General features: G+C 40.8%; 7 protein-coding genes across 18 annotated transcripts in view; 4 read left to right on the top strand and 3 right to left on the bottom strand.

Moving 5' to 3' along the window:
- The window catches only part of piezo1 (piezo type mechanosensitive ion channel component 1 (Er blood group)), a 70,778-nt gene extending 27,450 nt beyond the window's left edge, over nt 1-43,328 (top strand). Inside the window, exons 6-55 of one of the 4 annotated variants that reach the window (XM_028006295.1) lie at nt 449-662; nt 1,737-1,908; nt 3,045-3,131; nt 5,624-5,687; nt 6,744-6,847; nt 7,369-7,448; nt 8,091-8,271; nt 9,354-9,459; nt 10,611-10,792; nt 14,101-14,249; nt 14,375-14,533; nt 15,317-15,444; nt 15,872-16,035; nt 17,162-17,338; nt 17,454-17,579; nt 17,818-18,018; nt 18,117-18,321; nt 19,042-19,146; nt 19,978-20,134; nt 20,217-20,460; nt 21,472-21,568; nt 21,940-22,105; nt 22,475-22,564; nt 22,717-22,832; nt 22,943-23,011; nt 24,304-24,404; nt 24,483-24,627; nt 25,236-25,307; nt 25,994-26,166; nt 26,325-26,422; nt 28,544-28,678; nt 29,489-29,747; nt 30,894-31,082; nt 32,631-32,765; nt 32,883-33,045; nt 33,082-33,186; nt 33,642-33,768; nt 33,918-34,065; nt 34,957-35,109; nt 35,241-35,302; nt 35,594-35,752; nt 35,920-36,067; nt 36,466-36,654; nt 36,984-37,076; nt 37,237-37,409; nt 38,449-38,571; nt 38,654-38,733; nt 39,369-39,555; nt 40,153-40,294; nt 41,297-43,328. In XM_028006295.1, the coding sequence (XP_027862096.1) occupies nt 449-662; nt 1,737-1,908; nt 3,045-3,131; nt 5,624-5,687; nt 6,744-6,847; nt 7,369-7,448; nt 8,091-8,271; nt 9,354-9,459; nt 10,611-10,792; nt 14,101-14,249; nt 14,375-14,533; nt 15,317-15,444; nt 15,872-16,035; nt 17,162-17,338; nt 17,454-17,579; nt 17,818-18,018; nt 18,117-18,321; nt 19,042-19,146; nt 19,978-20,134; nt 20,217-20,460; nt 21,472-21,568; nt 21,940-22,105; nt 22,475-22,564; nt 22,717-22,832; nt 22,943-23,011; nt 24,304-24,404; nt 24,483-24,627; nt 25,236-25,307; nt 25,994-26,166; nt 26,325-26,422; nt 28,544-28,678; nt 29,489-29,747; nt 30,894-31,082; nt 32,631-32,765; nt 32,883-33,045; nt 33,082-33,186; nt 33,642-33,768; nt 33,918-34,065; nt 34,957-35,109; nt 35,241-35,302; nt 35,594-35,752; nt 35,920-36,067; nt 36,466-36,654; nt 36,984-37,076; nt 37,237-37,409; nt 38,449-38,571; nt 38,654-38,733; nt 39,369-39,555; nt 40,153-40,294; nt 41,297-41,419 (7,025 nt within the window). In that variant the 3' untranslated portion in view covers nt 41,420-43,328. Of the gene's footprint in view, nt 1-448; nt 663-1,736; nt 1,909-3,044; nt 3,132-3,572; nt 3,779-5,623; nt 5,688-6,743; nt 6,848-7,368; nt 7,449-8,090; nt 8,272-9,353; nt 9,460-10,610; nt 10,793-14,100; nt 14,250-14,374; nt 14,534-15,316; nt 15,445-15,871; nt 16,036-17,161; nt 17,339-17,453; nt 17,580-17,817; nt 18,019-18,116; nt 18,322-19,041; nt 19,147-19,977; nt 20,135-20,216; nt 20,461-21,471; nt 21,569-21,939; nt 22,106-22,474; nt 22,565-22,716; nt 22,833-22,942; nt 23,012-24,303; nt 24,405-24,482; nt 24,628-25,235; nt 25,308-25,993; nt 26,167-26,324; nt 26,423-28,543; nt 28,679-29,488; nt 29,748-30,893; nt 31,083-32,630; nt 32,766-32,882; nt 33,187-33,641; nt 33,769-33,917; nt 34,066-34,956; nt 35,110-35,240; nt 35,303-35,593; nt 35,753-35,919; nt 36,068-36,465; nt 36,655-36,983; nt 37,077-37,236; nt 37,410-38,448; nt 38,572-38,653; nt 38,734-39,368; nt 39,556-40,152; nt 40,295-41,296 lie in introns of those variants that run through there. The other 3 variants (XM_028006294.1, XM_028006293.1, XM_028006296.1) reach the window with 3 other exon arrangements.
- Nucleotides 43,329-48,294: 4,966 nt separating this feature from the next.
- pcca (propionyl-CoA carboxylase subunit alpha) lies at nt 48,295-60,584 on the bottom strand. Its single transcript, XM_028007249.1, has 23 exons — nt 60,424-60,584; nt 59,330-59,407; nt 58,857-58,904; nt 58,395-58,463; nt 58,129-58,242; nt 57,945-57,998; nt 56,499-56,630; nt 55,586-55,622; nt 54,537-54,615; nt 54,312-54,414; nt 53,549-53,643; nt 52,944-53,094; nt 52,568-52,711; nt 52,079-52,153; nt 51,824-51,892; nt 51,664-51,739; nt 51,376-51,589; nt 50,873-50,975; nt 50,025-50,123; nt 49,853-49,906; nt 48,985-49,125; nt 48,607-48,684; nt 48,295-48,491 (listed from the first exon to the last, which is right to left on the bottom strand). Exons 1-23 carry the CDS (start codon nt 60,475-60,477, stop codon nt 48,423-48,425), a joined length of 2,136 nt encoding a protein of 711 aa, XP_027863050.1. The 5' UTR covers nt 60,478-60,584; the 3' UTR covers nt 48,295-48,422.
- Nucleotides 60,585-61,301: 717 nt separating this feature from the next.
- On the bottom strand, nt 61,302-69,021 carry LOC114138155 (zinc finger protein ZIC 4-like). The gene is made up of 2 exons (XM_028007250.1): nt 67,993-69,021; nt 61,302-65,924 (listed from the first exon to the last, which is right to left on the bottom strand). Exons 1-2 carry the CDS (start codon nt 68,513-68,515, stop codon nt 65,302-65,304), a joined length of 1,146 nt encoding a protein of 381 aa, XP_027863051.1. The 5' UTR covers nt 68,516-69,021; the 3' UTR covers nt 61,302-65,301.
- Nucleotides 69,022-70,723: 1,702 nt separating this feature from the next.
- On the top strand, nt 70,724-104,379 carry vps8 (VPS8 subunit of CORVET complex). 6 transcript variants are annotated; one of them, XM_028007392.1, is made up of 47 exons: nt 70,724-70,880; nt 71,901-71,969; nt 72,518-72,651; nt 74,393-74,489; nt 74,597-74,629; nt 74,835-74,889; nt 77,427-77,432; nt 77,720-77,844; nt 78,245-78,331; nt 79,162-79,229; nt 80,288-80,441; nt 81,318-81,377; nt 81,608-81,715; nt 81,924-82,004; nt 82,767-82,937; nt 84,148-84,222; nt 84,761-84,796; nt 85,201-85,291; nt 85,401-85,447; nt 85,530-85,619; nt 86,916-86,962; nt 88,082-88,304; nt 88,409-88,498; nt 88,772-88,823; nt 89,067-89,109; nt 89,763-89,835; nt 90,121-90,240; nt 90,611-90,670; nt 91,382-91,453; nt 91,683-91,802; nt 92,463-92,519; nt 93,924-94,006; nt 94,404-94,488; nt 94,863-94,961; nt 95,133-95,222; nt 96,066-96,136; nt 96,234-96,378; nt 97,815-97,904; nt 98,047-98,232; nt 98,305-98,386; nt 99,364-99,446; nt 100,386-100,466; nt 100,569-100,738; nt 101,357-101,525; nt 102,267-102,320; nt 102,618-102,698; nt 103,799-104,379. In XM_028007392.1, exons 1-47 carry the CDS (start codon nt 70,809-70,811, stop codon nt 103,916-103,918), a joined length of 4,305 nt encoding a protein of 1,434 aa, XP_027863193.1. In that variant the 5' UTR covers nt 70,724-70,808; the 3' UTR covers nt 103,919-104,379. The 6 variants fall into 6 exon arrangements, with proteins under 6 accessions (XP_027863193.1, XP_027863195.1, XP_027863194.1 ...); XM_028007394.1 differs by having other exon boundaries at nt 70,725-70,880; nt 96,090-96,136; XM_028007393.1 differs by lacking the exon at nt 77,427-77,432 and having other exon boundaries at nt 70,725-70,880.
- A 799-nt stretch (nt 104,380-105,178) lies between these two features.
- Nucleotides 105,179-106,741, bottom strand: chchd1 (coiled-coil-helix-coiled-coil-helix domain containing 1). Its single transcript, XM_028005997.1, has 3 exons — nt 106,405-106,741; nt 106,213-106,331; nt 105,179-105,401 (listed from the first exon to the last, which is right to left on the bottom strand). The coding sequence occupies exons 1-3, from the start codon at nt 106,541-106,543 to the stop codon at nt 105,291-105,293; spliced, it is 369 nt and encodes a 122-aa protein (XP_027861798.1). The 5' UTR covers nt 106,544-106,741; the 3' UTR covers nt 105,179-105,290.
- A 1,161-nt stretch (nt 106,742-107,902) lies between these two features.
- On the top strand, nt 107,903-125,292 carry LOC114138451 (rap1 GTPase-GDP dissociation stimulator 1). Its single transcript, XM_028007725.1, has 14 exons — nt 107,903-108,522; nt 111,539-111,643; nt 111,889-112,011; nt 113,628-113,753; nt 114,122-114,250; nt 116,291-116,416; nt 116,793-116,936; nt 117,245-117,376; nt 118,704-118,838; nt 119,664-119,789; nt 121,192-121,331; nt 121,556-121,682; nt 122,406-122,534; nt 123,387-125,292. The coding sequence occupies exons 1-14, from the start codon at nt 108,510-108,512 to the stop codon at nt 123,512-123,514; spliced, it is 1,683 nt and encodes a 560-aa protein (XP_027863526.1). The 5' UTR covers nt 107,903-108,509; the 3' UTR covers nt 123,515-125,292.
- Nucleotides 125,293-128,896: 3,604 nt separating this feature from the next.
- Nucleotides 128,897-137,456, top strand: galm (galactose mutarotase). Of its 4 annotated transcripts, none has more exons than XM_028007870.1 (9): nt 128,897-129,017; nt 130,627-130,820; nt 132,677-132,831; nt 134,002-134,115; nt 134,620-134,712; nt 135,703-135,784; nt 136,080-136,230; nt 136,323-136,497; nt 137,256-137,456. In XM_028007870.1, the coding sequence occupies exons 2-9, from the start codon at nt 130,634-130,636 to the stop codon at nt 137,331-137,333; spliced, it is 1,035 nt and encodes a 344-aa protein (XP_027863671.1). In that variant the 5' UTR covers nt 128,897-129,017; nt 130,627-130,633; the 3' UTR covers nt 137,334-137,456. The 4 variants fall into 4 exon arrangements, with proteins under 4 accessions (XP_027863671.1, XP_027863669.1, XP_027863672.1 ...); XM_028007868.1 differs by having other exon boundaries at nt 128,924-129,017; nt 130,621-130,820; XM_028007871.1 differs by lacking the exon at nt 128,897-129,017 and adding an exon at nt 129,037-129,212.
- Nucleotides 137,457-140,121: the final 2,665 nt, after the last annotated feature.

Raw genomic sequence — 140,121 nt, 5'->3', positions numbered from 1 at the left:
AGGGCAGCAGTCCAATAATGCATAGTGATGTGCATTAGCAGCAGATCCTATAGGCTCAGTGGCCTTTATGTCAGACTGAGTCTGCAGGGATCTTCCTTTAGATCCCTGCAGACTGCTAGCAGACTGTTGGCAGACTACTAGCTAACTTTTAGAAGACTCCTGGCAGACTGTAGGCTAACTGAAAAAACCTGATCCTCCTGAAAAAAGAAAACAGATGATCCAACTTTTTTTTAAAAAGTTAATTTGCTACAAATAATCAAATGAAGTTTATCCAAGTACATATATTAAGTTTATTAAGTGGTCATGTTAAGTAAAAGTAGGTTTGACAAACTTAATTCAGTTACTTGTATTAAATTGACAATTTTAAAAGTGTGAGCTCCATTCTCTGTGTTTGTGTCATTGTCTGTCTGTAGATGTTTAACATGTCTCTTGTTCTTCCCACCCCAAGGCATCACGCTGCCCTCTGCCTTCTCAGCACTTTACTTCCTCCTGTTCATTGGTGTGTGCACATGGTGGGCGTGCCATCTACCCATCAGCCACCTGGGGTTTAATGCACTGTGTGTGATGGTGGGCTTCTTCGCTGCCGGCCACCTGGTCTGCCTGTACTTGTACCAGAGTCTGCTGGGCCAGGGCCTCTTCCCTCCACACAGCCTGTGGGCCAGGTGAGCCTGCAGCGCAACACGTTGCTAACTACTATTTCCTTTAAAATTTAGAAAGATCGAAGCAGAAAAACTCTTACTTAAATTTATGATTCACCTGGGTTCCCAGGTTTTCTGGTTCTACAGGCTGGTTGGAAAAAAATACTGCAGAATCCCTTAATTAGACTAGACCGTCAACTAGGCAGAATGTATCACTCATCTGAGTGATTGGAAGCATTATGCTGATGGATGATTCACACTGGCACCGAGGTTATTGCGTTAACTAAACGTAATTAAGAAAAACACAAACTGAAGTTGAAAAAATTGTTTTTGTTAACTGAAATGAATAAAAACGGTAATTAATGAGAAGAAACTCTTAAATGGTTCTGTCATGCGTTTATAAACCTAAAACATACTGAAATTAGAGATATAATATAATTTGCTTTCATGTTTGTAGGTCTATTTTTATTTGGAACTGATGTGAAATAGATTTTTTTTACAGTCTGTTTATGTCAACTGTTGGCAAATTAGGGCAGTTCATAAACCGCCTGGTAGTACTTAGTCCACAAAATAGCGACTCCAAAAGCTGAAAGAAAACACAAGTCAGTTGGTGGTTCAGCAATAATTGAATACATTTTTTTAAGATAATATTTTCTGTTGCATATTCGTCACACAAACCATGTATACTTAGTCACAATACAATACTTGACATTTTTGAATTCTGCACCTCAAAATGAGTCAGAGAATTAAAATCTAAAAATACTGCTGAAACTGAACTTAAACCTAACAATGTTAAGCTCATAGGAACTAATAAAAACTAATTAACACTAACTGAATTAGACAAACAAGAAGTCACAATGAAATAAATCTAAACTATAATGAGAAGCCCAAAACGATTAGAACCCTGGCAGATGCTTACTGAGGTTACATTTACAGCTTTTAAAGTTTTTCATTTGATTCTTCATTAGTTCATCCTGATCTGACTGTTAGCGCCTCATTCTCACATCTACTAATCCCAGCGTTCTTGATGCTTCTTTTTGTTATTTGTGATCACAGTGTTAATTATCTGGATTTTTCTCTGTCTGTGTTTCTGTCTAGACTGTTTGGTCTGAAGGACATCATCATACCCGGAAACTGCTCCACGCCTGATGACCTCATCCTCAATCCCAGCCATGATTGGCCGGTTTACGTCAACCCAGGAATCCTGCTGGTCCTCTACGTTACTGTGGCCGCGGTTATCAAATCAGGACTGCACGCTGCGTCTAACCAGGTACAAACGGCACCATTACGGATCCCACACCGGAACCTTCTAAGTGTTCGTGTTAAACATTCATGGTGAAAACATGGTGCTGGATGGAAAAGGTTTTGTAAAGACTCCAGAGAGTCCAAAGTGTTCAAAATGTGACTTGGGCACCGTTTGTTAAACTTGGCTAATAAGATAAGATAATAATACTTTATTGATCCCCAAAGGGGGGAAATTTTAACAAGTGTTTTCAAAGAAATAGTGACTCAGATCCTGTTGAGAACAGACTTTGGGTTTCTCTTGTTTTACATCCTAAAAGAACTTGTGAACTGAGTGGATCTCTCTCTGTTAATAAGACAAATGTGTAAAACCATTTTTGGCTCTACAATGATTTGCATTTCCCTTTCCAACAGAAAATCAGGCTACTTTATTTAATTAATTGTATGCTAAGTTTGCTGTTCAGCTGGTGAAAGAAAAACAAAACAAAAAAAAAAAATCAAAATTTTATGAATACTATTTTTAAATATAAATATATTTCTTAAATATTATGCATATTAAATAAATATCATTTTTCTAAAAAAAATATATTTTGGCTTCATAATTTTGGCCCATGTGACACAAAGTTTGGACACCACCGGTGTGGTCAGAGTGGGTCAGCGTTAGTGGTGACTGGTCCCTCAGCAGCCCAACCAGCCCAGAGTTGGTCAGAAAACAAGAAAATCGAGAAAAACTTCCTTTCTTAGTATTTCAAATTAAGTCTAAAGCACAGATACAACGGGTCAGGCTTAAAACTGTCTGGGATCATAATAATAGCATCAACTTGTCTTGCCATGCAATGCAAATGATCTTAATATTATAAGATCTTTTTACATTCTTAGTAAATGACACTATAATTATTTAAAACTCTCCAGAGTGTTGCTCAGGGAAGTATTTGTTCTCCCACAAGCACGTTGGCGAGAAGACAGTGCAGATGTCAAGAGTTCAAACAGCCTGGACAACAGGAAAGAAATGACCTTTGACCTCAATGTTTAAGAATCTAGCCGATTAGATGCAGAATCCTGAATGAAACAATCTCACAGGAGTTGTTCGGATGTCCCCAGAGTACCGGCAGTGTTTTCTGCTGGTTTGATGTTTTTTTTCTTTAACGTTGCTTTTCTTCCCAGCAGGAGAAAAGAAAAGCTTCAGCGGAAGAACTGGTTGAGCTAAAGTCTTGGAATCAACCAAAAGACGACTGCGAAGACGAGACACAGGTAGCGGCAGCTGCTTCTCTGTCAGCTACACTGATACGCAAAAGTATTCACACCCGAGTTACCACACACACACACACACACACCTCAGATGTTCTAGTCCCATTCTGCAAACACTGACGAACGTCTGGATGCTTGTGGTTCACCTGCAGACCACAGGGGTGTGTGGAGGTGGTTTGATTGTAAGGAGCAGGCTTGTATGGGGAGCGACAGGTTTTACCGCCGGCTGCATGTGGTTTCCCACGGCAACGAGGATCATCAGAGTCAGTGAATGTGGAAACCTCGCTGATTTAAGAAAAAGTTAAAAAAAAAGAAAAGAAAATAATTTTTGTTTATTCTGCAGTTTAAAACTGGCTGCTTGAACGCTACCTTGTTCTTCAGAGCCGAGAAAAGCTGTTCTTCAAGAGTTCACAGTGAATAACCATTCATCCTGTTCTGTCCTGATATCATAATTACAGACTGGAGCAGGTGTGTCAGACGGCTCTGATCGTTCCTCGTCTTGCCTCTGCCTAACATTGGGGGATTTACTGAGCCGCAGGGAGTCCTGTACCGCTGCATCCTGCATGATACCCCCAGGGTGCAAATGCTTTCACATCCCAGCGCCTCACCCAGTCTGACCTTTGACCAAGAAACACTGTGATGGATTCAGAGTAGGGCTGGGAATTTATCAAATTGTTCATCATTTATCCCAAGAATTGTGATATATTGTTGTGATGATACATTTTTAAAATAAGAGGGAAAAAAAAGTTTTTCCATTGAGAGTATCACAAAATATCAATAAATTTGAAAATATGATTAAATGGAGTATTTTAGTGATTTAAATCACACACCTTTATGTGTAGGGCTGTATAATTATATTGATTCTACGATATTTATTGATTTTATTTCACCCTCGGAAGGTATCGATTTTCCATCTGCGAGTATCGATACGTTAAACCACAGGGGTCCATAGGCTTATACCGTCTTTTTAACATGTCTGGTTTGTGACGGCGTAGCAGCAAGACTCCGCCTCCCCCAGTCTCACTTTCCACTTTTGCTTAAAGTGCACATTATAAACTACAGGCCAGGTTTTAAATTGTGTTAATAGGCCAAGTAAAACCGGAGTTATGCTAAAATAAGTAAACCATATTTTTCCGAATGTCAGAGAAATGTCAAAAACCGGCTTTTCTGGTTATGTGAAAGGGAATGAGCTTCCAAACGTAAACAACCGAAACGCAACATTAGATTCCTTTGTTTTTGGAACTCTCAAATCTTCAATAAATAATGATGGGCTGTATTTTGTTGCTAAGAAACAAAGTAAAGTTGCGCAAGAGAAGCGGAAAGGAGTAGCGGCGCGAACGGAGCAGATTGCAATTAATGCAAAGTTTGGATATTGGAGCGACTAGTGGCATCTACTTAGTAATTACTTTTTAGCTTAGTGGTTTCTGTTCTGTATATAAAGGATTATCTGAAGAATGAACACACAGCAGGCAGTGGCGCTCTGTTTTGAGCTGGAAGACGAAGAGGGGAAACCCGCAGCCGCAGTCTGGGCGCAGTGAGGATTTCTATGAAGACGATGGCGGATCGATCGTTCTTATTAGTAACTGACAAAGAGTATCAGAGATCCTGGCAGTCTGAGAGGCAGCTACTCAGAGATCAAGCAGGGGAATGGCGGCGCAGTGCAGCTGCAAGGAATCAATCACTACGGGGTGAGGCAGAGCCACTTCCCCAGCAGCTAGTAGTAAACAGCTTACAGCCACGGCTAACTCCAGGAGCCAAGGTAGAAAAGCTGTCACCATGTTTTTTTCCTGGAGTCCAAAAGACTTTTTATTTTACTCCAAAATGCATCCTCAATATGTCCAAAAGAAAATGTTCTTAGCTGATTTCAACTGTTTCAAATGACTGAAAATGTTCATATAATAACTTCATAGGCCACCACTTAAAAAAAATCTATTTCTTTAACTGCCCCTGCAGCTTACCCTGACAGCTAGTTAGTTTTCATTTTGTATGGAGGCTCAGATGGGACAAAAGAAGTTCAGTAAAATGAGCTAAATCCTGCCCTTCGTGATGAGCCACTCTTCTTACTCTGAGTCTTCTTTTCAGCACCTGCTGCTGCGGTCAGCTGGCTGAAACAAGGAGTCTACACTTGAACTGAATTTTGTTTGCTTGGAAATGGGTTTTAGTCAAAGAAAAATCTGCCTTCTGGTGCCTTCTGCACCAGAAGGCCTTCTGGTGCCAATACCAAAAGCAGTATTGGTATTGGTACTGAACATGCCAATGTTCAGTATTGGCCAACATAAGGTAAGCTTATGTTGGCCAATACTGGCCAATACTGGTGCCAATACTGAACATGTGTGCTCCTAGCAAAGGGAATCGTTTCCATACCTGATCTGTTTGTCTGCTGAGTTATCCACTAACTGGTTCCTAATGCTCAGTATTTGTATGGAACATTTTTTTTTATTGTTGAAAAAACATGTCAGGATTGAAAAGAGTTCATGTTTGACTGTTTGTTTCAGATCACCCTGGTGTCCAGTGAAGCAGAAGGTCCAGAGGAAACTACGGCTGGAGAACATCAGTCAGGTTCTCACATCTTTCATTCAAACCTCTTTTATTTCTAAAGAAGCTGCTGTAATTAACTTTTATATAAAAGTATTTTTAAAGTATATTTATTAAAACTGTCACTATGTTGTGACAGTGTGGTATGAGACTGATAATCTGTGGGGAAAAAATGAGCTCCCCTTGCCTTCTTCCAGTGCCAACTGGAAGCAACCAATCAGAGCCAGTCTTAGTGCTGTCTTTGCTAGCTGCTGCTAGCATAGGCCATCATAAATGCTAGAGCTAGTTAGCATGGCTTCCAATGACGGCAGATAAATGTTTTTCCTGTAAGTTGTTTCTCTGCTATTAGCACATTTAGCCACGAGAAACATGAGGTTGGTTGACAGCACTAAGACCCGCCTCCTGGCTCTGATTGGTTGTTTTTGGTTGGGGGTAGTGCATTTCTTCAGACGGCGATAGCAGCTCAAGGAGGAGGTGGAGGAGATCGAACTTTTCACAGATTATCTGTCTTATGTCATATTGTCATGACATGGTGACAGCTTTAACAAATATGTAAAAAAAATTTTTTTGAAAAGTTACATACTGCAGCTTTAAATCTCTAAAACATTTGATGAAGACTGGAAACTGGAACATCTCTGTGTCACTAAGTGGCTTCACTAGTTTCTATCTTAGCCTTATGAGCTGAGCTCTGCTCCACTAGTCCCACACAGGACACCAGGTATCACACCCAAACCCCAGTGGAAGTATTCATACTGACAGTTCGTTACAGATCTTCAGAGCCAATAAATCCAGTCACCTCATCTAAACTGATCCCACCAGCCTGTGTGTAATGCGTCTGGCAGAATGCTGCAGCTCTACTGCAGATCCATCATTATGTTTCAGTGGGTCAGGCAGGCTGCTGACTGACAGTGACTGATGGTGACGGGAGGCATTAGACAGAACTGAATCTGTTGGCCAGATGGACCCAGTGGATCCTGTTGTGATGGCTCATGTCATCAGCTATCACTCCCTCTGGAGTAGTTCTGAAGTCCAGCAGCCCCCAACCAGATCGTCCTGACGCCCCCTGTTCTCTTGTTGCAGGTGTCGCTGTGGCCCCCGGGGGACAGCTGAGCGAGAGCCCGTTCTTCCTGCTGGGACGGGTGGTCATGCAGCAGAGTTATGTCTGTGCTCTCATAGCCATGATGGTAACCATGACTTCCCACTATCAACATCAAGCATTGATCTTAGCTAATGATGTGGAGAACACAGCAGGCATCAGGGTTGTTGATTCTTTATTGTGACGGTTTGGATCTTTAAAGGGACAGTTTGGATCTCTCTGCTGTTCTGTGGAGCAGCAATGAGCTGTAAGTATCTTACCTGCAGTAGGAAACGCAACGTAACAGACCAACAGATTTGGTCGGTTGTGCTAAACTGACAGTTGGTCGGAGACCAACCCAGACCAAATCAGGTGGCTTTCATATAGAAACGCCTCCAATTTTTACTGTAGAAATATCTAAACCTCTGACACATTTGATTCATCTATCTCAGTACTTTTAAAAGCAGACCAGTTATTTATTCTAACGGCTGTTGTATTCCTACTGACCAGGTTTTCTGACTGAATATGCTGAACAAGTGTCTCTACAGAACACTGGTCTAGCTGTCCCTTCCCTCTGGCCCATGTTGACCCAGTGCGTGGTTCTCACTCAGCCTGTTTTGTGTCATCTAGGTGTGGAGCATCACCTATCACAGCTGGCTGACTTTCGTTCTGCTGCTGTGGGCGTGTCTCATCTGGATGCTGCGTTCCAGGTACCAATGACACCCGGGACTCAGGCCTTGTCCACACGTAGCCGGCTGCCTGATAAACCGATCGGTTTTTCTGCGATTCGGCGTTTTGACCTTCTGTTTATTAGTAGCACTGTTGTGTGGTGGTACGTTTTGTCCCGCGCTGTGTTGTTATTGCATAATGAGATATGTGTTAGATGTTCTGCTGAAACAGACGGCGGCTCAGGAGGTTGGGTTTCATTCTGCAACCGGTGGGTTGCCGCTTCGAACCCTCACTCTGTCCGTTCCTGTCATCATGTTCTTGTTCAAGGCATTTCACCCTACTTGCCTGCTGACATCTCCCTTCTGCCAGACTGTAGCAACTACCCATTCACACTGTTTGTGAATGGGTGAATGACTGAATGTAGTGGAAGCTGCTCTTGAGTCCCTAGAATTGATAATGGTACAACTGCAGGCCATTTACCATTTTTTCCTAAATTAGATTTAAAAAAAAAAAATTTCTGACCTCTTGAAAAAGTTTTATGTTTTCATGTTAGGTTTTCAAATCTCATACCTGCCTAAAATGACTGCTAAGTTTATATTTTTTCAAAGTATTCCAGTGTGTTTTGTTTGTGTGTGAGCCTGCATGAAGCTTCGGTTTCAGCTGAGTTTGTCTCATTTATGCAGACGCCATGCAGCCACTCTGTGCTCTCCGTTCATCCTGCTCTACGGCCTGGCTCTGTGCTGTCTGCAGTACGTCTGGGCCATGGAGCTGGAATCCATCCTGCCCACAAAGGTGGGGACCATGAGTCTAAGACAGCTGGGCCTGGACAGAGCCCAGTATCCCTGCCTCAGACTGGGAGCTATGGTAAGGTGTGAGCCGAGCCGGAGAACAGTTCTACGTTCTGGTTGGCAGATAAAGCAGAACCTGCACCTTAAATGGGCAGGATTATATTAAATCAACTTTAAATTGTGTTGTAATGTCAAAACCATATCTGGAGTGTTGCTTTGATTCCTTCATGCATGTTTGAGAAAGCCTTTAATCTCCATGGCAACCATTCAGTTGTACGTTACCTTCTAGGTGTGGCTTCTCCTCCGAGCTGCACTTTCCAAGCTTCCACCTCACAGAGCAGCACTCCCCATCTCAGCTCCTTCAGACTAGCCAGCAGCAGTTAGCAAATATCTGTTAGAACTGCTCACCAGCTGAGCTCATTACATGAGCTACTTCTCGGTGAAACGCTGGTAAAAATGTTAAGGGGTTAATAGAGAAGTAGAGTTTCAGAAAGAGCAGAAAAGGTTATTAAAGAGACAGAGTCCTGATTTCAAGGTTTTAAATTACAAAGTCAAAATTCTTTCAAGTCATATTTGATATATAGAGCGTTGTTATAACAGCTGATGGTAACAAAGCTGCTTGACTGTGCTATAAAATGGCACTGTGTGCCCAGAAAACACATAATTCTGTATGGGGGGATTTTTCTGTGCTCTTGGCTTTTGATGTTTCCCATGAAGCTTGTCAAGCACAGGAAGTGAATACATGAGGATTTTATTGAAAATCTAGCTGTGCCACATTATAATGCAACACTTCCTGACACAGTGTAGTTCCTGGAGAGGAGCTCCTGCAAGATTAAACCAATATGGGCACAAAGATGATACTTCAAAAGGGACAAAGGTGTTTCTATCATTAGACGAAAGATTTTTCAGCTTTTGATGTAAGACTATTGTTATAGAAGTGATTATTCTTCAGCCATTCTCCACAATTAGTTAAACCTCAAAGGTCTGGGCTGGTGCCCATCTCACAGTGTATTATTATTCCCTAATTTAAACTCCAGACCTACAGTACATGCACTGGACAGCAGAGAAATCGTAATGACTGCTTTCAATCGGTGAAATATTTATTCCTTGAGCTTTTTATTTAACGTTGATCCATCATTTCCCTGTTTCTCTTCCCAGTTGCTGTTTACCTTGACCTTCTGGCTGCTGGTGCGTCAGTCAGTGAAGGAGAACTTCAGGAGGAAGAGCAAAATGTCTACGCCCCTACAGGAAGTCACTACAAAAGGTAACGACGGTTCTAGAAACACACAAACAAACCCCGCACACCGGGTACTGTTGCATCATGTGAACTTTGACCCCCGGCTTTAAACTTTGTGCATTCATGCTGAGCCCAAATTTGAACAAAATCCTGTTTTGTAATCACAACAGCAATTGATGTAAGTTGGCCTTATAAGAAATGGACCAACATCATCATCATCATCTTAAGGACTAGTGAGATCACTGATGTTGTGATTAAACCAGACAAAGTTTCTAAAGGAGCAACAAAACCTACAGAGACACCGATGTTGCCAGCGCCTGTCTGTGTTTCTATGCCTCCTCACTGCAAAAACACAAAATCTTACAAAGAAATTTTGGTCTAGTTTCTATGGCAAATATCTTCATACAGTCAAAATAAGACAAAAGTAACTTACATTTTCACTTTACAGCAAGCTACAGGGAGCTTGTTTTTAGTCAATAATTCCTTAATATTGATGAAAAAGTAAATGTTCCATTGTCAGATTATTTCACCTGTAACACTGGAAAGGTTTCTCATCATAAGTGAAATAATATGCCATGGAGCTTGTAATTTTTCATCAACATTAAGGAATTATTGACTTAAAACAAGCTTGGATGTATTGCTGAAAAGTTACTCGTAAATCAATTTTTTCTTATTTCAAGTGTTCTCTAAGACAGTTGGACTAGAAACTGGACTGAAAATCCTTGGTGAGATTTTGTGTTTTTGCAGCGCTTAGAGTATTTACCTCCAGAGCGGCGCAATCGGCCTGTGCAGGCTGTCTATGCAGATTGCCACTTTACATTTTTAAGGCTGAGAAATTAAATCTTTGTAAAATGGTAAATGCTACGCAAATTAGCCTCCTCTCCCAGATTAATTTTGTATTGAAACTCTTAGTGATGGTTTTTGCTCTGAACAGGAAGTGGGCCCCAAAACTAGACTTTGCGTAAGGCCCTGTTCAGCCTCGGGCCGGCCCTGCTGGGGAGCTGGATTGTTGCACATAATCTCAAACGCATAACTGCATCATCAGTGACGACGTGTGCTGTTACAGTTTTCCCCCAAACGTTCCTCCCGTTACAAATGAACTATGTCACGAGGATTTACTTTTTGCTGGTTGTTTACCTTCCATCGCCTCTTTTTGTCTGGACCCTCGTCTTTCTCAGAACTGGGCGCTGGCAGTGAATCGGTGCTGAAGGTTCTGGGAGGGATGGTGATGAGCTGCTATGCCAAATACTGGATCTATGTTTGTGGAGGGATGTTCATCATGGTCTCCTTTGCTGGAAAACTAGTTGCCTACAAGATCGTCTACATGCTGCTCTTCCTGCTCTGCCTCTGCCTCTATCAGGTATGAACTTTTTTTTGTTGTTTTTCTTTTTACATAACTTATCAAATATTCTGTCTTCGCGGTTTTTGATGAGGCTACTGGACTTTTTTTAACTTGTGTATGTGGTGAATATGCAGTGGCAGATTTTCAAATGGCTCTCTGCCCAGCCGTACTCATAAATGTATAAAGTATATATTTGGTGTTGTATTTTATTCTATTTTTTGTGGTGGCACACGTACTGCTGCTTATTTACATATTCAAGAAGATAAGACAAATAAGAGGCGTAATTAATGCTCGATAACAAATTTGTTAGACGATAAATTGTCCCACAACTTATTGCGATAAATGATGATATTGTTGTTTTGAGACCATTTTCATGTAATAATGGCACAATAATGCAAGAACATGTTCTCAAGGATCAGTAAACTTTAAATTGTAATAAACACTTAAACACTGGAACTGAAAGACATTGGAAATATCCAAAATAAATAGAGGAAACAACAGAAACAACAAATAAAATGAATTATGAAGTCTCTGTATACAAAACTATCTTTCAAAAGAGGCTAGTTGAGACCAAAATACCAGACTGAATACTTTTATCATTCAGTTTTTGGTAAAAATGAAAGAGAAAAGAGAAAAACTATAAATCAAGCAAATGAAAATTATTGATATTCTTTGAATTTGTTATGCGATTAATAAATTTATTGTGATAGGCCTAGGCTTAATGACTGGACCTGAGTGAAGTTCTTCAAATATAACTAAATTGGTGTCAAATGTTTGTGCAGTAAAATTTTCGGTTTGTGTTGCAATCACTTTAAAGATATTAATAAAAAAAAAAGTTTCCAGATGTCATCATCATCATCATCATCATCATCATCATCATCATCATCATCATCATCATCATCATCATCATCATCATCAATATTTTCAAAGCAAAAGCAGCACAAACACAATTGTTGATTGGCTCCAAATTTGTTTGATTTTTTTTTTTTTTTAAACGTGAGCAGGGGAGCTGGCAGGGTGGTTGACCTCTGATGACCCTTGGATTTTCTTCTTTTTTTCTTCTCTAAGAGTTTTTGCGGTGCTAGTGGCTTGTATTTTTTGCGACAGTAGGCAGGGCGAGGAGAGGGGGGAGGACATGCGGCAAAGGTCGCCGGGACCGGGAGTCGAACCCGCGACGTCGAGGACTAAGGCCTCCAAACGTGGGGCGTGTTAACCCCCTGCACGCCCCAGGATTTTCTTTTTATCAATATCCTTAAAATTACCATCGAACATTCCATCACAGTATCATTATCACTTTACTTTTCCTTCCCTTAATTTCATTATTATTTTTTGTTTTGTCATAAAACATATGGCAATTTAGGCAATTGTCCTTCATTTTCTATAAAGGACAACAACCAAGTCGAAATAGACTGAGTCTATTGTGTATTTGCATATTTATTCATCCTCTGGACTTCAGGCGTTATTCTAGCTTATTGCAGCGTTAACAGAAAATCTGTACGGTCTGCATTTTGCAAGAGTCGATAAAAGGAAAGAAAACAAAATTTTGTCTGAGTTCCCCAATAGTGATGAAAAACAGAATATTCCCAGAAGAGCAATTATAAAAATACATCACAAAGGCCAGAAATGAAGAAGAGGAAGGCGAGAACTCGACTGCCGGAGCATTAAAAATAAAAATCAACATGTTTGCGAAATGTTGTGTTTTTCTAGTCACACATGCTGTCGCTTTTACTCCTCTCTCCACTGTTTCTGCTGCCAGACTGTTGTTATTGATGACATCTTGATCATAATGTAAGTAAAGGTAATGTGTTGTGTCTTCTATGTGGTTTGCATGCTTTGCTCATCAAACTGTAACCATACACCCATCCACTCCCCGGCCTTACACACACACACACACACACACACACACACACACACACACACACACACACACACACACACACACACACACACACACACACACACACACACACACACACACACACACACATTTACTGGGATAACAGGTTGGAGGAAGACCTGAGCAACATTGAAGTGCTTCAATCTAGAGTCTAAGTTTCGTAATGTTCACAGAAGACCTGTTTTGAGACCATTTTCAAGTAATATAGTGATAATGGCACAATAGTACATGTTCACCCTCTTAAAGATCAATAAACCTTTATGTTTTAAGGAATTCTTAACACTGGAACTGGTAGACATTTTAAATATCCCCAATAAAACATACACAAAAAAATAAAAATCTAAATAAAATGGAAACAACAAAAAAACCCAAAACCCACTTACAACTGAAAAGATAAATAAAATGGATTATGATGTCTGTGTAAACAAAATTTCCCTTCAAAAAATTTCAATCATTAAAATGGAAATGATCAAGCTCATTTCAAATTATCATTCAATTAATAGATTAACTGCTTATTAGTCCACAGTAAAGCTTTATAAATAATGAACAATGTCAGAAAGTTGGAACCACAGAGCCTCACTTCAGACTGTTCTGATGTGCTCCAGGCCCCTGAACTCACCACTTTAACATCTGAGAGCCCCTGCTGCTCCTGCTGACCCTCCCAGGTCACTCTGACCTGCAGAGTGACCATATACAGTATATACACACCCTGCATCTCTGGTATGCATACACACATCTTTATTTATTGCTTTATTTACTTTGTGTGCTGTTCTGTGTTGTAGTTTGATCTGTTTTTATGCATTTATTTATGAGCGTTCCTGCTTTTCATGGCTATACATAAAATCTGGTTCTGAATTATTGTCCTAGTAACATAATGGTTACATTAAAAAATGGAAAATTAATTAACCCATGTCTTTTTTTTATTAGATTTATTAATGAGGGTCCATCTTAAAATATGGTATGCGTTTATGGGGTAGGAGTTCATATGTTTCTTACTTCTTCCTTCTCCTTTTCAGGCATGTCAAGATTATTGTGGTACAAAAACATGTGTCGTTTGCATTCCTTGTTCATGTGTGTGATTTTCATACTGCCATCTTGTTCAAAAATAAAAATAAATGGGGGTAGTAAGATCTATGTAGAGGAGAACGACAGTTTATTTGTTTGAATGAGTTGAGCGGTAGATATTTCCATATCTGCTTATGTTAACGTGAAGCTTTGCTATCAGGCTGGAGTCAGGCTGTGGTCTGGAAGAAAGCAGATGTCTGGATTGGATCAGGGAAGATGTTTTGGGTTCATTCACAAATCTTTCTTTTGGAAACATAAGCAGATTTTTATAGTCCTTGTTTCTAGAAGGTCTCACTCTGATGCTGAGGTGAAAGCAGACTCGCTGCCTCCCCCTCCTAACCAAAGCCTCGTTCCCATTCTGCAGGTGTACTACTCTCTGTGGAGACATCTGCTGAAGCTCTTCTGGTGGCTGGTGGTGGCCTACACCATGCTGGTGCTCATCTCCATTTACACATACCAGTTTGAAGACTTCCCCGAATACTGGAAGAACCTCACTGGTTTCACAGATGGACAGTATGTGTTTAAACTCCAGGGCTGTATACTCCCAGCTACTGGTCATCCTTTGAGTTTAGATCTAGAGTGTTGGGACTGACCCAGTAAGGTCTGAGCTGATGTGGTGAATGTTCTGCCGGTTGTAGGCTGGCGGCCGTCGGCCTGGAGACGTTCGCTCTGTCAGAGCTCTTCTCCAGCATCCTCATCCCAGGGTTCTTCCTGCTGGCCTGCATCCTGCAGCTGCACTACTTCCACAAGCCCTTCATGAAGACCACAGACCTGGAACACGTTACCCCCAAACACAGGTACACACACCGCTGCAGCCCGCCCGGCTTTTCCTGGACCTCTCTGTGTGCAGTGCTATATGTTGTAGGCAGAGTTGTGGTATATGTTGTGGCTACATTAACCTAGTTAAATTTACTTGAGTAACTTTTTGGCAAAAACTGCGCTAGTTTACTAAGGTGCACTTTTTACTTTTGCTTGAGTAATATTTTCATAAAGTATCACGACTCTTAATTGGGTAAAATTTCTGGATTCTCTTCTCACTGTGACTAACTTCACTGAATGAAGAACAAAAATTCACCAAGCACAGACATACAACTGCAGTTTTTGGGTTGAAAATGTGTTGGTTTTTTTAGTCTGATTTTGCAATTATGTTATTTACATTAATTGCAGTGACTTGAATGAAATATTTTTGCAGAACATTTGCAGTACAATTCCACAATAGTGCAAAACAAGTGCTGTTGATTTTGTGATTGCTGGATTGGGAAAAGATGGAGGGAAAAGTGAATGTCGTTTGGCAGTAAAATACAAATTTCTTTGATATGATCAATCAAATAGTAGTTAAGCACACAGTTGCTGTCTTGAAGGTTCAGTTTGTCTCTCTGGAGTCAAGCTCCAGAGAGCTGTAGATGATGCAGCACAGACGACCAAAGACAAATATTGTAAAGGGTTGACCTCGCTTCAAGATCTTCCTTTTTTTGTTACCCACTCAACTTGGAGTTATAATGGTCGAATGTCGCTTGAACCTTTATGTTTGGTCCCCCTGACCAATCAGACATCTTTTTAAAAAGATCTTCTGCCTCCAGGAGGAAGAATAAAGAAAGAAGGGAGGAAGTCGGCTCTGGTAATGTGAGGGTAAACCCTGATGAAGAAGAACAAGAAGTAGAAGAAGAAGAACTGGTGGAAGACAATGATGAAGAATCCGAAGATGAAGGTGAATACTATTATTTTTTTCTTTGCATTTTGAGATGTAAATCAGCATGTTGTTATGCTATAGTATGGTTCTATTGGTATAATCCCCACATGTGACAGATATTTTTATAATGGTATTCACATCATTGGTACAGTTGCCGGGTAAAATCCAGGTACCTGAACTATAAATAACTTTCTTCATAAAAGATCAAGTTTAGCTTAGAAAACCTATTACCAACTGGAGCTAAACTGTACGATTTTTTTTTACAGTTATCATTTTGGTATGGATGTATAAATGACCTTGGAATTTATTATTAGAATGAATGAACCATATTTTTCTGTATGCTAAATAAATAATCATCAAATTCACATCCTGGCGTGATTGTTGATGGTCTCTGTTCTGTCTGTGAGGACTCTCCGTATTCAACGTAGTTTCTCCCTCATTCCAGAGTTGGTTCCCACTAAGTGGGGCCTGGTGATGGACAGGATTCTGGTTCTGTCCAGGAAGTTCACCGACATCCTTACTAAAGTCCAGGGGTTCCTTTGGAGAATTCTGGAGCTTCACATCCTCAAAATGGTGGCCTTTTTCTCCGTGTGGGTTGCGCTTGAAGAGGTAAATATAGAGAGAGTGACAGTTATGAGAACATGTTGTAGTAATGGCTGTAAATCCTGTTTCTGTGTGGCCCAGACATGTCAGTGAGGTTAACTGTGCTCATAAATAATACTTGGAGTCCATCTTCACTCTAAACTGACTCTTGATGAGTTTGTTTATGGAGGAATATAGATATATTCCTCCATAATATATCCTCCATTGCGTCGACTCAGCAACATTAGGCGACCTCTAGTGACCATGTAAGGAAGTGCAAGTGTTTACTATACGCGTTGTCTCGGTTACCGACAAAAGGGAGTGCTGCATGATGATAGGATTGTGAAAGTATGTATTTTAGCGCAAGAACAAGGCAGTTTGGATTTCCCCTCCCATACCTAGAAGTGCCTCCTCTTTATCTGAAAGCAGTTGCACAACCGTGGCCAGGTCAGGTGCTCTCACTGAGCGACTCTGGCAGCAAATATGTGGAGGAATTTAACACTTAAGAATGTAGCTGTTCCAGGGTTTTAAATCAGAGTCATGTTACCTGATGCTGTACTAAGTGGCTTTGTCTCAGAGTGATAACTCTTATCTGAGTGCATTTGAATTTGTAACACACTGGTATTTATTCAAACACTTTGGCCAAGGACTAACAGAAGAATGTCACAGTTGGATGCTCCGACATTATGATGAACACACACATCAGACCTCGCTTTGCTGACGATAACCTGGGCTAACTTTGAACTTCTAGAAGGGCCTCGTCAAAGACGACCCGATTTCAAATTGGTGGGCTACCGATAAAAGTTAGTCTTATGTCGGAAAACCAACTTCTTCTGCCGAGAAGATTGGTCAAATATTTACCCAGAATTATGTCACATCGTGTTGATGGCTACAGTAAATGCCGGGTGAGGGTGCAGCCTACTGACAGTTTTATAGCACTGTGGGTTTCACAGTGTTAGCATGTGAAGGAATCCAAAATAAATGAAAACTTGCGCATCCAGCTGTTGTTTGCAAAATTCCTTGAAGTTGTTTGTTGTATTTTTATTCCCTGCAGAGAACTTGTGTATTCTGGTATATATAAATGATGTTAAAGTTCTGATTCCTCTTGGACAGTGTGATGTAATCTTTGCCGTCTTTCTTGTCCCGTCTGAAGCCATCGGTGATGAACCTGGTTCTGGTGGTGTTGTGGTCTCTGGCGATGCCGTTTAGCCGCTTCAGGCCCATGGCCTCATGCCTGTCCACGGTCTGGGTGTGTGTCATCATCGTCTGCAAGATGCTGTACCAACTTAGTGTGGTCAACCCCACGGAGTACTCCTGCAACTGTAGCATGGTAAGACACACCTCGGCTCCAATGAACGCAGCAACCTGGTGTCATTGGCTCTGTTCTCTGTTGAAGCTTTAGCTCTAAGTTGCGTATGTTGCTGTGTGTCTTTAATCTCTGATAGCCGCTAACAAACACAACCAACCTCCTACCAGAGGAGATGATGAACTCCACACTTTACAAGGAGCCTATAGATCCAGCCAAGTGGTTTGGCATAAGGAAAGATGCGACTGCTTTGGGGTACAGCAAGGTAAGGCCAATTCTCATTTCCCCATAACTGATTCTGTTGTGTTGTGGATTTTTTGATTCTTTAAATAATCACTATTAGATCAGATCCTTCCTCTGATCTGTGCTTAAAGCACAATCTCTCTGTCTCTTTGTCAGTGTGAATGAAAACATTTCCAAAACTCCCATCTTCCAGTTTAAAATGGAAGATCAAACATCGGATGTCATTCTGACATGGTTTGTCTGTCATATGTTTGTTCCAGAATCATCTGATCGTGCTGATGCTGCTGGTGTTTGAGGCTACAGTGTATCGTCACCAGGCTCACCATTATCGGCAGCTCCTGCGATCCCCTCCCGCCATACTGACTCTCTTCCCCTCTGCAAAGAGAGACACTTTGGACAACGGCCTCGTTCCGTGCTTGAAGTACCTGCTCAACTACGCCTTCTACAAGTTTGGGTTGGAGGTGGGCCATTATCGCATCACATTTTCACTGCACTGCACTTCTGTCATGCTTCAAATGCATTTTAATCTTTTAAACTCTCCCCCTTTTCCTACAAAAAGATATGCTTTCTGATGACCGTGAATGTGATTGGTCAGCGGATGAACTTTTTGGTCATAATCCATGGCTGCTGGATGGTCGCCCTGCTGGTGAGGCGGCGGCGAGCGGCGATAGCCAAGATCTGGCCCAAGTACTGCCTCTTCCTGTCCATCTTCATGATCTACCAGTACCTGCTGTGTGTGGGCATTCCTCCTGCTCTCTGCATAGGTGAGTGCTCCGAGGATGGAAGAACAGATGGTTCTGCTCATTTCAGGATGAATTTTATAATAAGACCATTCAGGCTTGTAGTAGCCTGGCAGGCCTCCAGACTTTACTCGCGTCCTACCAGGCTAAGAATAGTTTGTTTATGTATTCTAGATATTTTTGTTCATCAGTGATGGCAAGGACGGTTTAAATAGTTGCTTCAGTGAAACTGTTTGAAGCACAAACAATGGCAACATAGTGTGGTCAGTATGTGAACACATACAGAGACTGAGGTCTTTATTTATTTCACTGGAACTGTGTAACCACTGCCTATCTCCACATGCTAACAAGTGCATCAAGTAAAGTGACAAGTCACAGAAAAAAAAATCAGGACACTTTAATTAGGATAAAACAATTGAGGTGAAGAAGATTAATATTTATTTGACCTATTTGCCTTTTTTTTAAGACGTTACAGTTGGTGTTTAGGTATTGTTTATAATGTCTTCCAATAACCCATGATTATCTGGTGATATTTTCAAAGTTCCTGACATTTTTAAACTCAAAAACATGGTGGGACGCTGACTAAAATCAAATTCTTGAGGATTTTGAATCAATTCAGAATTGCCAAATCTAGGAATTGTGTTTCTCTGTAGAATCTGGGTGTCAGAACCAGAAGCCGCCAGCTGTAATCTCTGAAGTCTGGTAGATTTGACCTTTTCTCCTGTTCTCTGTGTGTCTCTGCAGATTACCCATGGAGGTGGAACAATCAGCTGTTGATGAGCTCAGCGCTCATTAAATGGATCTATCTGCCCGACTTCTACACCGTGCCCAACTCCAAAAACCTGATGGGTCGGTTTGGTGCCTCTGTGTGGAGCGACTGATATCTGAGCAAATCATAGAGTTTAATCTCATTTAAGAAGCATTTCTTTGCTTTGCTTGTGCTTTTAATGGCTGATGGTAATTGTGAATTGAGCAGTTATTCTGAATATTTCTGTACTAAAGTCCTTAAAGGTATGTAACTTTAACAACAACAACAAAAAAACACGTTTTTTTAATGTTTGTTGAAACTGTCATTATGTCGTCACAGTATGGTATGAAACAAATCATCTCTGAAAAAAATCGAGCTTCTCCGCCTCCTCCCAGTTCTCTCAGTGCTAATTAGAAACAACTAATCAGAGTCTAGCGGCAGGTTTTAGCGCTGTCAATCACAATCTTGTGTGGCGCTGATCAGCCTCTCTCCCCTCTCCCCCATTGCTCGCTGCTACCGCTACAACTTTTCCCTACCAGCACATCTTGTTGTGAATTCAATGCTGGTTCGCATAGCCACCAATGACGGCGGATAAACGGTTTTTCTGTTGTTTCTCTGCCATTAGCACATTTAGCAGCGAGTACATGAGGTTGAGGGACAGCGCTAAGACCCTCCTTCTGACTCTGATTGGTTGTTTGTGACCGGGAGTCTCATCAGATACTGTCACAACATGATGACACTTTTGACAAATATGCAAAAAAATGTATTGTTTCTAAGAGTTACATACCGCAGTGTTAACCCGATGTGTGTAATTCTTCAGAGTTTTCTCAGTGTCCATGTGTGAAACAACTGAACTGAATCTGTTAGAAGTAGGCCAGTGTTCCAGGTTGATGATGAGGAGGACGAGGGTCACGTCTTGTTTCTGTTCACAGCGGACTTCCTGCTGCTGATGTGTGCATCCCAGCAGTGGAAGGTGTTTGAGTGTGAGAAGCAGGAGGAGTGGATGGTCCAAGCAGGAGAGAACACCGATGAGCCTGATCCAATGGAGGGCCAGCTCTTTAACCCGGCGCCTAACTTCATCAACTGCAGGTGGAGTTTACTGAACTCTGTGTTCACAAATGGAAACACTTCTCTGGATCGGTTGTGACGTGACGCCGTGTGCCCCCTGCAGGAGTTATCTGGACATGGTGAAGGTTCTGGTGTTTCGGTACTTCTTCTGGTTCGTGCTGTCCATGGTGTTCATCACAGGCGCCACCCGGATCTCCGTGTTCGGACTGGGTTATCTGATCGCCTCCTTCTTTTTCCTGCTGTTTGGAACCAAGCTGCTGGTCAAACCGTCCAGAGTCCGTCTGATGCTGTGGGACTGTCTCATCATCTACAACGTGGCCGTCATTATATCTAAGAATGCCTTATCTGTGAGTATAAAGCTTCTGGTTTCTCCTTGTCTGCCCTGTTTAGAGAGATGTTTTGTTAATTTTTAAGTTTGTGAAAGTTACCACTTTATTGCTTGAATTTACTAGAATTATTAGAGTTATCCCCTGTCCCTGGAAGAATAGCTGGGGATTGACAATGGATGGGTATAACAATAATTTGTTATTGGCGTTAAGCAGATACTGAATTACCTAAAGATTGTTCATGCCACTTTACCGTATGCAAGAGGCAAATTAGCAATATCAGGCATACTTGGTTATAGTGTTGTTGTTGTTATTATTATTATTATTATTAGTAGTAGTAGTAGTAGTAGTATTAAAATATTAATGAAACTCATTTTAGGGGTATGTAGATAAGTTTATTGTTGCTGCTATTGCCAAACACGATTATGAAACTGATTTACAGAATAATCTTCTCTTCCATCATTAACAGTGTTTTAGTCACTTCTTAAAATCATCTGATCTTATCACTAGATGGCAGTAAAACACATCTAATATGATTTTGTGTGTTGAATATGCATCAGCAGTCATCCCAGCTGCTCTGCAAGGTGGAGGAATTGCTGTTTTGATTGTTGATTCTATGTTGCGTTGTGTTTCTGTGTTTGTAATGATGTAAAGCACTTTGAAATGCCTTGCTGCTGAAATGTGATATACAAATAAAATCTGATTGATTGATTGTTATTTGGTTGAGTAAAACATTTCAGCTAAGTGATCCCATCCACTGGTTTTAGTTCTTAAGTTTGTTGCGACGTGTCTGTTATCTGCTCTGCGTGGCCCCTCACCATGTTTGTGACGTTCGAAATTCTGACGGAAAAAAATATTGAATTATTAAATAGTCAGTGGGAGCACTGAAGTCAAGTAACTAATTTACAGTCATTCTATATTAAAAATATACAATGAAAGGTCTGTCATAAAAAACTGAATTAAGTTTAACTTTCTTTCTTGGTCTCTGTGTGTGTGTGTGTGTCTGTGTGTGTGTGTGTGTGCGTGTTGCAGATCCTGGCCTGTGTGTTTGTGTCTGAGATGCAGGCGAGGTTCTGTTGGGTGATTCAGCTCTTCAGCCTGGTCTGCACAGTTAAAGGATATTATGATCGTAAGTCCTTCACTTACCACCTGATGTCATTTATACTGTAAACAGACAGAATAAAAGTCTGGTTACAGTATACATTATACATGGTATAAACCAGACATTTATACTCTCTGGTTATACACACAGTGTTGGTGTTAAGCAGATACTGAATTACCTAGTCCCTTAATGTCTAGGTTACCTAAAGTGAAAGTTAGAATTCATATGAAAAAATATTTAGCCTCAGGGGGAATTGAGGATTTAGAAAATAATTACTCTGAATTACAAATCCAAGTCTTATTTGAAACAGGCTCTTTCTGTTTTGCATTAATCTGACAGATTCCTGATTATTTTCTCCACGTTCTCCGTGTTTTTTTTTTCTTTTTTTCTTCTCCCAGCTGCTGCGGTGAGCGGCGACACGTGCAGTCTGCCAGTGGAAGAAGCGGGCATTCTGTGGGACAGCTTGTGTCTGCTCTGCCTCCTGCTGCAGAGGAGAGTCTTCCTCAGTTTCTACTTCCTGCATGTGACAACAGAGCTGCAGGCGTTTGCCAAGCAGGCGTCGAGGTAAAGCGCAGCGTGAACCCAGAACAGATTTCCCTAGCTGTTCCGAGTCATGGATTTAAGCGGCTGAACACACGGGGCCTGGCTGAAGCATTTCTACCATTTGAACCTTTTCACATTTTTTGAAGGGCAATATAGTTTACAGAGATCCATTTTATTTGTTGTTTCTGTTGCTTTATTTTAAATGTCTTCCAGGTTCCAGCGTTAAACGTTCATTAGGGTTTAAAGTTTATCAATCCTTCAGAATGTGTTCTTGCCAGCAGGATTTCACTTCACTGTGAAATCTCAGTTGTTTATTTGTTTGTGTTGTCATTATTTTATGTGGATACTCAAGAAATGTACCAACAGGCATTTTTCTTTTCTGTCTCTCAGAGGGTTTGAGCTCTTCAGAGCCAGCATCATGAAGAACGTTAAGTTTCACCAACAGATCGAAAAGAAATCGCTGTCGCAGCTCAAAAAGTCGTGAGTTTTCTCCTTATGAAATGATAAACTGATTTTAAAATGATATGAAGCTCAGCAGGAGTTTTGGAAGTGCAAACTAAAATGGTCTTGATGCTAAAATGTCTTTTGTCCTTTCTTGTTTTCCTCCTTTCGTTTCCTCTTTCTCCGCCCAGCATGCAGAGGATTCGCTCCAAGCAGCAAAAGTACAAGGATGGACAGAAAAGCGGTGACGTCTCCACGGAAACCCAGGAAGCCGCCTCAAGCAGCACTGACCACTCCTCTGAAGCTGGTAAATGTAGTCCACCACTTCTACAACCTTCATGTTGTTCCTTCTGTAAATGGCGTCACTAGTTTCATTCTTTTGAATGGCTTTAATCTCATGTAAACCTTTCATTCCAGAATCCCAGAAAGACAAGAAGAAGTCTAAGAAGAGAAACTGGTACCAGCCGTGGATCGACCACGCAGGAGGTACCGTCTATTCATCCATAGCCTGAAACTTTGCTGCGTTTATTTTATATGATAAATATTAGTGCATGATTGTGAATTGGCTCAAAATTTGGAAGTGGCTTTCAATTTCTTTCTTTCGTTTCAAACCTCAACATGGAGTTATTAAGAATTAATATTAAGAAGGACAAACGTTTTGATCTGTAGAAGTTCAAACAGTGTTCAAAGTTCTGACCCGAGTCCATAAAACAGGAGGCAGCGAGATGAACGCAGAACGCAGGGGCGGAGCCAGGGGAGGGGGTACTGGCCCCCCTGACATCTGATTGGCCCCCCTAGTCCACCCTAACCTCCACCCCGATGATTCACATGTAACAGCACCAGGTCATTCCTACACATTATTTGGAATAAGCCACACTAATGTCCAAAGAAGAAAAACAATAATAAATATATGAAAAGAAAATGTATAAAACTTTATATAAGCCCTCGTGATGATATTAAGATATTAATAATGAAACAAATGGAAATTTACAAGAACAACAAAGAGAAACGTAGCCCAAGTTTTGGAAAAACAGAAGGAGTCAGTGGAGAATAGCTGCAGGGAACCGGAGGGAAGGAAAGGCAGCTGGGGAAGACAGCAGGCAGAGGGAAATTATATGTTTATATGAATATTATATTTTCAGCAGCGGAGCAAGCTGCCAGGTAATGAGAAAAACCAAAGGAGAAAGCAGAGAGAATGAAAAAGGGGGAAGCAAATCTGAAATGAATCAAAGTGGTAAACAAAACAAGGAAACACTCATTTAAAGAAAACAAACATCCCAAACACAAAGAATGAGAATAAATAAGCTGACATGGGGAATAAAGTGGCAAGATGTGACCAAATAAACGATAAAGATGCATTTAAAACAGGAACACGAATAAAACTAAAAGTCCAAGCATCTACATACGACAGCAGGTAGAAACACGCCCAACAGATTTCCAGCTGTAATTAAAGCAGAATGTAGTTATTCAGAGTACAGAGCACTGCCACGCTTCCTTTCCAGAGTTATATTTGTATTAAAAAAAAAGATCATTTTACATCATTTTGCTCATCCTCCACAATTCTGTCATATAAAATCCTAATAAAGCCAGTTCAAGTGTACGACTGTTGTGTGGCTAAACATGAAAAGGTTCAAGGAGTATGAATACTTTTGCAAGGTGAGGTAAATAACATTTTAGTAAAGTTTTTTTTTTTCTTTACATATTAGTTAGTACTGTATCTCACGCCAGAGCCTCCAGTATAATCTGACAGAGTGAGTTTGTTTGTGTCTGCTGCTTAGTCATCCACTCAGGAGACTACTACCTGTTTGAGTCTGACAGCGAGGATGAAGAGGACCTGAACTACGAAGAGAAGAAGCCTCAGGCTCAGACTGCGTGCCAGGTCAGAACCCAACACTCGTCCTCATAGTTCATGCATGTCGATGAATTAGCAGCTGTTAAATGGAAACGTGTCTCCCAGTTGGCGTACCAGGCCTGGGTGACGAGTGTGAAGGCAGCTTTGAGAGACCGCCAGAGACGTCAGGGACACATGAAGGCTGTCAAAAGAAAAGAGTCAAAGAAAGCAGAAAGAGGAGGTTCCCAACAGGAGGCTCTTACTCTGAAGGGTAATGACTTTGTGCCAATGAAACTTAGAATCTATTAAAAGTCTTTGAATTTGACTGAAATGGATCTTCAAATGGGTATTGGTAACAATGTGCCCGATCCATAAGTGCAGATCTATTCAGTCTAATTCTATGATTTGTGCGTCGAGTGACATCATACTTTATCATTTATTTTGCATTATCTTTAGATTTCATAGTTGCACTTTCTGAACAATTTGAAAGATTTGTTGCCGTTTATTTCGTACATGTTTGCCTGAAGTAGTTGACCTGCGGTTTTTGTCAATTTCTTTCTTTATTTTACGTTGACTGTTCGACTCCTCATTGCGCCGACTGAACAAATTAAACTTGTGTTGTTTTTATGTGTCTGACCAAGCTTGTGAATCTATTGGTGTATGTCAGTACTCTGCACCTATACTGGTGCAGGGTTATCAAATAAGTGTGTAATTCTGTCTGTATTTTAAAAAAAACAACAACAAAAGAAGCATTTTTCTCATTTCTAGTTATGATGAATTGCTAAACTACAGTACTGTGCCAGGTAAAGTAGCTCAGCTGTGTTGCCACAAGCTCATCAATCTCTTGTTCTCTGCATGTGTGTGTGTGTGTGTGTGTAGCTTGTGCAGATGAAGTTTTTGAGGAGGCCGATGACAACTGTGAAGTTGAGGAACCTGAGGAGGAAGAGTCTGGTAGGTAAACATTTACAATGAATATCCATATCTGGTGGGTGTTGGATCTAGCCCAGAGTCTGAAGCTGCACTCTCATTGGTCGGCTTCAGCTGTGGAATAAATTACAACCAGGTGCTATTTTAGGGCAGAAATACTGCTTAACCAAACACTAAGCAGTTACTGAATAATTTTAAAATGTGCTTAATCTCTGAGGCAGGAATAATAATAGTAGTTATATTTGTAAAAGCTTATGACAAATCAGAGCTGTCAATAAGCGCAAAAATGAAATAAAAAAAATGGGATGAAACTGGTCTTTTGAAATGTCATATTTATGATTCACAACAACTTTAAAGTTTTGTACCTTAGGGGAAAATTTCGTCCTGCATTGCTGCTGAATTAAACATATATTTGCACTTTTGTATCTGGATTGAACATGTGGAGTATTTCCACATGTTCAATAATATTTTTATTCATTGGCATTCAGTTGAGGTCTGATACTGTAACTTCCTGCTGTTATGTTTTAGTCTTCTTTTCTTGTCATTGTTTAATTCTAATCTGATGTTATATTTTTCATACGTCCTGGTAAAACACTTTGGTGGCGTTTCAATCTGTTTTTAAAAGTGCTATGTAAAATAAACTTGACATCAAATTGGCAAGAACCATCCGAGCTAGGACACGGCCTTGAGCTTTTTGCTGTGTGCTGCAGTGCATGGAGAGATGGTGCAGAAGATCCTGGACATCCTGCGCTTCCTGTGGGCCATTATCCTGGCCATGGTGGACGGAGTGACCCAGTGGCTCAATCTGCTCACGAAGCAGTACAGAGACACATCCACTGTCCTGTGCAATGAACGCTACTTCATCATCCACAAAATTAAGCAGGTGTGTGCAGAGCTGAAACCTTTCTTCCTTTACATTGGTTTGTTTGTTGGACCAAAATGCGAAGGAACACAAGCATGAGGATTTTAAAAATAATAATTATACAGTTGTACAATGTCTGTCCCACAAACGCTGAATTTGTGTCTTCCCGGTTACTGCAGCGGGACACAGCCGAGTCCAGAGAAGACCTAGTGTCCCAGAACAGTGAGAGTTCCAGTCGGAACACAAGTTTGGATCCAGAACAGGCTGCCAGAAGCAGGTCAGTGTGACGCTGACCATAGCTTCTTCTTACCCTCCATGTTGTTATTTATATTGTCAACGTGTTTCAACATGCCACAAACCGTAACTGTGGTAAAAATTGATCAACGCAGCCCCATAAAGTAGGAAAAGGTCGTACGTTTAGGCTAATGTTAGCGAGTCCTGGACCTGTTTCACTGGACTTCAACTGGTGACCCAACTGTGTCTGATGTAAACTAGTTCTTATTCTAGGAGCACCAACATCAGTCTGATGCTAAAGGAGTCTTTGGGTTGAACATCTTCATTCTGCCACCAGACTAAAGTCCTTCATGCTCCAGCGAGTCTTTAGGACTCAGAGGGAGATGGTGAAGATGTCATAGGGTACATTCAGTAGATCATGACCAAAGCATTCCAGGACTCGGTCTGGAAGGAAGGTCTTGGAGGAATGTTGTTTGAGGAAAGTGAGCCTGAATCTGTGGGACGTGTTGAAACCTGGAAGGTGTTTGTTGCCTCAGGCAGAAACATGCTCCTGGGTCATTGATCATCTCTGCTGCTTTTGATGCCCTTTCAACTTTTCTGTGTCACCAATGGAGAAATGACTTCAGACTAAAGTTGGCCTTTGCATTCTTATTTTTGGACCTGAGGTCTTCCCTGGTAGAGTAGAGGTGTTTCTACTGACCTGGTGGACTGATCCCGTTTCAGGAGGACAGATGGTTGGTTTCTCTGCACTCGGGGCAGAAGCTGAGGCTGAAGGGCACGGGGTCGTCACCAAGGTGATGACATGCTCCATGCTACCTAATGCAGATGACACCAGCTTTTACAGCCTCGCTGCTATTCAACCTTATTCCTTTTAATTCTCAAGAGTAACGGCGCCTTTCCTTTTTATTTGTTTTGTTTTTGATCCAGTTTCTGTAAAATACACTCCACTAAAACGTCTCCACTTTGAAACCGTTGACCCCAGCTCTTTAATAAAAACATCCACGATCCGCTGGGGATTTCAGGTTCTGTTCTAGAAATGTGTTATATTTGTCTTCCCTGGAGTTCCTCAGGTTAAGATTATTAAACTAATTTATCTAACTACTTGTCAGAAAGGAAACAGAAGTTAAAAATAATAATCTTTGATATAGTTCTGAAAAGACAGAATGTTTGATCATTAACAACAACAGTATGATCCTTCAAACCAGGATACATATTGGCCTTTTAGTAATGGTCCAGTACTATACTGGACCATTACACTGTAATGGACCATTGCACTACTATTACACTGTAGTGTAGTAATACACTACAGTGGACCGTTGTATATACTGGCGTTAGCGAACGCAGCCGCCTGCTAATAGCAGAATCGTCTGAAGCACTTGCAACTGCCCATTTTAATAGTTCAAACACCAAATGCATCTTAATTTGCATTAATACACACAGTGGAACCTTCTTGGGGGTTCAACCAATCAGTGCCAAGGAAGGTCAATAGCACTTCATGATTGGTTGTGTTGCAATCAGATTATTCAGTAGCATTATGTCTTCATTTTTCAGATTCTTAAACTGCGTTTTTTTTTTTTCCTCTCGAGTATTTTAAGTTTTCTCTAAGAAAATCTAAGACTTTGTGAATTATAAATCACAAATAATTTGGAGTTACAATCCGCCAAAAAAAAAATCAGCGAACAGATGAATCTGTGGATTCTGGACCTTGAACAGGCGGGTACTGGGTTAACAGGGACGTGTGGTTTATTTGATACAGTTGAAGGCTTCTTTAATGTTTATGTGTGAGTTCATGAGCCAGTTCAACAGGTCGTCATTATTGGTCAACTCAGCAGGGCAACTCAAGAACTACTTCCTATCTTATTTCAAAATAAGAGCCCAGATTCTTAAAGCTTTCACCTTTACATCCAAGTTCCATAATAATAACTTAGTTTTTCAGAAAACATCACATAGACCCCAGTCAGTAAGTGCTTTGCTTTAGTCGTGTAGCTTCATGTAGCTCTTATGACATGACTAACGACATGTTGGTACAGAAGGAGGGTCTGCTTGAGATGCTGCAGCTAAAAAGAAACTAACGGATAGAAAGAAAGTCAATCTTTAAAGGTTTGTTCTGAAATGTTTTCTGGTTCTTTGTGTTCACATGTACGTGTGTGTCTCTACGTGACAGATTGGAAACCCCGAGGCGCAGCAGCAACGGGAATCTCCTCACTGAAAACGTCCTGAGCAGCAGCGTGGGACTACAACCAGAACCGCTGAGACAAACCAGACACTCCAGAACGGCCAGTGAGATCCTGTCCAACAGGTGAGTCATCTGACCATGGAGAATGTTTACTCTCTGTAAAGCAGACGGCAGTGACTCTGCAGTAGCAACACCAGACTCGATGCAAGAGGTGAAGGGTGATGTGCAGGGGGAGAATGCTGATTGGTAAATACGCAGTATTAAGTGAAATCAACTCTTTTGAGCTTTGCGTCATGTTATGATGTTATTTCCTCATCAAAAACATACGTGGAGTGTTGCCTTGATTCTTTCGTGCAAGTTTGAGAGATCCTCTAATCTCCATGGCAACCATTCAGCAGTGCAAAACGCCTGGTTGGACCTAGCACCACCGTAGTTTCCCAGCTTCTGCCTCACAGAGCACCTCTCTCCCCACTCCCACACTCAGCTCCTTCAGACTAGCCAGCAGCAATTAGCAAACACCTGGTGGAACTGCACATCTGCTGAGCTCATCATGAGAGCTGTGTCTCAGTGAAACGCTGACAAAAATGTTGTTAAAAGGTAAATGGAGGAGAGCTGTGATGACTTCCTGAAGGAAGAGCAGGAGTTTTTAAAAAGACAGAGGCCCAATTTTAAGGCCTTAAGTTAAAAAGGCAATTTTCTTTTCAGTCATATCTGATATATACAGGAGTTTTATAACAACTGAAGGTAACATAGTTACTTGATTATGCTATAAAATGGCACTATGTGCCTGGAAAATACATATTATCCCTTTAACAACACATAAGGCGTATTTTAGCTCTGATCTTTGATGTTGTGAGTTTATGAGGGATCTCTGATGAAGACGATGAGATGTTGTGACGTGTGGTCATGGTGTTCTGCCGTTTGCCTCCTCAGGGCTTTTTTCATCGAGGAGCTGGAGCAGAGTAGAGAGTTCTTCAACAACCAGAACCGCCTGCTGAGGCTGCTGGTGGCCGTGTTCAACCTGCTGTCGGCCAACTCCGAGCTGCTCTGCTATTTCATCATGGTCCTGAACAACGTGGTCAGTGCCTCGGTCATATCCCTGGTCCTGCCCATGCTGGTCTTCCTGTGGGCCATGCTGTCTGCTCCCAGACCAACCAAGAGTTTCTGGATGACAGCGATAGTCTACACAGAGGTACGCTGACATCGGAACTGGGAAAATGCCAGTTCACCGTCAGATGGTGGATGGACTGAGCTCAGTCACATTCACGCCTTCCCACTCACAACCACACACATTTACACACAGATACACAGATCAGTAGGCAACCTGGGGTTAAGTGCCTTGCCCAGGGGCACATCAATAAAGCACAGGAGGACTCTACCCAATGAGCCAGAGCCAACCCGTTAGTAGAACTATCTACTTTCATCTCAGATCGGTGAGGTGGAGCAGTAAACGATTTTCTCTATACAAGGAGGTAATGATGAAATGTTGAAACTCGAAGACCCGCATGCTCACGTCTAAACAGCAGAATGGAAAATTGTTAAGCTGACAGTGATCCATCACTACACTGGAGAATGAGAGGCTAATAAACAGTTAGGTCCATAATAATTCACACGCCTGAGAAAATTCTAAATGATCTTTATCCAACAAAGAAGTTTATGTCTGATACAATATGAGTCATTCATCTGCTAAATGTACATTTTGAAATTTTCTATTTTAATTTACATTTTAACAAGAAACGCGTCGAGACTTATTTAGACCCTGTTCAGTAAAAGTCTAATGAAAACCTTCTAACTGCTAAGCAGCTTTTTGCTGGTTTGGTGTTTTAATTCTGCGCTTTACTGTGTGCAAAGCCAAACTTCCTGGCCTTTCTGGTGGATGAAGTGAAACATGCCTCCAAGTGTTTAGCAAGTTTTATTTTAAGCACCATTAGAGACAAACACCATCAGGTGCTCAACAAGCGCTCTGGTAAACTTCCTGCTGACCATGTTACAGTCCAAACTGGGAGACGATCTGAACTGTTACTTAAAGGAGGGTGAGCTGGCTATATTACTTAAGATATAAATTTCTTATTGAAAATCTCGTACAGAGAACAACACAAAAAGTCTCCTTCAGCTCCATTTGCTGGAATGTCATTTACGCCATTCATAACTTACTTATAGAAATGGACCAGATCTGTGATTGTAACAGTTTTGACATCAGTTTATCGTTTCCTTTCACCAATCACTGACATTTTCTCCATTGTTTGATGAGAATCAGTGTCTATGATGCACAGCTCACATGTACCGCTGAGCTTCCACCACACTAACGGGACCGTTGTGCTGCTCCGCCTCTTCCCAGGCCATGGTGGTGCTGAAGTACATCTTCCAGTTCGGGTTCTTTCCGTGGAACAGTGTTTATGAGATGACTCTGAACGAAGACAAGCCCTTCTTCCCACCGCGCATCTTTGGCCTGGAGAAAACCGACAGCTACATCAAATACGATCTCCTGCAGCTGCTGGCTCTCTTCTTCCACAGATCGCTCCTCATGGTCAGTAAATGCTGACGTTAATCGCACCGCACACGCTCTGAACAGCTGTCCCTTCATTTTACTGGTCAAGCTGTGATTTATGTTTTTTTAAAAGCAGATTTGCTTCCTGCAAAAGGGTGCTGCTTGATCTTCCTGTGTGTTCTTCCCTCCCTGCCAGGTTGTTATTGTAAATTGTAAATAATAATTTCTTCTTAATTACTCACTAGGTTAAATAAAGGTTAAAAGAAATGATACTAAAAAAATGATAAAGTGACAATAAAACTATTTATTGCATATTTTCTTTCAGGTAACTGTATGGCTATGACTTTATGGCAGAGCAATAACAGCCCCTCACACACTGCTCTTGAAAAACTTTCCCGTTTGTAATGTGTTTCTTTGGGACACCGGTTACGTTAAACCGCCCAGAGAAACGCCATTTAATTCTGTTTTCAAATGTATTGATATTTATTGACACCGTTGTTGAGCGAGCAGTGGAGAAAATAGTAAAACTAACAATCCCAACAGTTTTGGAGGATTTCAAATATCATTAATGGGAATTTATTGTGACATCAATAAATCAAAAATCATTTACATGATAAGAAATGTATCTCAGTAAATGATGGATGACACAATAAATGCCCAGCCGTAATCTGACCCAGATTTAGGGTCTTCCTATATAAACTGAAATGTTCCATGTTCTCCTGGGTTCTTGCAGTCCAAAAACATGCAGGTTAGAATATTATAATTTGACCATAGGAGTGTGTGTGTAAAACATGTCTAGTGTGTAATATGCTTCCTGCCTGGTGACTGCAACCCTTCCCTGACGCTGAACAAGACAGGGTGCTGATGTAGACGGATGAGCAGAGACCCAACAGAGCCACAGGAACAGGTGCTACATGCTAAGAGCAGTGGAGGCTGGGGTCGTTCACACCAGGAGCTGATCCAGGGCCAGCAAAGATACACATGCAGGACGAAAGATGGAAGCAGGAAAAGACAGAACCAAGTGGCTGGACTGGCGCCCAGAACCATCTGGACCCGGCGTGGGCAGGAAGTCCCAGAGTCACATGGGTAGACTGCTACAGTGACAGGACCAGGGTCGGGTTGGACCTCTAGAGCCAGACCAATCAGACATAACGGTGACTGACGAAGGCAGTGGTGATAGATGAGTGAACAAGAGAAGCTCCAGAAGTAAAAATGGCTGAAGGATGAAAGTGGAGAGGTTGTAGAGGTGCCAGAGGTCATGTGAGCACTGAGACGGTGACCGTCAGGGTGGGACGGTGGATCAGTCAGACCATAGAGGAACCCATCAGCCAGAGCAGATGCTAGACAGCTGAGAGCTTCAGGTGTTGCCATGGGAATGTTTTACTGAGTTAGCTCTATAAAGCTATCCAGATGAATTAATGTGTTAATAAAGTTCCTACCTGAGGAGACGTAGTGTGGGCTCAGCAGGATACTGAGTGGTCTGCTGAGGTGGACCTGATGAAGAGTCAAGACCAAACCCTGACCATAAGCCCTATAAATATGACTCTTCTGTTACATAAGGCAGTGTTTTTGTGTGTGTGTGCACAGCAATACGGTCTGTGGGATCACGAGGGCCCACTGGAGGAGCAGTGTGTGTCATCAGAAGATGGACATAACGTCACAGCAGGAGAGGAAAATGGGAGCAGGAAGGAGGAAGCTCAAGACGCTAAAAGAAAAGATCAGGTAATGCAACGTCAGCCCTGAAGAACCTGACCACTGCTCACTTTACGTCTTATGAAGACATCAACCAACATGAGATAAGAGCTTCATTGAATAAAAACAAATTTTTTGATGACACAGGACATTGAAGAAGCTGGTCCCAGCTCAGACGCCGCCACCATTCAACCGCCTGATGCGGCTGAGGCACTGCCTGATGGGCCAGGGGGTGAGCATGAAACCAGGAACAACAACGTGGATGTTCTGGACGGGAGGGAGAGAGATAGTCAACGACTGACAGGGGACGTCCCGAAGAAGGACACCAAACGGCTGATGGGGGACATCCTGAAAAGGGACAGCAAACGGTTGACGGGGGACGTCCCAAAGAGAGACAGCAGCATCCGGTTCCGCAGAAAAAACAAGAAAGCCAAAAAACAGGACAGCAAAGGTTTGTATCAACCTGAGTCAGCTGCAGTGTTAACATTAACTACACCATTACCACACTGGTGGGCCTGGTTCATCAAGACCATTTTATGGTCCAAGCTGCTTGAACAGAATGCCAGAAGAACTGTCTTCTGTTCAGAATGATTTACCTCTCACCCTAAAGGTTTGTTCTAGTTTTTTATCAGAATATGTCATAAAGTTAATATATATATCACCTTGGACGTCCTGTAGCAGATTGTGGGTTATCAACCTTCTAATCAGCATTTAAGCTGTTTGTAAGTTTAAAGGTAGAAATAGTTCAGAAAGTTAACTGAAAATACCGTTATAGAGACGTATGACAGCAGAGAAGACATTGAGAGTTCTACATAACCCTCTGTGAGCTTAGATCACCTAACAGGTGGTGTGTGCTTGTATGACTTACCAAGATTATTGCGCTTTTTCTGTTCTCCTTTATAACAGAGTCTCTGTCAGAGACTGCAGAGTCTGTGAAGGAACCAGGGAAGAAAAAAACCAAAGACAAGAAGAGTGAGGCCATGCTCAGATTAATGGCTGTGGGATACAAGATACAGCAAGTCTTCATAACAGGGTAAGACATGCAATATAAAATCACTGTGAGAAAGTTTTACTGTAGTGGCCATCAGTTATTTAAAACCGATTCAGTAACTTCATGTTTAGCTCGGTCGAATCCATTTTAACTGACAGTGAACATCAAATGTGTTGTGTTTTTCTCTGCAGGTTCCAGAATGTGAAGCAGCCGGCTCAGAGTTTCTTTAGGAGTATAACCAAGGATAAATACCGAGCTTCCACAGATGTCTACGCCCTGATGTTCCTCACTGATGTCGTTGACTTTGTCATCATCATCTTTGGCTTCTGGGCCTTTGGGGTAAGAGACGACTGCCTCACCTAACCACACACACAGTCATCCAGGACGCTTACCTCAACTGCTGCAGCACTCAGTGTTAGCATCAACACACAGAGCAACGCTGAGACTGAGACGTACTCACTATACACTGAAACCAGGCTGCCTCTTTTCACACCATCATTTTAGTAATCTGAGGTTCTAGAGCAGAGGTCTGCCACAGTGGCTTTTAATAACTGGCTAAAGATGATGAAGAACCAACTAATGTATTTAAATAAACATGTAACAACAAATGCTGGCTTTAGCCGTTTTTCAGTTTCTTCATGGAATAATTGCATTGAAGTTCCACAACGGAATGGCATTAAAAGTACAAATAGCATTTATTTATAGCTGTTGCTCTTGCCATTATACTGGAAACATGAGGAAGTTTTTTTTTTTGTTTTGTTTTTTTTACATGTCCTATAAGAAAATGTATCAACAAAAATAAGTTGTTTTAGCTGTTTAAATCTAAATGAGCTGCTGCTGGCCATGCCCTCTTACGCAATGTTTGCACCCAAATGTGAAAATGGCTGCAAACATGCACAATTACACTACCCTACATCTTTGAAAAGCAGAAGTAGAGCCTCCTGCACAATCAACAAGAATGCAGTAAGTGGTTTCTGGATGGTAAGTTAACAAAACGGTTGTCTTTTCCAGCAGCCATGGGTTGCTAAATGTCATTTGGGTTTTCTAAATGTCAGTGGAGTCTCAATCTGTCCATTAGTTTGTTTTTGTATCAAAGGAACAGCACCAGACAGGAACTTAAATGCAACCAAACTTGATTCGCACAAATTCAATCCTGCTGCCATCTGAATCGTTTCAAGTGAAAGTTAAATGTTGTGATAGTAACCTGAGTTCACCCTGTGTCCTGTTCAGAAGCACAGTGCTGCAGCAGACATAGCATCCACCCTGTCGGAGGACCAGGTTCCCGAGGCCTTCCTGGTGATGCTGCTCATCCAGTTCAGCACCATGATCATCGACAGAGCTCTGTACCTGCGCAAGGCCGTTCTGGGGAAACTCATCTTTCAGGTTCATGTCATGCATTCTAAGCACGGCTGGCTTCAGAAAGCTGCTTGTTGAGCCGCCAGCTGACTGCTCTGAGAGCTCAACCCGTCACTTCCTGTCCGCCCTGCTCACCTGGTGCCGTTGTTTTCCTCCAGGTGATCCTGGTTCTGGGAATTCATCTGTGGATGTTCTTCATCCTGCCTGCTGTCACGGAAAGGTGACGTCCGATCACTTTATGCCATTCACAACCTGCTTCATACAAAATGATCTGTGCAGACATGAAAGTAGAACTTGAACCAACAAACCTCAGTGAGTCCTGACTGGATCACATGACTGGTGTCCAGGATCCGGGTCTGCTGTCAGCGTCCGCATCAGCTGTCATCACAAAAACTGCTAAACTACTAGAACTTTGACCAGAAACCGTGAAGTCCCACGCCCCCTGAACACATCACCTGGCCTTCTAAATAAAATAGCTGAACATATGTTCTGTTTGTCCGTCTTTCTGTAGGATGTTCAATCAGAACTTTGTGGCCCAGCTCTGGTACTTTGTCAAGTGTATCTACTTCGGCCTGTCGGCCTATCAGATCCGCTGCGGTTACCCCACCCGTATCCTTGGCAACTTCCTCACCAAGAAATACAACCACCTCAACCTGTTTCTCTTCCAAGGGTATGGAAACATCGCAACCATAGCAACCGTAATCGTCTCTACTGTACATGTGACTTTATAGGTTCATATTCTTGGATTCATATCACTGAATCCAGTGCTTGAATTTTGCAGGACAAGGTGATGAATAATGAGTCTGGGTTGGTTTAAATGTGTGTGTGTGTGTCTAGGTTTCGCCTCGTTCCATTCTTGGTGGAGCTGCGTGCGGTGATGGACTGGGTTTGGACCGACACCACCCTGTCCCTCTCAGACTGGATGTGTGTCGAGGACATTTATGCCAACATCTTCATCATAAAATGCAGCCGGGAAACAGAAAAGGTTCGAACCAGAAGAGTTTGATGTCTAGGACTCGTCAGATATGTCAGAGGGTTGGGATTTTTCAAGGAAGTCTTTCACAAAACCATGCCCAATTATACAAAGACAAAGAAAAGAAAACTCAAACTCATTGTTAGAGCCCTAAACTGGTAATATTTTATGTTTTACAGTGTTTCATATTCTGAGAGGCAAATGAAAGCAGTCTCAACAGATTTAAAGCTGGATAGAATCAGACCTGCTGAAGCTGTTTGTCATTAATTGTTTCACCGTCTTTAATCCTGTGGGAAGTCACTTTAATTGATTATTTTTATATTTTCACAGAAAATACTCAAACCAACTCCATATGTTCTGTTCTGTGTGGTCATAAAGATATTTCTATCATCTCTGTCTTATTTTTTCAGAAATACCCTCAACCTAAGGGCCAGAAGAAGAAGAAGATTGTGAAATACGGCATGGGCGGACTTATTATTTTCTTCTTAATCTGCATCATCTGGTTTCCTCTTCTCTTCATCTCATTGGTCAGATCGGTGGTGGGCGTGGTTAACCACCCAATCGACGTGACTGTCACTTTCAAACTAGGTGGTTACGAGGTAATCATGCACTTTCATACAAACTGAAACAAAGTCACTATGTTCTGTAGCACAAGTCCTGTGTTATGTTAAAAGAACAGACAGGAAACATTTGGCAGGTTGAAAGTAAATACAGCCTTAGTTCAGGTTCATCTCAAAAAATAATTTACAAAACTATAGAAAATGAAATGACATAAAAAGGTTTATGTATAAACAGGATGCTGTTGGTTGTCATAGTAATCATACCGTAAATGTACAGTTCTGTTGAGAAGTTTAGCTAGATTTGTAATGGGCATAAATAAATTTTTTAAAGAACCATAAATTGCAGCATGTTGTGTCCTGTGCTCCAGCCCCTGTTCACCATGAGCGTGCAGCAGCAGTCCATCCATCCCTTCACTGCTGCTGAGTACGACCAACTCACCAAGACGTTTGGAGACAATGCCGTACGTACCGACTTCTGCCAGCCGCCATGTTCAGTGTGTGTGTGTTTGCAGAAAAATCCACATATTATATAAAATCCAGTTTTGTTGTCGCTGCTCCGTAGACTCGGTGAGAACTGAAGACGCTCCCAGGTCTCTGAGCTCTGTGTGTCCCTGCGTTTAGGTGGCCATGCAGTTCATCACTCTGTACAGCTATGAGGACATCGTGACGGCCGTGATCGAGGGCAGTTCAGGGTCCGTGTGGAGGATCAGCCCCCCCAGCAGGCAGGAGGTCATCAAGGAGCTCCTGAACAGCCCTGTAGACCTGACCCTCCGCCTGGCCTGGACCTTCCAGAGGTCAGACCCATTCCAGCTGTGCGGCGCATGTTGCTGCCTTCTGCACATTTCTAGCTCTTATTGAGAAGGATGTTCTTATGAGCGGCGTTTCCACTATCCATAGGATCGCACAAATTGAAACTACGAAAAAAATTTAGAGATGCAGCATGTGGCTTCTAAAGAGAACATGTTTTTTACATATTTGTTAAAATTGTCACAAATATGACTTGACAGTTTGCTGTGAGACAGATAATCTGTGAAAAGATCATATTCCTGCACCCTCCTGCAACTGCTATCCAAAGAAATGCACCGCTCTCGACCCCAAACAGCCAATCAGAGTCAGGAGGAGGGTCTTAGCGCTGTCAATCAGTGTCATGTTGTCGCTGTTCAATGTGCTGATAGCAGAGAAGCAACTTACTGTTACAGAAAAACTGTTTATCTGCAGTCATCTGTGGCCATGCTAACTCGTGTTAGCATTCACAGCAGGATCTGCTAGCAGGAAGGAGCTGCAGAGAGATTGTGATTGACAGCACTAAGACCCGCCCCCCTGTCTCTGATTGGTTGCTTCTATCTAGCTGGATTTATTTATTTATGTTTTTCTTCATATATTATTTGTCTCGTAACATACTGTCACGACATTATGTTGTGCGTCTGTCTCCACCAGAGCTCTCTCACCTTCACACAGTTCAGAAAAAGTTGTGTGTCATTCCAAAGTTTTGAATCCACAGCTGTTCTGAAAAATCACCAACTACAATTTCCCCAAAACGCCGCATACATAATCCCTTCCAAGTATAAGTTGCTTATACTTGCTTATACAACGTCTCCTCTGATTGGCTGATAGATGATGAGCGCTAGCGCCATGGCTGAGTTACGAATATATCTCACGTAATTGTTTACATCTGTTGTGAAATTGTTTTTTTTTGTTTGTTTGTTTTTTTGGACATTAGCAGAATATAGACAAATATTTGCTCACATTTGCAATGGAAATGCAGCCACAATTTACCATCTCGCTTGTGTGTGTGTGTGTGTGTGTGCATGTAAATGTGTGGGTTCCCTGCAGGGATCTGGGGAAAGGTGGGACCGTTGAACACACGTTTGGTAAACATTCGATAGACCTGGAGCCGGGGAACCCGGTCAGAGAAGAGCTGGCGTATCTACTGATCGGCAACCGGACTGAGCCTGTGTGAGTTCAGCAACGTTTGAATCCCTCCAGCTGTGATAAAAGATTCAGTCCTAACAAATCACTGACCTCCCATCCCCCACAGGCTCGTTCCCCACATGTTCCCTAACTACATGCGTGCCCCCAATGGAGCTGAGGCCAAACCAGTCAGTCAGCTGTACAAAGGTCAGAGTTCAATCAGTTACTTCCCTGTTCAGCCTTCTCAACACCACCTGGAAGTTTTCACTTTGTGTCAAGTTAGAACCTCAAATGCTTGATTTCCCTTCCACGTAATGTGACATGGAAGGGAAATCATACACAAAGTGAAATCTGAAAAGTGCAGCAGGCACTTAAATTAAAGCCCCGGTCAGTTAAGAGAGTTTTGTTCTAAGTCTGTTTCTGACCTCGGAGGCCAACAGTAGAGAATAAACAGCATCACCTTCCAGCAAGTCCACAACCCAAAGGTTTCAATCAAAGCAGATTGTTGTTAGAATGGTCCAGTCAAAGGCCAGACCTGGATTCATTGCAAATCCGTGGCTGCACTAGAAAGATGAAGTTCACAGAAGCAGCATGAGTTGGTTCCAAACAGTTTTGAGTCTGAAAACAAAAACACATCAAATTTTCAGGTAGAAGTTTTTAAAAGCCATGTGTCATTTGAACCTGCTCTAATAAAATGTTGCTCTGTTTTTCACATGGAATCCTAAAATAAATACATAGAAGTTTGTTTCTGAAATATAATGATATAAGAAAAAGTCCAGTGGGGGCGAATACTTTATTTTCCTTGTGAGTGTGTGTGTTTAAGTGACGTGTTGGTGTTGCAGACGATGAAGCTGATTACCAGAACATCACCCTGTCCCTGAAGAGCGACAGGTCTGTGAACGGCTCGGGGGGGCAGGAGTGGTGGGACATCGCCGTGGTGCCCTGCCGGCCGCCATGCAGCGTGCTCCCCATGGTCATATTCAACGACAAAGTCAGCCCACCGAGCCTGGGCTTCCTGGCTGGATACGGGTAGGAGACTCGTCGCTCACCACACTAACACGGGGTCGCTATGGTAACACTATATAGTATTCACGCTCCTCTTTAAAACGTAGTCTCTGAAAACATCTCCACTCTCAGCGCGGCAGCACAGAAAGAACCCTGAAGCTGTCTTACTGTTGTTGACAAGGCAAAGTAGCAAAGCGCCACCTCACATCTGAAGTGACACTGAGCTGCTGTGAAAAAATGAAAATATGAACAATGACAAAGACAAAAGCATCAAAGACATGAGAAGAACATGATCACGTGTTCTTCTTGTTGCATCTTGTTTTAATCAAATGATACCCATAATAAAAAGATTTTTGGAACTCATTGACTCGGTAAACTTTTTTAACAATAATTATTTGTTTTTAAAAATTTGAATCACTTGACAGCATTAAACTACAGGACCCAATGTGTTACTATGTAAGCTTCAGTTGAGCAAAGGCATAAATAAAAGCAGCTGTATCTGGAGTAAAACAAACTTTTTCATTTGATTTAGTTTCGTGATTGGTCAGATTGAAGCTGATCTGTTTCTGTCTCTCTGATTGGATGGTCTTTCGTAACCCGTTCTCCTCCTCGTCCTCCCAGGATAATGGGTCTGTACGTGTCAGTGGTCCTGGTCATTGGGAAGTTTGTGCGTGGCTTCTTCAGTGAGATCTCCCACTCCATCATGTTTGAGGAGCTGCCCTGTGTGGACCGCATCCTGAAGCTCTGCACCGACATCTTCCTGGTGAGTTCAGACCAAACGCATACGCTCCGAGCCGCAAGACGGAATCGACCCACAACTGTTTGTTTCTCACCGTCTGGCCTGAAGCCAGACTAAACCTGACCGGCTTTAGGTCAGGAATGACCAGGGATAGCTCCGTTTGCTAAATGATAGAATAATGAGAATTTTGTTACCGCTCTTTTTTCCAAATTCAGAAGATGATTCACAGCCTCCTCAACAACCAGTATAACTTCACATGGTTCATTTGTTATTTTAATAATCTGAAGCCTCTTGGTCATCACCTTAATCCTTAACTCTCTCTATAGACGACCAGATTCAAGTCCTGAGTCTTGCGGAGCGTTTTGGTCAAACTAAAGTATCAGTTCCAGTGCAAACCTATCAGAGGCTGCACTGTATGTAAACTTCTGACCTAAAAAACAAAAAACAAACCTAACCTCATTATTCTAAAGCAGGACAGGTGTAGCATCTGTCAGTCGACTCCGATAACACTGCAGTGCTTCTTGACCTTACAGCGACCTTTGACCCCGTGGACCAGTCTTTCCTTCCATCTCGTCTTCACAACTTTGTTGCCATACGTGGTTCAGCTTTGAAATGGTTTGCTTCCCAACAGTCTGATGCTTAACGGCTTTTCTTTGCCTACATCCTCTCCGGGGCTCCTCAGGGCCCCATGTTGGGCCCTCTACTTCTTTCATTGCATATTTTTGGGTCGGGCTCTATTGTGAGACGCCACATTGCAATACAGATGACCAACACATTTACTTACCGGTGAGGCCAGGATGCAGTAAGCCACTGCTTTTTCTCCTTAACTGCATCTCTGCAGTCAAACAGAAGTTAATTCAGAAACTTTCTGCTTCTTATGACCAAAAAACAGAGTGAATCCTATTTAGAGAGAAAGCTGCAACTGGCCTGGAAAGTTTGACAATGTGAAAAACCTCTGGGTTACTGTTGACCGACAGGGCTTTGCAATTTAACAAACAAATTGCATCACGTTTCTGTGTTTTGAAGGTTCGGGAAACCGGGGAACTGGAGCTGGAAGAGGAGCTTTACTCCAAGCTGATCTTCCTCTACCGCTCTCCAGAGACGATGATCAAATGGACTCGGGACATCCACCTCAGGGAGCAGGACTGATGCTGACTGTGAACCTGACGCGAGGCACAGTGAGGAGGCGCCCGGCGGACAGCTGATGGCGGGCGCCTCAGGGACGCTGCTGTGTGGGCAGAGTAACGTGCAATGTGAACCACCTCCTCATGCTGGACTCTTTGTGTTTCTGCTGCTGCCTGAGCATCCGGATCAACTTGAGCACAACACTGTAGGACTCGGGCTGCGGCCCCTCCGCGGCACCTGGGGGAGATCAGGCTGCGGCCCCTCTGGGTGCCTGTCGCATCTCTGCAGAGCAACCAGAACTTTGACCCAGGCCGGGTTTATGTGGGTTGGGCGGCCAGAGGAACCCAGCGGGCGTACGACTACCTGCTGGTCCAACCAGCTGCAGGCCTCATCCCGGATCGGGTTGGAGAGTCATTAGAAAACAGTTTTTTAAAGTCACGGTGATTGGTTGTCGCAGCAAACAAAAGACAATATGCTCACACTTTATTGGAAGAAAAAAGAAGACATGTTTCTGTTTTTTAAAAGATGAAAATATGAGGTCTCAGTAAAGTTTCTGCAGCAGAACCACCCTGTCTGTTTGTTACAGATGCATGTAAAGACTCTTGGTCCTTTTTAACTTCTTCTAATTCAGACTGCCCGGGTCTCTGTGCTGTCACACAAACCTAACATTTCACACACACATATTGCTCTTTTTTATCTCAAACTCTAAACAGGAGATCTGGAGCAGCTCTCTGTTTTAAAGGGGGAGTATGGAATACTTGAAATGAGGTTCTGTTGAAGGGTAAGAAGCAAACAATATCCTACCTAACACAACTGGCTTCACACAGGGCTTTGAGTGGTCATTATTCCTGGAAACGTTAATAAATCATTATTAAATCTAGATTAGTTTGTCTCAGAGGCTGAAGGCCCAAAGTAGATTACTGTTGTCTTTTAAAGGGGCAGTATCATGCATTTTATAGCGTAATCAATGTTACCCTCAGTTGGGATAAGCTTATATCTATATATCAAACATAAATTCAGATAAATTTGACGTTGCAATTTAATGACTTGAAATTGGACCCGTCTCTTTAAGAAGCTCCTGCTCTTTCTGAATCTCCTGCTGTGAAAGTCGACACAGCAACATTTCTGTGTTCAGCCTTTAACATCTTTCTTAGAAGTGTTTGCACTAAGCAGAAGCGCAGCTCCACCAGGTGGTTATTGCTGCTGCCGCTAGTCTGAAGGAGCTGAGTAGAAAAGGTGGAGATCTGTGAGAGCAAGTAGGCACCTGCTTATTGATTACCACAGTAGATTAAAGGATTCCCCAAACATGCATGAAAAAAATCATAGCAACACTCCGTGTATGTTTTTGATGAGGGAATAACATTTTAACATGATGCAACCCTAAAAAATTCAATTTTACACCAGACTGCTCCTTTAACTTATAAAGAAATGCAGAAATCATTAATAACTCCAGATTAGTTTCTCTCAGAGACTGAAGACCCAAAGCAGACTTTATAGATCTCCAGTCTCAGTTTATGTGCTTTATTCACCTTTGACCTGTTGCCATGCTTACATTAGAAGTTATTTACACGGCAGTTGTTGGTTACTGACATGGGAAATGGAGGCAGGAGGTAGGAGGCAGCGCACCAACGCCCCCTTCCTGGAAACAGAACAGATGCTGCTGCAAAACTAAAGCAGTGGGTTTCATTTCAACCCTGCTAATAGTTTTGCCGTTTAAATCATCTTCCTGTCGTTCCATTCTCTGTAAAACACAGGAACGTCGTTGGTGTGCTGCTTTGTGAAAATGGTTAGAAGTCTGCTTTGGGTCTGGCGCCTCGGACTACTTCAGCCTCTGGCACCAACGGACCTGGTTCTTCACTAAATGAAGATGACGAAAACGTTTTCTACTGCTTTCAACAGAACCTCAAATCAAAAATCCCAAACTGTCCTGTTGCCATAGAGATGAAGGAGGATTGGATTACGGTGGTGGTGGAAAGCTGGACGTTGTTTCTAATTGGCCTCTCTAATTGACACCAGGAAATTGATTCCCAAAAAGCTGAACATTTGAACAGTGGATGACTGACTAAAGGAAGATGCACGCCTCTGGTTCTGTCAGAAGTTCTCAGAAGTTCTGTCAGACTTGTTTTTCTTTCTGTTGAGTCTTAAGTTGTTCAAACTTTGATTTAACATGATCAAAATGGGGGTGGGTTTAAAGATTGCAGTTTAAACCCACCCCCTGGGGGAGTGGGTTTAATTGAGATCCCCCAGAGTCCTGGGAACTTTTCAGTTCAACCCTTTTGTCTTTTGTCAGCCTCATTGTTTCTGCTCTCGTTCAAAGCCTCGGTGAACAAGCAGCCAGAGTCCAAAGACCCATGTTGAAGTCGCTCCGGTAAACGTCTTGGAACTTTGAATGATTTAGAAACAAAGCTAATTGGAAACTCATTTTGAAAATGGATGATTCTCTTTCCCACTTCTCTATCCGTGAAAAAAAAAAACACTAGCAAATACAAACAGCAGATCTTTGTGTTGCATCTAAAATCAATCAATCAATCAATCCAAAGACCGCTGGACCACCAGAATGTTCCCCTGCTTCCCCCAGAACATGAGCTCAGTACCAGCTGATACTGGAGCGTAGAATGACCTGCTGTGGTTTTTCTGTCAGGTCTGTGACTGATGATGCATATAAAACACTACATTAACACTACAGTAATGAGCTGAGACCTCCTGGGCAGGTTGGTGCTCCACCACCAGGCCAACCAGAGGAGTCCTGGGGGATCCAGCAGGCCTTCTGTGTGGGAAGTTAGTTAGGGAAATGTCCAACTGGGAGCGCTCAACTGTTTCCCTGGTTACGATATACCAAGACGTCAGCACATCATCTTAGCAGTGAACCGTAAACTTCCCACTTCAACCTTCTGACTGAGCAGAGCTGCAAATTTAAATGGGAAGCAGACATTTATTTATTTTATTTTACAGTTTAGAGATGATGATGTTTTCCTGCCTTCCTCTGATTTCTGCCCTCCATGAGAAATGTAGCAACATGAGAAACTTCACATAAACTGTAGAGCTGAAACACTGCAGTGAACATTCATTGAGCTGTTGGGAGGGTTGGATGACGGGTCGCACTTTGAATTTTCTTTCATTTCCAGTGAAAAAAGGATCCATTGTGACTGTATATAATACATGATTTCATGTATCAGTGTTCTGTTATGATATGTTGCATAATTTGATGAATCAATAAAGAGCAGTGGGATATATTTGCTGGATCATGTGAGATCTGTTTAAAATGATTACGCTTTTATAAACTTTACAAAATGAAAAAAAACCACAGGTGGGATTTCTGTTATCAGGGAAAATGTCTGAGTTCTTTCTAATGTCCTAAACTTGAACACAACGTAAAAGCACAGTGCAAAAACACACAATCCTACCAAGTTATTTTTTTTAGTTTATAATGCAAAATATCTTGAAATAAGTAACTTACAAGTAACTTTTAAGTGAGATAGAGGAGCTTGCTTTAAGCCAGTAATTCCTTAATATTATGAAAAAAATATTTGGTGGATTATTTCACCACCATGGGGAAAATATATCTTGTTGCAAGTGAAATAATTTTCCAATGGAAACAGATCCTTTTTTTTTTTTTAGCAATATCAAGCGATTATTGATTTTTAACTGGCTGCACAGTGGCGCACTTGGTAGCGCTGTTGCCTTGGGTTCAAATCCCAGCCCCAGGGTATTTCTGCATGTTCTCCCTGTGCATGCGTGGGTTCTCTCCAATCAATCAATCAAATTTTATTTGTATAGCACATTTCAGCAGCAAGGCATTGCAAAGTGCTTTACATCATATCAAACACAGGAACACAATAAAATCAACAATCAAAACACAACAACTCCAGGTACTCCGGCTTCCTCCCACAGTCCAGGTGTGTGTGTGTGTGTGTGTGCATGGTTGTGTGTCCTGTTTGTCTGTGTTGCCTTGCGATAGACTGGTGACCTGTCCAGAGTGACCCCGCCTCTCGCCCGAAACGTTTGTGGAGATAGACACCAGCAGCCCTGGTTACCCCATAGGGACAAGTGTGTAATGGATGGATATTGACTTAAAACAAACTTCTATATCTTGCTGAAAATATACTCGGTTTGTCTTATTTCAACTCTTCTAAAATATTTGCACTAGAAACTTGACCAAAATAGTTGTTTTTGATTGTGTTTTGCAGTACAGAGAATTTCTTTCCAGAGTAGCATTTCATTCAGTTCACTTTATGTCAAATTTAACACCAATTCACAATAAATGTCATCTCAACCTGTAAAGAGTCTGACACCTAAAGACAAATTGGTACAAAATTAATTCGGATAAATTTAGTTCATTCTTCTACTGCAGCTTATAGTGTTTATCCCAAAACTTGATGTAAAAGGAACCACTAAATGTTTTCCAAATGTACATTAGAAAAGTGTGAAGTGTGTTTATATCCTGGCTCTTTGTGTTTGTTCTTGTCTTGTGTTCAAAGTGAGTGAATTTATCTGAAGGGTGTGTATTCCCTAACATCAGAGGTGGGGACTCGAGTCACATGACTTGGACTCGAGTCAGACTCGAGTCGTTAAAATCACGACTTGAGACTTGACTTGAAAAAATGCTCAAAGACTCGGACTTGACTTTGACTTTCATGCCATTGACTTGGGACTTGACTCGACTTGAAGCTGTTTACTTGAAAAGACTTGATATTTTTTACTCAAAGTCTTAAAATTTAAAACACATTATTTATAAAGTGGCGTCATTAATTAATGTCACTCATTCCGTATCAATGTGCGCAGACCGTCACTATGGTTTTCCTCTCTCCTTATGTATGTATGTGTACGTAGCTGCAGCACAACCAATCAAATTAACAGAATTTGGACGTTTAAAAAAACGCGGCAAAGCTACAGAGCTCAGGGAACGAAATACGAAATAACCGCTCAATATGCTTCCGCGAGTAATTTCTTTTGGCTACGTAGGTTATGAACTTTCGACTAAAAAACGAACTGCAACTTGTAAAACATGCAAGAAGAGAATATCGGATGGAGATGCCACGACGTCCAACTTTGTCCGGCATTTGAAGCTTCACAAAGATCGGTAGGTGGCACTTTTCTTTTGCTGTAAGATAGTTGACTTTAGCTAACTTCGTGTTAGCATGTGTACTCCGGGTTAAATTGGTGACGATTTACCATAAATCCGGTCCTTCAAATGCCTCCACAAATAATGTGCACCGTGTTAGCTCAGGAAGCCGGTGGATAGTGAGCGGGGCTCCGGAACAGAAAGCAGATTCTGGACCTGAACACAGGGAACAGAGTCTCTCTGTCCCATCATGATCATGAGCCGGGTCTAGTATCATCTAAGGATGGTCGGTGTATTTGAAGACATCTACGTTGGGAAATTATATTGACAATATATTGTTTTGACAGGTCAGAGAAAAGAGGAAAAAACTGCTGTTATGGTTCTTTGTATTGTGCTGTGGAAATGTCAGCATTTTCGTCTTTTTTTATTGAATATCAAGTTTAACAGAACTGGGCAATAAAGTGGTCCAATTTAAAAATGTTTTTTATACTTTGTGTTCAGCTACACATGTTCTATTATTTGAGATAAATACATATTTTAAAACGAACAAATGGTCTATTATTTGAATTTTATGTATAATTGCAAATTATAAAAAAAATAAAAAATAAAAACGACTCGAAATGACTTGAAATTAAAGGTTCCTGACTTGAGACTTGACTCGACTTTTGCCTGTCTTTACTTGAGACTTGACTCGACTTTTGCCTGTCTTTACTTGAGACTTCACTCGGACTTGAGGACAAAGACTTGAGACTTACTTGAGACTTGCAACACAGTGACTTGGTCACACCTCTGCCTAACATTATATATTTATATAATGTATGGTCTGAATTAAACATTGCGGTGTGGAACTGAAAATCATTAAAACAGAATGAGTCCAATCTTTATCTCATCACCTCTACAAACTCTGTTTCTGGAGGACATGTGACCTTTTGACCCCTGCAGGTTCCTGGTCCTTAGCTCCTCCCACTCCAGGCTCATCATGAGAACAAGAGGCGTTTAGGTTCACAATGAATAAGTTTGTCACAATAAGCAATTAATCATATAATCACATAATAAATTAAAATGAGCTCAATAATTTTCATCCTTTTGTTTCATTTGTTTTTTTGAAGATCACATTTTCTTTACAAAGAAAATTATCTTATTTGTGGTTTTGGTTGTGTGTGGTTTTTATTTTCCTTTTATCAACTGTTCTCCATTGTTGTTTTATTTAGCATATTTCAAATATCTTCCATTTCTTGGGTGAAGTATTCTTTACAAAAATATTAAGGCTTGTTGGTCTTTGAGAGGGTGAATTTGCATAATTGTGCTATAATCAACACATTACTTAAAAATGGTTTCAAAACAACAATATTAGTGTTTATCACAATAATTTATCAACCAACAAAATTTGTTTCTGTGACAGGCTTAGGAATCCATATATTATATTTTAATCCAGTGTTTCCCAACCCTGGTCCTCAAGGCTCACTGCCCTGCATGTTTTAGGTATTTCCTTGCTTCAGTCCAAAGCAAGAATCAGCTTGATGTATATGACACAGTATATAACTGTGTCATATACAATATGCAGCAAGAACCAGCTACATCTTCTGCTGATTTCAATTGATGACTGATTAACAGGCGTTTGTTGAACTGCAATCAGTTGAATCAGGCACATTAAAGCAGGGAAACCTCTAAAACATGTCGGACAATGTGCCTTGAGGACCAGGGTTGGGAAACACAGTATGCTTAGAATCCATATTACATGTAAAATAAATATGTTTTAATCATCATATACTCTAATTCATATATTATGTTTAGAATCAATACTACTGGTGATTAAAAAAAGGAAATTTGTTCGAAATGTAAGTAAAGAGACTTTAATAAAAATCTACCAAAAGCAACAGAAAAATTAACAGCTGATACAGGGTTAGTGTCCAACATGGCCCCCTGCTGGTGGACCATGGAAGTGTTGATGAGGTCAAATGCGTCTCATTCCAGCTCCACTAGCAGGTCTCCTTCCCCCACCGTCTCTCCGGCGTTACAGTGGACACTCTTCACCTGTGGGCAGAGAGGAGCGGCTGATCAAAGGCTCTCCTGCTTTAATTCAGATTCCTGAAACAAACGGACAAGCTCAGCAGAAAGCCCCGGGGGGGGGGGGCGTTACTATGGTTACCTTTGCTTGCCTGGAGGCTGTTAAACTGTTCTGCATCTTCATGGCTTCAATCACACAGATCTCCTGACCCTCTGCAACCTACAGAGGGAGCATCCATTAATGCCTGACCACAGCCTCATATGTAAAGTGGATCGGCGCGACGCCGAGTCTCTACATTGGATGAGTACTTCTAAAAATGAAAATAATACTGAACATGTTTTCACATTAATGTAACTCGGCAGTAAACAGATTAAAAACGGCTTTGATTTGATAGATAAAATAACATCTGTCTTGAAGTTTCTACTTATTTTGTCCTCTGGAGTTTAGAGGGCCGTAAAAATACTTGTGGCGTGCCGGATTCCGCCCCGGGCCTTCAGTTTGACACATTAGAGCCGTTACCGTGTCTCCAGGCTTGACAGACACGGCCACCACTGTTCCTGGCATGGGAGAGCGCAGGATGCTGCTAGTGTCCTCTGACACCTTCTCTGGCATGTAGGAGTCCAGCTCTGCTGCCCGCTGGGACAGAAGCCTGAGCTTAAACTAAAAACACAAAACACACACACACCTGAACACACAAACCTGGCTATGAAGTCACACACAAGCCTGTTCGCTGGCTCAAACTTTTTACATGTGCTATACTTAGAAACCATTACAAATATTTCCATTAGGGCTGGTGATGTTATGCGATTAATCTACAAGGTTTATCGAGTTAATATTACGTAATGCAGATTAATCGTATTCCCCGTTTTGACCCGAAAGCCTTTCTCCAATGGAGAGTGAAAAGATAAGCGAGGAGAGTCGGCTGCAAATTTTGCTTTAAAAATCCCGGCGATGGACGTTTGGATGAAACCAAGCCGGTACGTCTACTTATTGCAATGATTAATTATCCTTCCACCAAAAAAAATGGTCATTTCCAGCCAAAAGACTTCTTTTAAACATTCCAGAATATAAAAACCTGGAAAACTGAGGCGCTTGGTTTGAGACAACAGGAGATTTTCTTTAGCATTTTTAGGACAACACACATTTTTACATTTCAATTTTACAGAGTTAAGAACGGTGATTAATCATTAATCGCAGTGCTACTGTGTGACTAATCTGATTAGGCTCTTTAATCAATTGACAGCACTAATTTCCATCCATCCTGTAGTGAAGCCGCATCATTTCCTAGTTTCTCCGGCTCATTCTGCTCCAGAATCTCCTCCTGTCAGGCATCATGTGTGTTTTCAGAAATGACATCACAAAGCTTCCTGCTAGCATGCAGTCTTACCAGTGAGCCCATGTACTGCAGAACTATGGTTCCAGAAGCGTCTCTGGACAGACACTACAACACACACACACACACACACACACACACACACACACACACACCAAATGTCAGCTGAGAAACGACGTCACATACAACCAGCTTCAGTGCGGTGAAAACAACCTGGAGGTGTTACCTGGAGCATCCTGTCTGCACCGTTAACAGAGACTGGCAGCAGGGGGGAGGCCAGGTTCCACTGCCCACACACCTCCACCGTCCCTCCATCAGTCTTCACCTGTAAGGTCAGAGGCCACATGTACCAGAACTATTCACTTGTTTTTATGTGAATTAACATGCAAACGGAGAGGAGTTACACTTTAGCAAAGATGCACCAATCCGATATCAATATCCGTCCCGATATTAAAAAAAGAAAAAATTTAAACCAGGTATTGTGACATTGTGCCAGATCCATAAAAGAATCATCTTTTCAGTCTAATCCTATGCTTTGTGCTCTGAGCGACACTATGCTTTATGATTTATTAAACATGACATTTAAAACTCCTAATTGCACTTTCTGAATCATTTGAAAGATTTGTTGCAGCTTAATTTTTACATGACCAAGGTAGCCAACCTATCATTTTTATCAGTTTAAGTTTATTTATTTTACACTGGCTGCTACATTCCTAATTGCCCTGACTGAGCAAAGTTGTGTTATTTTTCCACATTTGACCAAGCTTGGGAAGCTTTTGGTGTATTTAAGGTGCTGTACTGGGGCAGAGTTATCAAATAAAGTTGTAACTTATGATTAGATTAATGCAGTTTCTTCTTTTTTACTAAACCTCAGATGTTGGTATCAGAAGTGGATTGGTGCATCCCTAGATTTAAGGTGTATAGTGTGTTTGAAATGCTGAGTATTGTCCATTTGATGTTTCTTCTTCTGTGGGCACCAAACTTCAGAATACTAGTTAGAACATCCACTAGTTAGACTAAAATAACTAGCACCACACATGAATGCACCTGCTGCCTTCTCTATCCAGTACTTACAGTGAAAACATCGCCTGACTTGGTGATGTCCACCTGGTGGCGCTCTCCCCCCAGCTCCACACTCAGCTCCCAGCAGCTGCACTCCAAGGGAGCAGATGACACCCTGCAACATGCCAGGGCTGAATTATGAATACATCTCATGTAACTCTCTACATCCATTGCTGATTTAATTTTTGATAATTTAAATCAAAGCTTATTTGCGTGACATTTTAATTTTTTTGTAATTTAATTTAAACACCACAATTCCACAATTGTGGTGTTTATTTACATTAGCAGAATATAAAAGATTTGCGCACATATGTAATGGAAAGTTCTGCTGTTAAATGTTGAGGGGCAGAAAACACTAAACCACTTCTGCATAAAACAACGCTCAAAAATAAAACAGTTTGCTGATCCAGTTTCACATTTCCAGGTCACAGGTTCCTTCTGGTTCTGATTCAGGTGTAAACCCAGAAACCCAGGTCAGACAGCGGCTAGCATGTAGCATGTGTAGCCATGGTTACCTGAGCGGACCCAGGATGTTATGTGAGCGGAGCTGAGCGGTGATGTACAGAGCTGCCGCTGAGGCCAGCAGCTCCCTGCGGCTCTCTGCGTCCAGCTGGTGACCTTTGAACCCGTCAGGGTAGACCTCAGGCAGGAAGTTTGTGCTGATGTCACCGGAGATGAACCGAGGGTGGGTGATGATCTCCCTCAGCAGAGGGATGTTGTGGGTTACACCTGAGCACACCAGACCAGAGGTGTTTAAAGGAGCAGACCGGCCCAGATGCTGATGCTGCCGCTGCCGACTCTACCTCTGATCACGTAGTGGTCCAGAGCGTCCTCCATCCTGGACAGAGCCTCGGCTCGGGTCGACCCGTAGGTGACCAGCTGCAGACACAGAACGGATCAGTTACTGCTCCGCTTCAGAAGATCACTCAGAGGCTATGTGTGTGTTTTTCCAATATCCGTCACCTTGGAGATCATAGGATCATAGTAGATACTGATGTCACTTCCTTCCTCAATGCCGCTGTCCACCCGGACCTGATGGAGAACAGATCCGGTTACTCAATGCTCTCACTGGGGAACCAGGAAGTCACAGAGACAGAGAGTCGTCCAGGCAACCAGGAAATCACAGAGACAGAGGGTTGTCTAGGTAACAAGGAAATCACAGAGACACAGGGTCGTCCAGGTAACCAGGAAGTCACCCTGACAACAACAGAAACTTACGTTGCTGAGGTCGAGAGGCTCCTGGTACTCAGACAGCCGTCCAATAGAAGGAAGACCAAAGGACTTGTAGGGGTCCTACAGGAAAACAGGCAGTAAGATGAACAGCTGCTCACCCAGCAGAGCTCAGCACTAGTCCAGTGACTTTAACCAGCAAACTAACAGAGTGGATTCATAAACTTAATATGACCAGTTTTATAAGTCAGACATACATTAATATGTCTCACTTCTCAAACCAAGCAGGATGTGAGCGTGTCACTGATGTTATGCATAAAGTGTCTTTATTGCATTTTGGTCTCATGTGTATTTGTTAAAGGTCCAGAGGTCCAGAAACCCAGGATTTAGTTAGCCTGAATCAAGAAAAACAGAGAACAACTGACTGGAGATTTGGTTGGATTTTTTTTTTTATTAATAAAGGATATAGTTAGTGGCTATATGAGCCAATCAGCAGCCAGTTCTGTGATGACCTCAGAGGTCCAGAGTGTCACTGACCTCTGCGTAAACACGGCTCTCTATGGCCCAGCCGTTGATGGGGATGTCTTTCTGCTGGTGCTGCAGCCGGTAACCCTTGGCGACCCGGATCATCTGCTCCACCAGGTCCAGACCCGTGATGCACTCAGTAATCGGATGCTCCACCTGAGGTTAAAGGTCAAACAGAGGAAATATCAAGACAACAGAATAGTACTTGTTAAACATTCACTTTAATATTGGCCCAGAATAACTGAACCACAGGTTAAACCACAAACAAAGTTTTTCCTCTCAACATTCATTGATCCTCCTTGTTTTTATGTCTGTGGAGCTCCAACCAGAAGCATTACAAGAGCAGACAGAATGGGAAGCTCCTCCCACTGAACCAGAGTGGACTTACCTGGAGTCGCGTGTTCATCTCCAGGAAGTAGAAGTTTTTCTGGGAGTCCACCAGGAACTCCACAGTTCCAGCAGAGGAATACTTCACAGCCTTGGCCAGCTGCACCGCCTGCTCCCCCATGGCCTGCCGCGTGTCTGCGTCCAGGAAGGTACTGGCGCGAGGAGAAGGACCCGCAGCTTAGGATCAGTTCAATCATTCAGATTTTATACATATTTAGGGTTTAATGTTAGGATGTCTTCTGAGGAGGTCCAGAAGTACATCGTAGTTCTGCTATTCCAAACCTCATGCTGGCTGTATAATGTATGTACATAAAGAATAAAGTTACATACATGCTATGAAAATATCTATATTTCAGCCATGTTTCTGCCTCCCTTTCAGCTGTGAGTGTTGCCATGTTCAGGTTACACAGCAAAAGTCAAAAACACAAAACACACTGCACATGTCAGGCCTTCCGGCTGGAAATGATAGACTGCAAAAGAGCTGAAGGGATAGATAGTTGAAGATCCACACAGAAAAATACAGTGATTCCTAAATCCTGTTTAACTCCAGAACCTGGTGTGAAACAGAACCAGCAGTCCTGGACCCGATGACGGAGGCCCACTGACCTGGGAGCCTCCTCCACCACCTTCTGGTTCCTCCTCTGGATGGAGCACTCCCTCTCATTCAGCCACAGGGCATTACCATGCTTGTCAGCCAGCACCTGCAACACACACACACACACACAAAAGTTTTGCTTATTGAACCCATCATGACCTTTCCAAGCAGTAGCCCATCACAGGTCAACCTGTAGACATCTGAGACTAGAAATGCGCCAATCCCCTTTTTTCACTTCCGATACCAAAATCGATATATGAGGTTTGGCATTATACAAACATTATATTTTACATTATAAAAAAGCACCAAGCATAGAATTAGACTGAATAGATCTGATCTTATGCATCGGGCACATTGTCACAATACCTGATCTAGAATTGTTTTCAATTTGGGGACTGACACAGATATTAATATCAGATCAGTGCATCTCTATCTAAGACACAACGCTCTAGGCAACAAACAGAACATTTACAACAACGACTTCTATCTAAATACAACTGGCTGCAGATTGATTAATCATACATAGAAAACAAGAGGATTTAAATTTTATTAAAGTGTCCACACACCCTGGCATCCAGCAGTTAGACGTCCTCATAGTTTAGGTGCAAAACCAAAAAGTCCACAACTGTGCATACCATGAATATACCATGACTATATAGCAGGTAGGCATAACTGATATGAATGGAAGACAATGAAAAAATGAAACCTGTCCTGGTGACATCTCTTATTTTCACCTGATCACTACTGAGCTATGGGAGAGTAACGGCTGCTTACCTGGATCTCTATGTGTCTAGGGTTGTCTATGTACTTCTCAATCAGCAGCCTGTCGTCCCCAAAGCTGGACGCTGCCTCCTGGGATGAGAAACGGAAACCTTCCCTGTGAGGCACAACATGCAGCACACCCATAAGCAATTCTAACAACTGCTTATAGCTAAAGTTGGCTTGTATTTAACAGCAGTGTGTTTGTTGCCGCCGTGCGAGGCGTTCACAGGACCGTACCGCGTCTCCTCATCGTTCCAGGCTATCCTCATTCCCTTTCCTCCTCCTCCAGCCGACGCCTTGATCATCACAGGGTACCCTGGGAACAGAACACGGCAGAACCTGGAAGAACGTCCACCATTCCACTCTCTTTACTCACAGCTACAGGACATGAAATGTTATGAACTAGTAAATCCCAATTCCAGGCTCTAGAGTGGTGTCTGTGCCACTGCCTGACTGAAAGAGCTCTCACTCTGAGGACCAGAACACAAAGAAACCAACTAAACACATGCTGAGGAATGAGTCCATCAGTCAGAACTGATACGCAACTCTTATAATTAGTTAGTACTAAATGAACTAAAGGGTGAATTAATTTGACTCCTGTGTAGACAGATGTTGTCTTTCATGTGCTAAAGTCACATTTTAACAAAGGTAGTTACCCATTTCACAGGACTATCCACAACCCTGAGTTTTATGCCTGCAGGTTTTTCTGTGAATGTCTGAAGACACTAAAATACCTAAGCTGATTTTTGATCAGTCTGGAGTTTCGGCTCCAACATTCCTAGATGGGATTTGCAACTTTGGATTGTTCTACGGACTAGACACCCGTCTCCTGTTCCACAAACTCCAGAGGTGAGCAGAGAACAGTTTGAAGGAGGGGTGTCCACAGTGTGGCAAGACAGCCATTTGTGGCCTTCGAAAGGATTTTGTTTGGAACCAGATCATAAGTCAAGACTGCTTAACAATTTGTCCAACAAAATAGACAACAATTGATAATCCAAGATATTTGGAAATGGTCTCTTTTTCTTTTAATAAGGTTATTGTTCAAAGCCCTTTTTATGTTTTGGATCTTTAATTATATGCAAATTTCATAAAAGTCTTGCAGGTAGAACTTGGGGGGAAAAAAGAATCACAAGCTCAGTTTTGCATGTTTTATTGAATGAATTTTGCCAATAGTCATAATTTGCCGGTTTTGGCCCCCTGGGGCAAAAAATTGGACACCACTGGTTTAAGGAGAGAACCAGAGTCAGATCATGATGAGTCGGTCAGTGAGAACAGGGAAGACTCACCGATTTCCTGAGCGATCTTCACAGCTTCCTCTGCAGTCTGTGGAGTAGAGAGAGGTGGGCTTTGGTTAGCAATGAGAAACCAAGGTCAAGGTTCACCTGCAGCTGCAGGTCTAGCTTGACCTGAGGGTTCTGATCCATTAGCCCAGATTTGCTAAGCGGAAAAGTCTTTAACATCTGCCAACAGCAGCAGGCAGAGCAGACAGAGGCCACTTGGACAAATACATTGATTTTATATAGCATCAATATTAAATGATAATAAAAACATTAGATATATTTCTGAGTTTTTAAACAACCTGTTTAACAATGATGTTGAGAAATAAACAACTTCAAAGTGATAATCAATTATGTGATTGCAGTGAATTTTGGATGATGAATGCCTTCCTGCTGGATTCTGCTCAGTCTTTAGTTCTAACATTTTTCACTATCAGATGCAGACTGAAGTCCTTACACAGAAAACTTCACCAGTTTAAATAATAAACTGAAGTTTGACAGATGTTTAATAACTGTGTGATTAGATTGGAATGACTATGAGTTTTGATTGTTTTTCGTTTTGCAAAGTGCCTTCAGACAGTCTGTTCTATGAATTGGCGCCATACTAATTGCTAAGTATCCAAGTACTTAGCAATTAGTATGCTAAGATTACAGAGTGGACCCCACCGTAATCCTATGAAATGCCTCTTTATTTTAATGACACAGATTATTAAGAATCAGAGGAGGACAGAACGAACCCAAAACCACCTGAGGGAAAGTTAGTTCTTGTTTTTATTAGTTAAATATTTAACTGTTAAAAGACCCAATATGATCTAAAATAATACATAAACGATGGGTATTATTTTAATACTTCGGGTCTCGTGTAACAGTGGGTGACCTCTGTGTAAAGTTGGGTTCTTTTTCACCATCAGTGACCTCCCACCTTGACAACTCCATCAAATCCTGGGATAGTGTTGACCTTGGCAGCCTTAGCAATCAGCTTGCTCTCAATTTTATCCCCCATTGCTTGTATCGCATGAGTGTCTGGACCGATGAATGTTACACCTTCTGCAGCCTACCAACAACAGAAAAAAAGTTATATTTCACAACGGAAAACTACTGAGAGCACAAAGTGAAAAAAATAGCATAACCTAAATCATCCAGTGTATTCTGAAACATCATCCCTTCCTGTGTCATCAGCAATCCTACTGAGTTCAGTCATGTGTCTGCAGAGTAATGAGCAGAGGACTGAGGACGCGTCCTTGAGGAACCCCTAATGGCTGGGTTCCACCGAGTGGCTGAACACAGAGCAGGATGACATCATTCAATGACCTCACCGTTCTGTGTTTCAGGAGGGAAGCCTGGTAGAAATATGTTTGGAGAGGTCTTGTGTGTTTTATATTTTAGAAAATGGACAATGGACACACAGACTGTGTATGATTTGGCTTCTAACCGCACCCGATCCCAGTTCTTCTGACTTTGGGTCTCCATGCGCTCATCCATTCTGAACATCCTGGATGAGGATCAGTGGATTTCCCTTTATTTTCCTTAAAGGGAAATCCACTAGCTCTTACCTGCACATAACCACTCTAGTCTGAATCTTAGCACATGCTTTTTTTTTTTCTTTTTTTTCATTTTTACAGAAAACACAATGCAAATAAATGTTAAAAATGCAACAATGTGCAGAAGTAATTTCTGCTGTGCTTTTTCTTGAAAGAAATGGTATGCGTTTTCCAGGAATACAGTGCCATTTTATAGCACAATCAAGTAAGCCGTTATCAAAATGCTACATATATCAAACATGACTTCAAAGAAATTTTACTTTCTAATTTAACACCTTGAAATTGGGTCTCTTCCTCTTTAAGAAGCTCCTGCTATTTCTGAAACCCCGCCTTCAGGAAGTCATCACAACATGGCTCCTCTATAAACGTTTAAAAACTTTTTTACCAGCGTTGCACTGAAAAGTAGCTCTTATAATGAGCTCAGCTCATGCACAGCTCCACCATATGTTTGCTAATTGCTGCTGGCTAGTCTGAAGGAGTTGAGCGGGGAAGAGCTGCTCTCTGAGGAGGAAGCTGGGAAGCTTGGAGGCCTGAAGACGGGGCAATCAGGCACAGCCGAGTGGTTGCCATGGAGATTAAAGAATTTCTCAAACATGCATGAAAGAATCACAGTAACACTCCAACTACGTTTTTGATGAGGGAAAGTCATAATTATGTGACAAAAAGCTCAACAAAGTTGATTTTACATGATACGGCTGCTTTAACCACAGCCTCTTTGTGCATCTAAATAAGAGCAAATTGAATCAGAGAATTTTCCCTAGATTGGACAAAAAACTGAAAGTTTTTCCAAAGGCACCACAAAATGAATCTCTGTGACCGGAACTCACCAGGCGCTTTGCAAATTCCTTGTTCTCAGAGAGAAATCCATACCCAGGATGAACCTTAAAACAGAAAAAAAAACAGTTTAACATTCAGATTCAGGCTGATCATTGAGCCTGAGCTTAGTTTAGACTCGAGCTGTGACTCATGGGGAACACCCATAGGAAAAGCTGAAGACATAAAAAAGCTCACTGCTTGTGCTCCAGTTTGCCTGATGGCCTCCATGATGGCCTCCATGTTCAGGTAGCTCTTCCCAGTAGGAGCAGGGCCAACACACACAGCTTCGTCAGCCATCTTTACATGAACCTGGAGACACACACGAACAAATCACAAAAACCACGTCATCATCTGTCAGGACAGATGTTTGGCTTGCAGCGTCTGAACCAAAACCGAGAGCCACTGATGCTGCTGCTGATGATGATGATGACACAGACACACAGAGAGAGAAGAAGACTCACAGCACTGGAGTCAACATCACTGTGAACAGCTACAGTCTGGATGCCCATCTTCTTACACGTCTTCATCACCTGGAGAAAAACACCACATGTCTAAACCAGCAAATAGGAAATTTACACACACCAGGGGTATTTAGTAGCTTTGCTAATTTATCTTCCAAATATTATTTACCCAGCATACATTTGAAAATTGCTCTTATAATCCACATTAGCAAGATAAGATAATAAAGATTAAACATTTCATTTGAACGCCAAGACGCCATCAACAGAATACAATCTTCTTCCTTTTGTGCTCGTCTTAGCCTGATTCAAAGTAAAGTTGAGCATAATAATTTTTTTATTTCTACACTTTCTGCAATTTACCCGGATGTTGTAAAGCATATTATGGGATGCCCGTGTCAGTAAAATGTAACCAAGCATGACAGAGAAAGCAGACTAAACATTAAAGCCTATTGTCTCTCTCACCCTGCAGGCTATTTCTCCTCTGTTGGCGATGAGGATCTTCTCAAAGGTCTGGAGAAGAAAAGCAACAGGTCAGTAAATGAACACAGCTAATCTTGGGTCACTTGAACGCAACATCTGCAGCTTTAACCCTTCGCTGCACCTCAACTTTCTGTCTCCCTGTGGAAACAGGGAGTTCACAGCTCTATTATCAGCAGCTCTACGTAAAAGTAACCTATGCATGAATGAATATCAGCAGAACTACTACTGCATGTCGCAACTGAACACAACAAAAAGCAAATTCCACTGGGCTTCTGGGTGACTATTTCACAGTGGAGAACATGGTGGGGTGTGTAAACTTTGGGCTAAGAAAGCTCTGCTCCACTTTTGAACATCATAATCCATGTTTTTGTATTGAGAATAAAAACCAAAACACTGAAGAGTTTCTCTCATGTGCTGTCAGAGTGGAACAGAGCAGAGGAAGAAACCCAGCTCACCTTCTCATTGGGACTGATGGCAGTGGAGTACTGAGGCCTGTGGGTTTCTGCACAGCACCGGGCCTGGCATGGAGCAGACTGCAACACACACACACACACACACACACACACACCATGAGGGTTCTGCTTAGAGTGGGTTCCCAGATGATGGAACCCTTCCACCTCACAGAAAAGTCCTCCCTGACGATTCCCCCACTCGGCTCCTTCAAACTAGCATGCAGCAATCAGCAAACACCTGGTGGGACTGCGCATCTGCTGAGCTCATTATACAAGCTGCTTCTCAGTGCAAAGCTGGTAAAAATGTTTTTAAAGGACTAACAGAGGAGGAATGTACTGATGGCTTCCTGAAAGTGGAGTTTCAGAAAGAGAGTTTTTAAAGAGACATTTCATCTCCATAATTGGAGTATGTTTTATTTCACATTTTCTTAGTACTGAACCTGGAAATGGCAGCATGTCATTACACACTTAAAGTGCATTAAAATATTTTCAAACCCAACATGTGGTAGCTTGCTACTGCTAACTTTCCAAGACAAAACTTGGTACATTTCAGAAAATCATTTTAAAATAACTGCTGTGTTCAGCTTTCTTTCCCACCAGACCTGTGTATGTTTCCTACTGCTCTCCCCTGTTTCAGCCAGCTGTGGACCAGATGAGGTGCATCCTCTACTGAAACTCGCTTTCCTGCATATTATCCTGCATTGATTATCTCAACAGAAAGAAGGACGCAGTTCACACTGAATCAAATGAAGATGTCTTCAAGTTTCAGTACAGGTTTTCTGCTTTTTTTGTGTGTGTGTGCCTGATTTACACTTCTTTTTTTTTTTAAATCTAAGCTTTATTCTCGAACAGGCAGGGTTGCTCTGTAAAACCAGCTCCCACACTGAAATGTCCAGGTTAATAGCTGGTGCCAGTGGTCATGATGTTATGCTCATTAGTGTAACGGGCACAACAGCCGCTGCCCACCATCAACTACTGGAGTTTAAAGCGTTAAATCTTTGTGGCGGAGCAGACCGCTGCGGTTCTCGAGGTGCTTACTTCCGGTCGGACTGAGCCTCCACACTGACCCTGTCACAGTCACTTAGTGGAAAACTCACCTTCACGGCAAACAGCAGCCTGTCCAGGAACACTGCCTGTCTGTACACCGCCATGTTGCCCAGGTTTCTCTTCTTCTCTGAGCTTTCTCAGAACCTACATTACTGCCCCCTCCTGGACTGAGCTTCGAAGTGTTCAAACCCGTCCCTCCATCGGCTGTACCCGCTCAGCCTTGGGGAGGAAAGTCGGGAGCACGGCAGGTGACAGCCAGGGGCAATTAAAATTGACATTCGCTAGCTGTTTTTTGTTGTTGTTGTTGTTGTTGTTCAGGTGAATGATCCTGCACACCCTGTTCGATAAATTAAATAAATATAACATGGGAAAAGTTTAAGTGAATAATCATGGTATCATTTTTTTAGGTAAAAAACTTAATTTTTTTAACAAGGTGTGAACACTTTTGAGGATCAATGTATCTGTTGGTGTAGCAACAGATACACTGAAAGAAAACAGAACAGAACTAAACAGCCAGACTGAGTTGTTGGCCACATACAAGGGTAGACTTCACTTATTTTGGAATTATCTCGTTTTTCATCTCTAGTGGATAGTTTTCCTTTGCTTCAGTCTACAACCTTTGTTTCCACTTGTTATGGACCAAGTTCCAGCTTGTAAATGTCCATTTCTATCTGAATAAATATTTGTACTGCAAAAACATCAGTGATTTAAAGTCAGATAATAGTGAGTGGGCATTTTCAAGATATGAGAACGGTAGACTTCTTTTGTCTTGGACATTAGCTGCAAAACAATCTAACTAATGATCTAGGGAAGATACTGACTGCTCATAATGTCTACACAGAACCTCGCTTCAGAAACCCAGACAGACCTTTCAATATATCAAGATGTTAACAGTGATATTCTCTTGAATTAAACTCGGAACTTCAGCGTTTTTTCAGCTTGAATTTATTTCAAAGTGAATGTGCTGAGAATGATAATAAAGGACAAAGAAAAATGTCACCAGATACTGTCTTTGTTACCTTTGTCCACTTTCAAGAAGAGCTGCAGAACATCTGCAACGTCATCAGGCCCAGGGCTGACCAGGTCACTCTGGATGTTATCCATCTAAATACAGAACAAACCTCTCCAGTCTACCATAAAAAAAATGCATACAAAGGCTGAATCCAGGAGCCATTTAAGAAAACAGAAGACATTAACATAAAAAAGACAATAAATGTTTATATAAAAAAAAAACATTCATCAGCAACAGGATTCAACTTTTTAAAGTCCAATTGTTTGTCTTTATTCTATTTCTCCCATTGTTGTTGCACAATAACTGGAGTAGAGAGTGGTCTAATGATTGGAAGGGTTGTTCTATACGGCAGGTTCACTTCGCTGGAGTTTACCCATCATTCATTTCAGCCACTTCCTTAACTTTAGCAACACATTTACTGGGGACAGAACAGCCAGTCCCATGAACATCTGACCGCCTGAGCCAGAACATCTCAGATAAAACAAGAAAGTGTCTGAAAACTGAGAAAGAAACTCTGGTAGGTCTGAGCCATGATCCCAGCTCAGTCTGGGAAACACATGGAAGTGCTAGTCTGTCACATCAACACATCCAGTCAGTTCTGGACGCCAAGCTGACGGTTTGAAACATTTTATTCTTTGGAGTTACAATTCCTGGAGGATGCTTGATCCAAAACTTCCGACATGACCCAAAGCCAGAGGTTGGACAGCTTGGCTTCGTGAAACAGAACTCTGAACATGAAATGATACTATTATTAATGGCACATATTTTTCTACAGAAATGATGGAATCCCTCAATATTGAAAACATTGTCCCACCTCTAACAGTTTGACTTTTAGGAGGAATTGAATCCACTGAACGGATAAAATTGGATTAAGAGCATCGAGTTGATCTGCCTTCCTGGGCAAATGGATTATCATCCTCTGAAAAGTGACTTCATCATTTCCAGACCTCTACGTTTGGTAGAATGAACAAAGGGTCCAAAACGCTGAGATCCTCTTGCGCATTTATTGCGTTGGTTAGTACATTTACTGGAATCTCCCCTGTTCCTTTAGGTAACTGGAAAGATACTTCTTTTCTTAAGGCAGTTATTGTTTCATTAGGACAAGATACCAAACAAATGTTCTAGATTTTTTTTTTGTTGTTCAGTGCAGATTCAGGACTCAACAATCAATCCCTTTCATCTTCAACTGCCGCATATTAAAAATATTTCACTGCAGTACTGTTGCTTAAACATTGTTGCTTGATTGGCGATATATGACAGAGAAGGTTTGTGAGGAAACAATTTGTTAAAGTTATGCTTTTAACCAAAGGTCATTATAGCTCTGACTGCTTCCCAAGATTGACCAGTAATGGATCAACTTTGACCCCCTCAACTCTGCATCATCAACATCATCAGATGATGGTGAGATGTAGAAGACACGTGGGTATAGATCACAGTTTCAAGGTGAGATCCAAAATTAGACTGTTTTTATATATGAATCCCAATTAGTTCAGTTAATTTACCACTGTTTACTTCCCCAACACCGACTTTTGCTTCTCATCACTTGTCCTTTTATTTCTGCTGTTGTGCCTGGTTTTATTTCCAAGGCATATTACTTTGAGTTTTCCTTCCAGACGCTTTAATTTTCAACCTTTATAACCTTCATATCTGGTTTGTTCTAAGTCCAAATGTTAGACTGAGCGTATTAGGAATTATTTCAAATATTATTATTAATTCCAGCTGCTATATTTAGCTATTTCAGCTTGATTTTTTGCAAACATGTTTTTTTTTGTGAATCAACCAGGAACATGATGGCACATCAGGTTGATATGCAGACTCATTTTCAGAGTTAGGTCTGCACTGGTATTTTTGTAGAACAGCAAATAAAAGGATGATTCCACATGTTTTCTACAACATTGAGGGATTCCTTGATTTTATTTCATAATCTGATTTTTTTTTTTTCCTTTCGTTTTGCTACCAAGTAAAACTGAACGTCCTCCAGGAGAAGTAAGTGCACTCATTTCGCTAGAAGTTAAGTTGGAGCAACAGAAAGTAAATAGACCCCTGGCCACTGACAATTAAGAATGATCACACTTCCACATATAGAAAATTAATATCTCTCCACCAGTTCATTGTCCATTCTACTTTATCTAATGTAGTCACCTGTGTGTTAGATTGGTGGCCATTTTGGAAATCCTGAGCTGTAAACTGGAATGTGACCAGACACAGGTCGCTGAGCCACTGGTAGGACCTGAAGACTGGATTTTTTTTTTTTTAAGTGAAGTTTTGTGGAGGTACTGTCAAAAATATTTGTTTTTACTTTTTACAAAGATGTCATTTGACCATGAGCTTGTTGGAAATACATCTTGCGAGTGATGAATGGCTAACAGCTGATTAGCTTAAGTTAGCCATTTAAAACAACTCAAACTGATCATGTGGGAGAGTCAGGGGGATGTAACACCATGTTAGTGAACAACTTGGTGTTGTTCACTAACAGTTTGCACCTTTAAGGGAAAAAAATGTTTGTTTATGTATTTGTTAAAACTGCCACTGTGTCATTACAGCATAATATGAGACAGATAATCTGCAAAAAGGTCAATATCCTACACCTCCTCCCTGAGCTATTAATGTTGTCTAAAGAAATGCATCTCTCTGACCAAAAACAACCAATCAGAGCCAGGAGGAGGGTCTACCTGCTGTCAATCAATCTCATGTACTCGCTGCTCAATGTGCTATTAGCAGAGAAACAACTTACTGTTACAGAAAAAACGTTTATCTGCAGTCATCTGTGGCCATGCTAACTAGCCAGGGCATTCACAGCAGGATCTGCTATCAGGAAGAAGCTACAGCCTTGCAAAGAGCAAAGAGAGAGTGAGGGGCGGGGTTAAGTAGCGACACAAGAAGGATGATTGACAGCACTAAGACCCGCCTCCTGACTGAGTGGTTGTATCTAGCTAGCACTGAGAGATGGCAGAAGAGCTCAAGTTTTGTGTCTCATAACATACTGTCATGTCACAGTGAAAGTTTCAACAAAAGTTACATACTGCAGCTTTAACAGACAATACATTGAGCGCAGAACAACATCCGTGTTCTTATGCAGCATTACCTTGGATGTTGACTCCATCAATCTGCCTGATTTGCTGTAACTTATCAAGTTGTTCAAGCCAAGACCTAAAGAAAGTTTTTAATTCTGTTAAAAGATGTTGTGCTGATGTCCTTTTCTGACAAGCTCATGGCAATGTTGAATTTTTCTACTACAGGAAAGGGAACTTGTACCGAATGCATTGAATTCTTAGGCAAACTGCAGCCAAACCACTTGCCACCGTGTTGTAGTGACAACAGTAACACTTTGACCAGGTTTCCACTCATTCTTTGTTACTAAAGGCCTCAGTTTGCTTCAAACAAAGTGCTCGTCGACTCTTCTAACAACATGTCGAAGAAATCCCAGCTGGCAGCAGGACCAGCTGGTTCCAACTCTTTTAGCAAACAAACCAAACCTCTACCAGTTTGTTTGAAGAATACCAAACCCTCGACAGATCTGATAGCCCTGCACTTCGTAAGCCGGCTGTTTGAACACGCCGGGCCGCCTGTTGGCTTGTTTCATCGCTGTCGCTTTAGCCCTTGAAACTGCTTCACACATCACAGCCCTTAGACTGGTTCTGAAGTTCAGACACCCTGTTCAAATAGTTCTAGGAAGCAACATCCTTGGGTACTCTTGACTTAACAAAACCACCGTTTAGCTGTAAAACTTCGTTTCAGAATCTCAGGGTGACCTTTCTGCCGTTGTTTTGGACGCCGCATTCGTCCACATATCTCAGAGATGGGTTGTTTGGTGAAACAATAACTGTCTTGATGTTTGATGAAAGTCTTGGCCAGGAGCCACTGATGAAGGAGCAAATAGCTGCTTGTTCTGTCTGAAGCAACCATCGCTCGCGCCCTACGTGACGTAGTCGTCCTCGTCGCTGCGTTCTGTCTTGATGTGGTCTGGGTGAAGCAGTGGAAAGTGTGGTGCTGTAGTCCTCGTGCAAACGTACCACTCCTTAATGTTTGACAGCTGAGTTAAGGCCGGGTTCACCGAGCGCTGGCTCCGCCGGGGGGTCCTGGAGCTCTGCTGCTTCTGGCTCAGCTGGCTCTTGAGGCCCGACAGAGAGAGATCCAGAGGCATGGCCACCGGAGACGAACTCCGCAGCAACACCTTACCGCTTACGTCGTTGCTAGGGCTGAGATCTAACTGGTGAGTGGTCAACAGTGGGAAATGAGAACTCCTGTTGGCAAGCGACGAAGTGAAGTGGGTCATTTTCAGGTCGAGGGGTTCGAGGACAGGTTGCTGGAGGTGGTGATGGCCAAAGCTGTACAAGTCCTGGTGGTCAGAGGTAGGCGACGACTTGACGTGGATCTTCATGTGCTTGCGCAGTGAGCTGGGGTGGGTGTAAGACTTGGTGCAGCCCAGGGCCTTGCAGTCGTAGGGCTTTGAAGCGGTGTGGACCTGCGAGTGCTTCTTCCTGTCGCTGCTGTTAGCGAAGCGCCTCTCACAAAACTCACACTGGAATGGCTTCTCACCTGCAAAACAAACATTACACTCATTGAGATCTCAGATGCAAGTATGTATTTGGATTTATATTACTTGCTCATGATATGACTGGGACACAATAAACATCTGGAGATCATTTTTGGAAAACAAGAAACTGAAAGGGCTGCACAGTGTAGCATTGACTAGCAGTAGCTGCGTTTCCCTTAGAAATGGGCGCAAAACTTTGTCGAAATTCCGTTAATGATGAAAAAACATAATTTCGCAATTGCGGTGTTTCCACTAAAGAAGAGACACAATTAAAATCACATGTTAATAAGCTTGTTCACATGTTATGGCAAATTGCGCAAATATATGGTCACTAGCTGTGTTTTTTAAATGTTTATATGATTGCACAATTAGTGATTTCCAAAATAAAAGTGATTTACTCGAAATTTTGAAAAACAAAAAAAAAACTCTTGTGTTTCGATAAAAAGCGTCGGCTCTAAAATAGGGAGGGTTTTTTGGCCATAGTGAAATTGGTTTATTATGCAAAACGTTTTTCACATCACACAAGTCACATGATCAACAACCGGATGTCGCCACTGGCGCAAACCACGAAGAAGAGGATGACAGGAAGTAGTTTGAGGATGATAGTGCGACATGCCTTTTAATGACTTGTCACGTGAACAAGCTTATTCACGAGTGATTTTAATTTCATTTCTGGAATTTGTTTGCTGGAATTGAAAAATATATATATATATTTTTTTTTTCTTTTTTCTGCTTTTACCTTAGCGGAATTTAGACAAAGATTTGCACACATTTGTGAAGGAAACACAGCAACAATGAATCAAAGTGAAGGTGTTGCTCTTTTAGCTTCAGTCGTACTGAGACAGGATCCCAGTGGATCCGCTAGATCACGACTCTAAAACCTGCAGCTCTGGACCGTTGAGCTGTTTAATATTTCATACTAAACATGAAATATTGACCTATTATTATTTGGGTTCTATGACCTCATGAAAAAACATTGCCGCCTCCCACAAGCTGACTCCATGCAGAAAAACCCAAGGCTGGGTTTTGAACCCAGAACCATCATGACGCAAAGCAACATTACCAAATGCTCTACTGTGACAGTTTTAAGAAATATGAAAACACACACACACATATATATTTGTTAAATATAAGTTTACATACTGCAGTTTTGATGATGACAAAGAGTATTTACGTTCAAAAGGTCTCTCTGTCTGCAGAAAGTTCCGTCTCAGTTTATCTGCTTTAACGATGAATTTAACAAAAATAACCTGGTGGAACAGCTTCAGGCTAAACAGCCAGACTCCATTCATCACCTGGTTCAGCTCCCTGGCTGAACACTGGGATTTTAACTAGTCACATATTATTTTAATGTTTATTATTGAAAATAATATTAATAATTGTTAGATATTTTTATGTTAATAATTTCAAACCTAAAATAGTGTTTTGGGTCACATGCACACACACACACACACACACCGGGCAGGAAAACACAACTCTGCTCATGCAGCTGTATTATAATGATGTCACCTCTGTGTCATAATAATGTTCCCTCTTAAAAACAGTATTGGCTCAGTAATAAACACACTGGTTCACAAAGAGAAGTCTGTTCAGAGGACAGTGTCTAGGCTTGATGGTCCAACTAAATCAGTGTGTTTCACTGGCTGACTGTTCACCACGCACACACAGCTACTGCAGATAATTCAAAGAGGCAAAATTAGAGTAAAAATCCATCTAGACTAAAAGTCAGATTTCACTTTAACCCCAGCTGACCTCCTCCTCAGCAGCCTGCTGGGTGTTAATCCCTCACCCTGCATGACTCCTCAAACCCGGGGCTCCAGCAGGAACCGAGGAGGCGGCGGAGGGAAGGGTGTCCACAAAAGGGACTCAGCCTTTAGAGACATGGAGGGTGGGGGGATCCCTGCAGACTGAGAGCTATCTTTATTAACCTCACATTGTGTCTGTGTGTGTCAGGAAGCCGCTGTCTGTACGGATGACACGGATTTAACTCCCCCCGCCCCGGCGCCCCGCCGCCGGCCGGCCAGCCAGCGGTGTCACCCCGTGAACAGACCCAGAAGCAGCAAAGCTTACCCGTGTGCGTGCGCGTGTGGATCTTGAGGTTCTCTGAGCGTGCGAACATCTTGCCGCAGTTGGGAAACGCGCACGAGAAGGGCTTCTCCCCGGTGTGCACGCGGATGTGGTTGATGAGTTTGTATTTGGCTTTGAACGCCTTCCCGCCGCGCAGACACTCGTCCCACATGCAGACGTGACTGAGGCTCTCGAGCCCCGCCGCGACGTGCTCGCTGGTGACGTGGTCCACGAGCTCGGGCATGGAGCTGAAAGTTTGCTCGCAGACGGACGTCGCCGTCCGCCCGAGCCTCGGCTTCGAAGAAGTTCGCTCAGTCCATTTGCACACCAGCTCGGTTTTCACGGTGGGGCCTTTGGAGAAATCCAGCAGGCCGTCCATCCCACCCCCGGCTGGAGTGTCAGCACAGGCGGAGACATTCGTGGCTTTCGCTTGGGGTGGGGAGACGATGCTCGAAGCCCCGGAGTTGTTGTTCCCCAAAGGAGAGACGAGGCCATTGTGCCTGGCCACTACGGCCATCCGCTTCATGCTCCGCTCCGCTCCCCAAATACACTCCTCCTTTTTCCTAAAATGACTAAATTATAAATGACAATGCGCTTATTGCGCTCCTGTTTTCTCCCGGCGGTGTAGTTTCACCCACAGCGCATGCGGCAGCGTCTTTACCCCCCGCTGTTCGACGTTAGATCCCGAGAGTCAAGCCTCCATGCTTCTATTTACTGTGAATGGAGGTGAACGGATTGGAAGGAATGGAGCAGGCTGCAGTCCAAACCAGCGGAGGGGCGTCCTTGTCTCCTTTCCTCGCCCCCTCCGGTCCCACTTTTCTTTCTTCCTAACATTCCCAGAGAGTTGAAATTCAACCTTAGTTTTTAATAACTAGTTGCTTGAACGTAGATACAGATGCACAAGAACTACACATTAATATGTTATATTGCAGAAATCCAACTCTTTATATGACTGTAGACTTATGGAATAAGTCTACACTAGTATTCAATAAATTGGAAGTCCCGTTGACTCTCATTCTCCAGATTAAAAAGACCTTTTGAAAATAACCTTAATCAGTTATTAACCCCCCCTCCCCCTTTATTTATTTATTTATTTTCTTATTCCTGAAATGAATCGACTTTTCAACAATATTCTGATTTATTGAATGTGTCTGTAATCTTTTTTTTTTTTTTTTTTTTAGAAATTTGTGGCAAAGGATGTGACAAGAATCACACACTCTCACTTAGAGATTTATTTATTTTTGCCTTGTTTTTTATTATTATTATTATTTATTTCAAATGAACAAATGCAGTAATAGCTGCTTCATGCTACAAAGTAGAGGGTTTTAGTCAAGGTGTATGTGCAGCCAGCTGTCCCAGGCTGGAATCATTAATTCCTCTAATCTACATGCTTTTGCTCTATGGGAGCCAGAGAAGATAAAATTATTGTAGGCTTGGTGCCTGTTTGCTGGCTAGTTTTTTTTTTTCTTAATTTGAGCTTAACTTTGTGTTTCAGTCAATACTTGCGTTTTGGAGTTGTGGACTCCTTCATAAGACATAGGTTCTGTTTGGTTGAAATCTCCTGTTTGCTGTATCTTTAATATTTCCTGAAGTTTTGTTCCTTTAACTGATCTCTTGCTTCTCATTGGTTTCCCTCTCAGCTATATAGTTAATCAGCCTGTTTCACATCCAGTAATCACTCTTCCGAGTACTGATGCGCTCCAGTTTCATTTAGTCGGTGTCAGATTATCTTGCTACTCATGGCAACTCTGTTGTTGTCGCATCGATCTTCCAGAACACTCAGGTCTTCTGGTTTTGGTCTACTCAGCACCGCCAGAACCAGAACCAAACATAGAGACACACCTTTCAGTTTTTATGCGCCACAAATCTGGAACACACTTCCAGAAAACTGCAAAACAGCCAAAACCTTGAGTACTTTTTAAATTGAGGCTAAAACCCACCACCAAAGATGCCTCTGATTAGTAGTACGGCACATTGATCAATATATTTAATGTGCATATGTTTGATAATGAAGGTATTTGATAAAAAAATGTTTATTGATGTTTCATAACTGGACACTGTTATGTTTTTAGGAGGTAAAGCACTTTGAACTGCCTTGTTGCTGAAATGTACTTGACTAGACAAATTAGCAGTTCTTGTTAAAGTTTCATATATTTTATTAAAATAATTGATTTGGGTTGTTTTTTCTTTCGCCTAATTTTGTAATTATTTTATGTATATTAATTGTTGTCATTTTGGCCTTTAAGATATGAAAATTTCCACATGGATCAAAGTTTTGATTCATCTGATGATGTAATTTTTAAATATTAAATGATTAATGTGCTGATCAGTTCCTCAGTACTTGAGTGGCCTTTTTAGCAAACAGTTTTTACTTTTTTTTTTTTTTTGAAAGATTACTTTTTACTTTTACTTGAGTAAATTAATGTTGAAGCAGTGCTAGTTCTGGGTAGTCTACCCACCTCTACTTTTGCTACACCATGGCATAGACCCTGAGCCTCTTCGACACTGACTTTCTGTCTGGAACTGAAAGAGAGAATAGATTAAGACGTTTTGCAGGACATGAAAGTGGAGCATAACTTTAAAGAATCTTCTCTATTCATGAAATGGAAAAATGTTCTGGTTCGCTATCCCAAAAGAAGACTGATTTTTACTTCCGGAAAAGTGTCACACTGACCAATCCACTAGGTGGCGGTAATGTACCAGTAAATGAGTTTGTCATGCGCGCACTCCGAACAGAACCAACAGAATCCTGCGCCGTAGAAGAAGAAGATGCTTACAGAGGACTTCCTGGATGCTCGTCTGTGAATGTAAACAGAGAAATGTCGCAGTCTCCAGACAGCAGGAGCCTTTTATCCGCTTCTTCCCAGCTCAACCTGATGGAAGTAGAGTCGGTGAGGGAACTTCTTCCTGTCCGCTTTAATTAGGAACACAAAACCCGAATAATGCCATTTATCTCTACATGGTGTTTGGTAGAAGAGAATCAAAGAATAAACCGGTCTTGTGTTTGTTTATATTGACTTTATATATTGATTATATTGAACAGTCCTAGAAATTGAACCACTATGCAGTCCAGCCATGTGGAATATATAATAATATTAAAGTAATATTGAAGCTCCGTTGCTTCAGTGAGTGAGTGGAACAAATATTTCCTTCTTTCATCTGTCATTCTTTCCCACTTTGGACTCTTAGATCCATAAACTGCTTACTGAAGGAAAAAATTAGCACAAAATCAGGGACCTAAGAGATTTTATGGTCCAGTTTGGATAGAATTAGGTCCAAACAAACCAGAAGCACAAATAATGCAAATAATTTGACTTGCAAGGAGTTGGGATGAGACGCCACATACAGAATTCGGTGGTGTTAGAACAAACTAATACCACATACCCTGAACACACCATCCCCATGGTGGTGGCAGCGTCATGCTGTGGATATAGCTAGATCTAGAACAGTCCTGGAGGAAAACCTGTTAAAAATTGAATCTGGCCTGAGACTGTAGAGGTTCAGCTTCCAGCGGGAGGGCCGCCCTGAACAAGCCAGAGATATTATGGGATGTTTTGGATCAAAGCATGTTCATGTGCTAGCACGGTCCAAGTCAAAGTATAGACCTAAATTCTATGGAAAACCTGAAACCTGCTGCTCACAGACACATTTTCTTATTTATAGAAATATGTGTTGTTTCTCCTTCCACTCAACATTCTGACTGTGTGTTGGCCTGTCTGTCATTCTGTCATTCACACAAACTCCCCAATAGAATACATACCCTGTAACATGAGGAACTGTGGAAGAGTTCAAAACGTCCATCTTTCATATCAGATACTTCAATATATTTCTATGTTGTATGTTCTTTACAGCAGAAAAACTTTTTCCTGATCCCCTATTTTTGTTTTTGTATGTTGAATATCTTTTCATAGATTGACGATAAGGAGTTTGACATTCCCCAAGTGGACACCCCCCCCACACTGGAGAGCATCCTGAGTCAGGTCAGCTACAAATCTTTCCTTTGTCTGCTTTCAGTCACATTTAAAGGGACAGTATTACGTGAAATCGACTTTTTTTTAAAGTTTTACATCATGTTATAATGTTACTCCCTCATCAAAAACATTGCTGTGATTTTTTCATGCATGTCTAAGAAATCCTTTAGTCTCTGTGGCAACGACTGAGCTGTGTAAAATGCCTGGTTGGACCTAGCTCCGCCTTCAATATGCAGCTCCACCTCTGAGCTGCAGTTTCCAAGCTTCAGAGATTACGCCTCCCAGAGCAGCCCTTCCCCGCAACTCCCCCACTCTGCTCCTACAGGCTAACCTGCAGCATTTAGCAATCATCAGTTTTTTTAGCTTATCATTCAAGGTACTTCTCAGTGCACTGCTGGTAAAAACACGCTGTTAAAGGGTTAATAGCGGAGCCATGTTGTGTGAGTTCTCACACCAACGCACCAGCTTTGGGAACTCGTGTGTTTCAGAGTTAAGGTCAGATGTGCACTTCTTGAATTTGAGCTTTCCTGTGTGTGACGTGGGTTTGTGTGCTACAGATGGAGGAGGAGGAGGAGGACCCTTTTGTTCTGGAGGACACCTGCCTTTTAAACACGGACAACATGGACGCTCAGTCCTATGACACGTCCTCCTTGGCCAGCTCTGACAGCGGAGACCCGGCACACCTCAAACGGCAAGAACACACACGCTTTGAAAACGTTGTAAACCTTCTACCACCTGTGGTGAACATAAGTATCGAAGCCACTTTCAGATATGGTATATTTAACATTGTTATCAGAATTACTGGGATGATTCCATTCAGTAGAATAGATTGCTTAGCACATAGGTAAGTAATTGCGTCTTGTTGATTGGATAATCTAAGTTAGATATTTGATTCAATAGAAATAATGATGATTTAATGAAAACTTGGAAAGTTTTCATTTCCAAGTTTTCCATCAGGCAAATATTTTTAAACTGAATGTTAAAAACTATTTAATAAACAGGCAAAGTTGTTGAAGTTATATAGTGTAATTGCAAATATATGGATATTAATGAAGACATTTCCCAGGGGTTAGTTTTGGCATGTAAATGTATTTATTTAATACATAAATGATAAGTAATAAGTTTATAATATAAAATTGAAAGTTTATTTTGAGTAATTAAAAAAAATCCATACACAAGTCAAAATGAAAGAAAGAAAATACACAATATTGAAAAGAAATAAAACTAGTACAGAGATAGATAAAGTCTAAATTCCTAAGAATAGCAAGAACACAGTTTGTGGACCAAAAAAAGCAGAGGTAGAAGCAGAAATGTTCTATACCTTCCCTCTGGTATACATAAGTCATCATCAAAAAACAAAAACAAAGCAGCAGAATCGTTTCTGTATGTTTTCTAAAACATATAATGGAATTCAGTAGACAAACTCAAACAAGAAAACAATCAAATCTTATAGTGTTTGTTTTGTAAATGATTTGTTTCTTTAATTTTGAACCACTGGACACCAGCCACATTGCAGATGAAGCTGTTTTCCGTCTGGTGAAATGGCGACTATTATGAATAAACTGAAGTTGTTGCTCGATAAAATAAGATTATAATTAAATTTTAAAAAAAGATACTTGGAGTTAGAATCGGGCGCTGTACCGGTCCGTCATGGTGAAGAGAGAGCTGAGCCAAAAAGCGAAGCTCTCGATTTACCGGTCGATCTACGTTCCCACCCTCATCTATGGTCATGAGCTTTGGGCCATGACCGAAAGAACGAGATCGCGGATACAAGCGGCCGAAATGGGTTTTCTCCGTAGGGTGGCTGGGCTCTCCCTTAGAGATAGGGTGAGAAGCTCAGTCATCCGGGAGGGACTCAGAGTAGAGCCGCTGCTCCTTCACATCGAGAGGAGCCAGTTGAGGTGGCTCGGGCATCTGGTCAGGATGCCTCCTGGACGCCTCCCTGGTGAGGTGTTCCGGGCATGTCCCACCGGGAGGAGGCCCCGGGGAAGACCCAGGACACGCTGGAGGGACTATGTCTCTCGGCTGGCCTGGGAACGCCTCGGGATTCCCCCGGAGGAGCTAGAAGAAGTGGCTGGGGAGAGGGAAGTCTGGGCCTCCCTTCTGAAGCTGCTACCCCCGCGACCCGACCTCGGATAAGAGGAAGAAGATGGATGGATGGATGGATGGATGGAGTTAGAATCAGTTACATTGCAGATAAAAGACTTAAAAAAACACACACATTAAAATGATTCATTGTGAAGTATGGAGAGGCACTGCAGTGCTGAGTAAAGCCAAGTAGTTAATAAATTATAAATGACTTAAAGATGTCCAGAGAAGCAACCTTTCCCATTCATGTTGATGTTTCCAGTCTCAGAGTTCTGCAGGTATAAGTTTATTTATATTTTTCCTCCGTGTCCGTTTGTTCTGTGTGACGACGGGACCGACTGTAGGAAGAGAAGGACTCTGGATCAGAATGCAGCAGTTCACGGCTCGGTCCTTCGCCTCAGCCTGCTGAAGGGCATCTCCGCTCAGATAGTTGCTGCTGCTGTAAGGAACAGTGTTGCACTCATCCAGATTTATTAATTTAACACACCATCACAATGGATTCCTGGTATTCTTTTGGCCATGACAAGAACATTTGTATCTCTCAATAGGACAAAGTGGATGCTGGGCTGCCCACTGCAATAGTAAGTATCGATTGATTGGTTTGTATTGCAACAGATGCTGCTCATTTACAGAAGAACATACTGAAGTTCAGAGTGCTCAAATGTGTTCAATTATTTGTAGAAGAATTTGATATTTCAATCAAATTTTTTATATTTATTGACCATCTGTTGTCGTCAATGCGTCTGATTCGTACTGAAATTTGTGTATTTGTTGACCCTTTCTCAGGCCATGTCTGGTGTTATTGCCGTAGGAACATCTCATGGTCTTGCCCTGGTGTTTGGTGAGTTAATGTGTTAACCCTTCATAGTTTGCTTCAAATGACATTAAGGGATGTTGACTCTGTAAATAATTTATAACTCCGTTTCAGGCGTACAAATAAAGATCAGGCATGGGTGTTTCCACTTTTATTGGAACCAGATGTATTCTTTATTTTGTGGCTTCTTATTTGCACTCTTGTCGCTCGTAACAGAATTATCTCGGTTCTAAAATGTCCAACTTTATTATAATACTGACAAAAAAACTTACTACTTAATAATAGTATGAAGGGTTGGGCCAGTGGACCTTAACATCCCTATTAGAGTGTTTATTCTGACTATATTTTATAAGACTCATACTTCCCACCCATGATCAGAAAAGCTAAAGGTGGAATGTGAAACTTGAGAAAACTCCAAGTTGACGTTAGAGAGCAATGTGTTGTAAATCCAGAACCAGATGTCAATTACATAACATAAATTTCCATGTGAAGATATATATTTTTACTCAGAGTATTGTTAGACTTAGACTTAGACTTAGACTGACTTTATTGTCATTTTGCATGCACAGGGTGAATACAGAACGAAATTTCGTTGCATATGGCTCAGGACAATGTTTTGAGCTTTCAATGTTGTGAGGTTACTCCAGAATAAAATAAAATACAGTACTCAGAGTATTGTTATATGATCAACTAAACCAACACTTACTCTTAATCTTTGGCTTTCTCTTACCTTTATTGCTCAAATTTATATCCAATTGTACTAAAAACCTAAGCTTTAGCTGTTAACCAGACATTATAAATTTGAACATTTATAAGTGTAAATTTAGCTATGATGCTAATTAGAGCCACCAGGAACTTGACGAGTCTACAAACTGTTCAATCTCAGGATGTTTGTTATTTGGTTGATTATGTTAATGCTCAACCAAGACTTTAAAAATGACTCAAAAAATGTTTCTAAACAACCATTGCTTTTTCATCATACAGCATTTCAAATACAGCTAAATACAGCAAAGTTTCTTAGCTGCATAGTTCCATGCTTTATGGAGTTCTAGCCCATTTGTTGTAATATGAAATGAGTGTTAGAAATTGAATCTCAACATGTAGTTTTGAACAACCAGTGGTTTTCATCTTGGAAGTTTCCAATTCAGTTAAATACAGAAAGTTTCCTTTACTCTTCTTTCCCAGAAGCTTTTATTCCCTGTTTCACAGTACAAAAAATATTGTATTTTTTGTGCTGTAGGCATGTACTAATAAAATGAATTATTTATTCATCAATATTTATTTGTTATTTGTTGTAATCTAAAGTAATATTTTGATTCAAAGTTGGATTCACAGTTGTACCTAAAGTCTATATACACTAGTGTCACTCTCCATTAATAAGTGTATCTAAAAAGCTTCATACCCAAAATTAGAGATAACTAAGAATGTTTGTCACATGTTGTCTGTTCTAATATGTCAGTTATTACAAGACTAAATGCATATTTTTTTTATTGCACAACGCAGCTCAGAGTTAAGACTATTCACTGAATTTCTCTGCAAATTTCAATGTGGTTCAGTGTAGTTCACACGTCGACCACTAGGTTGGTGTCAAAGCACTTCTAATAGCGACCTTAGTGTGAGAGGAAGATGGCATTCATACTCCCCTTCGTTTGTAGTGTTAGTGAAAGCAAATCAGAATCTGATTGGCAGAATCACCAGCCCTGTGATTTGATTGTACACATGGTTGATGTAGTGACTCCAGATTATAGCCCATGTCATTAGCTTTAGTAGGAGCATTTGTTTTATAAAACTGTAGGAAGCATTGACTCTTGGACATATTAACTATATATATTGTACCATAATATTGTTTTAGATACCACTTCTACAGTGACTAAATATGCAATTTTAGTACTGTGCTGAAATTACTGTAATAAAATGCTCTTTTGTACACATATTCTGTTTCCTTTGTTGACAAATTAGTCAAGATTAAGACATTTAAAGGTTTCAGTAAAGAGTGTGAAATTTACTGTAAAATAGGCCTGCTTTCACAGATCGCACCATGGCTAATGGTGAGTTAGACAGTAAAAAAATTTTTTACGTCAATAATCAAATAGAAAAAAATGTGGGTGTTCAAGTTTCGGTCATATTTTCACCATGTCATTCCTACATTTAGAAATGTCCCCAAGTAAATATTTCATACACCAACTAAATATTTAGTTCCAAAATAAATATTTACTTTATCTAACTCAATATTTAGCCCTAAATTAAATACAAAATACTTTGTTAGCAAGATATTTACTTAAACATTTGAACATTGAGGACTAAATATTTAGCTTCCTGACTAAATATTTAGCTTGTGAATTAAATGTCCAGTTTGTAACTCTAACATTTATACATGTATGAGTGACATGATGAAAATTGACATCTTTTTCTCTGTGTCAGCCTAATTAAACCAAATTATTGCTGTAAATTTTTTTACTATGTAACTTTACAAAAGGCACCAGATAAAGAACTACAGTCGTAGTGATTGAGTTGATGCTGACTAATGTTTCTTTATCCTGCTGACATAATGACGGCCTGAGCAGGAAAAGGTACGGCCATACCTGTTTGATGATCATGCTTATTGCGGTTTGTTTTTCTGCCTGCTGGAAGCATCCTGTCCCATAATGCCTTTGGTTTGTTCACATTAGCTTGATGCATGCATCTCTTGTTTCCCACTTGGAGCTTTATTTTTTTTCTGTTCCTCCCTCTGTGCCCATGTCATTTGGTGTTACTGGGCTGTTTCATGCTGCTCCTGGGTGAAACATGTATTTACGATGGCATGCTAAACGTTTTTCGGGTTAAAGCCAGTAAACATTCCCTTAACCTTCTTCCTCAGACACCAACCAGGCTCTGCGGCTCTGTCTGGGCAGCAAGACAACCGGAGCGGAGTTCGGCGCCGTCTCGGCTCTTAGCATCAACCAGGACTGCTCACGTGTGCTGTGTGGCTTTGCCAAGGGTCAGGTAGTTAAACATTTGTGGCTTCTTGAAGGGAAATCAGTTTGTATGCAGTCTGATCTCTGTCCAGATTCAATTTACAATGGAGAACAACAACAGAGGGAGGCTTAGTTTTAAGAAGAAATGACAACATTCTGTAGCCTGGAGCTTTGGTGGAGTGGAAAAGAAATTAGATTCAGCAAAGCAAAGGAAGAAATTGAACAGAACTTTTATATAGTTTTATATAGTTGTGCAGAAGTTTCCCAAAACGTTTTTGGAGTTGGACTGACTGTTATCCAGTTCACTCTCATCATGTTCATGCTGAAAATCACTGAATCCAGTTCATTCCAGATCTGGTCAGCTGAGTACAGATGGTTTCATTGAACTGTTCCTGGTTCTTTATATCCTAACTGTTGTTCATGGTCAGATTACAATGTGGGATCTCGCCAACGGAAAGCTTCTGAGGACCATCACTGATGCCCATCCTCCAGGGACGGCCATACTGCATGTGAAGGTGAGAGCCGCTCAGCAGAACGCTCTGAATGACTACAGGTTGAAGTTTGAAGAAAAAACTTCCTCTGATTGGTTCCCTCCATGCACCATGCGGATGAGCTCAATTATACAGTAAATGTGGGAGTTCCAAAAATCCTGCTCATTAAGCATTTCTTTATTATTAAAAAGTCCAGACATGTGGATTTTGTTGAAGATTTATCAACTACCCCGATGTAGAGCTGGGCAATGAATCGACTTTATGGATTTATCAAACTTTTGGTTTTCGAAGATTTCCTTTTTGGAAAATCTGGATTTCTTTCACCAATGCCCTCCTTGGGTCTCCATAGTTCAGAGTGATGTCAGCATGCCCGGGGCGGCCATCTTGTTTGACAAACATTCTTGTTTTACAGCTTCTATTCATTTGGATTTTAAGTTCAGATCAACTCTATGACAAAGTATTACAGCCAGGCTAAGATGTTTTTTTTCTAAATTATGAGAATAAAGACATAATACTACAAGAAAATAGTCGAATACCAATAGAGTCCAAATAATACATGAATAAAGTCATTATGTAACCAGAATAAAGTCGGAATTTTATGAGAACTCCCAGCAAATAATAACAAAAAAGCTTAAATGAGGAATGTTAAGCATCTTGTGAAGTTACACTTTGGTATAAGTCTTACAGATAATACTCAATATGAAACGAGAGCATGAGGATTGTTGAAGGAGGTGAGTCAGACTAAATGTTTTGGGGATAAATGTGATGATTGTTTTTCAGACACACAGTGACCATATGGATCTATACCTGGATGATCGTCAGCTAACTTCTACCTCTCCCCTCCCCTTCTTTAGTTCACAGATGACCCAACTCTGGCCGTGTGCAACGACAGCGGAGGGTCTGTGTTTGAGCTGACCTTCAGGTAAAGGAGGGAAATAGTTTCTGTCCAGAAAAACCCACAGTTTGTAGAGAGGCTTCTCACATTTTCCGTCAACCTTTTTGAAACGGTGTATGATGAACAAAACTGCATAAAAAAGAGAATATTTCAAACAGCGCTCTAATGAAATGTTTGTTAAAGTGGAACCTTTTTGGCCCAGTGGGATTAAAATACCAAACAGGAGTGTCTTAGGAGAAGCCCAGTCTGCTGTAATGTATGTGTGTGATTCCTGCTGCTTAGGAATGGATGATATACACTTGAAGTGTTTTCACGATATTTTATTTTTTTAAGAATAAAAGTGACTAAAAGAACTATTTATTACTTCTTTTACACATAACACATAACAAAGTGTGATTTGTAACACTAAACTGCTCATGCTAACTGCGTCAATCATATATATTGACATTTATTCATTGTGGGCCTGTTGAAATGAGCAATAAATCAATTAATTGCCTGATAAATTATAACGAGCTCAATAATTTCCATTTGCATGATTTATTTTTTTCTCTCTCTTTCTACCAAAAACCAAATGACAAACGTCTTCAATCGGCTGCTTTGGTCTCAATTAATCCCTTGTTTTGAAGGACAATTTTGTTTACAGAGATTTTATAATTAATTTAATTTATTGTTTCTTTTATTTAGTTTTTGTATTTTAAATATTTAAAATGTCCTGCAGTTCCATTGTTAAATTTTCATTAGAATTTAAAGTTTGTTGATCTTTGAATGTGTACTTGCATTATTATGCCATTACCATTATATTATTGAAAATAATCTCAAAATGACATTATTGTTTATAGCAATAACTTCTGGGAAAATTTATTGTCCAGCAAAATGAGTTATCATGACAGGCCTCATTGATGCTCTCAATGAAAAAATAAAATAGTGAAAGTAACAATCCTGACAATGAGGGGGGGTTAAACATAATTAATTTAAATTTATTGTGACAGTGATAAATCAAAATTTTTATCATTCTAGTAAATTTGTCACAATAACTGATAAATGATACGATAAATGACCAGACATACTGTTGCTTTTTCTTCCAGGAGGGTGATGGGGATTCGCTCATGCGACTCACGGTGTCTCTTCAGCGGCTCTAAAGGAGAGGTGTGCTGTATAGAACCGCTGCGGACTCCTCCAGACTTCAGAGACCACCCCATCACATGCTACTCTCTCCTAGCTATGGCTTCCCTAACCAAGGTACGGACTCCCAGTGATCCCATTGCACAGAAAGAAACAGATCCACAGCAGGCCAGAAGCCAGGAGAAAAACGCCGCCGTTAACGACTGCAGAGATGCTTAATGGATCAGATAATAGACCATTGGTCCAGACTCCGATGAGATTATCTCCTGACCCCGGTGGGTCATTATGGTTGGAGTTAAGGGGGTTTTTAACCCCTGATTGTTTTCATCTTTATGGTTAAAAACATCAAGATGAAATTATCTCCCTCTAATGAGAGAAGGCAGACTTCCTGTTGATCCAGGAAGTAGCTACTGTCTGTGTATCCATCACGCTTTGATTGAGGATATTTGAGCTGTAGGAAAACCACAATCAGAGAAAATATGTAGATTTAATATCAAAGACACAGTTATAAAACAGTTCATCTCTGGCTTTTCATTGTCTTTTCTCTGGTTGTTTAGAAGAAGTTGCTTCAGTTGAAGCAATCCAAGAGATGATCAGTGTTTGTGTGTGTGTGTTGTTGTTTAGCTATTCTTCTTTACATACCATATTTACATACCTTTTGAAAACCAGTAGACCTTATGGGAACCAAAGCCTGGTCCTATTACTGTTAAACTCATTATTTAAGGAGAGGGGTTAGGTTTAGAGGTAAGGTGTGAATTAAGTTTTGGTTAAGATTAGGGTTAGGAATAGACTTGTAATGGTTAGAGGTCAGGTCTAGAACTGAGGTGTAAATTGAGTTGATACTGGTTAGATTTAGAATTACATTCAGGGTTAGGCTATTGAAATTAATTTAAAAAATGAATGGAAGTCAATTCAAAGTTCCTATGAAGACAGAAATACACATGTGTATGTTGGAACTACTGATGTTTTTACTTTTTGATTTCTTCCAATCAGATTCTGATCATTGGACTCAAGCCCAGCCTGAATGTGTGGATGACTCTTCCCTACACTAAGGTCTCATCCTCTAACCTACTGCTAGTCTCTTAGCATGGAATCATCTCTCCTTTTTGTCCCACTTAAGTGTTTTAGATCAGACTTAACCTGAGTACATTACCTGTCACTATGTGAATTACTTCTCCACCCAGAGTGTCAATTTTAGCTACTGGGAGGAAATTCTAGTTCTAATTCTGCAACTTGAACATTACAAGTTTTTGTGTTCTGTTTTTGACGTCATCTCTCCTCAGTCTGACCCCAGCAGCGTGCCCCAGCTGGCCTGGCAGTTTGTTCCTGTCCAGAAGACGGTCAACCCCATGCTGGCCTTTTGTAAAGGAGACTCAGTCCACTTCCTGCTGGTATCTGCTCAGCTCCATCCCTCTCCATCATCTGACTCTAATCTCAATTTACAGTCCCAGTTAGATTATTGGATGAGATTTGCCATTAAACCTTCAGTACCCAGATACATCTTTTAGTCCTAGTCCAAGTATCTTCCATAAGCCAACCATTGTCTGAACTGCTCTCTTTCGGTGGTCTTTGTTTGTTAAACTGGTCTGATTTATCCAGGTGAAGAAGGAGGAGACGGACACCATCCATGTGATCAAGCAGAGGCAGCTGCAGCTGAGCTGTGACATCATCAGCCTGAACGTAAGCTCTGACCTCAGCTCAGCCAAAAAACCCAGGAGCAGAAAAGACGAGTGCTGTTCTGGATCAGGGTGTTAAACTGGTTTTCATGTTGGGCCACATTAAGACCACCAATGTTCTCAGAATGTATTGATAAAATCGATCAACTGTTAAAACTCTCTCCCCATTTGAACTAATATTTAACCGTTTTTCACATCGATCAGTCTCTCCAGGATTTCACATTGTTTTGGTGATTTTGTGGTGCTAATTTAGAAATATTAGCTAGAAATGTTGCAATTTTTACAGTTATGTGCGACTTTAAATGTGACTTTTTGTTGCTTGCGATAATCGATCACAGACTATGGGTTGAGGGCCTTACCTATGGGTTCAGGTAAGGCCCAGGCAGCAGCATAGAAGTGAAAAATACTACCACCTGCAGGTGGGAGTTAGCATCACTTCAACCCGATGTTTCTACCATTTTTTGCAGAAAATTCGCAATAAACTGACAATCATTCCGTAGCTTGAAAAAATGCGGTGATCTGTTAATTTTACATGAATCGTGGAATGGTCAAAAAAACTGGAGGGACTGATGTATTTTGGCAGTATACGGATAAAAACTGCCTTGATTTGAATAATAAAATAATATTCAACTGCTTCTTTGAAGGTTCTCTTTGTGCGTCCCTAAATGCGAGCAAAGTGCTTCATTTTTAATGTTGGCTGAACAACATGTGGCGCCAGCAGGGAAAACATGATGGGGTCTGTGTGCTGCTGTTGCTGTGTCTGCAGTGGATCAACAGCTGCAGCCTGGTGCTGCTGGACAGCCATGAGAAGCTTCACGTGGTGGACCGGCCCACTCAGGACATCCTGGAGACGCTGGACCTGGAGCAGGTGCAGCTGGTCTACAACAGTCGGCACTTCAAGTCCCTGGCAACCGGAGGGAACGTCTCCCAGGCTCTGGTGAGAAAGACACCCGTTGCCGTGGAAATGTCTGTAAAGGGAATGGGCTTTTATCATTTTTCTACTCATAATCAGTATGGTAAAACCTTTAAGTTTCTGTCTTTACTCCTTAGTCAGCCATTACAGAGTTAAATTCAGATTTCCATATGTTGTTTTGTGTAAATGACATCCATAGCTTCACTTCTGGTTCTCCTTGATCGTTTTGATCATAGAGGAACTGACAGAAAGCCCACAAATCAATACGCACTCATTCAAAAACTCGCATTTGGCCAGATTCCTGTATTTGGGTTTTAGCCGTATTGTGGCTAAAACCCACTGAATGTGGATCAGGAACCAAACCAAACTTTGACGATTCGTTTTTTTTTATTTTTGTGATTACAGAAATAAAATGTCTTAAGGAAGTGGAGTCAAACTCAGTTTTGTTTTGTGCCACATCATGTGATTTATTTATTTTGTTTTGCTTTGAAAGTCACTAATTTTGTGGTACTAGTTTAGAAATATTTGCAAGGAACTTTGCAACATTTGCACTTATGTATGACATTAATTACAACTTTTTGTTATGGATGTAAACTTGACAATAAATAAGGAGTGAGGCAGCAGTGGTGTAAAAGTAAGAAATACTGCCACCTGCAGGTGGGAGTTAGCATTACTTAAGCTCGATGTTTTTGACTATTTCTGTGGAATATTTGCAAGAAATTTTGAATTATTCAATGGTGCAAAAAAAAAATTGCAGGCATTTGTTGATTTTGTGTGAATTTTTGCAATCCTGGACTTACCAAAAACTGGTAGGACTGATTTATGTAATTTGGCATCTGGGGAGATAGAGCGCCACATATAAAGCTATGGAAGGGCCAGATTTGGCCCCCGGGCCTTGAGTTTGACTCATGTGATTTAAAGAATCCAGAACAATCCCATGTGTTAGAGTTTGATTTGGTTCCAGGTGTGTTAAAAAGTCTGAAGTTAACTACAACTTGCTTAATATTCCAAAATTCAAAATATGCTGGAAATATTTGATATTGCTGCGTGAAAGTTAAGAATTCTGAAATGACGAATCCTGCTTAGCTACTTATTGCTAAAATGAGTAGCTAAGTTGTGCCGGTCAGTTTTAAGGGGATTTATTAAACATGTGGTCATCCTAAGACACCAGCTGAGCCAATCAGATCTGCTGTTCATGTGTTTAGATTGTTAAATCTGTGTGTTTGCGTTTTAGGCGCTGGTTGGAGAAAAGGCCTGCTACCAGTCACTATCAAGCTATGCAGGACAGATCGTCTGCCTGGGCACCAAGGTAGCTGTTAGCTTTAGTCTGGGTCTGTTCATCCATCACTGAACAAAACTCAGTTTAATACAGAACAAAACAAAAACATTGGACCAGACATTGTCTGCGTTATTTTAATGTCTGCTAAAATAACGCAGACGTTATTTTACTTCTTCGTTATTTTAGCAGACGTAAAATAACGCTCAGTAATCACATTTTACTTCACACGCTCAGTAATCACATTTTGCTTCACACGCGCTCTATCTTGTGCAAAATATTCAGTCCTTTTTGTAACTTTGTCACATTACAAACACAACCTACTGTGTTTTGTTGGAGTTGTGTGTGTATATGTGTGTTTGGTTCAGTAGTAAAAAGTCACATGGCCAAGTCTAGAAATCCAGTAGAATCCAGTATCTTTCAAGCAGCAGTTCTACAAACACAGGAACATTTACTATCATTGTTACTATTTAAAAAAAAAAACTTTGATCATTACTAACCATATGGATGTTATTTGCACAATATTACTTGATCCTGTTGTTTAACAGTGTGTGCTTTGCTTGTTTCGCAGTCAGCTCACATTATGTCCCTAAGGAACTGGAAAGAGGTATGCATCATGTTTCATCTTTATGAATGTGAGTGTCACATGTCTGCATAAAACCCTCAACTGTCATGGCAACAGTCAGAATGTGGCTCTAACTTTAAGGCGGAAAATAATCAATCGCAGCCAATGAGGTTATATGTGAGGATGAGCTCATCAGGGTATAACGTTGCCATGATAAAGGCAGTGTTGCTGCTTATAGGCATATGAAGATCATTTTTACAAATGATTTAATGAAGCTAAAGGTGCTCTGAATCACAGAAGTATATAAGAATGGAAGTATTAGGATGTAAATATGACACTAACTTTGGTGGAAGCATTTGAGTGTCATCCACATACAGCCACATCTTCAGTGTTTTTTCTTGTGGGTTTCCATGGTTACCCAGATGACCCATGTTCTCTGTTTCCAGCGTCTGGACTGTTTACTGAAGCAGGAGCATTTCACTGAGGCTCTGTCTCTGGCCTGGTCCTTCCATGAAGGCACCGCCAAGGCTGTGGTTGGTGGGTGTGGTCATAATTAGTATTAATATTAACTATTTTTTAAATATGGTTTGATCACATATTGAGAGAACAGCTGGAATTTTCTTTTCTTTCTGCGTGTTTATTTAAGGCCTGCATGGAGATTCACAGAAAAGGAAGGCGGTTATCAGCGACAAGGTGAATGTCTTACACACTTTGTAAAATCTGCTGTTTTTTTTTGGGGGGGGATTTTCAAACTTGAAAAACCTTGTCTTTGCAGATGGTAGAGATCCTTCTCCATTTTACAGAGTACGCTGTGAAGAAATGCCCAGAACAGGGCAAGCTGCAGGTCCTGGAGCAGCATTTCCAGGTAATAGAAACACGTTGGCTTATTTGAACTTTTTATCTGTTTAACTGTGAGAATAATCAGTAAGACTGACTGACTATGGAACCTCTGATGACGACATTCACTTATGTTTTTAATCGTATTTTTTGTAAATACGATGGGTGACTTGACTGCTCAAATTACGCTCACTGGTTGCCACGGTTACCCCCATTTACCTTGCTGTTTCAACATTAGCCAGTATGTTGTTAATGTACTGCAACTATTTATTGCAGCGTGATAAAGTAAGTTATGCTACCAAATTGACATTAGTGATCCATTACATGAAGGTGAGTGAATGAATGACGAGAGAAAATGACCCAAACTTCAGCAGGCGTACATTACCTACTAGGAACAGTAAGAAATTTTGTTCACAATAAGATCATCAGCTCTCAATGAGATAAAAATAAGACAAACGCATCCGTGGTGAGGAAGGGCGCTGCCTGGTATAAAACCTTAGTAGGGTTTTCGGGGCGTGCTGTGGTGGCGCAGGGGGTTAGCACGCCCCACATTTGGAGGCCTTAGAGCCACGGACGTCGCGGGTTCGACTCCCGGTCCCGACAACCTTTGCCGCATGTCCTCCTTCAAAAATGGCACCGGCTCAGCTGGCTGCCTGCAGACGCAGCTCCCGTTGTGTGTGTGTGTGTGTTAATCTGTGTATAAAAAATTCTTGCTGTAACTGCGAAATAATTTCCCTGCTGGGATGAATAAAGTAATTCATTCTTCTTCTAAAACAGTCAATTTTCATAAAAATAACGGGATTCTTATTTACCGTGCAAAGGACAAATGAAACACAATAATTTCCTCCTATTTTAGTCAAATTAATGGAAAAATGAACATGTAGCTGCAGTTGTCAAGGCAGGTGGTAAACTAAGCCATGAGAAATTAAAAGTGCGGCAGGCTGAACTGGAGGCTGTGCAGATGCTGCCCTAAAAATAAAACCTATGGGGGCATTCTGAGTTATTTACCGATTCCGAAAGTGTGGCTTCTAATCTTTCCAACAGTGTCAAATACATAGAAATAAAAAAATGAATAACATTTGCCATTTGAAAGTCGCTATTCTGCAAACAAGATTAGTGAGAAAACAGGCTGTAAAGGCTCTGCCTCGCCATGCGGTGTTGATGAACACTCTATCACTTTACTTACTTGAGCTCAGCCAGTTACGCCTCTGACTGTGTCTGGCATGACCAGAAGGGATTGGTCCAAAACTTAGAATGTCAGTAGATTGATTTGATTGTTGTGAATGAAATCAATGTTCCCTGTTTATCTCTGTGCCTGGATCAGGAAGTGGTGCCAGTCCTGGTGGATTATTGCCTCCTGCTGCAGAAGGCGTGAGTACATGTGTGTGTTCATGCTGTGTCTGATTGTGTTAATGATGCTGACCTTCTGAAGGCAGGACAAAGCCTGACCATGACTAGAATCACACAGACCTTCCAACTGATTCTACTTATCAACCAAAGCTTTAACCCCAGTTTATTATTCAGAATAGTTTAAAAAGCTTTCTATCTAAGGAAACACAGCAGATTTAATTAAGTCACAAAATCTATCCAAACCAACATGTGAGTTAGTAATTACTTTCTGTTTAAGGACCTACAACCTTAAACAGTTTGTTGACAATTTAAGTCAATTGAGATGGCTTAAATACATCTCAATTGTATTTAAGTCAAGACTTTGACTAGGCTACTTCAGAACCGTCATTTAAAAACAGTCAGAGGTGACCTTCATATGCTTTGGATTATTGCCCTGTTTCATTCACTAAATGTGTTTGAGATCGAGGAAATAATATTCTTCTTCAGATTTTTTGCCAGAAAGTAGAATTCATTAAACCATCACACTACCACCACCACCATGTTTGACTGTCACTATGGTTTTTTTTTTAATGCTGTGTTAGTTTTACTCCTGATTTAACAGGACACACACCTTCCAAACAGTTCCACTTGTTGAATATTTTCCCAGCAGTCTCTGGGATCATCCAGATGGGGATTTTTTTGGTAAATGTGAGACAAGCCTTTGTGGTTTTTGTTGTTGTTCTTCTCAGTCTCTCTTTCTTATTGCTGAATCATGATCTTTGATTGGGCGTCAAGTGTCTTTTTTTGGAAACTGCATTTTGTACTCACTTGGGTTATTTCTGTTGGATACTTAATTTTCTCTGATGATCTGATATTTAAGTGTGACAACAAGACAAAAAAGCATAAGGCAGGTTGGTAGGTAATATTATTTCTATAGCACATTTTCAGCAACAAGGCAGTTCAAAGTGCTTGAAGTCAGTTATGTTCACAACACATTTGGTGTCAGAAAATGGGCAAAGACCAGAGCTGACACAATAAGGCAGGGCACACAATTTCTATTTTAATTTTGTGACAAAGTGTTTGGTGGTTTATTTTCCAACCTCCATGAAGTGGTCAGTGTTGGTTCTCTGACCATTGAGAGTGAAGCTCCTTGTTTCACAGTGACCTGCTGTTCAACCAGCTGTACTCTCGGCTGGTGGAGAACATGGTTGCTAAGGGCGTCTTCCTGGAGTCACTGGAGTCGTACATCGTCGCCAATCGGCTTGGTCACATCACTACGCCTGTTATGAAGGACCTCCTGGCACATTACCATGACAACGGTATGATGGACAGCCTGGAGAGATGCATTGTCCATCTGGATGTTACCAGTCTGGACATACAACAGGTGTGTGGATGTACGATGAATCCTGTATATAGAACACAACCAGTATGAAGTATGAATGTTTGAACATGTTGTCTCTGCTTGTCTGTGTGGCTTGATGAGTACAGGTGGTCCAGGTGTGTTGGAACAACCAGCTCTATGATGCAGTGATCTATATTTTCAACCGAGGCATGAATGACTACATTACTCCAATGGAGGCAAGTTCCACACAAATGGTGTTTTTGTGACTGACTGTACTGGAAGTTGAGGATTATTCAGGTTCTTCAGTCATCAGATTGGTACAAAGTGCTGTTCAGTTTTCCGATGTTTCGGTGTTTCTTTTAGATAACATGTTTTTTTACTTTGTCAGTTTTTTCATCATGCGTTTAATTGAGGAAATTATAGATACTTCAGTAGATCTAAGCTGCATTCTGTGTGCTCCGATATAACGGACCAAGAGCCCTCCTGAACTGTGTGCTTTATTATTTCAGAAACTCTTTTCAGTGATTGGTCCTAGAGTCAGAGAGGGGCGGAGCCTAACAGGTGATGCCAAGCACCACAACCACACAGGAGCTTTCCTTTTTGTTGTTTTCTTTTCTCTCCTTTTCCTTTCTTTTCTTTCCTATTCTCTTGTCTTTTCTCTTCTCTTCTCTTCTTTTTTTTCCTTTTCTCTTCTCTTCCTTTCTTTTCTGTACCGTTCTTTTCTTTTCTTCTCTGTCAGTATTTTGCCGCAAAACATACAGTATTTAAATATATATATTTTAACATGTGTTTCCTTTTCTTTAGGCGATGATGTGGTGATGGGGAATAAATTACTAGTTTACATAAGGTAAATCCTCCTGATGCTGTTATTACCCTGTCAAACTGCTGTATATAAGAGGCTTAGCCTGTCTCTGTACTTACAAAAATGCATAAAATATAGTGACTACACAAACTCATATTTTTTCGATGTATTTATTGATTTTTGATGTGTTTTATTTGCTTTAACGTACATCTGTATCACCCTCACCAGTTGTTTTGTATTTGTTCCATTGGGGCTTATTTGTGTGGTTTTACTAACTGAATAGCCTGGAAACATCAGAATAAAGCTAGCTAAAGGTTCACTGCAGTCTTTTAGCTGTGGATGCACCGACTCACTTCTGAGGTTTTAGTATGGTCTGATATAACCTTTTTTTATTATATTTAGGAATTATAAATATAATGTAAAATAAATAATAAAGCACGACGTTGTTCAGAGCACAAAGCATAGAATTAGACTGTATAGATCTGCCCTTATGGATAGGGCACATTGTCACCGATACCCCATCTAGAAATGTTTTTTCAATATCAAATCAGTGCATCTCTGCTTTTAGTTTTGTGTTTCTTGTTAAATAAAACTGCTTGTTGAAATATAGCTCTCTGCATACTAACATCAGAATGAAATTGTGTCACAGTTCTCTGATCAGTGAACATATGTGTGTGTGTGTGTGTGTGTGGATGAAGCTGCTGTCTTGCTGGAAGAGCCTATCCGATCGGAGACATCCCTGAAGATCTGGTTGTTCAGGTCAAATACCAGGTATGGTCAACCATTCTGTACTCTGTGAGAACAGCTCATGAAATAAAGTGATGTTGATTTTTATTTTACTGGCTTTCAGAAATGTATTTAAATTGAGTGAAAGCAATCTTTTGGTCTCTACAGGAATCTGCATTTCAACAAAAACAGTGTGTTAAACTCATTTCGTTGTGCATGTTGACGTGGAATAACTTCACTCTATGATCTTATTATGTAGCTGGAATTATTGAAAGCAGCCGGTTTGTTTGACATTTGATTGTTTTTGTGTGTCTGTTTGTGTCTGATCAGGTGTTTGAGTTCCTGATCCGTCTCCATTCAGGCGACTCCTCACAGAAGGAGGAAGTCTTCCCGTTTATTCACACACTCCTCCACTTTGACACTCGGGAGTTCCTAAATGTTCTTGCCATGGTGAGATGCCTCTCTTGACTGTCTCTCAACTGTCATTAACAAGCTGTTAGTTATTCTGTGTTTTTATTTTTTAGGTTTTTATTCAAAGTTTGGCCGATTTCAGATTGGTTTGAGTATAGAAACTGACATAAAAATCTCCAGTTAGTTTCCAGTGAATTAATAAAGTGTTGTTTTATATCTGGACACAAATATAAAACATGTAACCGGACATATAAAACTTTATGCCAGATAACACATTTTTTAACCACAATAAGCCACAGTGGTTGAATTAAATTACTCACCTGAAACAATGCCAGTCTGAATGTAAACTAGCTACCTGGAGCATGCAGCCAGACTAAACTCTGTATGTTTATATGTATAATTATGCAAGACAGAGGAATCTCCATCGATGAGAACGGATTTTCCCAACACACGCTCATGCTGCATTCAGGTACATCCGGGGCACTAAGTCTTTAAAATATATTCTCTGATATGGGCACAGATAGGCCTGTCGCAATAAGCAATAACTCAATTAATCACATGATAAATTAAAATGTCAATAATTTCTATTTGCATGATTGATCATTTTTCTCTTTTCTCTCTATTTCCAACAAAAAACTGGATGATAAATATTTTCAGGCTGGTGCTTTGGTCTCAGCTAGCTCTATTGTTGAGTGACAATTTTGTTTACCGAGACTTCATAAGTCATTTTATTTGTTGTTTTGTTTATTTATTGTGAATATTTAAAATGTCTTCCAGTTCCCGTGTTAAATGTTCATTTGAATTTAAAATGAATTCATTTTAAATGAATGTGTGCTTCTCAAAGAAGCATTCTTTGAGAATGTGTGCTTGTGTTATTATTCCATGTGAATTATATGACTTGAGAATGGCCTTAAAACAACAATCTTATTGTTTATTATTGTTTATAGCAAAAACGTTGTCCAGCAAAATAATCTATAATCTGCACTGGCTATGCGTGGTATACTGCCTTCATCATTGAAAAAACCCAACAAAATCTCCACTCATTTCTACACTTTCCACTTTTTTAAGTTTTAAAACAATGAAATCAAATTACTTTCAGAAATGAAAAGTTTCTTTGTTTAATGCTGACTGAAGTGAGAAAATATTTTCTTTATTAGAGAAATGTGTTTATGTCTTCCAGACGTTTGATGATGTCCAGAACGACAAGCAGGCCCTGGAGTACCAGCAGAGGATAGTGGACATCTTACTTCAGGTGAGATTCGGGTCTCATTAACAGTTTGAATCTGCTGTAATGAAGAGCGAAAGGAAGCCAAAATGCAGCTTCTTCAGGTGATTTACAACTGCTGGTTGTCCACTGAGGCCTTCTGAGAAACCTATAATGATTATGACCAGTCTGAAAATCTTTCATGATTAATTTCTCTTTTATTGTTTGTATTCCTCTGTGCATTAATTAATACACTGCTCATTTGCTTTAATGAAAGGTAATGGTGGACAACCCTGACTTCACTCCCTCCCAAGTCGGCGGTCTCTTCACCTTCCTAGCTCGGCAGCTGGCCAAGCCAAACAACACGCTGTTTGTGAACAGGAACCTTTTTGATCAGGTATGTAGACATTTCTCTACAACTGGATTTATTATTGCAAATGATACTTTTGACAGCAGCAAGTGCTTTTTGTTTTTACATTAAGTTCACTTCCTGAGTTTGTGTGCATGCATTAAAACCTTGAAGTGAACCAAAAAGCCTCACCAGGCCCATTAAGACTGGAAATGACAGAAACTGAGCTATAGATACAGACTGGTGTGTTCTTAAAATCTCCTTTAAGATAAAGTCCAGAGACACAAAAACAGTGGAATAAAATATTTGATTTAAATGAAATGCATCCACCTGCAAATTAAGGTATACAATCATTGCCTTCCTTTTTTAAGGATTCAGAAGCTTTGCAGCTTTAGTATTTGTGGTGACAGCTCATATTGTCAGCTTGCTGTGCAGATATTTCAGCTCAGTGACATCATCTGAAATCAGACCGAACGTCAGAAAGAGGAGAGACGGAAGTGAAACGATCATCTGACCAGATATTTTCCCGCTGCATCAAAATAACCTCACAGGTTGAGAATGTTCCAGCTGAAGAAACGTTTTGTGAGATGAATGTCTCAAGCCGAGACATTAATCTGCAGCAGTGACAGGAGATGGAAGACAGGCACGGTGTTGAATTCCTTGTGTCTCTGTCTGTCCTCTGTGTCTGAAGGACGTCTGTCTCCTCAGGTGCTGGAGTTCCTGTGTTGCCCTGACGATGACTCTCGACATACTGAACGGCAGCAGGTACATGTCAGCGTAGAACCGTGTCCGCCCCTCACACACTGTATGTTTTTAAAAATATGCAGGAACAATCCGTCAGAACGCTTTTCATGTGTTTGTTTTGTTTTTAACATGAAAATGTACCACACCAGATAATCATTCTGAGTCATGTTCTGAGTCATGTGACCAATGCGATGTAGAAACAGCTAGTTCCGTCACAATAACAAATTTTTCTGGACGATAAATCGTTCCAGACGTTATTGCGATACACAATAATATTGTTGTTTTGCGACCCTTTTCAGGTAAAATAATGGTAATGGCATAATAATGCAAGCACACATTCAAAGATGAATAAACTTTAAATTGTAATGAACATTTAACATAAGAATTGGAAGATGTTTCAAATATCCAAAGTAAATAAACAAAATAACAGAAAAAGCTCACTCAGTCAGTGCTCCACAGGCACAGCCCAAAAAATGTAATATGAAATGTAATATTTCATCTCTCATTTCAAAAGTCATTATATAAATTCCTCACACATAGAGTGAAATATTCAGGTCTTCAGTACTCTGTATTTTCATGATTCAGACTTGGATAAGAAAACCCCAAATTTCTTGTCTCAGAAAATTAGAATATTACATGAGATCAATAAAAAAAACAATGTTTTGAAAAGAAATGTCAGGTTTTTGAAAAATCTGTTCATTTCTATAACTTACATGACTTCCTTCATCAGTGCAGCGTGTCATGGAGGAGACCAGCCTGTGGTTATGCTGAGGTTCTGGAAGTCCAGGTTGCTTTTGATAGAGAACTTCATGCCATGTTCTTTGGTTCTGGTGTCTCTCATCTTCTTCCTGACTTCATAGGTTCTCTATGTGGCTCTGGTCAGTCCAGCCGAGCTAACCAAGCTCAGTACCAGCATGGTCTTTGAAGCAGCTTCTTGTTGCTGCTGGTACTTTTAGCAGCAACATGTAGCGAGTCCTGCTGGGAAATGAATCTTGTTGTCCTAACAGAGTTTTCTGAGAGGCGGGTCAGGGCCCGGTGTGGAGAGAGGGGAGAAGAGGCAGGCGGTCACCTTGCTGTTTTCTCAGTTGGCAGCAGTTATTGTAGCAATGTGGAACTCGGCTGAATTTCACGTTCTCTCCTTATCTCAGCTCAGAACCAGAACCAGGAACATCTTGTTTCCTGTGTTTAACAGAGGGCCATTGGTTCCGACTTACAGAAAAACAAAGGTGTTTGGTGTCAAAAGTTATGTTTCAGATTTGTTAAGTCAGAATCCAGCTACCTGGAAGAGATGGTTACGTTCCCAGATAGTCCAGAGGGTGAACTGGCGTTTCTGGTTATCTTGAAGTCATTTATTAAGCGTAACTCTCATCTCCCCGCCAACCTGCTGGACAGACTCCGACAAGTATCGTTTGTTTCTCTGCTCAGGTTCTGCTGGAGCTGCTGCAGGTCGGGGGTGTGGTCCAGTTCAACGAAGAACGGCTCTTCACGCTGGCAGAGAAAGCCAAGTTGTAAGCAACTAATCGAACATGGTGATCTACATCTGAAGAGCGCCGTTTAAACATGAAAATCACTTCAGCATGTTTAGGGTGGAGGAAAAGGGTGGATGAGCGGCGCCACCTGAGATTGTGATTGACAGCGCTAATATGCTGGTTGCGATTGGCTGTTTCTAGTTAGCATTGGGAGAAGGCAGAGGAATTAAATTTTTTCAGAGACTATCTGTCTCATACCAGACTGTCATGACATGGTGACAGTTTCAACAAATATGTAAAAAAAATATATATTTTTTTTAAATAAAAGTGACATTCCGCAGCTTTAACTTGTGAAGAAATCAGAATTACATCCCAATGTTCCATTTCACCGGTGGTTATTTCTGCTACACGATGCTGTCTGCCTTCTGCCCTCCAGCTACCAGATCTGTGAGTTCCTTTATGAGAAAAAGCATTTGTACGACCGCATCGTGGACTGCTACTTACAGGACCCACTTCGAAAGGTACCGACGTGTTTGGGTCGCACATAGTGTCACAGATTTCACACATTTTCACCCACATTAATTATTATTAGTTAAGTGTACTGAAATAGAAGTATAACATTCTCATTGTACCATATTTATAATCTAGCAAAGCAAAAATGATTCCTGCTAAAATAATATGTTGATTATTAGACATTATATCAATGGTATTTAACGTATCATGTTGAGTCTAAAATATGGAGGAATTCAAATGCCTGCTAGGTTCAGCTTCAGATTTCAGGTAAATGTGCTGTTTGTGCAGAATATTGGATTCTTCTTCTTTTTTTTGCTTTTCAATAATGAGATAACTAACTGAAATCAGTGTTTTATAGTTTTCTGTTGTGTTTGCGTGTTAGGCGGAAATCTTCAGCTACATCCACAACCTGATGTCCATGCCGGGCTACAGCTCCGAGGAGAAGCTGAAGGTCAAGGAGAAGGTGCTGCAGCACATGCAGGTCAGGGGCGCTGCGGCTGCTGGTCAGATTGTAATGAGGAGAGACAGCGTCTCCCAGCAGCTCGTTCTCAAGGAGATGCATGAGCTGGACAGAACATGTTCTACGGCCTCATCCTGTTTTGTATTTGCATCAGTCATTCTACAGCAGGTGTGTTGTCGTATTATACAACAGGAGCTGGTGAGCCTGGATCCTGGTAAATTAGCTGACCTGGTGGTGTGGCACTTCACAGAGGAGGTGCAGACCATCATCTCTGAGCTGCAGGTAAACAACACATCATCATCACTTCAGACACACAGCTTTCAATTTCATTTTTTAGATGCATCCTTTTCAGTGTGATGTTTAGGTTTAGAGCTGAGATCAAACTTTAGGCTCAAATCTACATTTTGCTGCAGAGAATAACTAATATATTTCAGGTAGGTTTAAATTAGGGTGACCAAACGTCCGTATTTCCCGGGACATGTCCGTATTTCACGTCCTGTCCCGGGCGTCCCAGGTTTTTTTTAGAAAGTGAGGAAATGTCCTGTTTTTTAAAATTTCCTTCATTGGACCATTACATTTACAGGCACTAGGGCACTGCGCACGGCGCTGCGTGTGACGTACTCCCTGAGCCGCGTCAGTGCGGGCAACCCTGTTCTTAATCAGAAGATAGATAGAGTGGGTATCAGTACGCCAACAACATGCCAAAGCGCAAATGTATAGAGTTTCACCGCTTTTAGAGCACCACCCCCCACCCACCCACCCACCGCTCCAAGGTGTTCTGGTTTTCCCAAAGCCATCTGTGTGTCCTCCTCTGACATCACCCAGCTGTCTTTGTTCTTCCAGCTGCATCACACTGGATGTTCACTGTTTTTCGGTCTGTGTGAAAACCCAGCAGATCAGCATGATCTGAAACACTCAGACTGACCAGCTTGCTACCAACAACCATGCTGCATTCAAACTTACTTCAATCACCTGCTTTATTCTGATGCTCAGTTTGAACTTCAGAAGGTCGTCTTCACTTCTTCTAGAGGCCTACAGGCATTGAGTTGCAATCATGGATAATTTATTATTAGTATTAACAAGCAATTAAGCAGTTGTACATAGTGAAGTGGTTTATTTCAGAAGGCTTCTCTGTGTGTGTCTCTGCAGGACGACAGTCTACTTTTCCAATTCCTCCGCTGCCTCCTGAAGTTTCAGTACGGTTTGCTTCCTTCCCCTTGTGTTTGATAACCACAGACCTCCTGTTGTCCCTCCTGATCTTGGGACTCTTTGTCCCTGCACTGTCTCTCTCAGGGAAGGATGTCAGGCCACGTCCCGGCTGCCTCTGGAGTCTGAATTTTATGAGCTTTTGCTGGACCTGATGTGCCGCTTTGAACCACAGGAGCTTTTGAAGTTCCTCCACACCTCCCAGCATTACAGGCTTGAGGAGGCCATACAGGTACTGTTTTTATGCCTCTAGAATGTTGTTGGAATTTACAAAATTCTTAATAAATGGTTTTTAAAAAACAGCCTAAAGACCCCTTATGATGAGATGGAACATTAGATACAGGGTCTCCTCACCTGGACAAGGGCCACCAGGCCCCCCTCTGGAGTCAGGCCTCGAGGTGGGGTAGCTTACAGAGCTCTTTTATACCTAAGGGGACCGACTGGGCTCAACCCAGAGAAGAAACATGGGTCCCTCTTTCTATGGGCTCACCACCTGAGCGGGTCAGGTGCAATGTGTGATGGGGTTAATGAAGGTGGGGCCCTTGGCAGTCTGATCCTCGGCTATATCCCAGGATATGGAGAGTCTCCTCTCTGGTGGGGAAGGAACCTGAGCTGATGTGTGAGGTTGAGAGGTTCTGGTTAGAAATAGTCAGACTCACCTCAATACACGGCCCTGGTTCTGGAACCAGTCTCCTTGCAAGGGGTTGGACACTCTGTCACTCTGGAGTTGGGTAAATTCATTGCCCTCCATCTCGGGGTTCATCTGATTCTACCTGTGGTTGAGCAGGTTCTGACTGCTTGTTCTTATGCTACTAACAGCAATTCAGATTATCCACCTTTCTTGGAGTCCTTGGAGGGGGTACTGGTGAATGCCCCTCCTGGGGACTCCCTTGTTCTGCCGGCGGACTTCAACACTCACTTGGGCAATGACAGTAAAACCTGGAGGGGCCTCCCTGATCGGAACCTGAGCAGTGTTCTGTTGATGGACTTCTGTTCTTGTCATGGTTTGTCCATAGCAAACACCATGTTCAAGCTTAAGGGTGTCCATATGTGCTCTTTGCACCAGGACACATTAGGCCGCAGTTCGGCCTAACTGTCGAACTGCGAAGATCAGATGAGATCAGTCTCATCTGATCTGCGGCTGCAGACACCCAAGACACCGCAGCGCCCCTGACCTGTATGTGCTGCAGCACCTTCTCCTTGACACCCAAGATCTGCGGATCTCGGACACTTGGGTGAAGAGAGGGGCGGAGATGTCCACTGACTACTACCTAGTGGTGAGTTGGCTCAGATGATGAGGGAGGATAGTGTTCAGACCTGGCAGGCCCAAAGGTAATGTGAGGGTCTGGTGGGAATGCCTGACAGAATGAGCTTCAACTCCCACTTCTGGGAGAGTGTTTCACGTTCTTGTTGTCATGGCAAGGAGAGCAGCACTTCATGTGAAGAGGCTCTAAATGTGGCCGGTTGATAGACTGTCCCTGGATGCTGTTGTATCTAATGAATGGTATCAATCATCCAGTAGGGGGAGCTAGACCAATCATCAGTCTGGACTTCACAGTAGTCTCTCTGCAAAAAGAAATGCTTCCCATCCGTTTCATACTGCCTCTATCTGTTAATCAAGCAGGAAGGGATGTGATAATTCTTTACAGTCCATGACTTTGTCTCCAGATAACAGAGAAGTACCACTGTAATGAAGCCAAGGCGTATCTGCTGGAGAAGAAGGGAGATATTCCTGGAGCATTTGCTGGATTGCTGCAGGTACAGATCATATCATTGTACTCATGAATTCACTTTTCACACTTTCTTGAAAGTAGCTGCTTCAGGTGGGAGTTTTAAATTAAATAGGGTGGTGTGTTAGCTAGCCGCTGTTTTCACTGAATGTTTGCATTTCCCCTGGAAGACCTTGAAGGAAAGACTGGATGTCCTCGCTGCAGAGATGAGCGGCGGCATTGGAGGAGGAGTTGACGGACGGGACGAAGAGGAAGCGAATGGTGAATTCACACTGACGACAGTGAAGAGTTCACTCAACCAAATGATTCTCTTCTGTCATCGAAACTGTCAGAACCTTGATCAAGAGCAAAGGAAGGTGAGCAGAGTGTTTGCGGCGGGGAACTGAGGGAGCTACATCTCTACAGCTGATGGTTCTCTTTCCTCACAGGATCTGTGGTTTCCACTCCTGGACACCATGATGGCCTCTCAGAAGGAAGTCATGGGGCTCAGTGATAAACACATCTCAGATGGTGAATATGAACACCTGCACCAATAGTTTGAAGTTTTTTGCTCAAAGTTGCACAAACATTATGTGGAGAAAAACGTAAAAATGCTCCGGCATTGAGTTTTCACTGATTTGACCCTGTAGAAGGCAGGGCTAGATCCCTGGACCCACTAGTAACATTGCTTAACCTCCTGCTACGCTAATCAGACGTTCTGTCTGCACTGATGAAGATTCACTCACCTCAGCATGCTGAATGCTTGGACAGGAACACAAACTACTTGCTTAATAATTCAGCTAATATTTCGGAGCACTCGTGGAGCAGATGGATTTGTCAGTATTGTTAAATGGTTCAACAGGAAGTGGCAGAATTTGATGTTGCGCTAAATTCTCTTCATATCCCGATGTTTGCTCCAGCTCTACTTTAAAAATCTCTGTATGATTGTCTAAGAAAAACAGCATGTCTTTTAAAAATGACAACGATTAGAGAAAATTATTTAAAAAAACATTATTGCAGAATATTACAAATATAAGCTCCCAAAGTAAGAGGAAGCAGCTGTGAACCACCCTGTTCTGGATGTAAGAGATACATCAAGGCTCTATTTCAGGCTCCATTGTCTCCTTGTTAGTTTATCTTGTGATTGCTAAAAAAAAAAAAGAGAGAAAGAAATAATACCCGTTGTGAGGTTCATTGATGACTATTTATTTAATTCTCCACTGGGATTAATGAAGTTTTGTTGAGGTGAATTTGCTCAGCAGATGACCGCCATCTTTCTGTTCAGGCTATGTAAAATGGTCCTAAGCCCCTTTTACGACTCTCAGCCTTCAGGTCAGCTACAGCTACATGTTCTAACATGACTGGAGATAGCATGGACAGACTAGTGGTAGAGGAGAACCTGAACATGAGATGATATGTTTCTGTTGTTTGAGAAGCAAGGCTTGGGGTGATTAGTTTAATGACGGTAAGATGTCATTTAACATGACATGCTACTGTCCTTCGTCCAGGGCTGAAGGAGATGACCCTGAAGGTTCTCAACTGTATGAGCAGCTTTATTTCACTTCCTGCCATCATTCAGCAGATCCTACAGGTGAGTATATGTCATTCGTCTGTGATGATAGATTAACGAATGAAACAATGTATTTTAACAATCAGTAAAGACAAAAGAAATTGCGTTGGTCGGCTCCCGACAGGCTAACATTAGATGTTGTCTTAACCAGGGAAACGGTAGGCTTCACCAGCAGTCACTCACAGTCAGTGCTTATTGAAAGTATTCATACCCTTGGGTGTTTTACCATTTTTATTGCTTTCATCAATCAATCATGGTAGACATTTTGACTTTATGTCAAAGAAAATGAACAAAAAAACCTTTAACGTCAAGGTGAAAACTGATTTATTCACAATAATGACAATTAAATAAAAACGTTCAATATGAAATAACTGGTTGCATAATTATTCACCTCCTTCCCAGACAGTATCCCAGCAGGGAGTCTGGGTCTCAGTAAAAGTGTTTTCATTGCAGTTTGAAGTTTTGCAGAAAACACCAATTGTAATATGGCTCATTTTAAACCAATTCATTCTTGTGCTAAAAAGTTTGATCAAAATCGTGAGTTTGTTCAAAATTGACGTTTCCTTTGAGGGAATACATTCACTGCTCTCAGAGTGCTAGCAACAACTGACTGGACCTCTATTAAGTTCGGTCAGTCACTTCAAAGGGGGAAGTGTTTATGAAATCACTTACTTTTTGTCAAATATTTTTATTTAACTCTCATTTGGTAGAAACCAGTTTCCACTTTGACATATAAGTTCTTTAATGTGTTTTTTTTTAAATGAATTGATTTGTGAAATCAATAAAAAGGATAAAACATCCAAGGGGATGAATACTTTTTATAAGCACTGTTGGCTTACTTCCTTTTAAGTCAAGCCGACAGTATTAGTTACTTATGCAGCGTTTAGTGGAGCATCCGATCATTTTTATCAAGAATTCCTGTTGATATGTTAACTTGTGTTGCTGGATGGTTTTAATCAGGATCCAGTTTATGGAAGAGGAAAGCTGGCGGAGATCCAGGGACTCATTCTGGGCATGCTGGACACGTTCACCTATGAACAGGTAACGCTTCGTCCACATGTCTTCATTCAGGGACATGTGGACTACAACTGAAACCAGATACTTTGTGTGTGTGTATCTTTTTGATGAAAGCCTGTCTCTCAGACTCTGCTTGAAACAACAACAAATCTGCTGAACCACGACCTCCACTGGTCCCTGGCACACCTCCGCTCCGCTGTCACCAAAGGGCTTCATCCCCGTCAGGACTGCTGCAACATCTGCCTGCAGCACTACAAGAGGAAGCAGGACGCGTCCGAGGAGATCATCGTGTTCAGGTCTGTGACTGCAAAGTGAAAACCACTTGATTATTTCTGCTGCTTCCACTCTGGAAACTACGGAGGCCCCTAAGGGACACGGGGGAATTTTTGTGCTTCTTTTGCATTACCGCACAACACTGTATTAGTCAGTCCATGCAGCATCTTGAATACTGAAAGTCTTTCTTGCTACAGTGTAAGGTTTTTATAAGGTTTTTCCATGTGTGCTAGTATCTCGTTTGTGAGATATCTGAAGTTTATGTATTTTTTCTTTAGGACACAAACACACTGCAAACTTATGTGAAAAATGCAAAAGCAAAAGAAGTCAAACATGAGCTTTCCATCTCTCCTCTAAGACACAAACTGAATCTTTTTGTGAGAAGGAAAAAAAAGAAAGAGACTGATGCATCCAAACTATCTGGACTGTTTTTGAATTATTTCATGGATAGTGAAGCCATCTGACAGGTGTTTGTTTTTTGTAGTCTGAGTGGTTAATGAAGGTCTGTTTTCCACCTTAAACACTCAAGCATTATTATTACATACTGCGGTGCTATTACATAATGGGGCGTTATGTACCTCTCTCTCTGGATGATACTTTACAAGGTTAACTCTGACCTCTGACCTCTGCGTGTTTTCCAGCTGCGGCCACCTGTACCACCTGCAGTGCCTGCAGCAGAAGGACAGTGGGTGGGGCGCAGCCTCAGAGCCGCAGCAGCCATGGAGGTGCTACAAGTGTTCCTCCAGCCATGGAGGAAGGGGCGGGGCTTGTTCTGAGCCAAACAGAAGCCGCAGCGCGTCTCTCGCCCAGGTCAGTGAGTTTGTGCTAATCACGAGGAAAAGTTTATAAAGCACAACTCCAAACGCCATGAGCTGACCCAAACTGAGGACAGCTACTCTGTCAGTGTGCAGCGAATTCATTTGTTCGTTGTGGTTTATTTCTGCGGCTAATATCTGAGGCTAAGAAAAATGTTGAGTTTTTGTATTGACAGTCTGTGAAATAGTTTTGAGCAATAGTTGTCCTCCCTACAGCAGACCAAGGTCAGAGGTCATAGTAAGTTTAACTAATTTAGAATCCATTTTAGCTGCAGCAATGCTGCCGCTATTCTTACAGTGGTTCACACATCAGTTCATTACGTCACTAAAACGATTTTTAGAAATGAAATACAAACAAAACACAAAAAACAAAAAAAAGAAACAACATGGCAGACTATGTGTAATTTTAGGTTAAACACATAATTAACTCAAGTGTAATATATTCAGTTCACAAACAGGAACTTACATTGTTTGCAGTTTACTCAAATGTTGTCTCATCTGCCTGTAAAAGTTTTTACTGTCATTAAATATAACATCAGTTATATTTATTAACTTCCAGAGCGGTTGGGGTTTTCTGGTTTCAGGCTAAACTAGAGCCAGACAGACTAGAATTACTGTGTGCCATTTGATATTATCATTTTGTGTTTGTGTGTTATGTGTGTATGTGTGTGTGTGTGTGTGTGTGTGTGTGTGTGTGTGTGTGTGTGTGTGTGTGTGTGTGCTCTCTGGGCTCCAGACTCGATTTTCATCAGGACATCATGAGAAAGGAACTGAGACTCACAGGAAGAAGGTAAGCCGGATCATTTCCTGTCTGCACAAGACACCGACCGCTTCCCTGTCAAACCTTCATCCTCTGAGCGCTGCAGTCATTCTGCAATAAGTCTCTGGTTTAAAGTCTTGCAAGGAATAATAATCTCTTTGTCTATTTTAGTGCTCTGCTTCTATTGGTTTACCTCTAACAAGTAAAGCATCTGAGTAACAGCAGTGATTTAACATGGCAGAACAAATCCATGAGTTATTCTTGTTTCAGTGTGAAACTAGTGTTTAATAACAACAGCCCAATGTGCGATTATTCGCTGTGTTGCAGGTGGTTGCTGTGGCAACATTGGATGTGCAGCAGGAGCTCTCCTGGGATCACTTGCGAGGGTTGTACAGGGGACCGTCCAGGGTACAGAACCACTGCTGTCTCTGTTTCACTGATGCAACAGCCGCTGTGTTTCCATTTACTGTCGTACAAATTGGAGTTACAGAAATAAATTTGCTTAATGGAAACACAGCGGTTTCAAAAAAACTAATCTTTTTTTACACATTTTTGGGGGGGGGGTTCAGCTGTGGCATGTTTTTTAATGAATTGTGGCGTGAACATACGTATTCACATGTGATTTAAAATCTTATTTAATGGAATCGCCACCATTGCAAAATTGTGTTGTTTTTTTTCGACACTAGCGCAATATCAATAAACTTTGGTGTGTATTTGTAATGGAAATGCAGTTCTAGAAACACGTAGACATTGTTATATGTAATGCTGCTTTAGCGTCATTCATGTATCAAACCTGACAGTTGTCATGACAACAGATTTGATCTGTTGTCAAAATCCCACTGAGAAACATGGAAAAGTATGCTTTCCAAAGTGAAATAGAAATTATGAGTAATAATAATAAGGTTTCATAGAAGGAAACCAGGAAGGTCACTGTGTTTCATTTTTGAAATAAGGCAAAACTAACTTACTGTTAACGGTAACACTTTATTTGAAGGGGTGTTCATAAGACTGACATGACACCGTCATAAACATGTCATAACAACAGTCATAAACATGAAGGCGTCCACAAATATTTATGACTGTTGTCAGGAAGTGTCATTCAGTGAATAATGACACTTTTAATGCAACTTTTAGTGCAACATTGCATTAAAAGCGTCATTATTCACTGAATGACACTTCTTGACAGCAGTTGTAAACATCCATAAAGACTCCTTCATGTTCATGACTGTTGTTATGACATGTTTATGACAGTGTCACACCCCGTCAAATAAAATGTGTTACCCAGTTAACTTTTCAGCAATAAATAGGAGTTTGCTTTAAGTCAATAATTTATTAATACTGATGAAAAAGGTTGTAGTTCCACTCAGATTATTTCACTTATAATAAGACAATATTCCCATGTTATAAGTGAAATAATCACAACTTGTCTTTACCTGGAATACTCCTCCCTGTTAGATGACGAGCTGTGTGTAACCACGCTGTTTCTCGGTGTGTTCTCTGTCCTCCAGCTGTCCATCCTCTCTGAGGTCTCGCACGGCCACAGCAGCGAGAAAGCAGGCTTCCTGCTTCCAGCCCAGCCAGAGAGTTTCCACCTGAAGCTCGCTCCTCCTCCTCTGTTTGAGGAGTAGCTCCTCCAGGGCCTCAAGAAAACGTTCCCTGCTTCCGTTTCCGGTCGTCCCTTGTTACTTTGACTATCCTGAAGCATTAAAACATTAACATAGCTAACATATTTTTGTTTGTTATTGTTCTCCCACTACTGTGACTTCATTCTCTTCATTTCATCTGTTCATCCCTCCATCCGTCCACTTATTCATCACCCTCAGGGTCTTTAATGATGGATAGAAATATCAGAAAGGGGAGCAGCAGCCAATGTGATAATGATATAACTTAAGCTAACATTAGCATTTTAGCTAATTTTAGCTTTAACCCACTCTGCCTGCCAGTGTTTCTGTAGAAATGTGTCGTCTTTGATATCTTTAGCAGTGAGATCAAACAGAGTGACTATTGGTGTCTAACTGTGCTTTGGTACCTGAAGCAGAAACACAAACATGTTCGTGATTTTTGTAATAAAGCATTGTGCAGTATTTCATTCGCTCTCAAGTTATTTATTGCGAGAACCAGACGTTTCGTGCGACTGTCGCCTGTCCACCAGCAGAGCTGTAGGAGCGCCCAGTTTGGGCCCCACACCCTAAAACACCCACAGCTGTCTCTGCAAAGTTTGATCTGATATATCAAAAATCTCCTTAAAATCCATGGTTGGCTTTCTTTATTTTTGGTGACCATGTCAGTGTTTTGGTTTCACTCCTTTAGCAAGGTGAGAATGTGTGACGTTCTCACCTTCATGTTCTCAAATTAAATGAAAGCATTAATTTAACATAAGTGCTTTATGTTAAATTAGTCTACTGTATATATGTATGGAAAACTTATTGTCAGTAAATTGGTTTTCATAGTTAAGAATAAATCATATATTTTATGCCATTTGCTTGTACTGGTGGGGTTTGTAATTGAAAGAAAAAAAAAACAGTGGCTGGTGAAATGTCTGAGTGGCCGGTAAAATATTTTAACTTCCACCCCTGCTGATGAAATTTAAAAAATAATTTTAATTTTCACCCCTTCTAATACAATCTCATGAAGAGGGTGGTGAGGAATGTCCATCATTTCCTTAATTTTATGTAAAATCTTTCTTTGCATCATCATACTAGAGGTTCCACAGTCGTCATCAGAACAGAACCAGCCTTCTGTATCAGCTTGTTGAGCTCAGATGGTAGCAGTGACCTGCTGTCTCTGCCGTGTAGCTCCCTGGTTCTGATGCTGCTGCTGGTCCAATTTTCTGAGCTGTATCGTAAAGCCATCTGTTAGACTATGAGACACAAACTGAAGGAGTGATATTTGTGTAAATTAAACAATTTATTGAACAAATGTACAAACAGATCATCACTACGGAGGGGAAATCCAGGCAACACATAATAGAATCCAAACGTAGAATTCTTGACATGTCTGTTAGATCTCAGATCGCAGGTTAGGAAACCTCTTCAGCAGAGTGGTGGCTTGTTTCGGTGTCAGACGTCCTCCGGTCACGTTGCTCTGCTCAGACTTGTTCTTCCTTGCTGCCTGGGAAACAGAAACACTGTGTTACTCCAGTAGGTCTGTCCTCAACATTCAGAGGAACAGATGGAGCGCAGACAGATGAAGACCTCTGTGTACTCTGTGTTACTGATCAGGTTGTCGCTAAGTAACCAAAGAGTGAGGCAGTGAGTTATTTGGGTTGAGCGGCTAAAGAATTTCCGGTTCCTACATCTCCCAGAATGCTGTGCGGTTCTGGATGTAAGTTCAGTGAAATAATTGAACAATATATCAGATGTATTTTCTACTGATATTGATCACTTCTCTCTCTCTCTCTCTGTCTATATATATAAATATATATACATTAATATTTGATAATTTAACAAAGACAAAACAGAGAAACTGCTTGTGCAAAGGCGAAGCTTGATACGACTCAGAAAAGACGAGGTTCTGATTGTGAGGAAGGGGAGTGTAGCTGACGGTTCAAAAATACTTTATTTATCCCAAACAGAAGCTAAATGTTATCATAACTCTACATCCAAATATGTTCAAAGAGTCGTGGATGGTGATGCTGTGAGCTGGAAGGATCTCCTGTAGCAGACAGTCTTGCAACGAATCTGAGGAAGCCTCTGACTGAAGACGTTAGCTGCGTTTCCATCGAATTGGAATCATGAGAACAAATTTGCTTAATGGAATTTAGAAGAAAAGAAACATGTTTTTTGATCAAGTTTTTGCACTACGATTAATTTGTTTTCCAGTCTTATGGAAATATATGTACTGTAATTCAAAAACTGCAATGGAAACACCAAAGTCTCAGACCAAAAGCCCAAGTTGGTGGAAGGAAAACAACCAGACTCACCTCCGCTTTGTGAACACACGTGTAGAAGGTGTTGACCTCATTAGAACAAAGGCTGTCCACAAAGTTGTTCTGCTTCCAACAGGCCATCAGCAGGGACATCTCAGTGATGCAGGACGCCTCTGGAGACAGAAAGGTTGACCTTTAACCCCGACCAGACAGCAGAGGAACAGCCGCTCACAGCTCGATTCTTACCTCCTTTCTTGGGTTTCCTGTTCGCCACAGAGTCCTTCAGGACCAGCGGTCTGTTGGACTTCAGCACCGGTTTCCCGTTCTCCCTGCTGAGCAGCCTGCTGACCTTCTCCTGGAACAGAACTCCTCCCTGAGCCGCCATTTCTCTCCGGCGGGCGGACCGGGTAAGAACCGGTGGACGGACACAAGAGGAGCTGCTGTTCTGGGCTCCGGTATTAAACTTAGAGACTAAAAACAACTGGAAAATTCTGTTTCATCTGCTGGGACCACCGGACCAGCACCAGGTAGCCAGAAAAGCCGCGTTATCCGTAAAGCGGACCTCAGTGTCGTAACAGCTTCTTCTTCGTCTGGAGAAGTATGGCTTTCTGTGAAAGAGCGCCCTCTTCAGCGTGATATGAGAGGCATTAGCCAAACATTAGAGCCAAAAAATGATCTTTATTTTCTAAGTATAGGAAATATTTAGGATTCTTTTGAATCAGGAAAATATTGGAGTTTTATCACTGAGTTGTGAGATGGTAACACCACTAAACTGAAACAGCTAGGCTTAATATTATAATAGGAACTCACAGATTAACCTGTTCTAACCTAACTTGTACAGCCTAACAATTATTATCAGTCAGGTAATTATGTAATGTTGCTTATGAAAAATTATTTTACAGAGTAGGCAAGCCTAAGCCTTGGCTTCAGCCTACTTCTGTTTTGTTAAATTATGGGTTTGTAAAGTAGTATTTTGTTTTTGTTTTCTATGTGTGAAATTGTTTATTTACCAAAATAAAATGAAACTGATTTAGTATTTGTTTTCCAAAGTACCTGATCTAAAGGATGTTCACTATCGCTCAGCATGACCGTCATTTGTCTACTTCCATTAAATCCATATAAAATACCAGTGTGTACTTTTACGTCTAAAATTATTACTTTAAAGTAAATTAGATTTTAAATGTAAATTTCTATTTTAAAAATACATAAATAAATATAAATTGTGACTAATAACAAAAAGCTGCCTCAGCATTATGCATATGCAGGTGGATTTATTGCATCTGAGGTAAGTAAAGATTGCAAGAAAACCTGAGCAATGGTTAACATAATATTAGTGTCCGCCCCTCCATATATGTGTGTCCAAGCATCAAAAGAAGTGTTTATTAATAGAAACTGTACATCACTGATGAATAATAAAATAAATCATCAGAGGTGCTGATAAGCAGCCTGTGTGTACCTGTGTGTTTCATTATCTTCATGTACACTGAATAACACACTTGTGTTGCTCTGAAACTTCCAACTTCCCTAAATGAAATTATGTTTCTTGTTCTTGCTGTATTTCCAATGGTGAGCTCAGAAAATCAGCTTTTCCAATAACAGCAGAATGCATCATCAGAAATCCAATCATGCATTTTAATCAATCCTAGTTATCCATCAAAGCATTAAGCTCAGTTTAATATTCAAATTAACTTAAGTTCCTTTCTAAGGGAACCCAGTTGATTGCATCAGGTCCCTAACTTGCAGCATTCACTTTTCCTGGACAAACATGTCGCTACAGTGGAGAGGAAAAACTCCCCGCTAACAGGAAGAAACGTCCAGCAGAAGCAGAACCTGGCTCAGTGCAAACAGCCATCTGCTACAACAAAAAAAAAAGAACAAAAAGAAGCAGGAATATTGATCCTGGACGACAATTGGTAGATGGAGAAAAAATATCATTTTCCTCTGATCTGGTGACTTTCGCAACATCTAATCCTCTGAAGAACCCGGTCTCAAACCTCACTGTATGGGTGTGTCAACATAAAGGTTCCTAGGAAGGTGGATTTTTACTGAGGTGGTGCTGAGTGCTGCAGATGCAGAGATGAGAGGTGAGGAAGACACTGAGGACGAAGGACAGAAGGATTATTATGGGATACAGGAAATCTGAGCAACAAACAAAAAATAAGAACTGAAAACGAGGAGAAATGTTGAGGCAAAAGCAGTCAAAGCCTGATCTTAATATGCAAGTGCTGCTCTCCTCCTAGCCACAACCCCAGGTGACACACACACACACACACACACACACACTCGCGCACACACACACAGCAGTAGCAGTAGAAGCAGAGAGCCAGCAGAGAGTCTGCCGACTAGCAGCCATGACAGACGTGGGTGAGTAGCTCCATACATAACATCCTCCTGTGTGTGTGTGTGATGAATGCATAGATAGATAGATAGATAGATAGATAGATAGATAGATAGATAGATAGATAGATAGATAGATACTGCAGCTGCCTGTTCTGTGCTGGGTTTTTTTTCTGGTTTCTTGCTAACAGCTGATGTGACAAACTGAACCCAGACAGTTTGACTCTGTGCATCGTGCCAACACATTTCAAATAGTCCCGAAATATTTCTGTTTTTCATCAATATCCTTAACGATAAGCATCTAGTTCCTGTAGAAGGAGAGGCGTTCAGATAAGCTAAGTAATGCCTGACATGAATTGGATTAGACTCTACAGCTCTGTGCCATTGTTTTCCCCCAGCTGCATAGAGAGTAGCTCCGCTGAGTTATTGTGAGCATGCTGACATGATGCAGAGTAGAAGAAGTTCTCTCTCACACACACACACACACACACACACACACACACACACACACACGCACACACACACACACCCAAGCGCACACACACGCCCCCACACCAGGTGGGCTTCCTGGAAGATCCCAGGAAGACTGATTAGTAAATCAACCCCTCTACTTCCCTCTTCCTTCTACACACACACACACACACACACACACACCCACACACACACACACACACACACTTGGTCACAAAAACAAAAAGACGTGGGGTTTAGGTCCTGACGTAGCAGGTAGTGAATAGCGCCCCTCCCCTCTACTCAAGCTATTTTAGTCGGATCTGAAGGGATTAGCTGTAGTTATTATTGTCTGCAAATCGTTCTCTCTGTGTGTGTTTCTGTGCGATGCAATGCTGCATGCAGGTTATCCATGATTTATTCCATGATTTTAGGTTAGATAACCCTAGCTAGGCTAATTTAAGCTGACTTGGTTGTAATAATAATAATAATAATACAAAACTTCATTTAGAAAGGGTCAGTTCAAACATAAATATTATAATTTGCTGTACTAGGTTGTAGCATAAGCCACTTCTCATCTGCAGTCCCTTGAAAATTACTAAATGAATATTCAGCCCAATAATAAAATAAAACAGAAAATATAACACTGCAAGTTGCTTTCTAATCATTCACACAATTAACGTTGACATATTTCAGCAGTTAGATATGATATCATGACCCAACAACTCATCGGTGTTACAGAAACATCCGTCCTGCTTGTTGTTTTCACCTCTAATCCATGCAGTCAGTTGGAGGTCACAGAAAACAGTGAACAAGTTGCTACATTCCCAACTTTCCTTACGCATCTACCAACTTTCCCAACACACATTCTGAACCAAGAGGTAGCTGCTGCTAACGTGAACCCCAGGGATTTCCTCTGAGTTGTTAAACCTGGTGTTAAACCTGGTACCTTTCTGTCCCTCAACCTTTGCTGGAAGGTGAACCTTCCCTGGCAAAGGCATTGATGAAGGCTGTCTTCATCTTGCCAGAGATCCTAGAGGTTCTCCTCCAGTCTGTGTCAGATATCAACCATCATTGGTTGGTTGGTTCTAATGGGAATGTTTGGTTGCGTAGCTGGTTCAGCTCTCAGGCATTAGACCTGTCCTGTCTGATAATGAGATTCCTCAGATCTTTGTTCCACCTCCAGCTTATGTAACAGGGTCTGTTGTGCTGCCCAGGCTGCCTGCGTCAGATCTCCTTTAAGTTCTCCGCTCTGCAGCGGATGGTGATGTCATATCTTTTCCTCTCACTGACGTTGTGCAGGAGGAAATAAAGTGTTGAACTCAGGGGAGTCAAACTCATTTGAATTCTTATTAAGATCATGATTGTTCTCAAGTGCCAGTTGTGCCAAATATGTATTCATGAAACCCATTAAGCTGTTAAAATATTAATACGTGGTTCTGACTGCATTCAATAAGTACTTCTTGAAATTAAATAACATTGAAAGATTTTTCACATCAGGCAGTACCTCTGGGATTTCGCAGCTGTTGCTGATTTTTTTTTTTCTTTTTGCAGACAGATTTTTTTTTTGGTGATGATTTAAATATTTGTAAGGCATTTTGCAATATTTGCACTTCAGTACGACGTCAAATATGACTTTGTTACTTGCCACATCAATTATGCTGTCTTCCCCAGGTGGAAATACTTCCAAATGGAGTTGGGAGTTGGTGCCAATATCTAAAAAAAAAAGAATTTGCAAAAAATGTGCAATATAACCACAGTGATGCATTAGCGTGTAAATCTGCAGGGATCTGAGAATGTTGCATGAATTTCTGCAGTTGCAGAGTAGCAATAAACTGAGGGGGAGGGACTGATTGATGTAATTTAGCACCTGAAGTTTAGGGGGCCACATAAAAAGCCAAGGAGCAGAGAGGGTGGGGGGCAGGCGGTATTTGGACCCCTGGCCTTGAGTTTGACATGTGATTTAACTCAATAGGCACATTGGCCTGTTCATGGTGCCAACCCCTCCATGCTGTTTCCTCCTCTGAACCTTTGGGTCTGCATTGGAGCAGATTTTCCACCAATGCAGGGTCTTTGTTCTAGACTCTGCCACAAATGCTTATGATCTGTGTGTTCTGTGTGTTTTTTTAGGTCTCTGTGTTCTGTTGAGTCTCTGCATTGTCCCGCCTACCCTTGATTGCTCCCAGCTGTGTCTTGTGTGCCCTGATTACCCTCTGTGTATTTAAGTCCACCTGTGTCTCTTGTTTCCTTGTCTGGTCCTCGTCTATTGTCGTGTCTATAGTCGTAGTCGCATGTCGTGTCATTTCCCTGTTAACCAGTGTGGAGTTCCTTGCCTGTAAGCTCAGCTGTGGTGTCTGGATTTCTGTTGTTTCATCATTAAACCATCATTTACTTAATTGAACCTACTGTACTGTTTGATAACTAGAAAAAATGTTAATGTATGTATGACTGAATAAAATTTTATTTTTTGTATAGTATCTTGAGAAGACATTTGTTATAAATAAAACTGAATGGAAGTGAATTGAATAAGACCAATGTATTTTACGTTACAGAAACACTCTGATCTGACGAACCATTTGCACTTATTCTGCAGACTCTCTAAACGAGGCACTGAAGGCCATCAGTGTGAGCACAGAGCTGATCGAAGAAGAGCTGCAGCCTCATCTGGATACAGTCCTGACTGCTCTGCTGGAGAAGAGTGAGCTCAGATAATATTCAGTGATAATTGCTTACAAAAGCTAAAAAAATAAATAAAAAAAAGTCCTCACCTTACGCAGGGCTAACAGGGGACAAATCAGAAAGAATTTCACTGATGTGTGGTTATGGCATCTCCTTAATACATTTTAATCTGCATGTAAAGTAACTTGCGAAAGGGAGAGGCTGGTGGTGTCAGAGGAAAAAGAACTACGTTTGAAAAAGTAGCTTTGTGTGTCCTGCCCACAGAGAAGGATGCGGCTGCTGAGATAGTGAGAAGTGGAATTCTCCCCACGCTGGCTCAGGCCTTACGGAGCAGGAGCAGCCTGAGCTGCCAGGTGGCTCTGCTGGTGGCAGAAATGGCACGAGAAGGTACGCTGTTACTGCTCCCTTAGTCTCTGCTACACACCGACACAAAAAAAATAAAACATCAACAATCCAAGTTCCCCAGTAAAATGCTGCCCCAACACAGGCTAACTGGGTTAAAATAAAAACTCCCAGAATGCTCTGGCAGCATGTCACTCTGCATGTACTAGCTCAATCAGTAAACAGCAATCACATATAAAGAGTGCTGGATTTCCACCAAGACGATTTTACTAACCAGGTCATTTTTTTCTTTTCGATCTAAAACGTTTTTATGATCCATACTAACTAACATGGAAAAGATGCAAGTTAAAATTATGAGAAGGAAATTGATCATGACATATACAGTATATCCTATTAGTATTGTTTTGTCTATAATGGTCCTACTATAATGGTCCTATCGTACATTACAGATCGCATATTAGAGCCACTGTAGGTAAAAAAAAAAAAAAGAAAAAAAAGGCAAGAGTAAATTTTTGCCAAAACTTTCTGAGATATTGAGGTTGATCTCAGAAATTTTGAAAACCTCAGAAATTTATACATTTAAAAAGTTTTTTTTTTAAATAATCTTGAAATATGTTTTTTTGTGACTTTTCAAATGTCCAAGGTTTTTTTTTTCCCTGCAAAATTTCTGAGTTGATTCTAAATACACTGCTCAAAAAAATAAAGGGAACACTTAAACAGGTGTTTAACACTTAAAGTGTTCCCTTTATTTTTTTGAGCAGTATATTTCTTGGTCTTTTCTAGACAATTTTCAACTTTTCAAGCTCAAAACTTTCCTTGTTGTATCTAGAAAAGTTTGTTGCTGGAAAATGACTCCTCCATGGAGAGATTTTGAGACCATTACCTCCATTCATGGTATTTCATTTACAGATGCATCAAAACAAAAACAGCTTTTTCCCAAAAACAATGAACACCCTGAATGCCAACATGCACTAAATTATATGATGGTTATATGTGTATATAATTTAACTGATTCAATATTGTAAATGTCACCATATTTACTGTATGTTTATATTGTATATATGTTCCTACATTGTTTGCACTGTTTTGGAGCTAGGTTTAATATCATTCTATGTACAGTGACAAACAATAAATTCTATTCTATTCTATTCTATTCTATTCTATTCTAGTAATGCAGTTCTTAGTTTGCATCAAATTTTCTATCTGTCATAAATCAGATTTTAGTTGGTTTACTGAGGGTTTATGAGGTTTTAAGCAGAAAAGCTGAACCAAACCATTTCCTTGGAAGCAGAACATGTGTATGTATTTATATATTGGCATCCAGAAGCTCCCAACTTATTGTGTTGCATTTTGGAGAGACGTCCTTCTGCTATCCAAGAATAGGAAACCAGATTTCCTTTTCTATTTTCAAAATGTTTTGTTTGGTACCGAAGATTTCCAAGATGAAAGACTCCTCTCCCATATTTCTTATCAACCTGATCTTGATTCTTGCCAAGTTTCATATCCATAAAAGTAAAACAATGCATAGGAAACTTTTTGAACTTTTTGACCTCTTTGTAATGGATGTAAAACTAGTGTCTTGATTCAGTCTCAGACTCAAACAACAAAAAGGCTATAAGAGCAGAGTCTCCATGCCTCTTTGTCGGCCATCTACGTTGCAGCCACTGTGAGAGAGCCATGCATCAAGGCGGGCCTGGTGAAGGCTCTGGTTCCTCATCTGAACAGCAGCGACCAGGAAATGCTGCTGAACACTGGCAGGGCCATCGGGCGCATCTGCTTCGACAACAGTGAGTAGATCTGACAGCACAGTGCCAGTCAGATCTAGTCAGATCTAGTCTGACTTACTTTGACCCACTCAACACTTTACATTTTAGTTCTGCAGTTTGAGAATTAAGAGTATTAGATTTTTTTGTTTACCATGGTCTCAGTACAACAAAGCTCTTTACAAGAACAGATAAGTGAAATTCCATCACATAGAATATAATATAAGGTGCAATAAAACATGGGACAGACAGAAGGAAAGATTTCAGAAAGAAGTACATGACAAGATATTTATTCATAAAATTAATTAATAATTCAATTTCTAATATAAATATAGATTTTCATATTTGTTACTACATTCTTACGCACCTTCCTTGTCTGACTTTCTCCTCAGCACATCAGCAGGACCAGTTAGTCCAGAGTGGTGTAATCCCCAGATTAGTGTCCATCATGAAGGAGTACCCTGATAATGACCCGCTGGTCAACGTCTGCCTGCTGGCTCTCTGTAATCTGGCTGATATGGGTGATTATCTCCCAGTCTTCTTTACATATGTATTACCCACCTACATGAAAGCCCCTCAGTAGTTACACCTGTCTTTAGACAATTGTCCAAATGTGTAGGTACACTGTGTGTCACCTTTGCTCGTTTTCCATCTCTTGCCTCTCATTTCCTTTAGAATTTACTAAGTAAAGTCCATGAATGAGACAAAGATCAGACCTTGTTCACAAGTTCTTAGTTACTTTATGTTTTTACAGTTCTTGAGTTGATATAATAAATACTGCCACTCTTATTCTTTTGCTTATCATAGAAGCTACAAAACCTTAAGTAATGATAACGATGGTGACTTCTGTGAAATCAAGAAATCAAGATGATTCCCAGCAAAAACACAAACTTTGTGCAGCCACCAGCTGCAGGCCCCCCAGACTTAATGTGACCTTCAGATCAGATCAAGAACAATGTGTAGAGAGCGTCATGGAATGGCTTTCCATGGGTTTTCCATCCTTACATCACAGAGTGTAACACCAAGGACAGGAGCAAAGTACACTGCCACCAGGCTCCATTGACACTGAGTCAGAGTGGACAATGTTCTGTGCCTACTTTGTCAAGGCAGATTACCAGCAAAGTGGTCAGTGCCTGTCTGGGCTTGAACCTGCTAGTGAGGGATGCTGTTAGGCTGGAGAAGCAATCTTATCAGGTTTTTAGGCCTGTGAGACTCCAGAAGCAGCTGATGGGTACTAACATTTCAAGCACAAAATGGCTCTGGTTGTCGCTGATGCAAATCTCAGGCATGGGAAGAGTTCGGACAGACATGGATAACAACTTCTGGTGGAGCGGTTCACAGCTGAGTGTGAAGCTGCCAGGATGAAGACCAGTGCCTCCAAAATGGAGGCCATGGTGTTGAGCTGGGAAAGGGTAGAGTTCCTTCTCCAGGTTGGGAAAGAGGTCCTGCCCCAAGTGGAGAAATTGAAATATCTTGGTGTCTTGTACATGAATGAGGGAACCTAGCGAGAAATCGCTAGGTGGATTGGTGCAGGGTCTGCAATGTAGTGGGTACTGTACTGATCTGTCATGGTGAAGAGAGAGCTGAGTCACATCTCTCTATCTATGTTCCAACCCTGAAAGCAAGATCGCTGCAGAACCAGTTGAGTTTTCTTCTTAGGGTGTCTGGGGGCTCCATAAGTGAAAAAGTGAGAAGCTTGGTCTTCCGGGAGGGACTTAAAGTAGAGCTGCTGCTTCTCCATGTCAAGAGGAGCCAGTTGAGGTGGCCTGGGCAGCTGGTTAGGATGCCTCCTGGAAGCCTCCCTGGTGAGGTATCCCAGGCCTGTATCACCAGGACAAGACCTAGAGGAAGACCTGGGACATGCTGGAGGGACTAGGCCTCCCTGCAGGTTTCAGAACGTTTTGGGGAAGCTGGCCCAAGTGGCTGGAGAGGGAAGTCTGGGTCTCATTACACACACTGCTGATCCTGAACATGAGGAAGGTAAAGGACAGATGGACTCCTAAAGCTTGTAATGAACCTTCCAGGGAAGAGCTGAAGCATGTAGCTGCAAATTAAACCAACGGCAAATCAAAACAAATGATATGTCTTAGTGGGAAGTTATGTCATTTCCCTTTGGGATTAATAAAGTATGATTGATTGATTGATTGATTGATTGATTGATTGATTGATTGATTGATGTTTGTAAAGGCAAGTATCTCAGCAGTTCTGGCAGTATATTCCATGTAACTTCTGCAAGCTCGTCGTCACTGTCTAGGTCCACACACAGATATTAGGACAACTTAAGTTATTGCAAATAAGATAATTCCAACAATGTTTTCTTTTATTGGCATTTCGCGTTAGATATTCACATCTACAGATTGTGAATAATGGTTCATTTAATTACCAGATCGTGTCTGCCTATGACATGGGAGATTTGTATCTAAGAAAAGCTTGCATCCAGCCATATTTGCCAAAGCCCAGAGTTTTATTCTGATTTCTCCTCAGCCCAAAAAGCACATAATATGGTAAGGATAACTTTAATAGGCCACTCCGTCATTTGTTATGGAGCCTTGTGTTTGCAGACTGTGCACGGGAGGCCCTGGTGGAGCAGGATGTGGCAAACACACTCATTCTTCAGCTCAAACGGGCTCCTGATGCTGAGCGGCGCCATGTCATCCTGGAAATACTGGGCTCACTGGGAGAAAGTGGTAAGACATGAGGAGAAGTTAGGGGTGTCTGGGGGGTGGGGTTTAGGTGATGTAATATTGAATTGTTGTGGTGTAACAACATTGAGAAATGATCGATTATTTCAGTAGACTATAGATTTTTGCATTAAAACTTTTGTGTTTGAAAGTGCCTTTAGATGGCATGTCTTGTTAGTGTCTGCTATATCAATAACACGATTTACATTTACTTCAATCACATTAAACTGGTATTAGCACATTGCTCAAAAATGATGAAAGACTCAGAAAAAAAATGTTAATCTGATGCAAACGGCAAGGTAAGTTAGACAGATAGACTAATAAATATACAGCTCCATGTCATACACATCATGTCAGGCCTTCTGGTCTATTTTGCCACCAGATGCACTGAAGCTGCAGTTTGCAGAATCAGGAGTACCGGAGGCTTTATCACTGATGATCCGAGATCTACAAGGACACTCCGACCCCCATGACCTCTGCAGCATCAAGATTGCTTCCAACCTGATCGTGTCCCTGCTTTTAGGAGGTGAGTGGGAGGAGTAGTGCTACTGAGCTTACCAACAACTATGCAAGATATGTGCAAGGTGTTTTTCTCAGATGGTTTAAGATGAAAGCTGCACTGAGCGTAGTTCAGTCTGGACCATCTGGATGAATAAAGTCTAACACAACACAGAACAGTGAGTTCTGTTTAACTAACTGCTTCATGAAACAGAAATTAAAGACGCATTGTGTCACAGATAGACTGAAAGACAAATGCTGTTTGTTGGACAAATTCATAGGGTGTCATGTAACATCAGAAACATTAGTTTTTCTTTGTGTGTGTGTGTGTTTCAGATGAATCTATGCAGAAGTGTTTTGGCGAGGGGTCAGGAGTGGTCTACCAGGATATTCTGTCATGGCTGCAGAGCTCCAACACCCAGCTCCAGCTGTCAGGAGCGCTGGCCATTGCCAACTTTGCCAGAAATGGTAAGATTTGAGTGTCTTGTGTAAATGGATGATCTTTAACAACTACAGCCATGTAAAGGGTCTACTTTTGTTTAATCCCCCTTAAGTTTTACTTTGATTTACTCTCAAATGCTCCAGGTTATTAATCCTGCAGTAAATCCACTTTTATTTCACTGTGCCTTCTTTCAACTCCTAATCTATAAACATTTGCCTCCTTTACCAGCATCATGTCATTTTCTGATTCACAAAGCAAATAGTCGAAATGATATAATCACCATTATATTTGGGAGGATTCTGGGCTCTTTTCACATCAGATTGCTACTATTGTACGTTTGCAATCAAAATATGACCTTTAGTTTTGATGACACCAGTCAGGGGGAAAAAGTGCAGAGAAAGCAAAAGAACTCATCATTTTTTCTCGAATGAAGAAGTGCAGGCAGAGGCGGACCTGGCCTGTTTGGCGTCCTGGGCAAACAGCCTTTCTTGCGCCCTTACCAGAATTTATAGAGCTCATTTGAACTGATTGAATTCCTGGCATAAACCAAACAGCTTCAACTTAATACTCATTCTGTCAAGTAGAGTGAGAACCAAAATGATGTCAGACACTTATAAATGTTGAGGTTTACATTGCTGAGAGGAATTTAACTCACCATTTGTGGAGATGCACAGTTTGTGCCATGCAACCAAATAAGTATTTGCCCCTTTACATATTTCTTGTGTTTTTACTTGTAAAAACAAGTCTTGATCTTTAGACCAGTTTCAGATCAGCAAATCAGTATTAATATCAGACAAATGAACTTGTACAGTACTTTCTCAAGTCCAGAGTTCCCTAACGCGCTTCACACTGCATCCAGTCATTCACACACACACTCGCATGACAACGGTGACCACAGTCAATACAAACAGTTTTCAAATGATGATTTCATTCACTAAGGGAAACAGTAATGTCTCTGTGACACTTCTGCTAAGGTTCCAGTTGAGCAAATTGCTATTTAGATGATATTATATATGAATATGGTGAGCAACACTTAGCACCTGGTGCTAGGAGACAAATTGTCAAGTCTACCACGATCTTCTATTTTTAATTATAGATTAAAAAGGAGGGCTTTTTTCAATGTATTCCTGTTAGCAATGTTTACTAAAACCTCCTTTGTGGAGGTGTTATTAAACAGAGATGTGCCAACTCTTGTTTGCTTATTCATTTTTGCATGAATAATATCAATTAAAGCATTACAACAAAAATAGTTCAAAATTACACATTTGCTAACTGTGAGCAGCTGAAATGTTGTTAGACTGAGGTGTTTGTGGGATTAGTTTCTAAGTTTTGAACTTGCTTTGCCTCTGTCAGACAGTAACTGTGTGAAGATGCTGGATCTGGGTGTGGTTCCACACATCCTGACCTTGATGGAGCAGCCTGTAGGTGAAGGGGACGTCTCTGTTCAACATGCTGGACTGAGCGCGCTCAGAAACCTGGCCATCCCTGGTACTCTTCAAAGCAAAACAGTAACATTATGGTTCTGATGTAACATTTGTGCAGGAACACAGAATGTGGATGCTGACAGCATGAAACATGGAGGAACATGGAAGAACATGCTTTGTTCCTCCATAATATGGTCAACTAGATGAAACTGAGTAGCTTTGCTAAATATTAAACTGATCAAAAATACAAGAAAGATTTGCATCGATTCAAAAACAATAAAACATACGGTTTTAATAGAATAAAATGTGAATCAATAGAAATAGTAATTCAATTGTAATTCAGAATCCGTGTTATTACAATATGGAGTTTTATGGCTATACGTTGAATAGGTGCAGTATCAGAAAATATGCTGAAGGCATTGATATTGCTCTGTTGCTCTTTTTAGAAGGCTAACTTGGAAAGAAAAATGAAAAATTAAAATTCACTCAATTTAAAAACATAAAAATGTATACAGGGAGCCTGAGTATCTTTTACAAAAGTTAAACAAAAGTTATTCATTGAATATTTAAACTGATCAGAAAAAGAACAAGCATCATTCTATACATGATAAAGACATTGAGGCTATTGGGTGGAGGACAAGGGGAGGTCATAGGTCATACATACAGAGCAGAATGTATTAACCAGGATGAATCAATACGAAACCCAAAGCAGCCATAATGACCGCCTGGACTGAGATGAAACTTTTAACGGAGAAACAAGATGGAATCTGTTGATCAGGGATCTAGGTCACATCTGAGTTATGTTTTTTCAGTGGCTAAAGAACAAACACATGGTCTGCACTCAATGAAGCAACAACACACACCAACACACACCTTGTCTGTCTTCTAGCCACCAACAAAGTGAGGATGCTGGAGGACGGAGTCACTGAGAGGATCAAGTCTCTGCTGCGCACCGACATGCCGCCGGTTCAGTTCAAGCTGCTGGGCACACTACGCATGATGGTGGACGGGCAAGGTGAGGGACTGCTGCACTGGGTACAATGCACAATATTGATTTAATAAGGGCATATAGGTTTTCTAGCACTCATGGCAGTTTTAGCTAACAGCATAATAATGGGGATAAAAATTTAAATGGAGAAAAAGAATTTCTCCTAATGAACTGTCATGATTAGTTACCAAACAGAGATTGGTGATTTTCACCCAAACAAAACTTTATTGATTCTTGCAAGAATGAGCACAGCAAGCAGACTTATCCAGTGTCTGTTCAGTCTGGTCTGTTCTTACTAGACAGAGAGTCACTACCTGCTTCTGTTTGGATTATCACAGAGTGATAACAAAGACCTTCCAAACCTTTGAAAGACATTATTACCAAACCATTGAAAATGGAGGCGCGCTCCATTCTAAGTACCAGGAGGATGAAAACACAATGAGCCTCACATGGATGTGGCTAAAGCTGTAAGAGGAAAAGTAAATACCTTTTTGGGTTTTAAAAACAAACGAATAAGCAGGAGCTATTTTTAAAAATTTCACTAACACATAATCACTTTGTCATAGTGGTAAAGTTATATTATTTACCTTTAAGAAGTATTTATCAAATGCTGAAGCAGCTATTTAATATTTCAGGAGTTTTTTGATGGGTTTTACCGATACCGTCTTAAGGACATTCATGATCTTGATATGGCCCAACATGAACAGGAGCCTAAAACCCCATGATGTATATTATTAAATTTTATGTTACCTTAAGTGTAAAGTTTGTTGTTTTGTTCTAATGACTTCACATAGGAACTGAAATATTTTTTATTCAATCAGTTATCTAAAAGGATTGTTTCACATACTAGTTGCAAAAGGGCGTGCTGTGGTGGCGCAAGGGGTTAGCACATTTGGAGGCCTTAGACCCGCGGACGTCGCGGGTTCGACTCCTGACGACCTTTGCCGCATGTCCTCCTTCAGACACAGCTCCTGTTGTGTGCTGTAACTGCAAAATAATTTCCCTGCTGGGATGAATAAAGTAAAAATTATTAATTAAATTAAATAACAGGATGTCAGATTTTCTCCTACAACAAGTTGCAGGTTATTGACTGCACAGATCTATTTCTGGGCAGATCTGGGACTAAGAACAGAGTTAGTCAGAATATTGCAGCTATGAAGATCAGAAGAGAAAAACTGAGAAAACAGCTGAACCAGAGGAGAAACAAGATGCAGTATCCAAACATCTGAGCTTCTGCCTCACAGAGCAGCTCAAGTCCCCCACTCAGGTCCTTCAGACTAGCCAGCAGCAATTGCTACTTCTCAGAGCAACGCTGGTAAAAACGTTGTTAAAGGGTTAAAAGAGGAGCCATGTTGTTATGACTTCCTGAAGGCAGAGCTTAAGACTTAAGAGATTAAAATGATTTTGAACCTTATGTTGTGTGTTTCAGAGGGAGCCGCCTTAAAGCTGGGCAGAGATGCGGTGCTGCTGGCACGAATCATGGAGTGGTGTGAAGCCAAAGACCACGCAGGCGTCCGAGGAGAGGCCAGCCGACTGCTGGCGGCCCTGATCAGACACAGCCGCAGTCCTGTGAGCTTCCTTATTTGGACCAGGTCTTTGGTTCTGGATGGACTTTGGTCCTGACTGGACTTTGGTTCTGACTGGACTTTGGTTCTGACTGGACTTTGGTTATGGATGGACTTTGGGTCTGGATGGACTTTGGTTCTGACTGGACTTGGTTCCATTCATAATGCTAAACTTTTCTAAGGGAATCTCTGTCTCTGAATGTTGGACTCATTTCCTTTCTTGAACAGGAAGTTGTCCGTGCTGTGGTTAGAACAGATGGGGTTCGGCACCTTATCTCTATGGCAACAAGCGAGCACGTTATCATGCAGAATGAAGCCCTGGTTGCCCTTGCAATAGCATCTGCTATTGACATTGGTAAGCTATTTCAGAGTTTATGTAAGGTTTATGAATAAATGCCCCAAATGCTAACTGTGTCTATCCTTTGATAGAAGAACTGAGTCCCAAATATATTATGTGGGAAGTTTGTTTGATTCAGAGTGGATGGATTCTGCAAAAAACATATAATCTTTGCTGCAGCCGTCTTTTGCTGTAGGTCTTCCCCCAGTTCTGTCTCTGCCCATTTCCTGTCTGGTTCCTGATAATAAAGGCCAGTAGAGCCAAAGGGAATCATTTTTAGAAACTCATTCAGCAGCTGATTTTAAGCTAAAATCAAAGAGTTTGGAGGTAGTCCTCTAACTTTATTAGCCCAATTCACCAGAACCATTGGCAGCAAAATAACCCCTCAGCATGATGCATCTACCGTCATGCCTGACAGGTGCCACAATGTTCTCAGATATAAACCGTTACCTAAACATATTTCTTGTTATCGCGGCCAAATAACTCAATCTTTTTCACATCCGACGACATTTTTTATAGAAAACATTTGGCTTGTCCATGTGGGCAGCTGCTTATTTTCCCATCACGCTTGGAGGTTGTGATGTTGGAATGTAAGACTTGCATCGCTACGAACAGCGACCTTGGTATTCCAATATGCTTCGGTTCAGATTAGGGTTAATCTTTCTGGTTCTGAGTTATTTCTGACCATCTCAGGGACAATGCTTTTACTCATCTGTTTCTGTTTCTGTTCATGACTTTCAGAGTCTATGAGGGATCCGTTTAACGAGGCAGAGCTGCTACCCATGCTGAAAAATATGTTGGACGATCCAGTGGGGGCTGTCGAGGTCAAGTTTAGTGCTCTGGGTCTCATCTGCACCTTGGCTAACTCCGGTACGTTTTTGCTTTTACAACACTTTTCATTCTCCAAAGCCAAATTTCAAACTGTTACCACAACAGAACATTACTGGTGCTCTGCTTGGTGAAACGGGAATCAACCTCCACACAAGCCAGACTAGCTGAGAGTTTTACTGTCACGTTTTTGCATCTTTATCTTTCAGTTCAAGCTTCAAACTGGTTTTAAAAATACCAGTAGGTGACTAGGACAGTGCAAGTACAGTAAACTATTTATGATACAAGACTTTCATGTGCATTCAAAGTACGTTACAGTATTTGTTCTTCCCACCCATTATAAATGAAGTACTGCCATGTTTGCATTACATTATTTCCATATGGAGTCTTAGGTTATTTGTATTGTACTCTGTTGCCAATAAGGTTTAATAATGTACATTTTCTCATAAAAATGTTTTAAGAACAAACCATCTCTTAGCAATTACAATCTTCTATATAAATAACCATGTAATTATAATAAAATATTTATTCCGGTCAGAGTCGTCCTAATGTAGGAGAAATCTGCTTTGGAGCTGGACAGTGTTGATTAGCCGTTAGCTTGCGTCTATGGTCTGAACCTTTATCCGGATCTTTAACAAAACAGAGGTCAATAAAGAAAACTCTCAGAAATTAATGACTCATAGACACTCAACAAAGCCTAAACTTGTCAAAAAATTAAAAACTATTCTTTAAAAAACATAGTTCAACATGTTGAGCATCATGAAGAAATGATGCTGCTGTTGCCAGTGTCTGGAGGTTATTGGCATTTTTATCTGCTCAGCTGGTCCTGCACTTGTTTTTGCTCTGTTTTGTTTTTCAAAATCATGCACAAAACTGCACAATTTTGTGCTGCAGGTGTGATGACAGATGAACTCAACTCTGTGAATATTAAGGAGAGTCTGAACAAACTGACAGACGACAGCAGCAGCAAACTGGCGACGCAGGCAAGCTCCATACTGACCCTTCTCAGCGACAGCAGCTAAACCAGCAGCAACACGGGCTTTCATCGGCTCTATGAATGTGTGTAGATTTGATAACATGTCATCCAGACAGCACAGATGCTACTAAATATCAAATTGGACTCTAAAGTGTCACTTATTTTGTAATAAGTAATATATTTTAGTGCTAGCATGATGTATGTTGTTACAGTGGGAGACAAGGACCAACTGTTATGCACATTTTGCTTCCTGTTTTTCTAGGAATCTTCTGTGAGGTTCTTGAAATGTTTTCCTGACACACATGTTGAGTTTTTTGACGCGGTGGAGCCGTGTCTGAGACGAGAGGAAGTGAGAGGAAGTGAGCTGCTGAAAGGATGCGCTCATTTAGAGAACAGATGATCATTTCTGTTCGTCTGTTTATTAGTAAAGTTCTGAAATCAAGCATATGATATATAGTAGTGAAATATATGGAATACTATTCCACTATATCAATATTACATAAACATGTAAATAGTAAAATAAGTAAAAGAAAGAAATACGCGAGTGTGTGAAATAAAATAATTACAAATGTGTACATATTACAAGATGTACAAAAGGTTTACTTTAAAAGAAATCAGTTTCTGAAAGAGCATGTGTGCTATTGTGCAACCTTTCCTTTTCCATTCTGTTCAGGGTTGGTGCTCAAAACAGTTATATGGAAAAATATCAGCATAAGAAAAAAGAATAGAGCTGAGCAAGTGTGCAAAACAACAATGTCCACCCAAGACAGAAATAGTGATTGCTGAGTATCCACCTGAAATGAGTTCATAAAGTTAAGATTAATATGATGATTATCCAAGTCAGGAGATGGCAGTGGATTGGAGACCTAACAAACTGGCACTCTGTGGAGGGATTTTAAAGCACTTTATGGTGAGTTCATTCTGCCTGTAATTCACCAAAGAGGCGAATGGCTGCATGTGAAATAAATTCTAATCCAACTTTACAATTCCGACTTCATTCATATCGATGTAGTAATCTCAGCTCCCGTTCTTAACAGCGTTATTACTCACGTGTGTGCAGGCGTGTCACATGACATTAACAAGTGTTGAGGAGGTTATATATGATCTCTACAGTCATGATAGCTTAACTGTGCTAAACTAATGCAGCTGTCGAAACGTTCATTTCCGTTCATAGAGGGTCTTTGTAGTGAAAGTGCCGCACATTAGACATATTCTCATTAGAAAGATCTTTTAAAGATCGAGAAAATAATTTGTCTGTTTACAGCCATAGAGACAGACAGGCTTTACGGTGCTGCAACAGTCATGGCATCCTTCATAAATGGTAATAACATTCTGTTTTAATAAGGAAGTAATCACCCAAACAGCTATATTTTTATCTGAAAAGTCAGTTTTAAAGTGACTAGGCCACTTTGAAAACCATGATTTATGTTTTAGAAATATTAGGTTTCTTGGTTTTGTCAGAGCGATGATGATATATGCACTTTATAGAGACAAACCTAATGTGTTTCAGCTGACCTTCACCTCAATTCAGCTCAGTTCTCTTTATTTTTAAGGGGAATTGTTTTTCTTCTTATTTGTTAACTAAGCAACGGATCATATTTTGTGGTTTATTTGTGTTATGATGCATTATAGAAGTGTTTGTTTCATTGAAATGAATGTGCATTTAAGAGCCTTTGTGCCGGATGGATTGAAAGCACATTCCAAAAACCACGAGCACAAACAAAAATCTATGAAATGTTGGTTTGAACTCAGTAGCCAAACATCTGTTGTGTGACCAAACTGTAACCACTGAACCACTTCAATAAAACAGTTAGTCCCATTGGTTTGCAGTTGTTTGCATGGTTTGTTCACACTGTCACTCAGTTAATCAGAAAAATCATATTTTGTTTTAGGTGTTCAGACATAAACTCTGGATCTTAAAGAAGATCCAGGGTATTAAACAAGACATTGATCTTGGTGTTATCTTAAATTAAGAATGTAAGTAATAACAAGCACTTTTGTTTACAGAATAAAGAAAAATCAAATACTAACAAAAAGCTTGTGGCATGCTTCTCTAATGGAATCTGTTTCCACTTTGGGTACAGAGGTCCATCGTCTTCACCATAGCTGCGTTTCCACGGACATTTAGAAAATAAATTTGCTCAATGTAAACACATCAGTTAAAAAAAAAAGTTTTTCCAAGAAAAATTTAGGCGATACGGTGTTCATTTCCTTTGGACGTATTGAAATTGGCTTATTTTGCAGCCGGATGTTGCCACAAACCATGAAGAAGAAGACCACATGAAATAGGTGGAGACTCCTGGGGCCCATTTTAATGACTCATTGTCTGAACAAGCTTATTTATGTGTGATTTTAATTTAATTCATTATCTAATAGAAACACCGCAACTGCAAAATTGTGTCCTTTTTTTTTAATTAGCAAAATATCGACAAAGATTTGCGTATGTTTGTAATGGAAATGCAGCTTGAATTGAATTGAAAAGACTGATCTTAAAAGTCATCCTTATAATCTGGCCTGTTTTATTGTTTTTGGGCTCTTTGCTTTTTAAAAAAACTAGTTTTAATTTATATTTTCTAATTTTTTTTATTCCCTTTAATTTTGTATTCATTTTATGTTGTTCATGTATAGATTTAAGTTCTGAATATTTTAATGTATGTTTTGGGACTACTAAGGAATAGCAGAGTGTGTGATGTGTATAGTGAGCCTGAACTCAGACATTAGTCTTGTTGGTATATCTAAAAATAGGTTCTTAATCTCAATGGGGTTTTTTGTCATTGTAAAATCAAAATAAAAAATAAAAATATCTGTGAGGATGTGTGTTCAGGACCCTCTGTTGGATCTTGAGTGGATCCTGCTATTTTAACAGCTCTGCAGCCTGGGGTGACGGGACCAGCTCTACAGCTGTGTGCACTGACAGAACCAGGAAGTGACACATGTCAAGACAAAAAGAGTAAGAATGTATTTTCAGCAAAGAAACCGTTGGGATGCAAATGGTACTGCGAGCCCAAATATAGTTAAAGACAGGAAGCCTTGTTATTTTTGAAAAGACAACACTCCAGCAGCAGGAGGGCTGCTGCTCTGGGGCAAGCAGGACATCAGCAATGATTTAGGAAAATCATTGCTGAGTTTCCTAAATCAGCAATGATTATGGTCCATTAAACATTGTGGTCCATTAAACATATTCCAAACAAGTTAAGCCCATCATCCCACAGAAATGGATTATTTAGCAGGGCAAAATGTTCAGGACAGCTCCCAGGAGCAGTAAGACTGGAGCATGAAATGCTCTGACAATTAGAAGAAAAAAAACACAAAGGCTCTGAGAACTAACAGGCCTTTGTTACATATTGAAGTCACGACAGTTAGAAAAAGATCAGACAAACATGGCTTGTTTGGCAGAGTTGCCAGGAGAAAACCTTTTCTCTCTTAAACAACATGGCATGACTAAATTTGCAACGCTGCATCTGAATGATGAACTAGAACCCAGAGTCATTGGAAATTAAAAATATATGTCTGGCTATAATGCAAAAAGAAAACCGAACACACCCTAAGCAGCAGCATAAACAGCTCTTACAGTCCAGCATGTTGCTGGAGGGTGAGCAGGTTTTGCCTTCAACTTTTAAAAATATATATAAATAACATCCTTTCCATTTGAGATTAGGATTTATGGAGCCCTCGACGGGACGTGTGGAAAAGTTTTTTCTTTTCTTTTCGAGGTTTGAATAACTTCAGATCAGAATGTTGTCTTATGATCCGATGGACTCTGCTATCATTACAACTGTTTGTGGATTATGTTCACTGTCCTTACACAGCACGTTACACTCTTTACCTTCCGGAACATATTCAACCAGGGGCCGCAGATTTGTTGCCATCCTGCCACCTTGTGGTGTATAATAGGAACAACATGTTTGATTGCAGACTGCGCCTAAAAACAAAACTAGGAAACATGCACTGCTTATGTTGAAGGAACACATCAGTCTGTGTGGAATTAATCTATGAAATGTGTTTTACTTAGTGAACTGAGTTACTGAAGTAAAAGAACTTTATAATAATATTATTTTAGTTTATTATGTTAGTTTTAACTATGTGGATAAGTAGATATATTGCACATGTATAAAAGGAAAATAGAAGAACCTGTTTTATTTATTTTTTTTAACAAAGGTTTGAATACATTTCAGAGTTGCTGAACTTCTGGTGACAGCTTTTTGATGACAGTTCATTTTTGGAGCATGAGGATGTTGGAGACTCGGTTTTGAAAGAGAAATCCGTTTTCTTTTACGCTCGATAATCAACAAACAGCTGTTTTGTGATTATTCTAAAATATGCTAATATTGTCATAAATACATTTCACCATCTGTCTTTGTTCTGTTGTAGTTTTGTTGACTCTGTTTTTGGGTGTCTTAAGTTTTTTTTTTTTATCACCTTGCTGCAAGGAAATTTGACATAAGAGGACAATAACTTAATACTGATATATAGTGGTACTCAAGACCTCCATGGAGAAAATAGTGGGATGTTCCTTTGATGGTTTGACTCATAATGATTCCAATAAACAGAGTAGAGAACCTGAACGTTAATTTCATGGTTTTTGGTGCATGAGCTCATGACCTGCTCTACTTCCTCAGAATCTGTAACCAGTCTCAACTTTTGCTTTCACTTCCTCTGCTTCATGTGCATTTCTACAGTTTATTGAATAATTCAAGGGTTTCTTAAAAACATAAACTTCCCTGTAGAAATCACAGGAAGCAACAGCAGTTACAAATAAGTCAGAAAAACGCAGAATGATAAAGTTTAGCCCACAGTTTAAGACAGAGCATGTGGACCAGAATCCCTGCTGCAGTGCAAGCCTGGTCCAGAACTACAGGAAACATCTGGTCTCTGGAATGGGAAACAAAGGTTTCTGGACCAATATTAATTGGGTTTTCCCAATAAGTATCTAACACTTATTTCACACAATGATATGCAAATAAAAAAATTTTAAACAATAATGCAAGGTAATGTGGATTTTTTAAAGATCCAGTCTCTATTTCATACTTCATGTGCTACATCGTGAAACGTTCACCGTGGCTTGTTAAATAGACATTTGATTGACTGAATCCTCTGTATAACAGTGTTCCTATTGCTGCCCACTGAGTGTGATGGGTCAGGCTGACAGGTCACATAAATCCAGCGTAGAACGAGAAAATAATTAAATGTCAAAATAATGAGATATGTTTTTGGCCTAAAATAACTACAATTTTAAGTCCCGACCAATTTGATAAATTGGCATTTTTAAGCATTTACCTTCTAACATCTTCAGCCATATTCAAGCGATGTCAAATGAAAATATTCAACAACTTAGTCATATTGACTGTGGCACTATGACCTTCAGTAGATTTTTTTTTTTTTTTTGTACTTCGGAATATTTCTCACATTTCGTAGATTCTTGGTCTTATGGAGATTCTTATGGAGAGGAGAGAACGCTTTGAGGCACGCCCCTTGGGTCACATGACTTCCGCATTCATCTGACGTCTCACGCGCCTTCTTCTCTCCCGGACTTGGTGACGCGTTTGTAGGTAAGGGACTGCGAACGGAAGCAGAGCATTCACACTGGTTTTCAGCTTGAGTCTTAGCAGTGAATGAGAAGTTGGTGAGAGTTTCACCGGTAGCCTGTCAGCTCTCAGCTGGACTTCAGCTCTGGGTTTCTGACGAGGAACCGTCCAGTCGGGTCAGGTGTTCTCCCGAACTTTGCTCCCCAGCCCCGATTAAAGGTCAGCGACCTTTTCCACTTTTAAGTCAGAATTTATCGGGACGCTCTTTGTGGGTGTACGAAACAAAGCGACGCACCTGACCGTCCATTTAGTGGTGGTTCTTCTGCACAGGACATTTAACGCGACGAGATTTAGTGACAACCAGCAGATATGACCGAAGTTCAATAACAGCCTGGTGAACATAGAGTAGAAGAGGACAAACACACTATGAAATAATTCCGTTTCATGCTGCTTCTTAAAATTATTTATAGTTGGCACGCTGGAACACATTTTTTGTTGTTGTTGCTTCAGAGAAATAAACGTTGTTTTAACAGAAATCAAAATGATAGTTATCCCAGAGTAAATTTCCAGCTGTCTTGGTTGGAGTCTGCAAGCATTTCCACAGAAGATGTTCAGAGATGTTCGCACAGCAGCCACAGATTGTATCTTATTTTTTAACAAAAATAACCACCTCACTTAAATGTTTGCGCCTCAAATTTAGAAATAAACTAATCTTGCAGCACAGATATGTCAAGTCATATAATACCGTATATATAAGGAATACTTACTGTTGGACCAATTTTGAAATTTACATTCTATTCTCTTGGCTGATACACATTTCTGTTTTTCCTTCAGGTCAAAACTGTCAGCTCAGATATTTTTTCCCCCCCAAACACTTCCAACATATAAAAAAAAATGCAGGAATTGCTTGAACCGTCTGACTCTAGGTTCTAACACAGAAAATCAGCTCCAGACCATTACCTGCCACCACCATGTCTGGAGTTCGGTGTGTAGTTCTGAAATGCTGTTAGTTTTACTCCAGACATAACAGGACACACATGCTTTGACTCTCCAGAGGGATGGGAATATTTTCCCATCCCTCTGGAGGTTCATCTAGATATTTTTGGTAAACGTGAGACGAGTCTTTTGGCCAATGGGGTTTTGCAAATAGCTGCACACAAACAAATGAGGAATTGTCTTCATTTCCATGCTAATAATTTCACAAAACTGTGTTGCTTGCAATACTTTTACATACATTTTTGAAATTTACAGAATACATTTGCATTCTAAATTATAAGAAAAATTTGTTGTAAATAGTTGTGGGATTCACAGTGAGAAAAGAAAAAGTTTTCCAACTGAGATTTGATGTTTTTATGTGACTAAAGGTCTAATGTGCAATAACAGTATACCCAAAAGAAAAAAATAAGTGTGAAAAAACCGACTCCACACCAGGCGATATTAATGGTTTTTATGGAGAAATATAAAGGTAAATCAAATGCCCTGGACCCCAGAGGGTAAAGGCGGTTCTATATTCCACGGTCAGGTCTGGTTGTAGTTTGTGTAATAGAACTGAAATCACAGATATTTTTAAAAAGATGGATGGTTTTAAGGAGATGGACATTGTTTTTTTCTTTCCCTCCATGTTGAGGGTCAGACTCAGGATGACTCAGGTCAGCCATCAGCAGTGGGGACAGGTCCCTAGCCTCGGCAGTGTGGACATGTGGACCCTCCAGTCCCCCCAGGTGCGGGTGGAGGTCCTGACCCTGGGTGCCATTATAAGGTCTGTGTCCTGCAGAGGGAAACATGGGCAGATGGAGGATGTAGTCCTCGGCTACGATGACCTGGAAGGTAAGACATAAAATATTCAAATCTTTGAAAAAATTGTTCTGATACATAATAAATTATAGAACCTGAGGATTCGAACAGATTTGATTTTCAGGATAGATGCTAAACAAAAGCTGAGTATTTTTAAAATTTAGTTTGATGTGATTATTTCTGAAGATGTTTTTCTTGACTGAAACTGTACTCAGAAAGTGTATGGAAACAAAGTAAAAGACCAAAACCTCAGCAAGGCTCATTCTTAAAATCCCTTGAGAACATCAGCAAAAAATAAAATAAAAAAAAAAGTCTCTGGGGAAAAACTATTCAGCTCTTTTGGGATCTGGAGTTTTTATGGTTCAGTTTGGCATCAAACTGAAGCATACACTTCTAGATAAATGCAGCTATAGCTCTTTAAAGAGAAAAGTGTCAAAGTTTTTGGTTTTTTAATATCTTTGGCTTCCTGTAAAGCAGTCTAGACTGACTTTACAGGAATGTGACTATATAAATAAACTTCCCTTGAGTTCATTGTAAAAATAAATTCATTAAGTGTGTTTAAAATGACCAAATTTAAGTTGGTCTTACTCAAATCATGTAGTTTACTTCAAATAATGAAGGAAACTAATAAATGACTTCTTTTTTACCAGAATTTTATTTTATTTTTTTGCACTCAGGTAGCCTTTATTTGAGAGTATTTAGACAGGAAAATGTGTAGTGACAGAGATGGAAGATGGCAAAGGTCATCAGGCTGGAATCGAACGTACGACAGCTGCGCTGAGGACTAAGGTCTCCTTATGTGCATTGTGCTCTACCCCTGCACCACCACAACGTCATGGTTGGTACAGGACCTGCACCAACTAGCATGTAATAATGCTTCAGCATCATTACATCAGATGTAGGATACGAACACGGCATTACTTAATTGTTTCAAATATACTTTTGAAAGTGCACTCTAAGAAGTGTACTCTAAAAATACACTTTTTAGAGAATACTTTTGACATTTTACTGAAATGTCTGGAGAGTTAGATCGGACTGTCCGGTCCAGTACTCAACTGGTTCAAATCTTACATAAAGAAAAGGTATTTCTTTGTTTCAATAGGTAATTTCTCATCAAGGGGGACAGAAGTCACATGTGGCGCACCACACGGTTCAATCCTAGGACTCCTCTTATTTAATGTCTATATGCTCCCACTAACTCAGGTTATAACAGGAAATAATATTAGCTACCGTAACTTTGCAGATGATACACAGCTCTACATTATGATGTCACCATGTGAGTCGGTACCCGTCCAATCACTGAACAGCTGCTTAGAAAAGATAAATGTGTGGACATGCCATAACTTTCTCCAGCTGAACTGAAACAAAACTGAAGTTATTAACTTTGAACCAAAAGAGTAATAATCCAATTATTGAATATGACTATAGCTGTTGTATAGTTATATTGGGACTAATTTATCTGTATAGGGTTTGTCAGAAATGAAAATGAACAGCTGTCACACTTTGTGGAACAACCATGTTTGATTTCAACACCAAGTTTGGTGGAGAACCGGAACTTTCCAAATCAGAATTCTGACCTCAGGATGCATTCCAATGGATTTCTCTGACTGTCAAATTAAAAATGATAATTATCATTACTTTGTGATGATAAATGTCAGACATGCTCCCACCCCCTACAACACATTTCTTCCAACCCTTAACAGAATAGTCAGTTGTGACTAACTTTAGATCTGATGTATTAAGTTCACAGTCTGTTTGATTGATCAAGCTAACCAGTCAAGTTAGCTTGAAACTTGATTGGGACCCCTGCCTGGAAAAGCTAAGAGAAATTGAAGTGACTGCATACTTACCTTTGATAAAGGTGAACAATCCTATTTTTATGTTGTCAGGTTATGTGTCGGATAAACGGTATCTGGGGGCCTTGGTGGGTCGTGTGGCTAACAGGATAGCAAAAGGACACTTTGTGGTGGAAGGAAAAGAGTTCCAACTAGATACCAACAATGGACCAAATGCCCTGCATGGAGGCCTGCGTGGCTTCAACAAGGTAAGACGAACCCTTGGGGAGTGTTTGCTGTTCCTGGACTGGAAACTTTAGCCCCTTCAACGAAACACTTCAAGGTGGGTTCAGAGAAAATGTGAAGCATTTCCTCGTCCAATAACAGGATAGCTACAGTGAGTTTGTCCGCCATTAATTTTTTTTTTTGAAAATAAAAGAAATAGGAGACCAAATTTTCCAGAGAAACCAGCTTGGGCCTGACCTTTGACCTCCCACCATCTTTATAGCTGCCAGGTTGTTTTTCGATGCCATTACTAAGTCAGGAAAACTCTCCAGATATTTTTGGTGTTACTGAGGCGTTTGAATAAAGATCCCTCAGAGAATTGTGAAGCTATATCAAGAAAATAATGTGTTTCAAATATTGAGACATGAATAAGACTTTAAGCAGAGAACTGGAGATCTGAACGGAGTAAAGCAAAGTTGCTTTGTTTTAGCAGAAACCTTAGCGCTTTAACTTTGGTTATGGAACATGTTGGATCTGGGAATGTTGGCTGCCTTTTGGACATTTCTTCTTACATTAAAAGTTAGGAGTTTAAATTTGAATTTGAAGGCCAACGCTTTACAAAAATCAGGAATTGGTCTGTAAGTTCCAATCAGTGCATTGACAAAAGTTATAATTAATAGCATTGTTTTTGTTTTTTTAAGCTAAAACTGATTATGTAATTGCAGTTATTTTCATTATATGTGTGGTCATGTTACTGCTGGTGACAAAAAATGGTTCTCCATGTCAGACACAAAACTAACAGGAAACAGAAATAATTTCCCACATTACCCTGTTAGCTAAATGTCGCAATATTAGATTAATACATCATTATTAAAACAACCAAAATGCTTATCCTTTTTACCCAGGAAGTGTTAAGTTTAATGTAGGACATTGATTAATATTGACATGTTGTTTAATTACTAAGAGGATTTCTATATCTTGAGAGCTTAACTGTGTTGATAAATGACTGAAGCAACAGGTTGTCAAGAATGCTTTCCAGTTTTTCTTCCAATTCTTGGAGCTTTTTATTTCCTGTAGGTGGAGATTTTTCATCACATCCAGGAGATAAAAACCTTAAGGACCAGATGTGGGGCAACTGTGTTTGCTTGTCCTATGGGGATGTTTCGAAAGGGAAACTTCTTCTCTTGAGTTCCTCTCTGGGTTTCTCTGTCCAGGAAGTCTGGCTTGCTGCAGAAGTGGAAGGTGGTGTGATCCTCAGTCATACGAGTCCAGATGGAGACCAGGGCTACCCTGGTGAGCTTCAGGTCTCCATCTCCTACACTCTACAGGTAAACATACTCATGTCTCAGCATCAGAACCATGTATCAGAACATTTGCCTCATTTCTTTTCTGGTGAATGTATAAAAACAAGTTTGTGTAGAAAGGATCGTGAAGTTTATAGCAACAATCATTTTAGAAGAGGAAGAAGGATTTTTAGAAAATCGTTGCTGAAAACACTAGAGGTAGATTAATTGAACAATAAATAAAGATTAAAAATCTACATCTGAGGAGAAGACCATTAAAAACAAAACTGAGCAGAAGTTTGTTGCTGAACTATCAGCTTCAGATGGAGCTGCACTTCCACATCATTACTCCTGAAAACGAGAAGGTTGAAGGGGGGATTCTATAGGAAGCAGACCGGTTGGGACAGAAAACATCCCGGACTGGACAGCTGCTCGGTTATCAGTTTCCCAGACTCAACTTTCCAAATATCATCTTCAACTTGCCTCAATGTTTTACTGAGTTGATTTTGCACCTGTGTTAGTGAGGTTTGGTTTGTGTTTTCTGCTTAGGGGGAAACTCTAACCGCTGACTACCGAGCCCGCTCCACCAAAACCACCCCCATCAACCTCACCAACCACTCCTACTTCAACCTATCAGGGCAGGTAAGACCTTGACATCATTCACACCCCGGAAACTTTGCCACATTCGATCACATTACAAACATAAGTCTCTGCGTATTTTGTCGGTCTTTAAATTGGCTTTATTATGTAAAATCAACTGTTTTCAGCTTTACATCATGTTAAAATGTTATTCCCGCATCAAAGACACACTTGGAGTGCTGCATGTTTGAGAAATCATTTAATCTCCCCAGCAACCATTCAACTGTGCAAAACGCCTGGGTGGACATAGCCCCGCCTTTGAAACACAGCTTCTCCTCAGAGCAGCAGCTTCGGAGCTTCCATCTCACAGAGCAGCTCTTCCCTCAGTTCCTTCAAACTAGCCAACCGCAATTAGCAAACACCTGGTGGACCTGTGCACCTGCTGAGCTCGTTATAGGAGCTACTTCCCAGAGCAACGCTGGTAAAAACGTTGTTGAACGGTTAATGGAGGAGCCATGTTATGATGACTTCCTGAAGGCAGAGTTTCAGAAAGAGCAGGCGTTTTTAAAGAGACAGAGTCCCAATTTTAAGGCATTAAATCACAAAGTCAAATTTCTTTAAAGTTATTTTTGATATATATATAGCACCTCTATGACAACTGAAGGTAACATAATTACATAAATTGACACGACACAAACCACATACTTTTAAAAATACATGATAAGGTTGTAAAAGTCAAGCTAGCATAACTGAGCTATATATCCAGCTTTTGCTTTTTCATTCAAATCTTTTACTGACCAGTGAAAATGTGATTCTTACCTTTGGACCTTATTGCTGAAGTTTTGACAGTTAACAGCAAAACCTCGCGTTCATATTTTGAGATTCTTTGCTTGACGGTTTCATTTTCCCCACCATCAATGTTCCCGACTCAATGCATAGCGATGTCACACACACATCATACAGTCACCATTTGACACAAACACTATTTGCTACATATGGTGATAAATTGTTTCTATATTTGTGTGTTTGTGTTCTTGCATCCCTTGGATGAAGGGAGCAGCAGATATCTATGATCATGAGGTGTCTATCAGTGCACAGTCTTACCTGCCTGTTGATGACACATCAATCCCTACAGGTGAGCGCCTACGTCAGTCCTTCCCTGACATAAAATAGTCTATTTCCTTAGTCTTAAGCTGCTCTACTTCTGACAATAGTGGAATAATGGAAGGAATGCTATTAGAGATTCACCAATCGAAGATTTGTAGGCTGATGTTTGTAAAGTTCTGACCTGCTGATACCAGTTTTAGTCATTTTTGATTTCCCTTTAAGATCCATGAATAAGAGAAAAGACTTTTTTCTCTTGTTACGTCCTCCCCCCCTCAAAAAAGATGATTTTCAAGAAAAATAAGTCAGAGGCAATCTGTTGGCAGGAGAGATCTGCCCTGTGGAGGACACACCCTTTGACCTCCGGGTGCCGGTTCCTGTCGGTGTCCAGCTGAAGAAAGTTCCTGGCCTCGGCTTTGACCACAACTTCTGCCTGTGTTCACCCAGAGATGACTGGACAGAAAGACATGCTGCCAGGTTTCCACACAATGCATGATCACACAACAAAAAATGTCCCCGATTCATTCATTTAGTTGATTCTGGAAGGTTAACCTTCTTCCTCGTTTCAGAGTGCTTCACCCCCCCAGTGGGCGTGTCCTGGAGGTGTCAACCAGCCAACCAGGAGTCCAGTTCTACACCGCCAATGTCCTGGACGGCTCCATCAGAGGAAAGGGTGGAGTGACATATGGGAAGCACAGCGCCTTCTGTTTAGAGACACAAAACTGGCCCAATGCTGTTAACCAGGTATGTGGCTGGGTGGAGAATCACTTCCAATGATTAAATTTAGGAACATATAGCAGAACTCTTATAACTGTAACTTTTTCCTTTGTTTTTTATTCTCTGTTTGCTGCTATTCTTGGTAAGGTCAAGAAAGCAGCATATTGATTTCATATTGAAATCAATATGTTGATTTCAATGGGACAAACCGATATTACTATTTATTTATAGTAATAAATCAAAGTTATTACTGTTATTTAGGACAGCAACTAATGATTCATTTTAGTAATCAATTATTCTATCAATTATTCTGACAATTCAAATAAGCTGATTAAAAAATTGGCATCTCCTGCAGATTTTTTTATTTAACCACTTAAGCCTTTTTTTATTACACAATATTAGAAATACATTAAAAACAAAAATAAGATAATAATTCAATTACTTTTTTGAATAAGAAAATAACACTTTTCTTGCTGGAAATGCAGTAACGTAGCATTCCTGTAATGTATGAATAAGACATTAATAATAACCAGGGAGAAACTAGATGAATGAATAATTACACTTTCAGTCGATTCTCCTGGTTATACAAAAGGATCTGTCCACTTTTTAAAGAAGAGAGCCACCTCCCTAACACTCGCTGCTCTTTCTGCCCATTCTATCGAAATATGTGGTTTAATCAAAAACGTGTGTTCTTAAGTCATGTCTGTGTTGCCAGGCCAAAGGTGATGGGGTGTGTGTGTGTGTGTGTGTATGTGGTATAAAGGGGTGTGTTTGTGTGTGTTTAGGCTTCCTTCCCAGACTGCCTCCTGCGTCCCGGGGATGAATACCATCATGTGACTCGCTTCACCTTCACCACCGTCTGAGCAACAGTCAGGACTCCAGCGCTGACCTCTGACACATATCTAGGTCAAAGCTTGCTTTATGACTGCTGTTGATGTGAATTTCTTCAGCATAAATTGTAATAAAGTTTTGTCATTTAAACTGGTTATGTGATTATGTGAAGTAGCTCTGTTAGCTATTACACAAATACATCATTATTAAGCCATGTGCAGCAACACATTTGATGTGTTGTTAATAATGATGCACCAGATATTGGTTTGGTTTCACTTTCCAAAGCAATATCTGTTACGCACCCTGGAAGTGAAAACAGGGCTGAATTGACTTAAAACTTTGTTTTAAACACAGACATAAATATACTGAATTACAAATGCATTTGATAATGCTGTACTTGTACAGCACACTTGATTACATCACTAGCAATTAGAAGTAGAACAACCAATGTCAAATAAATAATAAATAAGCTGAAGTTAGGGAACTAAAACTATTAAAGTTGTATTAAATATTCTATTCAAATTTTCTAAGAAATTATCAATGTAGGGTTTTCTTTAGCAATAACTACAACATATGTATGCATATTGATATCTGTATGTTTAGTTTTAACCTTATTTGAGAAAATCCACAATATGTCCAAATTTGCTCACATAATATTGCTTTTAAAAATAAGTCAAGCTAAAATAAGTCATTTAAAGGCCCACGATGAGAAACACTACATCAAAAGTGACTCTCAGAAAAAAAATTCTGCAAGAATTAATTTTTGTATTACAAACATCAAATCTAAACATGTATTTAATGTCTCATGTCTGAAGAGGGCGCTGTTTCGTGGAGTATACACTCTTGTGAATCTGCTTTAAAATACACTGAAAAGGGAAGGTTTCCCGGGAAAAGTGTCACTACGCCACGTTTGGTAAACAGTCTTTTTTTAAAATTTGTTTAATTATTCATAGAGCACCTATTTTAGCCTCATAGCCTGGTTAAATTTTATTTCCCTTATATGAAATCATAATTTTAAAAAATGCTGTGATATTTTCTTATGTAATATTTGTTTGATACTAAGTTTTTGATGTCAGAAAACTCCTCAATGGTCACTGAAATAACTTGTAACTGGCAAATGTCATGATAAACGCACCCACCTCCCCCTCGAATATATATATATATAATTGAAAAACATTTCTAGAGAAGTGCAAAAGAGTCCTGAAAAAATGAGAAACTATTCTCACAAAGTGTGTCTTGGTCATTGTCATTGTCATGAAACAGGAACAGAGAGCTTTGAACTCATGCAGCGGGAGGAAGTGGAGCCCTGCATCGTGCTCAGCTTTCAGCCATATTTTGCTGTTGCGGCAGCAGCAGCAGCATGGACCTGGAACCACAGGTTGCAAAATGTCCCTTTGCTCATCTGATCATTACCAAATTATTTATCCGAACAGTGAGCTAACAATATGTAAAGCAGGGGTCCCCAAACTTTCTCCTGTGAGGGCCACATAACTTGTCCCTTCTCTGATGGGGGGCCGGGGTCAGTTTGTAACAGAAAAAGTGTGACGATTGTAAGAGTGCTAAACATAAAAATGTATTGTTTTTCAGAAAGCACAATCAAATAACCTTTTCTGGATTCTTCAGAGAACAAAAGTCAGGAAATAACACTATTTATGAAATAAATAATAACCAAATAACACTGGGTTCTCCACATATAAAAAGGGGTTAGGGTCAATTATATGCATGTATAAAATAGTTACTAACTAGTAGTTAATAATAAATAAAGTTCATTACTAAGGAACATTTATTTTATTGCAAAAGTCCAACTTATCAAATAAAAATGCACATATATGAAAATACTCTGGTATTGTTCAGGGGGCCGGACCAAATGTGGAGGTGGGCCGCATCTGGCCCGCGGGCCGTAGTTTGGGGACTACTGATGTAAAGTATCATCTTCACTATTTAGGACAAAGCTGCAGTTTGGGTTTTAAGATGTATTGGGTCTGAATCTCATGCTGCGAAATAGCCAACAGTTTGTCTTTACGTTACATACTGATGGACCTATGAGGCATCGGTGGCTTAGTCGATAGAGTTATCGATTTGCAATTGGAAATTTGTAGGCTTGATTTCAGCTTCCTCCTATCACATGTCTGATTCTACATCAAATTCCTTGTTTGCAAAAGTACCAGGCATTAAATTTAATTTTGATGTCTGGGGTGTTAAAGGGTTTTCCAGCATGAATAGCCTGATTAAGGACAGGCGTAGGCATGTCAAATGGATTTGAATCTTTAAATGTAATTAAATGTTGTAACTCATATTAATTCACATTCTTCAAAGAGTTATTGTAGAGAGTGACTCAGATTTCCTTTTTGTGCTTATTAATATGGTTGTTAACAACATCTGATAAGAATTTTATGTCAGTAATGTTTAAACTTAGACAAATGACAGATTCATCATTTTCTCCATTTGTAATAAACTGAACTAAGACCAATATAACAACAAACCACTTTTACTGTTACATATGGAAGTGTCTGAAAAACAAAGGATGCTTAGCAATCCCATCTGAAATATCTTGGTGTTATGCTTTAATTTTATAATTATATTTGCTCTACCAATTAAGTCCATAGTTGTTCAGAGACAACATATTTATTTAAAAATGTGTCTGTAATTTTTGATTTTTAACATAACTTCTCTGAATTCACATTTAGATTATTTTCTCCAAGTCTGTCATCTGTGCGTGTGGGGGTGTGTGTGTGTGTGGACCTAACATCCCCTCCAAGCACCAAGCCCCTCTTTGGAGCTGTGGTTTCCAAGCTTCCGCCTCACAGAGGTGGAGTTATG

This window comes from Xiphophorus couchianus, chromosome 22 (genome assembly GCF_001444195.1).
Source record: "Xiphophorus couchianus chromosome 22, X_couchianus-1.0, whole genome shotgun sequence".
NCBI lineage: Eukaryota > Metazoa > Chordata > Actinopteri > Cyprinodontiformes > Poeciliidae > Xiphophorus > Xiphophorus couchianus.
Note: the sequence above shows the minus strand (reverse complement) of the source record. Positions and strands in the feature narration are given on the sequence as shown.

What these genes read in the sequence shown, in the direction of transcription:
- galm (XM_028007870.1), top strand. Translation starts at nt 130,634, where the DNA reads ATGACTCAGGTCAGCCATCAGCAGTGGGGACAGGTCCCTAGCCTCGGC. An exon ending in GCCTGCGTGGCTTCAACAAG is followed by an intron (nt 132,832 to 134,001) that starts GTAAGACGAACC and finishes TTCTCTGTCCAG; the next exon opens with GAAGTCTGGCTTGCTGCAGA. An exon ending in GGCCCAATGCTGTTAACCAG is followed by an intron (nt 136,498 to 137,255) that starts GTATGTGGCTGG and finishes GTGTGTGTTTAG; the next exon opens with GCTTCCTTCCCAGACTGCCT.
- LOC114138451 (XM_028007725.1), top strand. An exon ending in CTGTAATCTGGCTGATATGG is followed by an intron (nt 114,251 to 116,290) that starts GTGATTATCTCC and finishes TTGTGTTTGCAG; the next exon opens with ACTGTGCACGGGAGGCCCTG. An exon ending in TGCCAACTTTGCCAGAAATG is followed by an intron (nt 117,377 to 118,703) that starts GTAAGATTTGAG and finishes TGCCTCTGTCAG; the next exon opens with ACAGTAACTGTGTGAAGATG.
- LOC114138155 (XM_028007250.1), bottom strand. Translation starts at nt 68,515, where the DNA reads ATGAAGCGGATGGCCGTAGTGGCCAGGCACAATGGCCTCGTCTCTCCT. An exon ending in CCACACGCGCACGCACACGG is followed by an intron (nt 65,925 to 67,992) that starts GTAAGCTTTGCT and finishes TTTGTTTTGCAG; the next exon opens with GTGAGAAGCCATTCCAGTGT.
- vps8 (XM_028007392.1), top strand. Translation starts at nt 70,809, where the DNA reads ATGTCGCAGTCTCCAGACAGCAGGAGCCTTTTATCCGCTTCTTCCCAG. An exon ending in CTGGGCTGCCCACTGCAATA is followed by an intron (nt 74,630 to 74,834) that starts GTAAGTATCGAT and finishes ACCCTTTCTCAG; the next exon opens with GCCATGTCTGGTGTTATTGC. An exon ending in TTGATCAAGAGCAAAGGAAG is followed by an intron (nt 98,233 to 98,304) that starts GTGAGCAGAGTG and finishes CTTTCCTCACAG; the next exon opens with GATCTGTGGTTTCCACTCCT.
- chchd1 (XM_028005997.1), bottom strand. Translation starts at nt 106,543, where the DNA reads ATGGCGGCTCAGGGAGGAGTTCTGTTCCAGGAGAAGGTCAGCAGGCTG. An exon ending in CAGGAAACCCAAGAAAGGAG is followed by an intron (nt 106,332 to 106,404) that starts GTAAGAATCGAG and finishes TTCTGTCTCCAG; the next exon opens with AGGCGTCCTGCATCACTGAG. An exon ending in CGTGTGTTCACAAAGCGGAG is followed by an intron (nt 105,402 to 106,212) that starts GTGAGTCTGGTT and finishes TCTGTTTCCCAG; the next exon opens with GCAGCAAGGAAGAACAAGTC.
- pcca (XM_028007249.1), bottom strand. Translation starts at nt 60,477, where the DNA reads ATGGCGGTGTACAGACAGGCAGTGTTCCTGGACAGGCTGCTGTTTGCC. An exon ending in AGAGCCGTGTTTACGCAGAG is followed by an intron (nt 52,154 to 52,567) that starts GTCAGTGACACT and finishes GTTTTCCTGTAG; the next exon opens with GACCCCTACAAGTCCTTTGG. An exon ending in CTGTCAAGCCTGGAGACACG is followed by an intron (nt 48,685 to 48,984) that starts GTAACGGCTCTA and finishes CTCCCTCTGTAG; the next exon opens with GTTGCAGAGGGTCAGGAGAT.